This window comes from Mustela erminea, chromosome 9, assembly GCF_009829155.1.
Source record: "Mustela erminea isolate mMusErm1 chromosome 9, mMusErm1.Pri, whole genome shotgun sequence".
Taxonomy (NCBI): domain Eukaryota; kingdom Metazoa; phylum Chordata; class Mammalia; order Carnivora; family Mustelidae; genus Mustela; species Mustela erminea.
Window position 1 is genome coordinate 48,227,150 of NC_045622.1, and position 144,179 is coordinate 48,371,328.

Sequence of the window (144,179 nt, forward strand, 5' to 3'; positions counted from 1 at the left end):
TCTGAGAATTCCAATGGGAAATCAGTGTTAAATTTAGCATAGTTTTTTTGGGCAGTTCTACTACTTGATTGGCCAGGGAAAATAAATCTGTTGAAACAGACATGGAAACCCACCCTCTATCTTGGAACACTCTATAGTGAGACACTTATCTCACAGGGAAGACGCTATTTATTTCTGGGATAGGTACTTGAAATGGCTTCTTTTTGGACAAGGAAAGAAACCAGGAGAACTCCATACAGACCTAATGCAGCTTATCCTCCTGTTCCAGGGAGTTTTTTTCATGAGCTGTCTCTCCCAAGCACTTGTTCTGTTCTTGGGTTCTTTCTTTCTTTCTTTTTTAAATTTAAATATTTTTATTATTTTTTTATTATGCTTAGTTAGCTACTGTATAGCACATAATTAATTTTTGATGTAGTGTTCAATGATGCATTGGTTAAGTATAACACCCTCATCACAGCATATGTTCTCTGCAGTACCCATCACCCTGTTCATTCTGTCTTGGTCAAACTCATTAGGAATGTTGATGTGTTTGGATAATCTGCCTAACTAGTCATTTTGTGGTGTGTGTGCCATTATAGTCTCTTTGATTGGTCCCCTAAGGCTTCATACACCCCAGATCACACAGGAGTGTGGTGCCACAACATGAGTCTTACCAGGGCTTCTTGCATATAGCCCTGTGCAGCTTCAATGTCTCCAGAGGCCCACTGAACTGGAGGAGATCCAACATGTTAGGTGATAAATGATTAGTAGAAAGTGGAAATATTAGTAGAAAATGGAAATACCCCTTTCTCAGAAGTTCAGAGATGAGTAATGGGCCCTCAGGAAAACAACCCCAGTTTGTATATTATCTGAGTTAATAATTTATATTTTAAAAAGTTCAGTGCCTTCTTTCTACCACTGTTTAGTAGTATATTATTTATGTACAGAAACACTTATCTTCTTTATTATAAAATTCTCTGAGTTTTGAAAATTGTATCTGATTGTGTAATCACCACCACAATCAAGATATAGAATAGCTCCGTCAACCCCCCAAATTCCCTGGGGCCTCTTTGTAATCAGCTTCTTCCTTCACCCCAGACTCTGGCAACCATTGATCTATTTTATTTTCCTACAGTATGGACTTTGCAAAACTGTAGTAAAAATAGAAGCACATAGAATGTTGTATTTTGGAACTGACTTCTTTTGCATAATTACTGGAGATTCATACATTTTGTTGCATGTATCCATTGTTCATTCTTATTAACATGTAATATTCCAGTATAAATTTGCACCACAGTTTATTTATCTATTCCCCAGTTCAGTGACATTTGAGATATGTCTAGTTTGGCAATTAAAAATAAGGCATCTTTTAACATTCACTTATGGATTTTTGTGTGAACAATTTTCATTTCACTTGGGAAAATATGTAGGAGTGGAATTGCTGGGACATACGGTAAATGTTTGTTTAATTTTATAAGAAACAGCCAAATTGTCTTCCCAAGTGTGGTACCACTCTATTTCCACTAGCCATGTACTGCAGTTTCAGATGCTCTGCATACTCACCACCTTTAGGTACTGTCAGTTTCTTTTTATTTATTTATTTTCTCTTATCAACTTTTAAAAATTGAAATGTATTTGACTTATAACATTGTATAAATTTAACTGTACCACATATTAATTTGATATATTTGCATAGTGTAATATGATTCCCAATGTAATAATAATTGGTAGCATTATCATATTACATTATCATCTTTTTGTTTTAGTGGTTAGAATAATTAAATTCTAGTCTCTTTAGCAAATTTGAATATAATACAATATTTTGTGTCTGTATTCACTATACTGTGCATTAGATCTCTAGGACTTATTTACTACCCATTGCAAATTTGCACCCTTAAATAACATATGTATAATCCTCATTTACTATCCCCTGGCAACCACCAATTTTTACTCTGTTTTTATGAATTTGACTTTTTTTAAAGTCCACAGGTAAAGGAGATCATATAGTAATTGTCCATTTCTGTCTAATTTATTTATATGCATAATGTGCTCAAGGTCCACCCATGTTGCTGTAAATGGCAGGAGGTCCTTCCTTCTCATGGCTGAATAATATTGTATTGCATATATATATACAACATATTTTGTTATATATCCATCCATTGATTAGCACTTAAATTGTTTCCATACCTTGGCTATGTGGACGCTGCTGCAACAAACATGGGCCTATTTTCACTTCTGGGTATGCACCCAGAAATGAAATTGCTAAATCACATGGAAGCTCCACTTTCAATTTTGTGAGGAACTGCATATTGTTTTCCAATACACTTTCAGACACCTACACTCCACCCAAGCCCCTGGTTTCAGAACCTGCATTTTTAACAAGATGTTCCTACAGTTCCTGTGCCTGTTGGACTTCAAGGAGCCCTGCTGTTGGGAGCTGGGGGGGTTCTACTGCCTCGGTTTACCTAACCAGCACAAGTTGCTTCTGGGAAGTGACTGAGAGGAGGTGACAGTCATAGTTGAACCAATTTACGTTCCTTCAAACAGTGTACAAATGTTGCCTTTTCTCCATGTCCTTACCAACACTTGTTATTTTGTCTTCTTGATGATAGCCTTTCTAAAAGTATGAGTTTATATCTCTTTGTGGCTTTGATTTGCTTTAACATAAGTATTAGTGATTCTGAGCACCTTTTATGTATCTGTTGGCCACTGGATGTCTTTTTTACAAAGATACCTATTTAGTTCTTCTGCCCAATTTTTTTTTATCACCCCCTTCCTCTGCCCAGTTTTTTTTTTTTTTTTTAAAGACAACTATCATGATCTCCCTGATATGAGGAAGTGGTGATGCAACATGGGGTTTTTTTTTTTTTTTAAAGATTTTATTTATTTATTTGACAGAGAGAGATCACAAGTAGATGGAGAGAGAGGCAGGCAGAGAGAGAGGGAAGCAGGCTCCCCGCTGAGCAGAGAGCCCGATATGGGACTCGATCCCAGGACCCTGAGATCGCGACCTGAGCCGAAGGCAGCGGCTTAACCCACTGAGCCACCCAGGCGCCCCTGCCCAGTTTTTTAATTCAGATTATTTTGGGGGTTGTTGGTGTTGTTGAGTTGTATAGGTTCTTTATATGTTTTGGATATTAGGATTAAAAATAGAACATCCATGTGAGTCAGCAGTTTCACTCCTGGATACATATCTAAAGAAAATGAAACATTCCCAGTCCATTGCAGCACCACTCACAATAGCCAAGGATCACAAACAATTCAATTGGATATTAATCCCTTACCTGATACATACTTTGGAAAATTTCTCTCCCATTCTGAAGCTTATCTTCTCATGTTGTTAATTATTTCTTTTACCCTGCCGAAGCTTTTGTTTTGTTTTTGTTTTCATTTAAATTCTAGTTAATTAACAAACAGTGTAATATTAGTTTCAGGTATAAAATTTTTAATACTTCTAAACAACACATGGCATTCATCACAACAAATGCTCCCTTAATGCCCATCATCTTGTTTACCTATCCCCCCGCCCACCTCATCTCCAGTAAACCTCAGTTTATTCGCTATAGTTCAGACTCCATTTCTTAGTTTGTCCCCCACTTTTTTCCCCTTTGTTCATTTTTTTTGTCTCTTAAATTCCACATATGAATGAAATCATATGGTATTTGTTTTTCTCTGATTATTTTGCTTAGCATAATACCTTCTAGCTCCATCCACATCATTGCAAGTAGCAAAATTTCATTGTTTTTGCTGGCTATTATTCTAAGGGTGTGTGTTGGGTGTGTGTGTATCACTGTTGGTGGAAATGCAGACTGATACAACCACTCTGCAAAATAGTATGGAGGTTCTTCAAAAAGTTCAAAATTGAACACTACCATATGATCTAGCAATTACACTACTAGGTGTTTATACAAAGGATACAGAAATACTGATTTGAAGGGATGCAGGCAACACTGATGTTTATAACAATATCAGCAAAAACCATATTTTGGAAAGAACCTAAATATCCATAGCCTGATGAATGGATTAAAAAAATATACATACATCCAGACACAGGTGTATATATATATACCATCAAAAAATTGGTAGACCTGATACAGGAATTCAGCAAGTCACAGGAGTTAAATTTTAAAATAATTTAAAACCTAAGAGAAAATTTGCAAGAGTCATATAAAAGAACAAACACACGCACTTTATCCATTCTTCAATTAACATTTTACCACATTTACTTTATCATATTATCTCATTATATATATATATATATACACATGTATTTATAATCATGTGTATGTATGTGGTTGTGTGTACATTTTTGTCCCTGTTTAAGATCTAATCTGATCATACATGTACTTAGTAATTAGTCATCATATATTTTTAGTCTTCTTTAATAAAGAATTGTTCTTTTTGTCGTTTATGACCTTGACATTTTCGAAGAATGCATGTTGCTTATATTTTATTTTGTTTGATATTTCTAATGATTAACTGTTGATTTTACATTTTCTGTCAGAAATACCACTTAAGAGTTTTTTTTTTTTTTTTCCCAATGCCTTGTAATAGGACCATTGTATTGACTTGTGTGATTTCTGTTGAAATTACATTGATCACTTAATGTGGTGTCTATTATATTTCTCCATTGTAACTTTATATTTTCTCTTTTCAAAAATAATGCATACCTTATGAAGAGATCCTTTGAGACTCTCAAGAGCTTGTTACTGCTTAATGCTAATTCACTGGTGTTAGCCTCCAGTGATGATTTATATTGGAATCAATTATTACTACAGTGGTTGCTAACTGGTCATTTTCTAATGCCATCATTCTTTCCTCAATTATCAGTTGGCATTCTATTTTTAAAAAATTTTTATTTATTTTTTTATTTCTTTCCAGTGTTCCAAAATTCATTGTTTATCACCACACCTAGTGCTTCATACAATATGTGCCCTCCATAATACCCACCACCAGGCTCACCCAACCTCCCAACCCCTCCTCTCCAAACCCCTCAGTTCGTTTCTCAGGGTCCACAGTCTCTCACAGTTTTTCTCCATTGGCATTCTAACACACACACACACACACACACACACACACAGAGAGAGAGCTTTCCCTTCTCTTTAATTAATTAATTTATTTGCTTACATCCTTTTTTTGCTCTTACACTCTTATTTTAGTCCATAGATTACAATCTCTTATTTGGGATGTTCAACCTGTCACAGATTTGGCCAGTGGAAACTTCTTCATTCTGGCTCCTGATTCTTTTAGATATATCTTCATAATTCTTTAAAGACTGCCCTTTCTTTCCCACAAGGTAATCCAGAATCATACTCCTTCAACCTCAGTCCTAGATTTAGTTAGTTCTCTAAAAGTTTTGCTTTTGTTCTTAATAAATTAATTTTTAGTAGAGATTTTAGATTAAAAATGATGATTTGTGCATGTTGACCTCATTGTTACTGCATTGTGCTTATTCACAGTTTCTCTTAACAAGCAGAGATAGGGTGTATAAGTACACATACACATACACATGCACATTTATATGCATCTGTCTATATATCTACTTATATATCTGTCTATATTTTAAAATTAACCTCAGTTATAAAATAATTAAGTCATAGGGATTAAAAGTACAGCATGGGGAATATAGTCAATAAGATTGTAATAACTTTATATGGTGACAGATTTTAACTATACTTACTATAGCAAGCATTTTGTAATGTATGTAATTGCCAAATTACTATATTGTATACCTGAAACTAACATAATATTGTATGTCAACTGTACTTCAATAAAAAAAAATATAGGTCTGTTTTGGTACCCCCACTTCCAGTTCAATATCACAGAATTCATTCTCTTGTTCTCTCTTCCATAGTCTTTTATTCCCCAGCAGTAAGAAACCTGAACTATATTTATTTTTATTTATTTTTATTTTTTATAAACATACCTGACCTATATTTAATGCAAGTAATTATTATTTCCTGAGTCCTGAATATACCTAAGTAGTTTCAGAATTGCTTATACACATCACTGAGAAAAACACCTCTGCTAACATGGGTTTAATGCTCATTTGGAGTTTTTTCGTCAAAATACTGGGTCAAAAAAAGTAATCACTTTCTTTTTATCATTTCTTTTTTCAAAATGTGGTTATTCATTTCATTTTAAAAATATTAATATTAGAATATCTGTGATTTTTTGGTGGGTATTCAAATTCAGGTAGGTTAGCATATAGTGTATTATTAATTTCAGGGGTAGAACTTTGTGATACATCATTTGCATACAACACCCACTGCTCATTACATCAAGTACAATCCTTAATGCCCATCACCCACTTACCCCATCTGCATACCCACCTCTCCTCCAGTAAACCTCAGTTTGTACTTTGTAGTTTAGAGTCTCATGGTTTGTCTCCCTCTCAGTCATTTTTTTTTTTTTTTGAGAGAGAGAGAGAGATGGAAAAAGAGAAGAGGTGCAGAAGGAGGAGAAAGAGAATCCCAAACAGGGTCCATGCCAAGTGCAGAGCTGAACAAGGGGCTCTATCTCATGACCCTGAGATCATGACCTAAGAGTTGGATGTTTAACCAGCTGAGCCACCCAGGCACCACAACGTAGTTATTCATTTCGAATACAGTCTAGTTATTCATTTCAATTAGATTCAGCTATTTATGTTCATATGTTGTTTTAAAATTTACCCCATCTTTGTGGATTTTTTTCTATCTATATCATTCTATCTATATCTATCTATCATCTAACATCTTCCTTCCTTCCCTTCCTTCCTTCCTTTCTTCTGTTTTCAGTATGTGAATCTTTAAGATGGTCCCAAAAGTCCTAACTGTGAAGTGATATATACTCAGAGCCCTGTCAGTCTCTTGCCCTATATTTCATACTCTCTTCATCCTATTCCTAAAATGGATCATGTAAGTAATCAATTCCATTAGATTTTGGTTCATCCTTTCTATATTTATTTTTGCATAAATGACTAGATACATGGAGAAGTCATTCTGGCTACCCATTTAATAGTTTTATTTACATCTCTTTCTTCTTCAAGAAGATATAATTCTATAGAATCAGTACTTTTTTTTCTTGTGCTAACTCACAATGACTTATATACACTGTTCTTGAGATATTTTAAGCTTTTATTTAACATAAAATTAATGCATAAAGCAGCAAACTATATTTATGTATATCATCTAATGGCTAAGGTCATGATTATTCTTGGTTATCCCTATGTATCCTTTCAATTATTGTATTATTTCTGCATCATTTTCTAAGCTATTTTGTTTGCTTTTACTTTCCATATGACAGAGTATCTATGTATGTATATACATGAACTCATATTTATCTATCTATATCTATATCTGTATCTATATCATCTAACATATTTATCTATCTATACCTATGGCTGTGCATATATATGTGTATATATATATACACACACACATACACATATACACACATATATATAAATACATATACATATATATAAAACATATATATATATACACATACACACACACACATCTCTATCTAGTCTACATCTTTACCTAGTTTAGAATATACCTACCTCAGTCAGAGAGTGACATTTATATTGCACTTTCTTTTTTCTGTTCTTATTTGGAACTGCATTAATCTAGAAAATACACAAAGTTTAGGAAGTGCTAGCCTTGCAGATGTCCCTGATGTCTAGTTTTGGTTGTTTTCTATAAAATGCCTCCTACTTTGAAAGCAGATTAGAATGGAGGAAGAATGAACTGACAACTGACAAGAGATTTCGCCTTTTTGACCAGAGTCTATATTCCAAGAATGTTTAAAATTTCATGTGGGTGTTTTAAATGAGTAAATTGAGACTCAGAGAGAAGGAGAATTTTGCCTGTGATGTTTTTCTTTGTTTGCCAGTTGCCCTTCACTTTGAACTGTATGAATGACATGAATGGTGGGGTATGAAGTAAAAAAGAATGGAGAGGACAGATATCTCAGGTTCCCTTCTAAGCCATTTTGTCTAGTTTCCTACAGCAGCAAAGAAGGAGTTAGGCTAGAGCTGAAGATAAGTATTGACAGAGCATCTGCTGTATTATATGAACACCATGTTGTGTTTTTATACACCTTTGCTGTTATCCAGAATGTTCCCTTCCTGTAGCTGCCTGAAAAACTGTGGTGTATCTCCCCAAAACTTGCTGAGACTGCATCTACCATCTGAAATAGTCTTACGTTCATTTAAAACTGTAAATAAATCTACCTTTAATAACATCTCAAATAAAATGTATTGCTCTTGTCTTTTAACAGATGTGGGCAGTATGACTCAAAAACATTTACAGTGTTTTTATAACACTACCCTGTGTTTCATGCAATATGTACCTCCTTAATATCCATCACCAGGCTAACCTGTCCCCCACCCCCCTCACCTCTAATACCCTCAGTTTGTTTCCCAGAATATATAGTCTCTTGTGGTTCATCTTCCTCTCTGATCCCCCCACCCCTCATTTCCCCTTCCTTCTTCTCTTATCCTCCATGCTATTCCTTATGTTCCACAAATAAGTGAAACCATATGATAATTGTGTTTCTCTGTTTGACTTATTTTACTTAGCATATTCTCCTCCAGTTCCATCCATGTTGATGCAAATGTTGGATATACATCTTTTCTGATGGCTGGATAATATTCCATTGTATATATGTGCCACATCTTTATCCATTCATCTGTTGAAAGGCATCTCAGTTCATTCCACAGTTTAGCTATTGTGGACATTGCTGCTATGAACATTGGGGATGCATATGGCCCTTTTTTTCACTATACCTCTATCTTTAGGGTAAACATCTAGTAGTGCAATTGCTGGGTCATAGGATGGCTCTATTTTTAATTTTTTTAGGAACCTTCACATTCTTTTCCAAGGTGGCTGTACCAACTTGTATTCTCACCAACAGTGAAAGAGGGTTCCCCTTTCTCCACAGCCTTTCCAACATTTGTTGTTTCTTGCCTTGTCAATTTTTGCCTTTCTAACTGGTATCAAGTGGTATCAGTATGGTTTTGATTTTAATTTCCCTGATGGCTAATTATGATGAACATTTTTTCATGTGTCTGTTAGCCATTTGTATGTCTTCTTTGGAGAAGTGTCTGTTCATATGTTCTGCCCATTTATTGACCGGATTATTTGTTTTTTTGGGTGTTTAGTTTGAGAAGTTCTTCAAAGATCTTGGATACAAGCCCTTTATCTCTAGTGTCATTTGCAAATATCTTCTCCCATTCCATGGGTTGTTTCTTTGTTTTGTTGACTGTTCCCTTTGCTGTGCAGAGGCCTTTTATCTTGATTAAGTCTCAGAAATTCATTTTCACTTTTGTTTCCCTTGCCTTTGGGAGACATGTCTTGAAAGAAGTTGCTGTGGCCAATGTTGAAGAGGTTACTGCCTATGTTGTCCCCTAGATTTTGATGGATTCCTGTCTCATATTGAGGTCTTTCATCCACACATCAGAAATTAATGATGTACTGTATGTTAACTAACATAACATAATAAAAGATTTTTTTCAAGTTTATGATTACTTTAGTCAACAAAACTGTATAATGGCTTGCTAGCATTCATGCTTTTACTTTCTGACTCTTTGTATCACACCAGTTAGAACACCTCTATTCCTGCATGAATCATATTGCATTTCAATTATGTGATTTTTGTTTCCGTTTTATGTGTTATTCTATGAAATCCTAAATACTCAAAACCTTACTTGTGTTTAATAACTTTTCAAACTAAACAGTGTTTCTGAGACTCCTGAAAAGTTAATTTGTGCAAGAAGGTGTAAGTACTACCAATGATTAGTTTTAGGCTATTGTTAACTCTTTATTATATTATTTTTACATTAGATATTCTTGTTTTTCTTTCACTAATTTTTCTAAATACCAAGTAAAAATTATTTATAGAGATTTTGGGAACTCCATACAAAGTTGCTCTCGACTCTGAATTTGCCTTCTGGGTTTGATTCTGTGAGAGCAGTTCTCTCTGCCAGTTACACTTACCTAACATCAGAATCATAAGTACCTTGTTTCTTCAATTTGAAGGAGAGAATTTTTTGTCCTTTGCGGTGTGTGTGTGCGTATATGTTTTCTCTCAAGCTAAGTGTGGAATGCTGGTAATCACTCTTTGTGTATATGATCTTTTACCTGCTGTGCAAAACTTTGGAACAGCTTGATGGATCCTCTCACCAGCTAAATGCCCTCATTAATTATGGTAATTTTGTAGATTATTAGATGCCCCATGATATCTAGTGATTTATTAAGGGAAATCTGTGCACATATTCTTGGTTAATTTGGAAATGGAGACAACATAACTCATGTGGACTTACTCATTAGAACTGGGACAATGGAAAAATGTGTAGTAAGTAAGAAGTAAGATGATGCAGTGAAAGAGCACTAGAGTATGAATGAAAGGAACTGTTTTCAAGTCTCTGTTTTCATGCTTACCTGCTTGGTAACCTTGAACAAGTGCTATTACCTACTTGGTCATGGTTACCTAGCAGGTAAGCATAGAATTGTATATTAGAACTCTCACCTGTAAAATGGATCTAAAAACTTCTACTTTTCCATCCCTTCAGAGATGTTGTATATGTCAAATGAAGTAGTATCTATCAGTTCATTCATTTTTCACCCATTCATTTATTCATTCATTCTTTCATTCATCCTGTACACATTTATTGAGCTATGGCTACTAAAATCTATAAGATCCCCCTGATCTCAAAGTGGATGAGAAAAAACAAGTATCAGTAACATAGTAATAGTTTGGGCAATTCTGTATGTAAAAGCACTTTTTAAATTTAACTGAAAAAGAAATTGAAATTGCTCCTCCTTTCTTAAAAATGAGATTAGCATTCATTCAGTCCTACAGACTGAAAACATCAGGGTTATCTGACTCTCCCAACTTCCTCATAACCATCTATACCATCAAATATGGAAATCCTGTTGACTCTCCCTCCTTAATCATTTGAAAATATATCTATTTATCTCCATAACCTGGAGATATAACCTGTGCTTTCCCTGGGCCACCACAAAATTCTCTTCACTGACTTATTTACTACTTATTCCCACTATTCCATTCTTCTTGTGCAACCTGGATGATCTTTCCAGAAACAAAGATGTTTTTGTCACTCCCCTGCAAAAATTTTTCAAATAAAGAGCTTTATCTGTAGAATAAAATCTAAGCTCCTTAACAGAGATCAAAATCTTTTTCATAGCTCTTTTTTTATCTGCTGTCAAAGCACTCAATATTTTCTCATCATTTTCACTACTGTTTCCCTCAAATACTACATAAACTCTTTGAGGGATCATCCTTGTGCTACTTATTGTTGTATTTCTAACAACTAGCCTGGTTTTTGTCTTTGGTAGGTAATCAATAAACCCTTGTTGCACAGATGAATTTCCTTCCATTTTTTTGCAGAATTGTTCCTTAGGTATGTTGAACTAAAGTGATTTCCTGGGCTGCTGCCACTTTTTCTGTCTTTGCTGATGATTGGGATTCAAGCTGTGGAAAGAATAATAGGGTTCAACAGAATTTTATTTTTAAATGACTTGATATTTACAGGCACACAATCTGTACATTGTTGAATCAATAGGAAAACAGATGTATTTTATATGTTTTATGTCTCACACCATAGTGGGAAGCTTAATTTGTGAAAACTCAAGAGCTCTAAATTGTTAAAACATTATTAAAATTATTATTATCATTGTATACCTTATGACTAAACTGTGACCCTTAAAATTTATTCATATAGTTGTTGCTGTTGATTTTAAAAACTATTTATTGATAGTACCTCTTTGTTTTTTTTATAGTAAGTTCCCCAATATTCCTCTAATATATGTAAAAATATGCATTGTTAATCTAAACAAGGACATGATGAGTCAGCACTTACAATAACTCTATTGATTCTTTAAAGCTGTTGCTGGGTAATGTATTTTACAAATTTATAGCACCTACCACCACATGCTAAGCCAGCTGCCTTTTACCAATAAAGATCAAGTTAAGAAAATTGAGCAAAATCATTAAACTGCTGAAATACACAAGAACAGTATTAGTAAACTTATTGTGCTGGTACTAAATGAACTGCAGCTATTTTCAGTATCCAGATCTGTTTGGCATGCAGTGATTTAAAATCATTCCAAATGTTTAAGCATTCCTTTGGCTATTAGGACAACACATAGGAGAGGACCTTTAGTGTTGTCCTTCCCTTTTTTTCTATTTTTTAAAATTTTTTAAAAAAATTTTTAACGTTAATACCTCTTCTTAGGATCCTTTCTTGGTAGCTCCCTCCCTCTTGCAACCTTTCCACCTAAGACTGGCATTGGAGACTTTCTCTGTCCTTTCACTTATGCTATGCATTTTGTTACCATCAGGCTTGCTACATTTACTGAAATTATTTATATGTGGCCATTCTTCCTCACTAGAATGAAGGTAGATGATGCATTATTTTTCAAGTTTTTTATATAGAATAAATTTGGGATGTGGCTCAGTGAAAGTCATTGTGAGATTTTGGGTGGGGAAGTGATATAGAAAAGCAGATGATCAATAGAGGGACCTACAAAATCAAAATGGAACACAAGAAATTATTTACTTCATGTCAACTTTATTTGACAGATAATTTATGCATGGATTATAAAAATAGATTCAAACCAGAGTTAATTATCTTCCCAAATTGGTGCTTATACTTTGAAGAAGATATTTAAATTTTGTGGTATATTGCTTTTTTGTCAATAAAATGTCAATAGACAAAACCCCAAAGTTGTTGTTTTCAATACATAGTAAATTCCCACAATACCACTGAATTTGTCTGTAAGTTGAAATAAAGAGTAGAGCAGAAGTTAGAACCATTTTAAAACAGCTATTCAATACAGAAATTAGAGAGACATTATCATGCATTAGAAAGAATGTGGCAAGTGTTTAGCAAAAAGTTGCTGTGGCCTAGGTCAAAGAGGTTGCTTCCTATGTTTTTGTTTAGGATTTTGATGGATTCCTGTGTGACATTTAGGTCTTTCATCCATATTGATTTTATTTTTTGTATGGTGTAAAAAAGTGGTCCAGTTTCATTCTTCTGGTGTTGTTTTTTTTTTTTTTTTGCAAATGATGAATCACTAAATTCTACCCCTGAAACTAATAATACAGTGTATCTTAACTAAATTTAAATAAAGAAATTTAAATTTAAATAAAGAAATTTTAAAAAAGAGTGGGGTTATGGTCTCACAGATCTGAACTGTAGCTGGTAAAATGAAAGAGACCCTTGCTTTCAAATCGTGATTCTGCCACTCACTAGCTTTACAAGGTGGGGGTAATAATTAATGTTTTTGAGGATATGAAGATGGTAATATTCAGACCAGTTTTTCAGATATGAATAAATAACAATAAAGAAAACAATCTAACATTCATTATATTCTTAAAAATTGTCAGCCCATGGACAGTTTCTTACATACATGAGTCAGTTTAATCTTCACAACAGCCTGATTTGAATTTGGTATTCACTTTTTAAAAATAAATAAACAGAGATTCAGAATGGTTAGGTGACTTATCTAAATGGGAACAGCAAGTAAGTGACAGATCAGGATGAGAGTTCAGGACTCTGTCACTTCATAATTTGTAGCTCTGATCAACATGTCATGTGGATAAACTATATTGTAGATTCTCAGTAAATGATGACCAGTGTATGATTATACATTTACAATTGCTGAGTAGGAAATATAGGCACCATCTGGCTTTCTTTTTAGCCATCAGCCACTACTTACAGGTTTTTAGAAAAAAATTCTCCATTTTTCATGAACTTCCATCATCACTTGGTGAGATTCATGGATAAAGAATGTTATCATTATAAAAGCACTAAATTGAAATCAGAAGTTACAGGGTTTTAGATGGACTCTGCCAAAAACATCTTAATTCTTGATGAGTTCATTGGCTCCAAGTCCAAATCTCAAGTAGAAAACACCTTATATTGAGACTTGTAGTTCACTGGTTTCAGACTATTTGTGTTTGGATGTTTTGAGGTACAAAACCATTTGCCCTTCCTTTCAACCACATTCTACATGCTAAAAATAAGCAATTTTTGTTTATAGAATTCAGAGATCTGATGGCACCTGCCTGATTATTCATGGTGGATGACCTTGAAATTGATCACTGTCCAATGAGTTATTAAAAATTGCACAATGATTGGTGGCAGCAAGAGCAAATACAATTTACACTCAAGATATCTAAATTATAAATTCAATTGTATTGACTTGGCACAAATTCCTAGGTCCCCAAGCAGATTGCTAAAGGATAGGATTTAGGATGAGGGTAAGCCTATAAAGTGGGTTTGAGGGCTTGCAGAGACTTTGGGGAGGATATTCAAGAAGTTTGGATTTTTTCAGTTGAGTAATTCAGAAACTCTAAAAACAGTTTATGAAAGCCAAGAAGAGCAAGACTTTCAAACAAGTTGCATTATGGTTTGTCATTTTTACTGATTGGATGCAACTCTAGCAGCATGGATAAACATGTGGGTGCTAGATAAGAGAGCAGAGATACTAGTTTAATCTGTCTACCAATAAGTACATGATTTGGACAAGTGACTTCACTTTTCTAGGTCTGATAGTTCTTTCTTAAGAGTTAGGACATTGTCTAGATCATCTTTAAGATCCTTTTTCAGTAGCAAAATCTGAAATTTCCTCAACTCTATTAGGAATCCTGGAGAACTCTCACCCCTTGTTTCCAGAAAACATACATTCTCTAACATCCAGAATCGAACCAAGCTCAGTGTTAAGTAGACCTTAATGAGGAGCACTTTTTAAAACTTAAGGGCAATTTACAGATAAACTGTTTAGCCAGACTTTCTGTACATAATGGGGGTTCCTCTTTATGACAGGAGAGACATAATGAATGCAAATTGAACTGAATAAATGAAAAGTGAATGAAGGTAGTTAATTATATCACATTCTGGCTCAGACTAGATATTCCCAGAACAATCAATTGAAAGAGAGAAACAATTGGATGGCTCCATATTTCATTCTTAATTTAGATGACACCAACCATGTGATGTATATTTTATTACTCTAGTTTATAAATGAAGAGCCTGATGGTCAGAGAAATTCAGCTCTATTTCTGCAGCTTGGAAGTCTTGAGATAAAAACTCAGTTTTCTGAAACCAAATCCAGTGCTTTTTTCCAATTTGCTACATTGTACTTCTGTTTACCATTTCTATTGCCTTTTAAATACTGAAAGAGCTTCCTGGCATAGCCTAACCACTTTCAGAACTAAAATTGTTATTAACTCACTTAAATACACTAAAAAAGTCATTCCTTACAGTTATTTTATATTCTGAGGAGAATTCTAACAACAACAAAAAAATACTTGACACATCTATTTCTCTGATATTCATTGCGAAGATAATAAATCAGAGAAAATTGTAAAAAGTGACTTGAACTTTGAGGATGGACTCAGGGATGATGTATGTTTCTTATATCTATAAAATATAAAAATCTGAAACTCATAAAACAGTCTGTAATCTCATTCTTTGGGATATGGCAATATTAACCACAATCTTTTGTGTTATTTATGTTTGCCCAGGTTTCCCAAGATATCTTACTTCCTGAATAGTTTTATTGAAAAGGGTAACATTCTTAGAGTTAAATGAACTGCAATTTAAATTCTGGTTTTGGTACAGTATATGTAATTAAATGTTATAAACTTTAAGTACTGGCTCCAATACCTGCTAGCTTGATGAACTCAAATACTTTACCACCTATTTCTAGTAAATGTAGGGGACAAGGCAAATGCAGGGGAAAATTTCGACATCAGAAAGGGTATTGTGTATGTTAAATAAAACAAAATCTTTGCATGTACTATCTAATATCTTCAACCTCACTGAGACTAGGCTGTTTCATCTATATATTAGAGTGATTACTATGTCATGGATAATTGTAAACATTAAAAATGTTAATAAATACAGGGTACCTAACACATACGAGGGCTCTAGTTATGGCATTATTTTTATTTTATTATTTTATTTTTATTATGATAAGCGTACTCTTTAATCCCCATCCCCTGCTTCACCCATCTGCCCATCCTCCTCCACTCGGATATCCGTCAATTTGTTCTCTATAGTTGAGTCTCTTTGTTTCTCTCTCTCTCTTTTTACTCATTTGTTTTGTTTCTTAAATTCCACATGTGGGTGAAATCATGTGACATTTGTCTTTTTCTGACTGATTTATTTTGCTTATTGTTATACTCTCTTACTGTATCCATGTTATTGCAAAGGCAACATTTCATTCTCTTTTATGGCTGAATAATATTCCATTATATCTATCATCTATCATCTATGTATCTGTTTTACTTCTCTATACATTTTTCTCTTGATGGACACTAGGGCTGCTTCCATAATTTGGCTATTGTTATAATAGTGTATTATTATATATATATTTATTTGTATATATAGTGTATAATTATGATAATGTATAATGCTACAATGAACATAGGGGTACAGGTATTCTTTTGAATTAGTGCCTTTTTTTTTTTTTTAAAGATTTTATTTTTTTATTTGACAGGCAGAGATCACAAGCAGGCAGAGAGGGGAAAGCAGGCTACTTGCTGAGCAGAGAGCCTCATGTGGAGCTCGATCCCAGGACCCTGAGATCATGACCTGAACTGAAGGCAGAGGCTTTAACCCACTGAGCCACCCAGGTGCCCTAAATTAGTGCTTTTTTTAAACCTTTGTTTAAATACCCAGTAGTGTAATTACTGGGTTAAAGGGAAGTTCCGTTTTTAACTTCTTGAGGAACCTCCATATTGTCTTCCCCATGGCTGCACCAGTTTGCATTTCCACCAACAGTGCAAGAGGTTTCCTTTTTCTCTATACCCTTGCCAACACTTGCTTCTTCTGTTTTTTATTTTAACCATCTAACAAGTGTGAGGTGGTATCTCATTGTGGTTTTGATTTGCATTTCCCCAAGAGGAGTGATATTGAGCATCTTTTCATGTGTCTGATGACCATCTGGATGTCTTCTTTGGGTAAATGTCTTTTGCCCATTGTTTAATTGGGTTATTTGTTTCTTAGGTTTTGAATTGTATAAGTTCTTCATGTATTTTGAATACTCCTTCTTTATTGGATATGTCATTTGCAAGTATCTTCTCCTATTCAGTGGCTTGCCTTTTAGTTTTGTTGACTATTTCCTTCACTGTGCAGAAACTTTTTTATTTCAATGTAGCCTCAGTAGTTTTTTTTAATTTTTTTTTTTTTTTTGCCTTTATTTCTCTTGCCTCAGGACACATATCTAGAAAAAACGTTGCTACAGCTAATGTGCTACTGCCTGTGCTCTCTTCAAAGATTTTTATGGTTTCAAGGCTTAAATTTAAGTTTTTAATTCATTTTGAGTTTATTTTTGGGTATGGTGAAAGAAAATGGTCCAGTTTCATTCTTTTGCATGTGGCTGTCCAGTTTTCCCAGCCCTATTTGTTGAAAAGTCTGTCTTTTCCCCATTCATTCATTCCTCCTTTGTCAAAGATTACTGACCATATAATTATGGGTTTATTTCTGTGTTTTCTGTTTTATTCCATTATCTATGTATTTGTTTTTATACAAGTACTGTACTGTTTTAATTACTACCACTTTGTGATATAACTTGCAATCTGGAATTGTGATACCTCCAGTTTTGTTTTTCTTCAAGATTGCTATGGTCATTCAGGGTCTTTTGTGTTTTCATACAAATTTTAGAATTATTTCTTTTAATAAAGTGAAAAGTACTTTTGGTATTTTGACAGGGATTGAATTAAATCTGTATATCGCTTTAGGTAACAAAGAGATTTTAACAATATCTGTTCTTCCAACCCATGAGCACAAAATGTATTCCTATTTCTTGTTTTGTCTTGAGTTTCCTTCATCAGTGTTTTAGAATTTTCAGGATACAGGTTTTTCATCTCTGTGGTTGAATTTATTCCTAGATATTTTATTGTTTTTGATACAAATATAAATGGTATGATTTTCTTAATTTCTCTTTCTGATGCTTCATTATTAATCTATAGAAATGCAACAGATTTCTCTACATTGATACTGTATCTTACAACTTTACTGGATTCTTTTATCAGTTCTAGTAGCTTTTTGATTGTAGTCTTTAAGGTTTTCTATATATAGAATCATGCCATCTGCAAATAGAGTTTTACTTCTTCTTACCAATTTAGATGCCTTTTGTTTCTCTATCTTATCCAATTGCTATGGCCAGGACTTTCAGTATTAAGTTGAATAAAAGTGGTGAAGTGGACATCCTTATCTTATTCCCTACCTTAAGAAAAAAGCACTCAGTTTTTCACCATTGAGTGTGATGTTGGCTGTGTATTTTTGATACATGGCCTTTATTATCTTGATCTATGTTCCCACTACACCTATTTTGTAGGGAGTTTTTGTCATGAATGAATGTTGTACTTTGTCAAGTACTTTTTCTGCATCTATTGAAGTGATGATTTTTTATCCTTTCTCTTACTGATGTGACATATCACATTGATTGTTTTATGGATATTGGACCACACTTGCATCCCAAGAATAAATCCCACTTGAACATTGTATATCATTTTTTTAATATGTTGTTGGATTAGGTTTGCTAATATTTTGTTGAGGATTTTTGCATCTATATTCATGAGAGATATTGTCCTCTAGTTTACATTATTGGTGGTGCCTTACCTAGTTTTGTTATCTAGGTAGTACTGGACTCATAGAATGAATTTGAAAGTTTTTCTTCCTCTTCTTTTTTTTTTTTTCTTAGAATAGTGAGAAGGATAAACATTAATTTTTCTTGAAATATTTGGTAAACTTTGGCTCTGAAGCCATCTGGTTCTGGACTTTTGGTTTTGGGGAATTTTGTGATTACTGATTCAATTTCTTTACTGGTAATTGGTCTCTTCAAATGTTCTAATTCTTCTTGTTTTAATTTTGGTACTCTGTATGTGGCAAGGAATTTAGCCATTCCTTTTAAGTTGTGTAGTTTGTTGGCAAATTGGTTTTCCTAATGCTATTTTATAATTGTTTGTATTTATATAGTGTTGGTTGTTATTTCTTCCCTTTCATTTTTAATTTTGCTTATTTGAGTTCTCTCTCCCTCTCTCTCTCGTTTGATGGATCTGACTTGAAATTTATCAATTTTTTCAAAGAACCAGCTCCTGATTTCATTGATCTCTTCTGTGTTTTTTGTTTGTTTGTTTGTTTTAGTTTCTATAACATTTATTTCTACTGTAATCTTCATTATTTCCATCCTTCTACTGATTTTGGACTTTGTTCTCTTTCTGGTTCCCTTGGGTATAAAGTTAGGTTTTTTATTGGATATTTTTCTTGCTTCTTGAGGTAGGCCTGTCTTGCTATAAACTTCTATTTTAGAATAAATTTTGCTGCATCTCAGGTTTTAAACTACTGGGTTTTTTTTCATTTTTATTTGATTCTATACAATATTTTCTTTCTTTTTTGATTTCTTGACTGACCCGTTCATTTCTTAGTAGCATGGTATTTAACCTCCATGTATTTGTGCTTTTTTAAAGTTTTTTTCTTGTGGTTTATTTCTAGTTTCATAGCATTGTGGTCAGAAAAGATGCATGGTATGATTTTGATCTTTTTGAATTTGTTGTGACTTGTTTTGTGGCCTAATATGTGATCTATTCTGGATAATGTTCTGTATGACTTTAAAAGAATATGTATTCTGGTGTTTTAGAATGGAATGTTCTGAATATGTCTGTTAAATCCATCTGGTCCAATGTATCATTCAATGTCAATTTTTCCTCGTTGATTTTCTGTTTGGATGATCTGTCCTTTGATGCAAGTGGAGTTTTAGAATTCCCTGTTATTAGTGTATTGCTATTGATTAGTTCCTCTGTTTGTTACCAACTGTTTTATGTATTTGGGTCCTCCCATGTTGGGTGCATAAATATTTACAAGTGTTATATTCTCTTGTTGGATTGTCCCCTTTATTATTATATAGTGTTCTTCTTTTTTTTTTTGTTTCAGTCTTTGTTGTAAAGTCTATTTTGTCTGATGTAAGTTTTGCTACTCTGTCTTTCTTTTGACATCCACTTGCATGATATAGTTTTCTCCATCCCTTCATTTTCAGATGTCTTTTGGTCAGAAATGAATCTCTTATAGGAATCATATAGATAAAATTTTTTATGCAATTTCAACTTATGTCTTTTGACTGCAGTGTTCATTCCATTCACATTCAAAGTAATTATTGATAGATGGGTATTTACTGTCATTCTGTTACTTGTTTTGTGGTTGTTTCTGTAGATTTTCTCTGATCTTTCTTCTCTTGCTATTTTACATGGTTTGCTGGTTTTTCTTTAGTGACATACTTAGATTCCATTCTCTTTATTCTTTGTATTATCTAGTACTGATTTTTTTTTTCTTTTCTTTTCTTTTTTTTTATTTTTTATTTTTTATAAACATATGTTTTTATCCCCAGGGGTACAGGTCTGTGAATCACCAGGTTTACACACTTCACAGCACTCACCAAAGCACATACCCTCCCCAATGTCCATAAACCCACCCCCTTCTCCCAAACCCCCTCCCCCCAGCAACCCTCAGTTTGTTTTGTGAGATTAAGAGTCACTTATGTTTTGTCTTCCTCCCATTTTTGATTTGTGGTTACCATTAGGTTCATATATAATATTCTCTGCATATAGCAATATATGAAGTTGATGGTCACTTAAGTCTGAATCCATTCTTTGCTCCCCCTCCTCCCATGTCTCCATGTTTTAGGTCATATTTTACATCCTTTCATTTTATGAGCCCCTTGACCAATTTTTAGAAAAATATTTATCTTTAATTTTGTATTTTTTACATTTTTATACTTTTGCTTATGGGCTTTCATTTTCACTCAAAGAGTCCCCTTTAATATTCTTGTAGGGCTCATTTAGTGGACATAAATTCCCTTTTGTTTGATCAACTGTTTATCTCTTCTTATGTTCTGAATGATAGCCTTGCCTGACAGAGCATTCTTGGCTGCAGATTTTTCCTTTTCAGAACTTTGACGATATTTCACTGTTCCCTTCTAGCCACAAAGTTGTTCCTGAAAACTCTGTTGATAGTCTTAAGGTGTTTCTCTTGTATGTAATGGTCTTCTTTTGCTTATATATATATAAAAAAATTGTCAGTACTTTTGCTATTTTAATTAGTATGTGTCTTGGCATGGACTGCCTTGAATTCGGGGGTGGATTTCTATGCCTCCTGTATCTGGATATCTGTTTCCTTCTCCAGATTAGGGAAGTTTGTAGCTATTACTTCTTAAATAAATTTTCAGCCCCCTTTTCTCTCTCTTCTTCTTCTGAGATCCCTATAATGTCAATGTTATTATGCTAGATGAAGTCACTGAGTTCCTTCAGACTGTTCTCAATTTGCATAATTTTCTTCCCTCTCCTTTGCTTATCTTGCTGGTTTTCCATTCCTCTGTCTTCCAGGTCATTAATTCATCCCTCTACTTCATCTAGCCTGCTATTTATTTGGTCAAGTGTATTTTTAATTTCATTCATTGTGTTCTTGACCCCTGACTTGTTCTTTTTTTGTTTCAGTGTTAAAGGCCTCACTCATGTCCTCTACTCTTTTCTCAAGTCCAGTGAATCTTTATGATTATTACTTTAAATTCTCAATCTGACATATTATTTATATCCATTTTGCTAAGGTCTCTTGCTGTGCTTTAATCCATTCTTTAATGGCAGAGATGTTACTCTGTGTATTAAGAAAGTTGGCTACTTCTCTTGCTCTTAAGATAATAACCTTATAAAGAAGAGGTCCTGTAGTGTCTTACAGTGCATTGTCTCCTGTTTTCCAGATTCTGACACTTCAGGGAGTGTCTTTTATGTGTGTTGCATGTACTCTGCTGTTGAGTCTTGACCTCTTTTACCTTCAGCCCAGTTGTCAGCAGAGGCTCTCTTTGCTTATTTGGGTCAGTGGTTGGTCCCTAGTAATGGTGGGGCCTGTTTTAACAGGGTGTGTGGTAGTCTGCTTGCAAAAGAAGACCTTCCCCCACAACTGCCTGAACTGAGGTCCTGCAGAGTGGGCAGACGGGGAGATGTGGTGTTGTCAGGGTTTGCACTAGCCTTTGAGGGAGGGACCTGCAGCTCTAGAGCCAAAACAAGTGTGACTGGGAAGGGTGGATTCCTGAGGTATAGGGGTCAGGGCTACGTGCAAGCAGGTTTAAGTGATGATTTTGGGCATTGCATGCATTCCTACAGGTGGCCATTGTTTATGCTGGGGACTAGGGGAGGGACATAGCAACTGCCAGTTCCCTTGTTCCTGAAGGGGTCTCCTTATGATCTCTATCTCTCCAGGCCATGCTGCGAGATGAGGCCATGCTATGATGTCTGTCTTTCCAGGCTGTGCTGTGAGACAGAAACACTATTGGCCCCAGCATTTTTCTAACTGCTGGTTCTACATTGTATCTGCACAGGTTGATCATTATGCTGTCTCTTTAAGGTGGAGACCCCACTTCTTAATGCCCTTTGGGCTGTCCCAGAGTTGATTCCACTGATTTTTTAAAATTCTAGGTTAAGAGTACTGCTGATTTAAGAACTCAAGAAATTTGGCCCCTCTCACTTTCCAACACAAATGTTGCAGGGATTCATCCTCTCCATTTGTGGGTTCCCTGTTGTGAAAGTTTGCTTTTTGCTCATCTCTGCATCTGTGGGTGGCCATGGTCTTTTTCACTTGCAAATCATGTCTTTTTCCCCTTCCTCCATTCTTTGATATGTTTTCCTCTTTACCTTTAGTTGTGGAGTTTGTTCTGCCAGTCCTTAGATCATTTTCTGGGCTATTTATGATGATATGAGGGCTATCTAGTATACAGTTACACAAATGAAAGATAAGTTAAAATATAGAGCTTCTTGTCCAAATTTAATGTTTTCTCTGTGGAAGCACTTTAAGTAGTCAAGTAGTATGAGTCAAAAGAAACAATTAGCAATAAGCACTAGTGTCATAACACTAACATTAACTGTTAATATGATAGTTGTATACTAACAGCAGAGATGTAGAAAAGATATCACAACCAATTACTGCTTTAAGAGGCAAGTCTGGAATAGCAGTCCTTTTATAAATATATGAACAGTAAATATTTAAGCTTTCATTAATACATTTGTTGCTTTTTAAAATTGTAATTGTTTTCCTCTGTAGTCATTGTCAATAAGTAGATTGCCCTTCAAAAATATTGCAGATAATGTTGGTAAGACTTATGGAAGGTTGTTTTCCCTCAAGTAGAACACTGTACCATATGTTTCGAAGGTAATAGCAATTGAAATGTACACAAGTTAATTGGCTATGGTCTTTGCCCTCCTGATTCAGTTGCAGACACACAGATGAGGCATAGCTCTTGATTATGCCTAAACCAATATAATTAATGCTTCTTAGACTATAGTGTGTATTCTCCTGAGACCCTTAAAAGAGATGCTTGACACAAATCTCTTGGTATTAAATCTACATGTATATCCTATAGTTCCAACCCATTATGCTCTCTTATGCAAAAGAGAATGCAGATCTAGGTAATTTTTTGGATCTCCCTAAAAGTAGGTTTCAACAGTCATCAATTTCTAAAATAGTCACAGTATTTATCATTTGTCAATTATAACTTAATCAGTCACAATCTTGAGATGTGGGTTTTTTGGTAGCTCCTTGAAAAATATTAGACATCTCTGAGCTATAAGCAGTGATTAGAAGAAAGAATTCAGACTTTAGAAACAGTCAGACCACTTTCAAATAGGTTCAAATAACACTTCTGCAGTTCATTACCTGAAAAGTCTTGATCAAACCATGGGACATCTCTAAGACTAGGTCACTTTGTCTTTTAGAAAGAGAAGAACAAGAAGGAGGAAAAAGAGAATAGGGAGGAGAAAGAAGATGATAAAGAGGAAGAGATAGGAGGAAGGGAGAAAGATAATTCAAATTTCAGGGGATGAGCACTGGAAATGGTCTGTGTAGAGAGGCTGGCACATAGTAGGCTGTTATTTTACTAAAGCAATTATTATTCTTTCAAAGCAAAACACACACAAATCTTTCTCTGTGATTCTTAAGGCAATGTAGGGTAGTAGTTCAGGGGACTTGAATCTGAATCCTATTTGCCACTTAATAGCTGTATGACCTGGGGCAAAATACTCACCCATTCTTTCTCAGTTATCTCTTCTGTAAAATAAAGAAACTAACAATATTTCACTGTTTTGAGAGGGTTAATTTATGTTAATTTTTGTAAAACGCAAAAATAAGTTTTACTTTAATTTTTACTATTTTTTATAACAATGGGAAATGCCTTTCTATACAGGACAGAGATAAAAAGTTAATCAGATCACTGCTTCCCTATCTTGTAAGACAAATATTTTCCACATAATGGTATTTTGCAGATTGCAAAGAAAAAATTAAAAGCACGCACTTAAATTTGAGTTAGTTTTGGAATTTTCTCAATGCTCTGTCACTTACTAATTGTTTGATGTTGAGCTTAACTTAAATCACTTAACCTAAAACTTAGTCCCTATATCTCCATAAACGATCTTAATGATAATACCTCCTTCATAGAACTGCTGTGAAGATAAAGCATACAGAGAAGTTAACCTGAAAGGGCAGTGCTGACTCATCCAAACTCATAATAACAAGTGGAATAGTAATAAAAAGGGCTTTAAGGATGAGAGTTAAAAAAAGAGAAAAGTGTTTTATTATTATTGCTACTGTAGTTTATTTTCCTAACAATAAAGCTGTGTGATTTATGACTATTTTTTTCCATCATTTTTGACTTAAGGTCTAGTGAAGTCATTTTCACATAATCGAATGAGTAGTAGATTATAGCTAAAATTGAACACTTTTGTTTTAATATTTTTTAGAGAAAGAGGGAGAAAGGGACAGAGGAAGAGAGAGAATCTTGAGCCACCTAGGTGCCTCAAACTCTTCTTTATCAAATATGAAGACCCTCTCTTCTACCTCTTAGGTTTAGTAAAAATAAGTATAGTCTGACCTGTGAGGTAGTTTTGAGGACTGAAATAAACATATTTCCCAAAGCTATATTAACATAGTTAGAAAAAGACAAGCAGCACATCATCTTTAGAGTAATTCTAATGATATTTTGAAACAAAATTAGACTTCTGTAGAAGTTTTATAAGGTATTACACATAAATTCATCCTTTTATTTTCTCAATAGTAATGAAAAATAGGCATGAATGTCCTCATTTGTGATATTTCTCTATTATAAAGATAAGGAAACTGAGGCTCAGGGAGCTTATCTAACTTTCTCTTGAGCCCACAGTTAGCAATCAGGTCAGATTTACCTGATTTCAAATTCCAGACTGTTTCCACTATTTAATGCAAGATGAAAAATAGAAAAATAAGTCCAGTTATTCCCCTTTCTAGGACTAGCTAAAAATCACTTAGAAATGGTTGTTGGGTGATTCTTTTATTCTCTTCAAAAAGTATTATAAGGGATATAATGGTTTTAAAACCCCTTTGTCATTTAACATTTCAAATATTCTAGCAGATGGCTTCTCCCAGCTCTAGGCAGATGATGGTTCAGAAATAAGTGGTGTTGGGAGATTTCTTGTAAACGCTCAGGGACAGGAAAGACAGCTGTCACTGAATATCTTAATTACAGCATTTACAAAGTTCTAATTAATGTAATGGTATTTTTATGATTATATTAATGTTATGACCATTGGGGCGTTTGTTGCTGAACTCATTTGGTGACATAATTTGGAAGTCGTTGCATATTTTAAGGCTAACAACTGTTATTTGAGCTTTCTTTACAATAGAAATAGAAAGAATTATTTTATACCTAATTATTTAACTGAAGAATATATTTTTAAAAAACATATGTTGCTGAAAATATGAATTAGAATGGATAGAAATTCATATATTACACAATTAAGAAAACCCTATAATAGATAATACTGAAGAAAGAACAGTGCCTTTAGAGTCTAGAGGCTTGTGCCATATACTGGCAGTGTGACCCTGGGCAAGTTATTTCATCTTATCTGGGGTTGTTTCTTTTTCAATTGAATGAGGATGATAACAGTAATATCTAGTTGGTTGTTATAAGAAAAATTTAGGTACATCTATAATGCTTATCTTATAGTTTTTTATGTCTAAGGAACTCTATGTTCTAATATATTTGAATCTCTTAATAGAAACTAGATGAGGGGCGCCCAGGTGGCTCAGACGGTTAAATGTCTACCTTTGGTTCAAGTCACGATCTCCAGTCATGATCTCCTGGGAAGGAGTCCCATGTCAACCTCCCAGCTCAGCAGGGAGTCTGCTGCTCTTTCTCTCCCTGCCTCTCCCCCTGCTTGTGCTCTGTCTGTCTCTCTCTCTCAAATCAGTAAGTAAAATCTTAAAAAAAAGAAGAGGAAGAAGAAGAAGAAGAAGACGACGAAGCAGCTAGATGAAGCAAAACTGAACATTTTGAATTCCAAATATTTTATTTATTCCACAAATAAATTGTTGCTTTTTTTTTTTTTTTTTTTTTAGAAAAGTCAGACTGCTGTTGAAAATTGGTATGAATGAGGAGATCAAGAATAGTTACGACTATATTCTCGAGTTCAGGTGTGGCAGGAATTAGGCCACAGAAGAGGCAAGAAATAGGAAAAGATGTATTAAATAAAAAGGTATGGTTGATGGGTGGGATTACTGACAAAATGGAAAATGATATTTAAAAAAGACATAAGGACACTATATTATAGGTATCCCTAAGGGACAAGATTTCCTTTTGGAAGGGAACTTAGAAAAGTCTACACTGAAATCTCATTTCAGACAGCCTGAAAAAGATGGGTGGGTAAGATTTCAGAAGACACTGAAAGGGACAAATATACTTTAAATAGAAGGACTCTGTATGTGTAAAAGCACCAGTTCAAAGATGCATATGTAATAAAGAGTGATTTGGATCACTATCTGGTCACCTCAGCCAAATGTGCCCGTTAGGTTTCATCATACAAAATGAGTTATGTTTTATTCATCTGGAATTTTCTATTAAACGACTTGCCTGTATTGATGAGTTACTATGATCTACTTACTTTTGTCCAATAATATTTCATAATAAATGAGAAAATTAGGACAGATCCTGTTACTCCATAGTATTTTAATTACTTTGTGTCAAATGTTGAAAAATGAGTATGCATTATAGGTGGTAACATACCACTGGTATCATTAAGTCTGCCTGCAGCCTCATTTTTCTAACAGACATGGCCAAATTGTTGAAGGGTACTAAACTTCCACAGAGACAGGTGGCTTGAAGACAAGGTAACCTGAAAACCATTGGCACCTGTAGTATCTCTTTTTAAAAAACAAATTTTCTGAAAAAAAAATTCTAGAAAGAGAAGAAAGGAGTTGTATAGGTTAACCTCCTCTTGCTAACCCTAGATTCATCTTCTGTCCTGCTATCCTTTTTTTCTTTTCCTGCTGTGTGTGGAAGGGGGACCTCTAGAACTGCACCCACCTCTATTTCTCTTTCTCCTGGTTTCTATCAGATTTACCCAGTAGGAATCATCAACAGAGGGCAAGAGAAAACAGAAGCAAAGCACCTCTTACCCCACTCATGGCCTGAGTCAGCGCCATAGTTTTAGCAGTGGCTAACTCACTCCATAATTGCTGCTCTTTGTTGGTCATCTTCTGTTCGGTGGTAACAGCATTTACTGGGTCTAGTAACTTTTCTCCACCAGACTGACTTCACTAGAGCCTTTCTCTATCAAATTTTCTCCAAAGAAATTAGTTTAAGTGAAATGTTGAACTGAAACTCTCATCCACTCTTGGTAAGTTAGCAAAATTGTTGAATCATTTTGGAACACTATTTGTCTATATCTATGAAAGTTAAACACAAGTATATCTAAGAACCCATCAGTTCAACTTCTAGGTATATTTCCAGCAGTGTGTATATGTGTACCAAATATAGGCACAAAATGTTCATGGTATTAATTGTAATAAAGACTGGAAATAACATATCCACTAATAGAACTCATAAATACAATATTGGTACATTCTTACAATGGGATGTTATCAAGTAATGAGAATGAATAAACTATCCCATATAACAAAATGGATAAAATCTCTTAAACAGAATATTATAAAAGATATCAGAAATTACATTTTTTTTTTTTAAATTATAAGGCTTATATCCCTGGGCAGGGAGAGAAAGATTTGCTTCTGAAATTGCCAACAGCCCCACTGGATGGAACCTGTCAGCTGCTCCTATTTATACAGGTAGAAATGCTGATATCTGAATAAATGGGGAGCACTGGGGGCAGACACATGGATAGGTTCTTCCTACTCCTCCTATAATACAGTTCCCTGTTTTGCACCCTGGAGACTTGTTGGTTCTGTTTTTTTCTTTTTGATTTATTTATGTGTTTATTTAATACCATGTTGTTGTACAAGAGCCTCTTTATAATCAAAAAAACAAAGACATTGTTATTGGTATAAAGGGATAAAAAAAGGGATTAAAAAAAGGGATAAAAAAATGTAAGTGTCACAAGCTCTTATGCCAGTGAGCCAAGCAGGAGAAAAAATGAAGAGGTCCTGGAGGAGCCATTTTCTCCCTAAAAGACAGACATGGCTTCTAGTTCAGCAGACCACTGCCTCAAGAGAGCTCACTCCTAAGGTTGCTTGATCTCATTTCTAAGAAGATGACAGAAGTGGACATCTCCTAACATAAATACCACAAACTAAATTTTTAGAAATTTCAAGTTTGGGGGCGCCTGGGAGGCTCAGTGGTTTAAAGCCTCTGCCTTCAGCTCAGGTCATGATTCCAGGGTCCTGGGATTGAGCCCCCCATCAGGCTCTCTGCTCAGTGGGGAGCCTGCTTCCTCCTCTCTCTCTCTGCCTGCCTCTCTGCCTGCTTGTGACCTCTGTCTGTCAAATAAATAAATAAAATCTTAAAAAAAAAAAAAAGAAATTTCAGGTTTGGATCTCTAATATTACAAGTCAGGCACTGGTTTTCCTTGGAGGGGAGGGTATGACCATAGAGGAATTGATGGGAAGGTTCTGTGTCTTGAACTGGCCTAGTTACATGGGTGTGTTAGTTTGTGAACATTTTGTGGAGTCATACATTTATGTGAAATGTTTGGGAAGATGTCTAAAGTCAGACGCATAGTCTGGGGCTATTTCTTTAAACTATGGTAATATTCACATGTCTTTTAAAATATAACTACTTTTAATAAATTCTTCATGTCCTGTGGAAGTCAGCACAAATGACTTTAGATGTAATGATCCACACATGTCGCAAAACACAGACCAGAATGAAAATAAAACAAAACCAAGGCTGAGGTGAAGGACCTGTGGATTGGTTGGGAGCAAGGGGGTGTGAAGGTGAGTGTAACTGAGTGGAGGGTATATGGACAGGTTCTTGTACCCTTATTTAACTCACATAGTTGCTTGTGGGGGTGTGTACTCTGTGTGTGTGTGTGTGTGTGTGTGTGTGTGTGTGTGTGTGTATGCGTGTGTGTGTGTGGTAGACTTATGAGTGCCTTGACTGCATTTATATCAACAGGGATGAAAAGCATGTTTTGATTTGGGATACAGTGTCCTGAATGCTCTTGTGCCATTTATGGGGGCTTTAGGCTGGTGAACATCACTTATGGGCACAAAATAAGGCAAAATTTTATTTAAACACAACAGAAAAACAGATTTTGGAAAGTAAGACTTAATTCCTAGCTTTACACTTGTACAATAATATAAAAACTAGCAATTAGATGTAGATCATTAGGATCAGTCCTTATATATATTATTGCATTTATACCTACTAATGGCCCTGCTAAATACATATAATTACACTCATTTACCATCCATAAAAATGTATTTCTCAAGCATTATCTTTCCTCAGAAGCTTATCTAACTGAGGTGAACCTGATGACTTTAAAATGGCCCATCTTCCTTCATTTCCATCATTATCATATTTCAGTATTGCAGAAATTGTGACCTCTATTTGGGCTTATTTCTATCCTGTCTTTACATTTTAAATGACTTTTAACAAGGGATTGCTTATCTCTCAGAGTCCTATCTAAATGACTGCTTAGAGGAAGTTCTCAGTAAATGTTTGTTAAAAGAATGAAAAAGGGGGGGCTGGGTAGCTGGGTGGGTAAAGCCTCTGCCTTTGGCTCAGGTCATGATCTCAGGGTCCTGGGATCCAGCCCCGCATTGGGCTATCTGCTCAGCAGGGTGCCTGCTTCCCCCTATCTCTCTCTGCTTGCCTCTCTGCCTTCGTGATCTCTCTCTCCCTGTCAAATAAATAAAATCTTAAAAAAAAAAAAAAAAAGAACGAAAAAGATATGGATGCTGGAAGTAAGAGAGGCCCAAAAGCAAAAGTCATCCACATTGAATCTGAACCCAGCTCTTTCTGATTCTAATTCCAAACTTTTCTATTAAATCACACTGAATGGACATCAAACCTCACTGCATTTGTCAATTTCTGGTATTGAAAATGGAAACCACTTCTGTCCCTAATACTTTAGCCTCACATCCACATTTGGATTTACATTGGGTGTTCAGATGCCAGCCAAGGTTCCTGCTGCCCAGGAAATAATGCACATGGGCAAATGCCAGTTTTATATAATTTAGGAGAAAAAACTGCATTTGAGGTAATTTACATAAAAATAAAATTTGTGCCTGTCTCTACAGAATAGGCTCTGGTCAACAGAGCACAAATCAATCTGTTTGCTCTTAAATTTAAATTTCCATAAGTCATTACATAGTCCATAATCATATTGATGTAACTGAATTGAATTTGCAGAGATTATTCTGTGTGAGAAGGGACTTCGAAGCTATTTAAACTGCTGCTATTCAATAGATAAGGCCTTTCAAATCTGACCTCTGTTTTATATTAAATTTGTGACCTAATTTTCATTTTTCTCTGGGTTCTCATTTCCTCAGATGAAGAGGTCTTAGAAGATTTTACACCCAGCACTTTTATGTTAACAGTTGCAGAGGGAAGGATAAAGGATTAAGAAAGATATACATTCAGATGTGCTGAAAGAGGGTGTGGTAGCAAATTGGTTAATCAAATGGACATATTCTATTGTTAATATGAGCTCCACAGATAGTAACACTTTGTCTTTGGACAAGCTGCTGAGCCACTCTAAGATTCAACTTCCCTCTCTGTATTAAACAGATGGTATTAGGATCTATCTCACTCAATTCTTACAAGAATTGAATGAAAACCTAGGCCAGGGCTTGTTAAATGGCATGCAATCTATGTTAGCCAGCTCATGACAATTATTATTGTCATTTCATAGCTGTTAGACATTTGGATTATTAGTTTTAAATGTCACATATGAACAAAAATAAAATAACTAGAGAACAGAGGAAATTAGGAAAAATCTAAGCAAAGTGCTGAGCAATTAGTTTCAGATTTTTGTCATAATAGTTATTTACATTTTCCTAGCACCTTATACATTTTAAAACACTTTAACTTATTTCATTGGGTATCTCAAAGCAGTCATTGGTTAAAAAAAATACACACACACACACACACACACACACACACTATTTTTGGTATGCTATTTGATTTACTAAGAATATATTACTCTTCAAAATTGAACAGTTGAGGAAACCAGCACTCTTAGAGGTTAAATGATTTCTTTAAAGTAGATAAGCTTCAGTGTTCTAAATCTTGAGCAAGTCGTCTTCCTATAAGTGAGCTTTGCCCTCCTAGCCTTTTAAATAAGTAAGTCTACAAAAGTGAAGGGGTCTTATTAGTCATAGGGTTGTGACTCCAGTGACTGGCTAGAAGTAAAATTGGTGAGGAACAAATTTGGGGATGTATCAAGTATGACACAAAAAGCCAATAGTTGATACAGTTTTCATGTCCATAAGTAACTCCTTCCTTCATGGATTCTGTATTTCAGTACAAAATTATTGAAGTACAGTTATGTGCAAGACACTGAGTTACTACACTAAATGTTTTAAGGAATTATAAATAAATTTCACATTCACCTTTATTTTCAGGTACCAACATCCTATGACATCTGCTAGAAGTTTTTAGACAGTAGATTTCTTTTTATTAAAACACAATCTTATATGCTATCCCCTAAACAATATAGATGAAATCTATGAATTCCTTTAGGCAGTTTGGTTCTCTATTGGCAAAAAATGTTTCATTGTTTATGGGCTTTCTGAGATACCATCACAGACTCACAGGAAAAAGTTCCATATAGTGGGGGGGGAGGAAACTACTTAAAAGAAGTTTCTCCCTTTTCTAAAGACAATGTAGTAGAAGCAGTAATAGTTAAATAAAATTCTCAAAGAGAATTCTCAAGAGTGAAATATTAAAGACCCAGCTTCAATGATCCATATTGAAATAATATTTTCACTAGAAACCTTGTGTATCTGATTGTTAGTAGTTATTATTATTTTTGCTAAAATTAATCTCATAATTGTGGTCAAAGGAAAAACATCTTAATAAGATTAAAGCAGAAAAAATCACTTAAATCTTCATTGTCTTACACTTTTTTATTTATATTTATACTGAACTAGCAAATGCTCTTAGTACCTAAATTAAAATACATTCTAGAAATATCTAAATGATGAAAATGTTTATTTTTAATGTCTTTTAATTTTGAAGATTTAAGCAAAATAAAAAACAAGTAAGCAACAGGGAAGTTTTGTATAGTTGATACAGGAGCTTATGGGAATTATTTCAGGAAGTGCAAACTCTCTAGTTAATGAATTATGAAGTCACTATGGTATAGTAATATTTACATTTTATATTAATTAGTTTATTTATTCCATAAATAAGAATACCTACAATGTGCCATGTCCTGTCCCATACCAGTTAGGTGTTAAGGCTTGTAACTATATTAGTTTATTTTCTAGGAAAAATATTAGCAGTACATATTTGGTACTTAATGGAGTGCTGAACCAGTTCCAACATATCAAGAAGAAAATAAAATTTTAAAAAAGAATAAATATTTTATAAGTAGAGTATAGACAAAGTTAAATTTTTATGTTTACTAGAACATTAATGTGATGGAAATGGGAAATTTGGGTAAATCCAAATTATAATTAGGAAGTGGCTTCTTCTCACTAAGATGAAATACACCCAGGTCCTAGCCAAACACAGATTGATAGAAAGAATTTTGTAGATCTAGGAAATATAATTGTCAGATAGGCAAGTGGCTAGAATGTTGGGTGAAAGAGACACAGAGTTGGAACTTTTGAGAGGTTTTCTGTCCAAGCAACCATGAAAACCTAACTTCCCTGAGAGTGTTCTTGCCACTTGGATTGGATAATGAGCACTGTGAACATGAATGCATGTACACATGCACACGTGCCTCTAAGTGTACTTTGTAATGAATATGTCCATTGAAAGAATAACTCCCCCATAATTTAAAATTGACCTAAAACATCTCCCATGAAATCCTTTATTTATAGGCATACTATTGACTTTTTTTTTCAATTAACATATAATGTATTGTTTGTTTCAGGTCTGTGGTTCCTCAGTCTTACACAATTCACAGTATTCTTCATAGTGCATACTATCCCCAATATCCATCACCCAGCCACCCCATTCCTCCCAACCCCCTCCACTCCAGCAACACTCAGTTTGTTTCCTGAGACTAAGTCTCATGGTTTGTCTCCCTCTCTGGTTTCATCTTTTAATTTTTCCCTCCCTTCCCCTATGATCATCTGTCTTATTTCTCAAATCCCACATGTCAGTGAGGTGATATGATCATTATCTTTCTCTGACTGACTTATTTTGCTTAGTGTAATACCCTCTAGTTCCATCCATTTTGTTGCAAATTGCAAGGTTTCATTTTTTGATGACTGCATAGTATTCCATTGTATATATATACCACATTTTCTTTATCCATTCCTCTGTTGATCTGGGCTCCTCCCATAGTTTGGCTATTATGGACATTGCTGCTGTAAGCATTGAGGTGCACATGCCCCTTTGGATCACTACATTTGTATCTTTGGGATAAACACCCAGTAGTGCAATTGCTGGGTCTATTTTTAACTTTTTGAGGAAACATTCATACTATTTTCCAGAGTGGCTGCATCAGCTTGCATTCCCAACAACAGTGTAGGAGGCTTCCACTTTCTTTGCATCCTCAACACCTGTTGTTTTCAGACTAGTTAATTTTAGCCATTCTGACTGGTGTAGGTGGTATCTCACTGTGGTTTTGATTTGCATTTCCCTGATGCCAAGTGATGTTGAGAACTTTTTCATCTATCTGTTGGCCATTTTTGCAGAAATGTCTGTGCATGCCTTCCACCCATTTCTTGATTGGATTATTTGTTCTTTGGGTGTTGGTGTTGAGTTTAATAAGTTCTTTATAGGTTGTGGATCCTAGCCCTTTATCTCATATGTCATTTGCAAATATCTTTTCCCATTCTATTGGTTGTCTTTTACTAATGTCTGTATTGATTAGGTCCCTGGCAGTTGGTACTGCCTCTTTTTCTTCTCTTTTCTTCTTTCTTTCTTTCTTTTTTTTTTTTTTTTTGAGGTGAGTTTTTCCATTTTGTCATTTTGTCCAGAGAAAAATAGATGAATGAGAGAATAAAATGCTAAAAGAGTAACAATGACCCCAGAAAAATATACACTAAACAAATCAGAAGAGACCTGAAACGGGGGTGAAAAGAAAGGGGAGAAAGAAAGAAAGAAAGAAAGTTAGTTAGTTAGTTAGTTATCAGGTTGGTGAATAGAATAGAGCCACACACTAGATTTTGGGTATATATTGGTCTATTAGAAAAAACTGCCTCCCAAAATTTTAAAGAAAGAAAATCTTATATATATACAAAAATAAGGGTAAATACAATGAAGGGATGGAATATGACTCTAAAGATGAAAATTTAAAAAGATTTTAAAAAAGGAATTGATAAGGTAAGAAGTTGGTTGAAAAAAGAAAGAAAAAATTAAAAAACAGAAAGGAGAGAATGTTCTCAGACTAGAGACTAGAACAAAGCAATATATTTTATATATATGACTATAAAATGAAAATTAAAAAAGATTTTAAAAGTGGAATTGATAAGATATGTTGGTTAAAATAAAAATGAGAAAAAATTTAAAAAATGGAAAAAAGAAAAAAATAAAGAAACTTTAAAAATTAACTTTGAAAGACTAAAGAATCATGGGGGGAAAAATCCCCATGAATTCTATGTGCTGTATTCCCCTAGTACTGGAGTTTTGCAGTTCTTATTGATCAGTAAACTTGGTCTTAGATGGATGTTCTTGGTGATCTTCTGGGGGAGGGGCCTGTTGCAGTGATTCTCAAATGTCTTTGGTTAAGGCGGAAGTGCACTACCCTTGCCAGGGGCCAGGCTAAGTATCTGTTTGGGTTTGCTCCCAGTAGCTTTTGTTCCCTGAAAGCTTTCTGTACAGCTTTGGAGGATGAGAATGAAAATGGTGCCTTCCCAATCTCTGGCCCCAGAGGAACTGAGAGCTTGGGGCCCCACTCCTCAGTGCACCCTCAGAGAAAAGCAGTCAATCACTCCTGTCTCCCTGGTCTTGGTTGTACTCCTTGCTCACCTGGCCTGTGACCAAGCATTTCCATATCTGGCACAGGCCCCATTTGGGGTTTCCAAACCCAACGGATTCCTGCACTGTGCTCCTGCATTGCTCCTCCTGGGGAAGGAAGGGGAGTTTCCCCAGATGTGACACTTGTTGGGTCCCTGCTTGAAAATAGTAGCCCAGCTGTGTAGCAGAGCAGAGAGCCCACTCCTTGGCTTCGTCTTTAGCCAGCTTCTTGGGTCCTATACTTGGGAACTCTGCTGTACTCAGCAGGAACCCCTCTGTTGGTCTTTCTGTGACCCCAGGGGTCCTGAGACCATACTGTCCCAGTGAGGGTTCCAACCCCTGCTTAGCCACTGGAGCAACATCCCTCAACAGAGCAGACTTCTAACAGATTTGTGTTCTGCTGCTCTATCACTTGCTAGTACCTGGCTGAAGGAGGCTCCCTCTCCCCCTCCACCCATCCCCAGGTCTATCTTCCCAGATATCACCTTGGATTCACTTCTCTGGATGTCCTACCTTCCAAAAAGTGGTCACTTTTCCATTCACAGAATTGGTGCTATTCTTTTCTTTGATCTCTTGTTAAGTTTGTGGTATTCAGAATGATTTGATGACTATCTAGCTAAGTTCCTGGGACTAGATGAAATTTAGGTCTTCTACTCCTCTACCATCTTGTTCCTCTCCCCTAATATTGGCTTTTAATTTGAAATGTTAACACATATGCCAGGAAAGAATAATGTTTACGTAACCAAAGATTTAGTGCTGAAGTAAGTTACCAATGCAGAGTGGAGACTGGGTGTTCAGAATAAATAAACAAGAGAAGAAATAGAAAAAGGCATTTAAGAACTATCTCCAACAACTTTTGAGTTTCTTTGATATTCTGCTAAGGCAAGGTGGTTGGTTAAATCCAGAACTGTATTGTAGGTACCTGTGTAATGGTTGAAGTGTGTATGTATATATTTTTCTGTTAACCTCTGCTCCTGGCTAGCTGAGTGACTTTGAAAAAATTACTTAACATCTCTGTGCTTCAAATCCTAATCGTTAAAATGAGAATAATGATAGTAATTATCTTAGTTTCATGAAGATAATAAATATAAAATGCATAAAAGAGTTGCTAGTATATGTAAAGAACTTGGTGTTACCACCTTAATGATAATAATAATTATAATAATAAATAATGTGTAGCATATTATATATATCTATTATGACATATATATGCATATAATAATAATAATTACTGTAGTAATAGTGCACAACAGGCTTTCTGGTTATGAATGTTCCAAGCTAATTTCCTTTGCAATTACATTTCAGGACTTATACCTTTCTATCCTCACATAAAAAAATCACAAAATTACATGTATCAGATATCGTAATGTTTTCAAACCTTTTGTTCTTAGCAATTCCTCACTGAAACATACCCCAGAGAAATACTGTGACTTATCTAGGACCTTTTATCTCAAATATTAATTGCAGTATTGGGACACTATACTGTCAGTAAAATCAAATATTTAAATTCTTTTTTTTCTTATTCTTAAGAAATATGAAGATGTATAACTAGAGTTATATTTAAAAGGAGGAATATGAAATACTTTTTTTCCAGTCATCTCTATTATTTCTCTAATTTTCTTATAATCATTTATAAGAATATATACATGTGTATATGTATGTATATGCTTCTGTGGTATCTGTCAAAAAAGAAACTGCATAGTATCTATGCAGTATCTAAGTCAATTTTAAAAGATCTAAATCTAACTTGACAAAACTAAATCCTACCGTATGGGGAGGAAATTTAGTTCTAACTTTTCTTAACATAATTTAAATGCTTACAAACACTATGGTTCAGATTCTGATTATCTCTTGATTAGTTCAGTATTCCCATAGTGCATTTTATATTACACCAGGCCACAAAATTTTCTGTGATCAGATAAGTTTGGCACATGCTGCAAATTCTATTTCCTTATTAGCGATTCACAACACATACTAGCACAATAAAGGTTTTACATTTTCCTGCTGTTAAACATACACATGTACTTTTTTTTTTAACCCTTGCTGAAATTTGGATTTTCAAAATGTATTTGACATAGGAAACTTATAAAGAATATATTATATACAAACATTCTGCTCTGTTAGCTTCCTGAATTTTACCAGGAATATAAATATTGATCAGAAAAGTGATGTGCACATGTAACAAAAGCCTATTTGATTTGCATATTTCAGCATTGCTTCTCTTGGTCCTTAAGCAGCTAGAGGAGAGAGGAAAAGAGGAGGTCTCGGATGGTAGATGTGCTGCCTGTGACACTGTCTAAATATGGCAGTCTACTCAGGTCTGAAAGCTCACTTATTTCTGGGCCACAGTTTTTAATTCTCTGAATCAGTGTTCCCTTTCTTGAAGAACTTAACCAATTAATGATGAATTTCAGCTTATGGGAATGTGTACAAACTTCAGGCTGTCCTGGTTCATAAACAGTTTAGGTTCATAAAGATCACACTTTCCTCAATGGAATGAAACAATGTCAAGAACAAGCATCTGAACAATATCTCTAACTTCAGCTTTTCCTTATTCTAGAGGGCCAATGGCTTCATGAAGAGGAGCCACTGGCTTGTGGGCATGCTTAGGAACATGCTGCCCTACTCTATTAAAATAGACTAGAGCAGTTCTTTTTCCTCCCTTCTCTATCCTAAACCATCCCTCACAGATCTTACGTTTTGAAGGTGAAGAAACTAGGCTGCAAAAAAAGAAATGATTTTCCAAATATCATGCATCTGAAAGGCGGCAAGCTAGAAGTCTTTGATCTTTCACTAAGCATTAATCGAGGCCCTGATATATATACAGATATAGACAGAGATAGAGATAGATATATAATACAGGTATATAAGATGAATTGAACACAAATATTTTCATCATGATGCACTGCAGTGGGATTCAAAAAATTAAACAGTCAATCATTACTCACTAGGATAAGTGCTACAAGAGAAGGAACACATGATTATTCAGATCTTTTCAACATATATTTATTAAGTGCCCACTATACACTTACCCCAGCTAGATGTTATCCCAGCAAAAATTAGTAAGATAAAACTCTATCCTTAAAGTGCTTATTATTTAAAGGAGGAGGCCAATATGAACTGATCATTTTAATATAGTATGGTAATGATAATAGCTAACATTTATTCAGTGCTTACTACTTATTAGGTATTATTCCAAGTACTTTGCTAAAATTATTCAATCCTCATAACAAAGCTTAAGGTCAATACTCCCTGAGTATAGATGTGGTTAATGGAGCAGAAAGTGGTTAAAATAACTGGTCCTAGGCTACCCAGCTAGAAGGTCATGGGACTGGAATTTGGGTGCAAGGATCTGACTCTAGAACCTGTACTATTACCTGTATGCCAGAATGTCTTTAAAACCTCTTAGGGGCGCCTGGGTGGCTCAGTGGGTTAAGCCGCTGCCTTCGGCTCAGGTCATGATCTCGGGGTCCTGGGATCGAGTCCTGCATCGGGTTCTCTGCTCAGCAGAGGGCCTGCTTCCCTCTCTCTCTCTCTCTGCCTGCCTCTCTGTCTACTTGTGATCTCCCTCTGTCAAATAAATAAAAATAAAATCTTTAAAAAAAAAAAAAAACCTCTTGGAAAAACTTAAACTCTGGTTAATATAGGGCTAACACACATAAAATCATTCTAAACACTTAGGACTGAATACCATTGTTCAGGTAGAGTGATAAAAGTCCTAGTTATGTAGGACAGCCCCATTTTATGCCCATTATTGGGTATCTTGTTCAGCTAAGGATTTTTTTCAGATCCTTAATTTATTTCAATAAAGTGTCACCATAATGACTGCAATTAAGATGACCCAGGATGGATTCAGTAGTCTCCCACTTGAGAGTTCAGGGCTCTGCTTATAATGATGTATGAGAAACATAGGCACAATGCAGAGTTCTCTCCCAAGACAAGATTAAATGTAAAATACTCAAAATAACCTTCCTTTCCCTGATCCTTTTCAGACTCGGGGTTATTGTAAAAGACAGTATGCAGAGCTCTGGGTGATAAAAAGTGGTGCACACTGAGAAGGTAGCTGCCAGAATGAGCTAAAACCCTCTGGTCTCAGTTAGTGGTATTTGATAGTGTTGCCTTTGATAACACTTTGATAAACATGTAATGGCTTGGGCCAGGGATTGTCAAAATCACAAGGCTGCCAGACTGCCCATCAGTAGCTTAAGTGAGGAATGTATGTGGAGATTCAGGTTAATAAATAGTACGTATACGCAGAAAATTGAGTCTGAGCAGTGCTGCCATAGAGGGAGTAGGGTTTTATCTAGATATTCCTTGTCACAGTGGTTTTGTCATTTATTAAATAGCATGATATCTATTTTATTATTTGCTAATACTGCTGCATTTTAAATTAAATTGTTTTAGTAGTAATGAGCTTTTATAAAGGGCAAAATAATATGTATAAGAATTTATAAAACCCAGACTTTCTTAAGAAAGCTGATAATGAAGTACAACTTGAACTAAGTAATTGGGTTCTGAATATCTACCGTGGGGCTTGAAGTAATAGCAACAACCACATGAAAGCCAGAGGACAAATCGCTGCTGGAGAAACATTAACATCTACTTTAGCAGTTTGTTTTACTTTAGAAGATTAAGCTTGAAGACATCAGTTTAATATGGGCAGCAGCAAAAGGTGCCTTTATATATCATTCTCTGAAGAGAATGGCTCTCTGAAGGTCACTGGCTTTCAGTGACCTTAGATGATTATTTTGTTAAATTAATTTTGCTCACTTTTGTTTTCAGTAGCCTTTAGATATGTGTAAAGTGCAGAAATAGCTAGTAATGCACTGATTCTATTTACAAAGAACTTCACACATAGCTGAAAAGGAGGTCAGTTTTATATCAGTCACATCCAAGATTTCTATAAAATCTATTAATTTTTTAAATTAATTTGTTTTTAATAGTGGTTCAAATTTTCCTCCAGTTGTAGAATTAACATATAGTTTTGAAAGTCCATTCCATTAAAACTAAAACAGCTGATATTATTTTGAATTTTCTGTAATTTTAGCTAAACAGTTAAACAAGAAGGTAAAATTACTATTTTTTGCTGTTATGTTTTATATGGGAATTCATTTGAGCTTCACTGAACTACTAAATTAGAAAATCTGGGAGACTAGATTCTGTAGGTCACTAAATTATTAAATAAAGAAATTTTAAGGAATAGATATGTGCTTAAGGTTGGTATTAGTGCACAAAAGTGATTATGAGTTAATTATTATTAACACCAACACTTAAAGAAATTTTAAAGAAATATTAAGGAATAGATATGTGTTCATAATTGGTGTTGGGGCACAAATAATTCATTAATTTACCTAATTACATATTTACAAAAGGTAAACTAGGGGTGTCCAGTTCAAAATATGCTTACACCTAAATAATAATTTCAAAATTTTAATGACAAAACTGATAGGGACTAGGAAAAAAAAAACTTGAACATGGTCTGAATGTGCAAAATATATCTTTGTTGTTCTGTACCAATGAATACAAATAATTAGAAATCTTAATTTTGTTTGTATTTTGAACAAAATCGTTTGAGGATCTTTAATTTAATATTAAATTAACAGAGACCCCCAAGCTTTAGCTTTAAAAGCTTTTGGCAAATTACATTTATTAAGACAGATTACAAAGGGAAAAACTCAAAGATGATCTATATAAGAGCAAAGGAAGAAATGGAAAATTTGAACTATCTGTTGAACAATTATAAGTGTACAATGACAATTTTATATTGGCATTTGGAATATATAAACTTGAGGGGAAGATGTTTTCTTTTTTTAAATTGGCTATTCTAATTGTATGTTTTTTCTGTTGACCAGAATGGAATAAAGATGAAAAAGTCTATAATTTCATAGTCTATACATTTGGCAATACATTCAGATGCCTGGGTGGCTCAGTCAGTTAAGTGACTCTTGATTTCAGTTCAGTTCATGATTTCAGGGTTGTGAGATTGAGCCCAGCATCAGCCTCTGCAATTAACATAGAGACTGCTTATGATTCTCTCCCTCTTCCTCTGCTGCTTCCTGCCTCCACCTCTCTCCTTATCTAATAGAAAAAAAAAAAAAAAAAAAAAGAAAGGAAGGAAGGAAGAGAGGGAGGAAGGAAGGAAAAATTGGCAAAACATTAAAAACAAGTGTAAACAAAGAATTTGTATATGATGACTTTTCTTCTTATCAATACAGTGGTACAATAAGAGTTTTTAAATGAATGCAAAGAGACAATAGCTATGAATATATTTGAGCTAATACATTTATACTTTCAATTCACAAAATTTTAAAATTAGAACATGTAGCAGAATTTGCTTTTTTTAAAGATTTTATTTCTTTGACAGAGAGAGAGCACAAGCAGGGGGAGTAGCAGAGGGAGAGGGAGAAGCAAGCTCCCTATTCAGCAGGGAGCGTGATATGGGACTTGATCCCAGGACCCTGGGATCATGACCTCAGCTGAAGGCAGATACTTAACCGAGTCACCTAAGCTCCCCTAAAATTTGCTTTAAATTGATTATATAACTCAACACCTGTAGAGAGACTCTCAATTAAAATTGTTATATTTATATGAATATATAAATATTATGTAAAAGTTATGTGAATATTTATAGATATTAAATATTTAAAGATAAATAAATTAAAACATTATAACCATAAAATGAAATGTTGAAGGAAATTGCAGGGAATTTTATGACACAATTTCAACTAGTAAGACTGTTTTGTTAAAAAAATACCTTATTTATGTTAAAGTATGCTCTATCTAAACCCTCTTTGTTGAGAATTTTTATCATAAATTGATGTTAGATTTTTATCACATGCCTTTGCTGCACCTGTTGGGATGATCATATGACTTTTATCCTTCACTATTTTGATGTTGTGTATCACTTGGAATGATTTGTGGATATTGAAACATCCTTGCATCCCTGGAATAAATCTCAGTTGATTATGGTGAATTATACTCTTCATGTATTGTTGAATACAGGTTGCTAATGTTTTGTTGAGAATTTTTGCCTCTTTGTTCATCAGGGATACTGGCCTGTAGTTTTTTATGTAGTGCATTGTCTGGTTTTCATATCAGGGTAATGCTGGCCTCATAGAGTGAAATTGGAAGATTTCTGTCCTCTTCTATCTTTTGGAATAGTTTGAGAATAGGTATTAGCTCTTTTTAAAATGCTTGGTGGAAATTACCTGTGGATCCATCTAGTTCTGTATTTTTGTTTTTGGGGAGTATTTGATTATTGATTCAAGTTTGTTACTAGTAACTTGTCTGTTCAGATTTTCTATTTTTTCCTGATTCAGTTTTGGAAGATTGTATATTTCTAGGAATTTATCCACTTCTTCTAGGTTGTCCTATTTATTGGCATATCATAGTAGATTCTTTATAATCCTTTATATTTCTGTGGTGTCAATTGTTTCTTCTCCCCTTTCATTTCTGATTTTTTTTTAAAGATTTTATTTATTTATTTGATAGAGAGACAGTGAGAGAGAACATGAGCGAGGAGAAGGTCAGAGAGAGAAGCAGACTCCCCGTGGAGCCGGGAGCCCGATGCGGGACTCGATCCCAGGACTCCGGGATCATGACCTGAGCCGAAGGCAGTCGTCCAACCAACTGAGCCACCCAGGCGTCCCTCATTTCTGATTTTAACTTTGTACTCTGTCCTTTTTTCTTGATGAGTCTGGCTAAAAGTTTATCAATTTTGCTTATTTTTTCAAAGAACCAGCTCTTGGATTTCTTTTTTTTTTTTTTTCTTTTTAGTTTTTAACTCTCCATTCACTCCCATTCTGATCTTTATTATTTCTTTCCATCTACTAACTCAAGGTTTTTTTGTTTGTTTGTTTTTCTATAGTTATTTGAGGTCTAAGGTGACATTGTTTATTTGTGATTTTCTTGTTTCTTGAGGTAAGCCTATTTTGCTATAAATTTCCCTCTTAGAATTGCTTCTTCTGTGCCCCATAGATTTTGGAATGTTATGTTATCATATTCATTTGTCTCTATGTATTTTTTGAGTTTCTCTTTGATTTATTAATTTGTTCATTGGTTGCTTAGTAGCATGTTGTTTAACCTCCATGTGTTTTGTGCTTCTTCTTGTAATTGATTTCTTTTCTTGTAATTGATTTCTAGTTTCATGCTGTTGTGGTCAGAAAAGATGTATGATATGATTTCAGTCTTCTTAAATTTATTGAGACTTGTCTTGTCGCCTAACATACAATCTATCCTAGAGAATGCTCCATAGAGAATATCTATTGCACAATAAAAACAGAGCTAAGATAATGATTAAATTATACGACTATATTTCTAAATAATTACTTTTTTGTGACTGCTATTATTTTGATATTTAATATAGTTTATAAAAATACATTTTGCTTTGGGGCGCCTAGGTGGCTCAGTGGGTTAAGCTGCTGCCTTCAGCTCAGGTCATGAACTCAGGATTCTGGGATCGAGCCCCGCATCAGGCTCTCTGCTCAGCAGGGAGCCTGCTTTCCTCTCTCTCTGCCTGCCTCTCTGCCTATTTGTGATCTCTTCCTATCAAATAAATAAATAAATAAATAAAATCTTATTAAAAAATACATTTTGCTTTAATTATGAATATATTCTTTTTAACTTTAGAAAAAATATTTGTGAAAATAGCTTTTGAATAACATATCAACTTTATCAAGCTTCTTATTTAGAATTTTAAGCTTTAAAAATATAAACTTTATCAAACTTCTTACATAAACTATCCTGGTTAGAGAGATAAATTAAATGGCTATACTAGGTGTAGAAAACAGGAGGCGCTTAGGACTTGAGGCAAAGCAGGTTTCAACATATTCTTGTATTTTTTATGATAGCTTCATGTGTATTTGAGTTGAAAATTGCATACTTTCTTAAAACTTGGGGATATTTCGTTGAGGCAACACGTTTATTTTTTTAATTTTTTTCTTTCACTTATATTTCATAGAAATATTTATTTCTCACTAAACATTTGTTGTGGTTCTCATAATTTAGATGGTCTCAGCTGGTCCCATTTTATAGTAAACCTAGAATTATTATTTCATATAGAATCTGTTCTCTAATCTTATGCTTGTGATAGAAATCAAAGGAGAAGAGAAGCAGCAGCATTATATTTCAAACAATAACATAATATGCCCTTATACAAGAGTGAGATTAGGATAGGGCACTGGTTCTAGTCCTCGTTCAATCCTGTTTCCAATGTTTGGAGTCAGCCCTAACTTGAGGCCAGGGGCAAGAAGGGTCTGAAAAGAGATACTGACAAGGAAAAAGCATGAAGCTGGAAGGCAAAGAGTCCATCCTGGAATTCCCTGCATCCCACTGGTTTAGTTTCCTTGGGATGGATGAATCAAAAAGGTATTAAGTCCCTGAGAAATTTATGGAAAAGTTTCTGGAATGGCCTGATCATTTAGGTGAGGAAATCAAGGCTCATCATATTTGAAGGGTAATCATTTGGAGGTGGTATGCCTCACTCCAGAGGTTGACACAAGGCAAAACCAAGTTATTAAAATATACAGTTAGAAGTGCTTCACAATATAGAGTGCAAGGTCTATTATTTTCAATAAATTAACAAATGTTGGGATTATCAGATAAATACTCATATTTTCAGGAAAGACTAATATATTTATTGGTTGATGCTTAGACTCTTAACATAGTCTATGCTCTTCATATATGCTAAATTAGCCATTAAATATGAAAATCAGAACCTTTAAATGTTTTCACCAAAATATAACTATTTTTACCTCAGAAATAATTCTGTCAATCAACAAGTAGTTTAGTTTTTGTTTTTCTACATGGTGTCAAATGACCAGCTTAACTTTTTCCGGTGTTGAATTGATTAAGTTGAATTTAAATACATTTGAGTGTTTTCAATCACAACCTTATTTTGTCAATAGTTGCTCTTGTTTTAAATTTTTTTAAATAAATGGGATCATATAATTTGGGCTCATATATAAAAGTAATTGCTTTATGGATTAAAAGGAATTATCTAATTTAAATGGATATATGGATATAATTAAAACATTATACTAGTGCATTTATACAGCTATAGAGTTTTGCATCAATATTTTTAACCTCAAGGTTGTAAGTAATTATGTATAATTGGTTTAGCTTCTATTAAAATAATTAGATTATAGTGATGCAATTTCAAATGTGTGTGTGTGTGTTTGGAGTTGATTTTTAGCAATTAGCTTTCTCATAGATTTTTTTAATCTTTTCTTTAATGTGCAAAATGTACATGAAATGTAAGCTGTAACACACACATCCTCCTCATCTTCTGACGCCTCCGTTGCATTCTATCAACATTGTAATTTGATTTTTGTCTCCAGAGAGTTACTGAAACCACATGTTTAGGAACTCTGTTGTTTGAGTTGCTCTGTTGGAGAATACATCATTCTTTATCTGGCCTAAAGCTGATAAACTCTGAACTGGACAACATTCGAATATATTTTATAAACATACAAAATAAAGGTATAATTGTCATATTGAATTATTATGCTACACCTGAAACTAATATAATATTAAGTGTCAGTTATATCTCAATAAAAAGGTGGGGCATGAGAGAATTTTGAAGGGGCAGTAGAAATGTTTAATATCTTGTTTGTGTTGTATACCATCATTGTACTCATTTGTCACTCAAAATCGCTGAATTTTATTGTATGTGAATCGTACCTTAAAACTGACCAAAAAAGATGAAGCCTTTTGAGCATTCAAAAATAACAAATAATAAGAATTAATTAAATAGGGGAGGAAAAAATGGTAATTGTCCTCTTCTTCCAGGCTGATATAATGATATTCTAACTGGCTATATACATACTGGCAAAAGACAACATAAATCACTCATGCCTTTGTGTCCCTGCTCTTTTTGTACAGTCTTTTGTCATAGAAATATAACACTTTAATTCATTTCTAGTTTTATACACCAGCTTCCCAATAGGAATCTAGAATGTCCTATAGGGTGGTATACCTCATTTTATCTAACCATAGCATTTTGCCTAGCCATCTTGTAGGTTTCTCTCTCTCTCTCGATCCATATATATATATATGTATATATATGTGTATATATATATATATATATACACACACACACACACAATACCACAACATACCAAATTTAATATATAAAAAAAGGTTGACTTAGCAGATTGAATTTACCCTATAAAGGTACAGGGTTAGACAGATGCCAACACTTCCAATTCAGAAACTCCTACTGGCAACCATTCAATCAATACATACATACATAATATCAGATTTAATTACCTTATCCCTATATACATAACATGTTGTTCCTCATTAACCATCACTACTTTGCTACTCATTCACACTTTTTTCTTCACTTTTAATACTCCCTAAATTGTGCTCTTTGGTATAGTTTGAGTGCTCTCATGATTTCCTTTATAATCTTTTTGTTTGTATGTTTGCTTGTTGTATTTTTAGACCCCTTCCCATTCAAATTTGTTTTGTTCAGTGTAGAAAACAATAAAATAAAATGGCCATCCTGTCCCTTAAACTCAAAATAAGAGTCTTAGTTTCATTTCTCCTTCTTATGTATTTTTTTTTTTAAAGATTTTATTTATTTATTTGACAGAGAGATCATAAGTAGGCAGAGAGGCAGGCAGAGAGAGAGAGAGAGAGGAGGAAGCAGGCTCCCTGCTGAGCAGAGAGCCCGATGCGGGACTCGATCCCAGGACCCTGAGATCATGACCTGAGCCGAAGGCAGCGGCCTAACCCACTGAGCCACCCAGGCGCCCATCCTTCTTATGTATTTTTGTAAAATTCATTCTAATTCTCTAGGTGTCTTACTGTCTTCCATAAATTCAGAATGACAACTGTCCACCTTACACTAAAATTGTGAAGATTAAATTAGGTAATGGGTTTAAAGATGCTGAGTGAACCATCTGACTTTAAATAGGTCTTAGTTCCCTGTGAAATACTGCCTTTTTTTATAGGCTTGCATATTTACGTGGAAAACCTGTATTATTGCTGTTATGACAAGCCTTCCTCCAATTCAGCAGATATTCATTATGGTGCCACTTTGTGTAAAGAACTGTTTTACGTGTTGCAGATATTGTGAACAGAGAAGATTGCTTGTGTTAAAAAACAAAATTCAACTGAGTAAATTTTAAAGATTGTATTGGCTTTATTCAGTGGTACTGGGAGCATCTAATCTAGTAGACAGAAGGAGTTCCAAAAAACTGCACAGGCAAGAGATTTTATAAGTAGAAAGGAACAAGAATAAACACTTACACTATGTGAAAAGCAAATTGGTTATTATAAGGTTACTTTCCTTAAAGGGTCTGACAGGGGTTTCTTGGTCAGATTACCTAACTAATGCTGATCAGGAGATTCTTCATTGGTTTAAAATTCCATTTTGGGGAGAGCTGAAACTGTAATTAAGTTAAGTCTTGGTTTGTTGATGTAGAGCTTAGCATAAAGTATTTCATTTTGGGACCTATTGTCGTGTCTTGAACACCTTTCTTGAAGCAACCAGGTAGAGGTGGGGTGACAACAGTGAAGGTGTAGCAAAATAAAGAAAAAGAGAATTTTGTTTGATGGTAGGTGCTGTGAGGTCAATGAAACAGGATGATGTGATAGAGAGGGATTGAAAAGAGTCAGTGCTGGGAAAACTACTTAGATATTGATAATTGTGTAGTGTGACCTAAAGTCAATTTATGGATAATTTTTGTTATTTGGCAACTAAATCTTCCATTTCTCTTATTAAAATCAAATGTAAACAAAATGTAAAGGTTTTGTTTTTGTTCTTGATTAATGAAATTATTCAGGATTAGGCAAGTGTACTTAAAAAATTCTTAAAAATTAGAGAGAGGAAAATGGAAGCAGAGTAGTAAAACCTTAGACTTATCTCATCCCATGAACACCACTAGATAACTACAAAATCATTCTAAAACCCTAGAAATTGATCTGAAGACTGGCAGAACAAACTCTACAAGAAGAAGGGAGAAAAGAGGTCACATTGAAGAAGGTAGGAAGTTCAAAGACATGGGGTAGGGGAGAAACGGACCATGGGTGCTGTGGAGGAGAGGGGGCTGTGGTCACTGAGAAGGGCAAGAAGAGAGGAGGACACAGAGGAACTTGTAAGGAGAAGGTTTCCCCAATGCCTTTGGCTTAGAAAAGAAGAGGGGTTGAATTTTGTGAGTTCTTTCACCAGAGGGACTTAAAACCTGGAGTTTTGAAAGTCATCGAATTGGCTAGGATAGAGTGAGGCAGGAACTGCACTGCTCTTGGAGAGAAGGCAGGCAGACAACCGAGGGGCAGACAGCGTGGAACTTTGATGTGAAGAAAGCCTGGGGCTCACAGTGGGAAGCCTTCAGGGGAAAGTAGGGCAACACCACACTGGCTGCCTAACTTTCTTACACACATCCCCCACACCCCTATGCTCTGGCAGGACTGCCCTTCTCAGTCAAGCTTGCCTCAGTCCCAGTGCTGCAGGCTCTTCTGTAAGAAGACCAGCACAAACCCCTGCCCACACAACATCTCCTGACTGGAGAGTTCTGCAGGGCTGCAGATCCAGTAGAGTTCATGTTGGGCCTCATTATACAAGTAGAGCACTGCATACCTAATAAAACTTAACACAGTCAGGTCGGGCACTAAACATTGCCCACAGTAGACAAAGAGAGCCTCTGCAGACAACTGGCCTGAAGGATAAAGTAGACAGACCACAATAACAGAGCACATGTGGCACATACTGGGGACACTCCCTGAAGTGCCCAGACCTAAGCATTACCGAATCTTTTCTTCATAAGGCCTTACTTTCAGGAGCAGGAGACATAACTGGCATTTCTGATACACAGAAGGCAGAGACTTAGACAAAATGCAAAGATGGAGGAATTTATCTTGAATCAAAGAACAGGATAAGGTCATAGCCAGGGATCTATGCAAAACAGATGTTAGTAACATGCCTGAAGGAGAATGTTTTTTTTTTTAAGATTTTATTTATTTATTTGACAGACAGAGATCACAAGTAGGCAGAGAGGCAGGCAGAGAGAAAGGAGGAAGCAGGGTCCCTGCTGAGCAGAGAGCCCGATACGGGGCTCAATCCCAGGACCCTGAGATCGTGACCTGAGCCGAAGGCTTAACCCACTGAGCCACCCAGGTGCCCCGCTGAAGGAGAATTTAAAGTAACAGTCATAAAGATGCTCCTTGGGCTTGAGAAAACAATAGAACACATCACTGGGACCTTATTACAGAGATAAAAAAAAAGAATAAATAAGAGATGAAGGGCATAATAAATGAGATTGGAAACAGGCTTGATGCAATTAACAGCAGCCAGAAGAAGTAGAGGAATGAATTAGTGACCTAGAAAACAAAATAATGGGGAATGATGACACTGAACAATGGAGAGAAAGAAGTAGTCTCTCTTAAAGAGAGTATCATGCTAAGTGAAGCAAGTTCATCTGTCAGAGAGAGAAAAATACCATAAAATTCACTCTTATATGGAACTTAAAAAATAAAACAAATGAGCAAAGGATAAAAAAAGAGTAAGAGAGGCAAACCCAGAAATAGACTTAGATGGGGAGAACAAACTGATGGTTACCAGAATGGTTTGGGTGGGGTATGGATTATATAGGTGATGGGGATTAAGGATTGCCCTTGTGATGAGCACTGGTTATTATAAGGAAGTACCTAATCATTATATTGTACAGCTGAAACTAATATTACACTGTATGCTAACTAACTAGAATTTAAATAAAAAACTTAACAAGTAAGTATAAGCTGTACTTTCCTTCAAGTAACATCTTGTCATTAAGATATAAGTGCTTTGAAACTAACCTGTAGAAGCATATGGGGAAAGCCAGGTGTTTCAATTCTTGGAAAATACACTGTGCTTAAACTCTCAAAAAATTCTTTAAAATTAGGTAGATTTTGTTCCGACATTCATTTCTGACCTATTCCCATTTCTGACCTATTCTCAGATTTCTTAGTTATACATTGGGGGAAATTTTAAGCCACTTGCAAAATGCCTAGCATGAAAACAAATATTTGACAAAGGTGTGTTTCCTTCATTTTATGTCCTGAATTTTCATGGGTCCCTAAAATCTTTTTATTCCTTTATTTTCATAGATCACTAACATTCTATGATATATAGTACCATCCCCTATCTAATACATGAATCCCTTTAAAAAATCTTCAGTATTTCAAGTCCAAAACCATGCTCACTTATGGCCATTCAAATCTCTGTTTGAATACATCCACTGATAGAGGTGCCTGGGTAGCTCAGTCAGTTAGGTGTCTGCCTTCAGATCAGGTCATGATCCCAGGGCTCTGAGATCCAGCCCCATGTCAGGCTCCTTGCTCAGCACGGAATCATCTTCTCCCTTTTCCTTTGCTCCTCCCGCCCCCCATTTGTTCTCTCTCTCAAATAAATAAAACCTTTAATAAATAAATAAATACATCTGCTGATGAAAGAAAACCCATTTCCTATAACTTCTCTTTAGTGGCCCATTGAGTCTTGTTTGAGACCAGGAATGGAAAAGACATCAAATGGATGGGAATTATAATTAACTGAAGTCATATAGATTAAAATTAATACATATTATTAAAATAGTGTATAATATGATTATCAACATAATATATATTATTATTAAATACTAATTGGATATGGTATCACAGGTCCTTATTAATGTTTCCTAATTCCTCATGTGACATTTTTCACTACTTAAAAAGACAAATGTTTCTGTTGAGATTAATGGTGGAACACGGGTGAGAAACTAAGGAGAAAAGAAGCTAATTTCTTTGTGAAAATCTATTGTTTTAGCAACTGCTGTATTTGAAAAACCCTGACAGCCAGTTCCTTTATTCAAGAACATTTATCCCCATATGTTTTGTGGTCCCACAGCATAAAAATTACCTATTGGATGACTTATTGCTTTAGGCAATAATGAGACCATAAATCTGTTAGCCTCTGGTAAGGTCTCTGGAAACACACAGAACTTTTGGGACTGTTATTTTCCTGAAAAGTGTAAAATCATCATTTTGTTGATATTCATTTAAGTCAGGCAAGTTTCTCCACTTGGGGCAGAATTGCTTCTAGAAACTAAATTATGAGGTCTCCAATTCTCAGCAGTTGAAGACACTTTGATTGAACAAAGCAATAATGTTCTGGAAAACAAGATTTCTTGATAAAGAGCATTCAAAATGCCTATTAGATAGAGTTTGCATTTGGAAATCACTTGCACTCTAGGCAAGCAATGATGCTCTGACCATTTGATTTTTAACTGGCAAATATCTAAGAGAGATTATGTGGAAGGTATACCATGGTTGTGTACAAGTCTCTATTGTCATCCTTAATTTCTATAAATAAATAAATAAATAAATAAATAAATAAAGAATAAAGAATAGCTATTTTCCTCTTGTTAAGTGGGGAAACTTAAAACTTTCGTGCAGGAGTAGAAATTTAGGGAATTAAATTGGGTTATAAAGTTACACCATCTTGGAACCAATGTTTGACTTGAAATTAAAATACTGGGTTCACCTCCTACACTGTTGGTGGGAATGCAAGCTGGTGCAACCACTCTGGAAAACAGCATGGAGGTTCCTCAAAATGTTGAAAATAGAACTGCCCTATGACCCAGCAATTGCACTACTGGGTATTTAACCTAAAGATACAAATGTAGTGATCCGAAGGGGCACATGCACCCGAATGTTTATAGCAGCAATGTCCACAATAGCCAAACTATGGAAAGAACCTAGATGTCCATCAACAGATGAATGGATAAAGAAGAGGTGGTATATAACACAATGGAATACTATGCAGCCATCAAAAGAAATGAAATCTTGCCATTTGCAACAACGTGGATGGAACTAGAGCATATCATGTTTAGCGAAATAAGTCAAGCAGAGAAAGACAACTATCATATGATCTCCCTGATTTGAGGAAGTGGTGATGCAACATGGGGGGTTAAGGGGGTAGGAGAAGAATAAATGAAACAAGATGGGATTGGGAGGGAGACAAACCAAAAGTGACTCTTAATCTCACAAAACAAACTGAGGGTTGCTGGGGGGAGGGGTGTTGGGAGAAAAGAGGTGGGATTATGGAGATTGGGGAGGGTATGTGCTTTGGTGAGTGCTGTGAAGTGTGTGAACCTGGCGATTCACAGACCTGTACCCCTGGGGAGAAAAATATATGTTTATAAAAAATAAAAAATTAAAAAAAATTTTTTTTAATTAAAAAAAATACTGGGTTTAAATTAGTTCTCTAACCTTTATTAGCTATTGGAAACTCTGGAATGCTAGAGCCTGTTTTCTCATCAATGAGGGGAAAACGAATACTAATAGCCACAGTGTACCCAATGGAAGGGTTGCCAGATCGTTAGTCATTGATTCTTGTAACTTAAAACTCTAAGACCAGTCTTTAGGCTCAGGGGAACCTAAGAACATCTCTTCATTTAGAAAGGCCTGGATTATCAGCCTACATCTATTACAATTTTGAATTTGTTTTTAATTTGCTATCCTTCTATTTCTTCTCGCATAGAGAGCGTTATAAAGTATGTTCAAATCATCTCTTTTCAGTCTTGTTTAGGCAAGTTCACTTAATTTTAGAAGTAGTAATTTTAAAAGTTCAATTCCAGTGTAGTTAATATACAGTGTTATATTAATTTTGGGTGTACCATATAGTGATTCAACAATTCTATGTATTACTCAGCGTTTATCATGATAAGTGTGCTCTTATCTTAATCTTCTTCACCTATTTCACACATTCCCCACATGCACCTCTGTCCTGGTAGCTACCAATTTGTTCTCTGTAGTTGGGAGTCTGGCTTTTTGTTTGTCTTTTTTTAACCTTTGTTCATTTGCTTTGTCTCTTAAATTCCACATATGAGTGAAGTCATATGATATATGCACCTCTATATTTATTGCAGCATTATTTACAATGACCAAATTATGGAAACAGCCCAAGTGTCAACCAACAGATGAATGGATAAAGATGAAGTGATAAATAGATAGATAGATAGATAGATATAGATATAATTTTATATGTCATATATATTTCCTTTTAGAGAGTGTAGTGATAAGCAAAATAAATTAGAGATATTACTTCTTTCTCATTGTGGAGATACAAAGGTAATAAATTAGAAGAATGGTGGTTATAAAGGTGTTCATAAAGTCAGAAGAGATTTAACATTCATTAAGCACTACCATATTTGTACCTCCATTCGCCCCTTACATAATCCTTGAGGTGGTGTTAAAAGGCCTAAGAGATTAGGTGACTTGTCTAAGATAAGACATGTACAGTGAAAGATGGAATTTCTAAAGCCAAAGTCTATGCTAATTGTATTATATCCTTTTGCACGATTGGAATGGCAATTTCAGAGTCTTTTGTAATTATAACGTTCACTGGTCATAGCTCCTTTTCTTAATCTAAATGACTTTGTACTCTTTTATCCATCAGGGTAGAGCTCCTCAAATTGTTAATCTCTAGGCCTGAGTGAACCATTCCTTTATTATTTCTATTCTCAAGCCTGTGTTTCATCAGAATAGTGCAATGTGAAATACTGGAAATAAGACCTTAGTTGGACTTCTGGTTTTGCACTTACTGACTGAAATTTTGGGTCACTTTGCTGAATCATCTGATTTGCGGTTTTCTTATCTATCATCTGGTAATAATATTTAGCTTGTAAGAGTTTTTAACCAATATTAAGAGAGAAAATGTAGCAAATGGTCTAGCCAGCACATGTATGTAAAATTACATAATAGTAGTGGTAGAAATGTGCCCAACTGAAAATACATGCAAGCGTGAGAATGTGCTGATGTTTAATCTTAACATTAAAAAAAAATGTTTGATTGTGAATTCCTTCCCCCCACATTTGAATCAGTTGGCCCTGCAAGATTTTTGGATGGCTACATGTAAGTGTTGCTTGGTTCCATAAGAGTGATCATAGCTATATTGCAGTGTCCCTCATAGTACCAGACATGACTTTGACATGTGTTACTTCAGTCTTGTGCTACACTTGTAAACTTAACTGCTAAAATTTAAAGAACATGTTCCTTAGAAGCACACAGGTTTCATATGAAAATAGTTTCTTGTATGCTTTCATTCTTTCTCAGGACTTTTATGGTTAAAGTCTCTAGAATTAAGTTAAAAGTTGACTTCACAAATTATGAGGCCCCATGAAGTTAACAAGATTGGGACAACATGTGTATTGTTTCCATCCAATATTCAAGAAACTATATATATCAGTTAGGGTCCAAACAGGTTATAGAAACCACACTAGTTATTTTAACAGAGTGAAATTAATAGAGACAATTGGATAAATATGGAAAGCTGAAAAGGCAAAAAAGAAATACTGACTATGGGAAACAGATCTCTCTATGTCCAAGTTTTCTTATCTTTAAAAAGAAAATATTAATAGCCACTTTGAGCCCATGGGAGGGCTGCCAGATCATTGTGTGTTGGTTCTGTATAAACTGAATTTCTGAAACCTGAAACCTCCATTTATGCTCAAGGGATTCCACATGAATATAACTTATTTTGTTCAGGTTAAACAGTCTATATCCATTACCTTTTTGAATCAGCTTCCACTTTTGCTCAGTCACTAAAACAGAATTCTAATACAAAAATCAAAATAGGTCACATGGATGATACTACTCACATTTGCATGTCTACAGTACTCTCCTATGCAAGTAGATGTAAAAATGGAAGACAACTCAAAACTAGAAGGCTGTTTGGTTATCATGGAATCAAAATGAACATAATTAATTATATTACACAAATCTTTCAGGCTGACCTACATACATGAATCTGTACCCCACAGAGGAGTTGGTTTTGCCAATAGAACTGCTATAGACAAGTACATGGACATGACTACAATCTTTGGACATCTCTAGAATGGGCACTGCCAAAATTAAGAGTGGTATTGGGAGTCAATAGCCAGGAAGAACTGTTATAAGCTTGAGTCAATAATGAGAAATTTGCAAAAAAACCCAAAACAAAACAACAACAACAAAACGTAAAACAGTATAAACAGACAAGAAGTTAATGTGATTTAACAATTCTACAGCCTGCCCCCAACACAAGAAACAGTCTTGTCTCATCACTTAAGTAAAAAATGCTTAAGTCAGCTTGCAATATGGATTGCATCATGAAGAAGAGAGCTTCTTATTCTAGGACACATGTGAATACACTCTTAAAGATCTTAGAGCTTATTTCATTTGGCTGCGTGCATGTCACCAGACTTTATCCAGAGAAAATAAAAACAATCATGTTTTCAACAAATCTCATTTGTTACAAAGTGCCATCATTTAATTTTTTATTCCACTTCAGATAAATTTGGTTATCACAACAGTAAAATTGAGGGATATAGGGGAGAAGATATGAAGGGTTGCTAACCGGTGATCAGAAAAATAAGCCAGAGTTTAACATTATTTTTACTTATTTATTCAATAATTAATTAAAGTAATTATTTATTCTTCTTTGATCATTCATTGCATTTATTCATTTGTATACATAAGACATGGTACACTTCTTTAATGATCTCACAAGCTAGGAAAGATAAATTATCATTTAATGATGAATACTCCTTTATAGAGTGGGTATTAGATTTACATTTGTATAAGGTAGCATAGAGGCACAAAGAAGAAACCATTCAATTTGTTCATTGAGTCCAAGAAGATTTCACAGAATCCAAGAAGATTCACAGAATTGTACCTTCAAAGAAAATCAGGAGTTAGCTAGCAAGGCAACAAGAAAAGGAAATTCCAGAGATGGAAACAACTATAGAATTGTTGAGTGTCTGTAAGTCACGTGATATGGGTGGGCAATTATGCATGTATAAGGTAACAGGAAGACAAAGTTAGAGAGGAAGATAAGGATAAGGACTTGGAGGCTTAGCAAAGTATACTGATGGTTAAAAGTCATACAAATTTCAAAACATTACAGTGATATAGACTGTAAAACCAGTGCAACAATCTAAATATTTAGTGTTCACTTCATAGCTGACAGAGCAACCTAACCAACCTTAAGTTTCTAAAAGAACTCCCTGACATAGGGTAATGTAGAGAATTGTTTCATCTGTTAAATGAAGTAATTATTGCTCAGATTCAAGAGAAGTACTCAACTTCATACAGTTAGAGAATTTCTAACCCATGAAAATTTCTCAGATAATCTGGTTCTAGGTCCTAGTACTGCTACCACTTTACTATTACTATTCTTACCACTACCCTTTTAAGACATTTGAGATTGATTCTACATCCTGCAGTTTTCTGTATTTTCCATGGATTTTACTTTTATTGCTCCCTATTGTCTTTATTACACTCAGCCAACCAGTTGTACCATTCTGTAATTAAGCCTCTCTCTGACTTGCACTTTTTATCCATTGGAAGCAAGTGCAACTGCAAGTCATCAGTTAACTGTGTATCATTTAAAAGTGGTGTGTATGTGTGTGTGCATGTGTGCGTTATGACACAGGTTTAAAGCAGCACAAATGTAGTTTAGAAATGGACTTTGGGTGAACTTCATTTCACCCATTTTCACAGACAACTCAGGAATCTGCCAAATACATCCCCTACCACCACCCACCTGCACCCCTTGCTTAAACCCCATAAGCTGGTATGGCAGACTCATAGGCTGTCCAAAACAGCTGAGAACAGAGAGAAATCTGAGAAGGTGGATCTGAGTTTCTCATTTTTGCCTGAATCTTTAAGTAAACAGACATAAAGCTCATTCAGGCTGTTATAACAAAAACACCACAGACTGTGTGACTTATAAATGACAGAAATTTGTTTCTCACAGTTCTGGAGGATGGAGTCCAGATCAAGAAATCAGCAAATTCTGTGTCTAGTAAGAGCTCATTTTCTGGTTCATAGATGGCTGTATTTTCCAGGTCCCCAAATGGTGGGAGGGACAAGACCTCTGGAGTCTTTTTTGTAAGGGCAGGAATCACCTCCTAAAGACCCCACCCCCAGATACCATGACTTTGGAATTAGGTTTCAACATATGAATTTTGGAGTTATGCAAAGCATATAGACAATATAAGACTCTACTCAAGGACATATTTTACTGCTTTCTACATTGTACAGCCCTCTCTATACAGATATGTTTTCATATATTTGCCACAAATAAACTTTATACTTTTTAGCTTATTTTGCTAATTTCATTCTTTCAATTATATCATTTTCTAATGATATTGTACTTTAACATAAAAGCTTTTTGAAAAGCACTTTCTTATGTATCAAGCTATTACAAAATAATCTAGCCTAAAGGAAAAATTCTAAAATGCCAACAAAGTTTTATATGCAAAAATGTTCAATAAAATGTTACTTATCATCATTGAAACTAGAAAAATAACATTATTGGGTAATCTATGGTCAATCAACATTTTTGAATGAGTAGGTTTTATAGCATAATTCCTCCTTGTGAATTGTTTGTAGTGTTTTTGTCTCCCTAAAAATCCAACAACTATTGTGCTGTGATCTTTTATTCCTCCATTAAATGCCACACTTACATGGCCATGCACAGGTGATAATGTACTACATAGCTAAGTTAAAACTACACTATCCTTTATATTCTTTATATGTGTCTTCTTCAAGTGACAATGCCTTATCATAGTGGTGGGAAGTACATCAGAGCCCACACTCACTGTTTACTCTCATATCCACCAATACCATCACTAATTCAAACTCTAATTTCTGCCAAACCCATAAACAGCCTCTGATTCCATTGCACCGAGAGCTCAGTGATTCACCAATCAATAAGAGCTCGATGTGTGATAAAATTGATATCCCATTATGAGTGGCTATAAATAGTATGAATGGTATATTCTTTTGAAAAGCAGTCTGGGAAAGATTTTAAGGGTAATGTCCCTCTTATGAGTCTCCAAGTTAATTGCATTCAGAATTTTTGGTCCAAAAAGAAGACAAAGTTTTGAGACATGATGACTATAATTAAATTCTGGCTCTACTACTGAGTGGCTTTTGTCCTTATGTAAATTGCTGAACCTTTCTGGACTCTGCTTGCTTGGGTAAAATAATAATTATAATAATAATAGTTATCCTGTAGTGTTTTGTGAAGGTCAAATAAAAATAAGCTTTAGAAACTAAGAGCATTTTGTAAATGTGCAATCGTTATTTTTATTAATTCAGCAGTCAACAAAGGAGTGACTAATTAGTATGTTTCTAGAATAAGGCTAAACCCCAAGGGCACAGAGTTTGCTAGAATATATACTCTGTCATTGAAGGGATTTCTTGTAGATATTATTTTTTAATGTTGATTAGCAATGGTATATATATATATATATCTCCATCTCCTTCAAACAGGTAATACTCAATTTCATTTAAAAAAGTAGGCTAGAGCCTGATGATTCACAGACCTGTACCCCTGGAGCAAATTATACATTATATGTTAATAAAAATAATTAAAACAAATAGAATAAAATAGGCCAAGTCCCAAAGACCGCATATAGTGTGACTCCATATATATGAAGTGTCTAGAACAGACAAATCTACAGAGATGGAAAGTAGATTATAGATTGTCAGGGGTGGATGGGGATGGGAAAAATGGGGAGTAATGGCTAAAAGGTATGTCATTTTTTTTGGAGTGATGGAAATGTTCTAAAATTGATTGTAGTGATGGTTGTACAACTTTACAAACATACTAAACATTACTGAATTGTATACTTTAAATGGACAAATTATATGGTATGTGAACTATATTTCAAAAAATAAATAAAACAGTCCACTCATTTGATGTCATATAAAAACAAACAAGCACACAAATATGTGAGCAAACAAAAACAGATTTCACTCAATTAAAATAATTTCATATTGTGCTTATGCCTGTCTTTGTTAGCTTATCTTAATGAGAGGTAGTAAGAAGGAAGTAGATTAAACAAAATGTGCTTTCTGCCTTCCTGTCACCCTTCCACATGTATTTACTTATTAAGTCTCTGCTATGTCCAAGACTGAACAAATAATATCCATCAGTTCTACCCAAACCATCTGATACATTTCTGGATAATGCCCACTTCCAAAAGTTATCTTTCTTTTCTAAAATTCTTGAGCACACATTAGCTCTGTGAGAAATTATTTGCTCTATGAGAATCAGTTATTCTGACTTATTTCCCTTTCTCTTTTTATCTTAACACCTCATAGAAAAAAAAAAAATCTATCCCAGGAATCCTCCACTTTCTAATACCTTCTGAGCTTCTTACCCAGTTATTACTGACCAATCCATGGTGCTAGAAACAAAGAACTCTGTCAATTCACAGATTTCAAGAGTGACACAGTTGTAGCTACTAGTCTTTGAGTTTCTTTCTTTCTTTTCTTTTCTTTCTTTTTTTTTTTTCTGAAGTTTTTATTTCAGTTCCAGTTAGCTAACATACAGTATAATATTAGTTTCAGGTATCCAGTGCTGTGTTTCAACACTTTATACAACAAATGCTCATCACAGTGCCCTCCTTAATCCCTATCACCTATTTAACCCATCCCTGTATCCACTTCCCTTCTGGTAACCATCAGTTTGTTGTCTATTGTTAAAAGTCTGTTTCTTGCTTTTCCTCTCTTTTTTTTCCCCCATGTTCATTTGTTTTTTCTCTTACATACCACGTATGAGTAAAATCATATGGGATTTGTCTTTTATAACTGACTTATTTTGCTTAGTGTAATACTTTCTAGCTCCATCCATGTCATTGTGTGAGTGGCAAGATTTCATTCTTTTTTTAATGACTGAATAATATTCCACTGTGTATATGTATCTATCTGTCTATCTTTCTATCTATCTACCTGCTTGCCTACCTACCTACATACCTACCGCATCTTCTTTGTTCACTCATCAGTTGATGGTCATTTGGGCTATCTCCATAATCTGGCTATTGTTGATAATGCTTCTATAAACATCAGGGTGCATGTATCCCTTCAAATTATATTTTTGGGTTTCTTTCGGTAAATGACTACTAGTGCAGTTGCTGAATTTCTTGTTTGGTTTTCTTTGTTACTACTCTGTAGATAATACTGCCTTTGGGTATGGCCCAAGTTATAATATTGTCCCAAGGTTTCATTCTCTGAAAACAGTGTGTTCAGAATACACCTTCACTGACTATGTCTGATATGTCAGCAAACCTAAAGAATAAAGTCTGTATCTTTTTTTTTTTTTTAAAGATTTTATTTATTCATTTGACACAGAGAGATCACAAGTAGGCAGAGAGGCAGGCAGAGAGAGAGAAGAGGAAGCAGGCTCCCCGCGGAGCAGAGAACCCCATGCGGGACTCGATCCCAGGACCCTGAGATCATGACCTGAGCCGAAGGCAGCGGCTTAACCCACTGAGCCACCCAGGCGCCCCTAAAGTCTGTATCTTAAAGAACACTGCCTTTCACTAGAATGTTTGCTTTTCTCTTTATCCCTATCAATTTTCTTTTATTAGTAGAAGAGTATAGGAATTCTCTACTCCATGGTTGAGGAATCAGCAAGTAGATGGTGTGATTGGGAGGATGGGTCATCATTTTAAATTCCCAATGAGATGCTTTATCTATACTTTACAATGTGTTTAGTTTACTGCTGCACTCATTCCATTTTCCATAGCAGTATGCCTTGAGCTATATTGGTTCTAGCCGTGTTTCTCCCATCATATGAGGCAGATTTCATGAAAAGTACTGGCCCTTTGTGACGTTCCATTGCTGAACCCATACCCCAAAGCATGTGTCCTGAGATTTGACATGATCAAGAAGAATAAAGATATATCAGCATTGAATTATAGACTGAAACATAAAAAGATACATTTTTATAAAACTAGAAGAAAATATAGAAAAATTTCTTTACAATTTTGGAGTGGCAAATAGTGTGTAGAGAGGAAAAAACAAAGTTACTATAAAATTGTTTAAAGTTCATTTACTTAATAAAACAAAATATTTGTGCTCATTATATATTAAAATACATATTTACATATATCTTAAAATAATTATGTCCAGAATATTTTAATAATTCCTACATGTCAAAAGTACAAAGAAAATTCAATGAAATGGCAAACATTTGGATAGACACTTAACAGAAAAATATATATGAAGGAAGAATGAGCTCATAAAAAGATGCTCAGTATAATTAATCTGAAAATTAAATGAAATTAAATTTAAATTAAAATGAAATGAAAATTAAAACCACAATAGGATCTTATTTTATATTCATGAAAATAGCTCAAATTAAAAAGACTGGAAACAAAAATTGTTAAGAGTAACTAGAAAACTCATATACTGATGATAGGACTGTCAAAAACGAAGAGCCACTTTGGAAATTTGTTTGACTGCTTCTTATAAAGTTAAACATAAGCATACATCACTCACCCATATTATACCATCAGTTACTTATCTAAGATAAATGAAAATATATGTCTATAAAACAAATATATAAAAAAGGTTTATAGCAGTTTTATATATATTAACAAAAAATAAATAAATGAGTCATCCAAATGTCTGTAGGAGAATAGATAAAAATTGTGATATATTTACTTGTATGTGATCCATTTTATAAGAAATTCATAAATAAGAAAAGATAATTGTTTAATGATATAAATCAGAATGGTGGTTGCCTTTGGGGAGCTTGGAGACTGACTAAAAGAAGGACATGAGGAAACTTTCTAAAGTGATGAAATATTCTATAACCTGACTGGGTTACTGGCTATACAAGCTTATGCATTTCTCAAAACTCAGTGGATATCATACCTATAATCTATGCATTTTACTGTGCATAGAATATACTTCCATTTAAATAAAATAATCATGTTACCATGTGAACTGTAGAGAAAGCACTGGGCAAGGAATCTTTACATAATTTATCAACTTGACTCTGTAACTTAACTACCATTTTGATCTTAGGAAGATCATTAAATCTTTTTGCATTTTGTTTTTTTTATATATTTTAAATTTTAAACCATTGTTTTTTAAGGATTCTTATATTTCTATTCTTCATGAGGGAAGAAAGAAAATTTACCTTCTTCACTGCAATATCTTGAAAGTCTCATACACAATGCTTCACATAGTATTTGTGCAATATTTTTTAGTGAATTGAATTTGATAAAAATTTAATTCTGCTTAATTAAACTGTTCGCTTTTGGAATTCAATCTTCTCCTTTACATCTCTTATAATGACTATTATATAATACTTTTCAAATAATAAGCATGAAATATTGTTTAAAATTGCTGCCTCTAATTTATAATGTTTTGTTCTTACAACTCTGTTTGAAAAATTTGAGGTTGACATAGTTTATATCAAGTCATCTCTCATAAGCAACTAAATTTGCAAGTGTGTGTGTGTGTGTGTGTGTGTGTGTTTCTGACTCTGAGAGTAATGGACTTTCTCACATAATCACTCTTACTAATGGAGGTACAATGTTGGCATTTTATAGTCCTTTCTATGAGGTGATATATACTGCAATTGAGATTATTGAGATTTGCAATGCTTTTTATCTATCCAGACAATGACAGTCCAGTAAATGGTGTGACATTTAAAAACAAACAATGATTGTCAGTAGATCTTGTCACTGAACACACTAATTAGAAAGAGGACCTCAAATCATGTTTATAGCTAGAAGAAGGTATTTTAGAGATCATTGGATGGAACTTTTCATTCTACAGGCTCAGAAGAGAAGTGATTCAATTTTCCCATTATCAGAGAGTGAATTATGAATAGGCATTGTCAAGGTATTTTATGTAAGTTTCATGGTAACCACAAAAAAAAAAATCTTTAGTAGATACACAAAAGATTAAGATAAAGGAATTAAAGTATACCACAAAAAAAGTCATCAAATAACAAGGGAAGACAGTAAGAGAGGAAGAAGAAAATACAAAACTACAAAACAATCAGAAAACAATGAACAAAATGACAGTAATAAATCCTCACCTATCAATAATTGTACATAAACGAATTAATGTCTCCACTTGAAAGACATAGAGTGGCCGAATGGATAAAAACAGATCCAAAAATACGTGACTTAGAAGAGACTCACTTTAGCTTCAAGGATGCATGTAAGCAGAAAATGAAGAGAAGGATAAAAGAATATTTCAAGAAAATGGTAACCAAAAGAGAGTAGGACTAGCTATACTTATATATTAAAAATAATACACATTAAGATAAAAGTGGCCACAAATGACAAGGAAGGTCATTATCACTAAGGAAATATAGCAATTATAAATAATTATGCACCCAGTACCAGAATACCTAATTATATAAAGCAAATACTCACAGCACTAAAATGAGAAATACAATACTAGAGGGGCCTTATGTATCCCCCTCTCAAGAATGGATAAATCATCTAGATAGAAAGTTGATAAGAAACTGAATTTGAACACTATAGACCAAGTGAGCCTAACGGACATATATATAGAACATTACCTAGAAGAGATATCAGCACTCTCCTGTTCATTGCGCATTATTTACATTAGCCAAGGCAGACACAGCCAAAATGTCCTTCGACAGATGAATGAATAAAGAAAATGGCATATATACATCCACCCACCCACCCTACACACACAGTAGAGTATTATTCAACCTTTAAAAAGAAGGAAATCCTGCCACTTGTGACAATATGAATGAATCTGGAGGGCACTATGCTAAGTGAACTAAGTCAGAGAAAACAAACAACTGAAAGATAATACTTATGTGTAGAATCTGAAAAAGCTCACCTCATAAAAGAAATACAGTAAATTGGTGATTGCCAGGGGTCAAGGGTTGGGGGAAATTGGGAGATGTTGGTCAAAGATTATAAACTGCCAAATATAAAATGAGTAAGTTCTAGGGAATCTAAAGAACAGCATGCTGAGTATAATTAATAATACTGTATTGTATACTTGAAAGTGACTAAGAATAGCTAACTACACTGGCATTAAACTAAAAAAACTAAAGAGATTATCGAGATAGAGCTATTATCTACCCAGTTACTTGGGAAGCAGTAGAATAATATTAGTACAAAAGTGTCGAGCCTCCTCACCCCCAAAAAAGTCTCAAGCCCTGGATTGCTTTAATTTAAATCTAAGCAGGATTTAATAATTCACTCATAACTAATAATAATAATTATTATTATGTAATATGGTATTATATATAATATAATGTAATTATTATATTATTATTATAATTCACTCACTCTACTCCCAATTCTCTACCATTGTATGCAGGGAACATATGTGTTATTTCACATACCTTATGGTGTACTTTAAGTTGTTCTGGAAATAGTTTATTAAAAAATAGGTTGTGTTTTCACTACCAACTCATCTTATGAAGCACCAAATCTGTAGATAACATCAAAACCAAAAGGCTTTTCATTTTACAAAGAACCTTTACCCATTTTATTTTTCCTTAAACTTTTCTTGATCACTGCTATGGGAAATTTTAGTTCTGCAGGAGATAGCAAGTGCAAATTTAAAAGTTAAAAAAAAAAGATGTTCAACTACAGACAGATGAGAAAATACTTCATGAAGAAGACGGCTTTGAAAAATGACTCAGTAGGATTTGCACATCTAGAAATAGAGAAAATATGAGCAAAATCACAAGAAGAGTAGGACTTGAGACAAACAGAATGAGTGAAAATAATTAGTCTTGATGATATAACACCAGGCTATGTTGTCTATTTATGGCAAAAATTGGAGATTAGTCTAAATAAAATTGCATCAGTACAGTAGAGGACAGGGAATATCAAGGAAGATTTTGAGCAGAGGAGCAATGCCTAGAACTTTCTTAGGAAATTTAATGTAGCAAAGACATATAGGAAAACTGGATCGGAGAGAAATAAAAGAACAATGCATATCTTATGTGTGACCTTTTTTATTCAGGCTTATAAAAAAACAAAAAGCCTTATTTTATTAGGGTAACTGCCTTCTCACTGGAAGTAGAAAATGATTGCTTTTAATCAAGCAGAAATAGCAGGAATTGAGCTGGAGGCAGAGGACAACATTAAGGAAAGAAATTTTAGCCCTGTTGTGACCAGCCTTTTTCTGGTTGACTGCCTGAACACTTGGATACCTAGTGTTCGTTTTCTCTTCCAGGCCTCTTTGTTTCTTCACCTGTGGGGACTGGTTGTCATTTCATCCTCAATACACAGTGTTTGCTGGGACCATACCTTGCTATGATTATAACCTTTAGTCAGAGTCAGCTTTACTATATGACATTCAAGAACAGCAGGTCAGTCAGATCCCCCAGTACCTGTCCTCTTTTCAGTAATCAGCTCTAGTCCTGGACCTTCCTTTACTTCCCTAAATTGCTGTGAAAAAGCAGTCAATGTCAGACTGAAGTCTGAGCTACAAAAAAAATAAAACCACTATTCCTGTGCCAACACACCATAAGGCTCAAGGAGTGGTTGGGGCGGGCCTACTAAGTAATAATAACTTGCACATGTCTTGCATTTTATATTATACAACAAAGTTTGACAGGAAGCTACATGTAATCCTCACAGATGCTTGTAAGCAGTACAGGTTGTATTCATCACCCACATTGCACATTGGAGAAAACTGATTAGTGGAGGTAAAAAGGCTTGGTTATGTGAAATCCAAGCCTGGTTTGTTCTCTTTCCACTAAAGTTTTCTTCTGCTCACCACTGTACTTCCCAAGGACATGTTTTAAGAAACATAGGGATGCTTACTTAATTAAATTGCTGGTTAGCTACAGAGTGGTAAAAAAGATCACAGAGTTAGAGTTTCATTTCTTCAAAATTATAATCTTATCATATAATTCTATGGCTGAGCCTTCTTTAGTGAGTATAAGTCACTCCCATTCTCCTTTACACAGTATCTAAGAAAGCCTGTGATCTGCTCTTTGGGCTTTCTCTTCACCTTACAGCTTAGTACTTTCTAGAGGTGATACCATACTACTAAGACTGAACTACCTATAGTTCCCTGGGCCCACCATCTGACCTCTGATCTCTGGGCTTTTGGGCTTGCTGCTCTCTTCTCCCGAAATACCTCCCCTACCTCTAATGGATGGGCATCGAGAGTCTTCAGCACCAAGACAAAACATGTCTTCTTGAGAGACTATCTCAGGGATAATTATATAATGATTTTGGGCTAGATCTTTGGAGGCAAACAAATATGATTCCCATTAATTCCTAGCTGTTTAATTATGGGTTTGCTATCATTGCTCTGTATCTTTGTTTAGTCATATAGAAAAATTGGATAAAAGTCCCTAATTTATAAGATATATTTAGGAGTACATGAGTTAATGCCTAAAAGTGATTCGAAACCAAAATAAAATACTTAGTAAATGATCATTATTGTTTTGGCTGATATCCCCCCAAAATTTAATCATTTCTTTTCATTTAGTTCATCTCATTTCTCAATGATCTGATCTCTTATTTGTCACATATTACTAGAATTACTTCTTTATAATTCTATCCCCATATTTAAATATGAGTTCTTGGAAAACTAGGACTATGTCCTTTTGATTTTTATATACCAAGCACCCAACACTGAATCTGGTGCATAGTAGAATCTCAATGAATATTTCATGAATCAATAGACAGATAAAAGGAGCACAAATTCTGAATTAATTAGATTTTATTTGAATCCTAGTTCTATCACTTACGAGTTTGGCAATTTTTTCAATTTCTTTAAGTTTTCTCACTAATAATAATGACACTTACTTAAAGGGGCTATTTCATACTTCCAAGCAATAGATTCCAAATATGCAAAGTGTTTTGTAAATTATATAGCTCTGGACAAAGAATAATTAATAGTATTTTTATATTTTAATCGTTAACCTTTTTTGTTTTCCATAATTTTCCTAGAGCTCTAGGATATTTGGTTGAATTTCATAAAATTTTTGTTATAATATAGGCATAAAATATAAGAATGTTCAATTAAAAGAAGGAAAAAGTCCAGCAACTTTTCTTGGCCCCGATAGATTTTGTATGTCACAGAACCTGTCAGAGGTGTTGGTTAAATTCTGAAATCTACAGGCAGTTGTTTCTCACAAGGGATTTTTTAACACACCTGACTAAAAAAAGCTAGTTTCACAAGCTCCCTGTCAAATTTATTTCCAATTATTCTAATTCTTCCAGGCAGCTATCCAAACTTTTGGAACTTACAAACCAAAGTACTGGCCTTGTCTTGGCCTTGATTTTGTGTGTATTTGTTGTCTATTATTACCTATTCCTGAATCTTTCCATCCTGGGTGAGTCAAAGTCCAGAAAGTTTCTGTTTAGCATCTAAGACCCATTTGTGAGAGTCTGCTTATCTGCTGATTGTTGGCTCTTTCAGGGACTTGACCAATTCAAGATGTATGCTTGGGGCACCTGGGTGGCTCAGTCAGTTAAGTGTGTGACTCTTGATTTTGGCCCTGCTAAGCACAGAATTTGTTTAAGATTCTCTCCTCTCTCCCTCTACCTTCCCCACTGCGTATGCTCTAGAAAGGGAGAGAAAGAAAGAAAGAAAGGAAGAAAGAGTGGGCAATTTTTTTTTTTTTTTTGCAGTTTTGGAGCAAAGATGGCTGTACTTTATTCAGCAAAATTAGGATCCATCCAAGCTCCAAAAATAATTTATTTTGATGAGCAAGTGGGGTAAGAGCCTAGAATACTGATAAGATAGAATTTATTTGAGATTTATTTCAAATCTGGAATCAGTATTTTTAAGACAAATTTTTTCTAGGTTTGTGCGTGATCATTAATAATCACTTTCTTGCAGTCAAAGGAAAATTCAGAGAATATAAACTAAAGAAATTGTTGGAAATTAACTACATAAACAAAAAAAGAATATCAAAGAAATGGTAGGAAATAAAATTGAAGAACCCTCCTAAAAAAGGTAGAGCAAACAAAGAAGTGAAAAATAAGAGAGAAAAATAAAATAATTTGCTTGTGAAGTTCAAATTCCAAATAAGGAGAGTTCCAGAAGGTTAAATTAGAGAAAATATATGAAGAAATCAAATCAAAGATCTGAAGACTTTCCTCAGGAAAAAAAAAAAAAAAAAAAAAGGCTTGCCCAGGAGTGAAAGAAAAAAGTTTAAAGATTTTAATAGCCTGTTAAGTAAGCAAAATAATAAATGAAAGGTGAAAGAGTTCTAGGATATATCCTATTTTGAAATTCATAAGCTGGGGACATAGATCTTCCTATAATGAGATAAAGAATGAGAGAGGGGACAAGATGGCTGGGGAGTAGGAGGAGGTTCCTTTTCAGCCAGTACCCCAAAGTGAGCTGATTACTTACCAAAGAACTCCATTCACCCATGAAATCAGCCTGAGATCAGAATTATACAGTCTGGATCTCTACAGGGGCAGAAGACGCCCGTGGGCAGGTAAAGCGAAATGGGAATGGCGGTGGACTGATATCAGAAGATAAACAAAAGGGGGAGGGAGCCACCAGAGGTGACTGGTTGGAAAGTAATACCCCAATATGAGCGAGAGTGCCCTGCGTCTGGGGACCAGCATTAACTTGGAGACTGGTTGAAAGCACTCCAAAAGAGCAAAGGATCATGGGGGGAAATTGTGGGAATCAGGGCGGCTAGGGACAGGGGCTTAAGTCCCTGGTCCCAGGACAGCCTCCCCGGTGCTGAGGCAGAGAGAGTGCAGCGGAAAAACCAGGTCTTGGTCCCTAAGCCGCCAGCGCCCGAGAATGAGTGGGTTCTAGCTCCTGTGAGGGGATGGGAGCCACCCCGGTGGGCAGAACTGGCGAGCCCTACTACAAAGCCTGAGATATGCGCACACGTCCCTTATGCTCCCCTGAGAGAGTTACAAAGGCCCGGCCAGCGCTCTTTGATCTGCACCATTGTTTCAAAGCCTAAGCCGCAGGCCCCAAACTCTCCCCTGACAGAGGTGTGCAAAAGCCCAGCCTGGTGCTCTCGGACCTGCGCCCCGTTCTCAGTGCCTGAGATGCGCGCGTGACCCATAGCTGCCCCTGAAAAAGGTGCACGCAAGCTGGGCACTCTTAGACCCCAAAAGACCAGGCACTCCCAGCCTGGGCCAGCAGCAAAATCTCAGTGTGCGATTGCTGCTTGGAACCTCTCTGGCAGTCGGGAGCTCCCAGAGAGCCGCCACTGCCTTGGCTTTGGGTACAAGCAAAAGATCCTGCGTCCCCAGGGTCTGCAACTTGGAACCTGTTCTTCCAGCGGCCAAGGGGGAACTTATTTAGGCTCTGCACCCAGACTGAGGCTTCTCTCTGAGAGGGAAATCAGGGTGTGGTTTGTTTTCCTCTAAAACTACAAAAACCATCAAAGGCGGTCAAGGTGAGAGAAAAAAAAAAAGTGAACAAACATAAAAACTTCCAGAGAACAAAAGCCTGAAAAAAACCAGTTTCCTCAGAGCCCACCCCCTTGAGCGGGGCGGAAGGACTTAACTCAGGAAACATCATTGACTGACAGCCCACGTGGCAGGCCCTTCCCCCAGAAAACAAACCAAGAAAGAAAGAAAAAAAAAAAGGACTACAAGAGAACAACCACTACTTCATAGGAAAATAGGAAAACTTGTATTGTTCACTTGTACCCACTATTTCGGTTCTTTTTTTTTTTTTTTTTAACCTATTTACCATCACAGCAAGCTGTACAGTACATCAAATTCCATAATACCCTTCTAACCTGAACTTTTTGATACATACACCTATGTTTTTCTTTTGCATTTTTATTTTTTGAGTTCCTTTTTTAAAATTTTAGTTTAGTTTAGTTGTTTATTCCTTTTTATTTTTATCGTCTAATATTCATATAGAGTTAAACTTCAAAGTAATCCCCTTTCCACACTCAATACTAACCCTATAGGTAAACCAATTTTTAATCCCCTTTATTTTAGGAAAGTTGAGTCCTTTAACAAAGATATCAAGATACATCCAGGAAGAATCAAAACAACCATCCTCGCACACACTGAGAACTTATAAAATCTTTTTTTTTTTTTTTAAAGATTTTATTTATTTATTTGACAGAGAGAGATCACAGTAGACAGAGACGCAGGCAGAGAGGCAGGCAGAGAGAGAGAGAGGGAAGCAGGCTCCCTGCTGAGCAGAGAGCCCGATGCGGGACTCGATCCCAGGACCCTGAGATCATGACCTGAGCCGAAGGCAGTGGCTTAACCCACTGAGCCACCCAGGCGCCCACACTGAGAACTTATAACCACTCTCCCATCTTCTTCTTCCACCAGTGTTTCTGTGTTTTTGTGTTTGTCCTAATAGCATATAAATCTTACACTTGGGGTTCTTTTTGACGAGGTTCTTCCTTTATTTGCATATATATATTTTTTTCTTGTCATATACGTGTATCAGTCTTTTTGTCTCTTTCTGTTTGTCTACTTCATAAATCTTACCTTGGGGCCCATCTGGGCCGAACCTTTTCTTTCATCTTCCCTTTCTTTCCTGTCTCTCTCTCTCTCTCTCTCTTTTTTTTCTTTTCTTTTTCTTTTTCTTTTCTTTTGTCTCTCGTTTGGGTGGGGAATCCTGATTGCTCAGAAGTGTTCCAGGGTGCACCTTGACTGCACCACAGTTGATACATCCAGCTACATCTGTTCAGTCATCTCCCACCAAAATGACTAGGAGGAGGAATGCCCAATAGAAGAAAAATACAGAGGATGGACCTTCTGCAACAGAGCTAATGGCTATCAACATAGACAACATGTCGGAAAGAGAATTCAGGCTAACAATTATCCAGGCAATAGCTAGGTTGGAGAAAGCCATTGATGACCAAACGGAATTGATTAGGGCTGAACTGAAAGCGACCAGAGAGGATGTTCACAATGTTAGGGCGGAGCTTAAAGCTACCAGGGAGGAGGTTCACAATGCTCTCAATGAGTTCCAATCTAATCTAAACTCTCTCAAAGCTAGGGTAACTGAGACAGAAGATAGAATTAGTGATCTGGAAGACAAACAGAAATGGCTGGCAAGATATATTCGGGGCAATAAATGAGAAGAACATGCAGCCAAGAATACTTTATCCAGCAAGACTGACATTCAAAATGGATGGAGAGATAAAGAGTTTCCAAGACCGGCAAGGCTTAAAAGACTATGCAACCACCAAGCCGACACTGCAGGAAATATTAAGGGGGGTTCTATAAAAGAGGAAAAATCCTAAGAATAGCATTGAACGGAAATATAGAGACAGTCTGCAGAAAGAAAGACTTCAAAGGTAACTCGATGTCAATAAAAACGTATCTATCAATAATCACTCTCAATGTGAATGGCCTAAATGCGCCCATAAAATGGCACAGGGTTGCAGATTGTATAAAACGACAGGACCCATCCATATGTTGTCTACAAGAGACCCATTTTGAACCTAAAGATACATCCAGACTGAAAGTGAAGGGATGGAGAAGCATCTTTCATGCCAATGGGCCTCAAAAGAAGACCGGGGTAGTGATTCTCATATCAGATAAATTAGACTTTAAACTAAAGACCATAGTCAGAGATACAGAAGGACACTACATAATCCTTAAAGGGACTATCCACCAAGATGATCTAACAATTGTAAATATCTATGCTCCCAATATGGGAACAGCTAATTACTTAAGAAAACTGTTAATCAAGATAAAGAGTCATATTGATATGAATACACTAATCGTAGGAGATCTTAACACACCTCTCTCAGAAATAGACAGATCATCGAAGCAGAAAATCGATAAAGAAACAAGAGCATTGAATGACACATTGGACCAGATGGACCTCATAGATATATACAGAACATTCCACCCTAAAACAACAGAATACTCATTCTCCTCAAGTGCACACGGAACCTTCTCCAGAATAGACCACATACTGGGTCACAAATCAGGACTCAACCGATACCAAAAGGCTGGGATTATTCCCTGCATATTCTCAGATCACAATGCTTTGAAACTGGAGCTCAATCACAAGGAAAAGTTCCGAAGGAACTCAAACACTAAAGACCACCTTGCTTAGGAATGCTTGGATCAACCAGGAGATCAAAGAAGAACTGAAACAATTCATGGAAACCAATGATAATGAAGACACTTCGGTCCAAAACCTATGGGATACAGCAAAGGCAGTCCTAAGGGGGAAATACATAGCCATCCAAGCCTTCCTCAAAAAATTTGAAAAATCCAGAATACACCAGCTGTCTCTACACCTTAAAGAACTGGAGAATCAACAACAAATCAAACCAACTCCACACATAAAAAGGGAAATCATCAAGATTAGAGTTGAGATCAATGAGGTAGAAACCAGAGATACAGTAGAACGTATCAATGAAACTAGAAGCTGGTTCTTTGAAAGAATCAATAAGATCGATAAACCATTGGCCACACTAATCCAAAAGAAAAGAGAGAAAGCCCAAATTCATAAAATTATGAATGAAAAGGGAGAGATCACAATGAACACCAAGGAAGTAGAAACAATCATCAGAAGTTATTATCAACAGTTATATGCCAATAAGCTTAGCAGCTTAGATGAAATGGATGCATTCCTGGAAAACTATAAACTACCAAAAGTGAACCAGGAAGAAATCGACAACCTGAATAGACCAATATCTAATAACGAGATTGAAGCAGTGATCAAAAACCTCCCAAAAAACAAGAGCCCAGGACCTGATGGATTCCCTGGGGAATTCTACCAAACGTTCAAAGAAGAAATAACACCTATTCTCCTGAAGCTGTTTCAAAAAATTGAAGCAGAAGGAAAACTTCCAGACTCTTTCTATGAAGCCAGCATTACCCTGATCCCCAAACCAGGCAAAGACCCTACCAAAAAGGAGAATTTTAGACCAATATCACTGATGAATATGGATGCTAAGATTCTCAACAAGATCCTAGCCAACAGGATCCAACAGCACATTAAAAACATTATCCACCATGATCAGGTGGGATTCATCCCTGGGCTACAAGGATGGTTCAACATTCACAAACCAATCAATGTGATATAACAAATTAATATGAGAAGAGAGAAGAACCACATGGTCCTCTCAATTGATGCAGAAAAAGCATTTGACAAAATCCATCATCCGTTCCTGATTAAAACACTTCAAAGTATAGGGATAGAGGGAACATTTCTGAACCTCATCAAATCTATCAATGAAAGACCCAGAGCAAATATCATCCTCAATGGGAAAAAGCTTGCAGCCTTCCCGTTGAGCTCAGGAAGAAGACAAGGATGCCCACTTTCACCACTCTTGTTCAACATAGTATTAGAAGTCCTAGCAACAGCAATCAGACAACAAAGAGAAATAAAAGGTATCCAAACTGGCAATGAAGATGTCAAACTCTCTCTCTTCGCAGATGACATGATTCTTTATATGGAAAACCCAAAAGACTCCACCCCCAAACTACTAGAACTTATACAGCAATTCAGCAACGTGGCAGGATACAAAGTCAATGTGCAGAAATCAGTGGCTTTCTTATACACTAACAATGAAAATACAGAAAGGGAAATTAGAGCATTGATTTCATTTACTATAGCACCAAGAACCATAAGATACCTGGGAATAAACCTAACCAAAGAGGTAAAGGATCTGTACTTGAGGAACTACAGAACACTCATGAAAGAAATTGAAGAAGACACTAAAAGATGGAAGACCATTCCATGGTCTTGGATCGGAAGAATAAACATTGTTAAAATGTCTATACTGCCTAGAGCAATCTATACTTTTAATGCCATTCCGATCAAAATTACACCAGTATTCTTCAAAGAGCTGGAGCAAATAATCCAAAAATTTGTATGGAATCAGAAGAGACCCCGAATCGCTAAGGAAATGTTGAAAAACAAAAATAAAGCTGGGGGCATCACGTTACCTGATTTCAAGCTTTATTACAAAGCTGTGATCACCAAGATAGCATGGTACTGGCATAAAAACAGACACATAGACCAGTGGAACAGAGTAGAGAGCCCAGATATGGACCCTCAACTCTATGGTCAATTAATCTTCGACAAAACAGGAAAAAATATACAGTGGAAAAAAGACAGTCTCTTCAATAAATGGTTTTGGGAAAACTGGACAGCTGTAAGTAGAAGAATGAAACTCGACCATTCTCTTACACCGTACACAAAGATAAACTCAAAATGGATAAAAGACCTCAACGTGAGATAGGAATCCATCAGAATCCTAGAGGAGAACATTGGCAGTAATCTCTTCGATATCAGCCACAGCAACTTCTTTCAAGATATGTCTCCAAAGGCAAAGGAAACAAAAGTGAAGATGAACTTTTGGGACTTCATCAAAATCAAAAGCTTCTGCACAGCAAAGGAAACAGTCAAAAAAACAAAGAGGCAACCCACGGAATGGGAGAAGATATTTACAAATGACAGTACAGACAAAAGGTTGATATCCAGGATCTATAATGAACTCCTCAAACTCAACACACACGAAACAGGCAAACATATCAAAAAATGGGCAGAAGATATGAACAGACACTTCTCCAATGAAGACATACAAATGCCTATCAGACACATGAAAAAATGTTCATCATCACTAGCCCACAGGGAGACTCAAATTAAAACCACATTGAGATATCACCTTACAGCAGTTAGAATTGCCAAAATTAACAAAACAGGAAACAACATGTGTTGGAAAGGATGTGGAGGAAGGGGAACCCTCTTCCACTGTTGGTGGGAATGCAAGTTGGTGCAGCCTCTTTGGAGAACAGTGTGGAGCTTCCTCAAGAAATTAAAAATAGAACTTCCCTATGACCCTGCAATTGCACTCCTGGGTATTTACCCCAAAGATACAGATGTCGTGAATAGAAGGGCCATCTGTACCCCAATGTTTATAGCAGCAATGGCCACGGTTGCCAAACTGTGGGAAGAACTAAGATGCCCTTCAACAGATGAATGGATAAGGAAGATGTGGTCCATATACACTATGGAGTATTATGCCTCCATCAGAAAGGATGAATACCCAACTTTTGTAGCAACATGGATGGGACTGGAAGAGATTATGATGAGTGAAATAAGTCAAGCAGAGAGAATCAATTATCATATGGTTTCACTTATTTGTGGAGCATAACAAATAGCATGGAGGACAAGGGGTGTTAGAGAGGAGAAGGGAGTTGGGTTAAATAGGAATCGGAGGTGAATCATGAGAGACTCTGGACTCTGAAAAACAATCTGAGGGGTTTGAAGTGGGGGATGTATGGGAGGTTGGGGTACCAGGTGGTGGGTATTATAGAGGGCATGGATTGCATGGAGCACTGGGTGTGGTGAAAAAATAATTAATACTGTTTTTCTGAAAATAAATAAATTAATTTATAAAAAAAAGAATGAGAAAGAGGTCATATAAATCAGTTATCAAAATGAATTTGAATTTGTTAACTGCAAACTAGAAACAAGAAGATAATGGAGGAATGCCTTCAAATTTCTGCACAAAATTTATTTCCCTTTTACAGTATTATAGTAGACAAATCAGAATAAAAGTAAAAGAAAAATATTTTTAGATCAGTAATACCTGAAAATATTGACCTTACATGACCCTACATGACTTAAGGAAACTAATGAAGACTTTTTTTACACACACACATGCAGAAACACATGCAAGAAGGGGGTAAGATCCAACTCTATGTTGTTTAGAAGAGACTCATTTTAGCCATAAAGATATATAGAGACTGAAAGAAACAGAATGGCAAAAAATATTCCATGTAAATGCAAATCACAAAAGGTGCAGGGGTAGCCATACTTATATCAGACAAAATATACTTTAATAATAGTTACAGGACACCAAGATGGATATTATGTAATGATAGAATGTTCACCATGAACATATAATAATTATAAATAAATTGTGTCCAATAGCAGAGTATCTTAATATACAAAGCAAACATTGACAGAATTGAAGTGAGCAACAGACAGTAAGGACAAAGAATAGAGTTCAATACCACCCTTTTAGTAATGGATTAATCAATAAGACAGAAGATCATTAAGAAAATAAAGGATTTGAACAATACTGTCCAATAGCAGAGTATCTTAATATACAAAGCAAACATTGACAGAATTGAAGTGAGCAACAGACAGTAAGGACAAAGAATAGAGTTCAATACCACCCTTTTAGTAATGGATTAATCAATAAGACAGAAGATCATTAAGAAAATAAAGGATTTGAACAATACTTTCAAATAATTGGACCTAAAGGATGTAAACAGTACACTCCATCCAAAAACCACGGAATACACATTATTCTTAATGCACATGTAACATTATCCAGGATAAATCACATGCTAGGGTACAAAACAAGTTCAATAAATTTAAGAAACTTGAAGTCAAAACAACTATTTTTTTTCCAACTACAATGAAATAAAACTAGAAATAAATAACAAAAAAAATTGGAAAATAAGCAAATATGTGAAAATTAAATAGCATACCCTTGAATAACTGATGGACCAAAAAAAATCATTAGAGAAATTAGAAAAATGTCATAAGATAAACAAAAATGAAAACACAGGGTATCAAAATTTATGGGTTGTAGCAAAAACAGGACTGAAAGAGAAGCTTTTGTAGTAAATGCCTACATGAAAAAGATCTCAAATCAACAACTTAATATTACACCTCAAAGAACTAGAAGAATAAGAACAGAATAATCCCAAAGTTAGCAAAAGGAAAAAAGATAATAAGAAATAGAATGTTAATAAAATAGAATGGAAAAACCATTGAAAAATCAATGAAGTTAAGAGTTGTTTTTTAAAAAGACTAACAAGATTAATAAGATTAATAAGTCATTATCTACAGTAAGAAAAAGAGAGAAAACTTAAATAACAAAAATCAGAAATGAAAGAGGAGGCAATATAACTAATACCATAGAAATAAAAAGATCATAAGAGACTACTACAAACACCTATATGACAACAAATTAGATAACATAGAAGAAATGGATAAGTTTGTAGAAATTATAATCACCAAGACTGAATCATGAAGAAAAAAAAAAGAGGAAATTGAATCATAAATAAAAAACATGAATGAAGAAAAACCCAGGATCAAATGGCTTGCTGGTGAATTCTATCAAATATTTAGAAATAAATTAACACCAGTCTTTCTCAATCTTTTCCAAAAACTTGAAGAGGACAGATCACTTACTATCTAATTTATGAGATTAGCATTAACCCAACACCAAGATCAGACAAAACAATACAAGAAAAGAAATAAGTAATATTCTAACCACTTATGTTCTACATAGTACTGAAAGGCCTCACCAGGGCAGTTAGGCAAGAAAAAACAAAAGGCATCCAAATTGAAAAATAATATATAATATCATTTCTGTTTGCAGATGGCATATCTTATAAATAGTAAATCCTAAAGACCTCACCACAAAATTGTTAGTATTTATAAATAAATTCAGCAGTTGCAGCATATAAATGAACAAATGAACAGTTCTGCTTCTATACACTAACCATGAACAATCAAAAAGGAAATTAAGAAAACAATCCTGTTTACACCTTAGAATAAAATACTTAGGAATAAGCTTAATAAGGCAAAAGACATGTACTTTGAAAACTACTTGACATTGCTGAAAAAATTAAAGACACAAACAAATGTAAAAATATCTCATATTCATGGATTGTTAAAATGTCTATACTGCCCAAAGCAATCTACATATACTTTGCAATTCCTAGCAAAATCCCAATGACACTTTTCACAGAAATAGGGGGGAAGAATCCCCAAATTTATGAAGACTCTTCAAAGGGCATTGAAGGGCCAAAATAATTTTGAGGGAAAAAAAAGTACAAAGATGGGAGCATTTTTCTTCCTGATTTGAAGACACATTACAAAGCTACAGAATGAAAAAAGTATGGTATTGGCATAAAGAGAAACATATAGAACAATGGAACAGAATAGAAAACCCAAAAATAAACCCTCACATACATGGTCAAGTGATTTGGAAAGGGTGACAGGACCATACAATGGGAAAAGAAGGATATCTTCAACAAATGAGGTAGGAAAACTGGATATTCAAATGCAGAAGAATGAAACTGGACTCGTACCTTACTCCATATACAAAAATTAACTCAGAATGGATTAGAGAGCTAAATGTAAGGAAATAACATCGGGAAAAAAGCTTCACGATATTGGATTTAGCATCAATTTCTTGAATACAACACTGAAGGCACAGGCAACAAAAGAAAATAGAAAAGTGATATTACTCAAATTAAAAACTTCACAGCACAGAAAAAAATCACCAGGAAAAAGACAATATATGGAATGGGAGAAAATACTTTTTAAATAATGCATCTGATAAGGGACTAATATCCAGAATACCTATATCTCAACAACAAATAGTATGATTAAAAAATTAGGCAAAGGACACGAGTAGACATTTCTCCAAAGAATGTATAAAAATGGCCAAAAAACATATGCAAAAAGGGTCAACATTATTAATTATTTGGGAAATGCAAGTCAAAACCACAACAGGATATTACCTTACACTTTTAGGATGGGATGGCTGCCATCAAAGAAACAGAAAATAAATGTTGACTAGAATGTGGAGAAATTCGAACTCTTGCGCACCACCAGTCAGATTTTAAAATGGTGCACCTGTTATGGAAAGCAGTATGTTTTCATATGTTAAAACAGTTTGTTTCCATATGTTAAAACGATCCCATTTCTGGGTCTAGATCCAAAAGAATTGAAAATAGTATCTTGAAGTCATATTCGCACATTTAGGTTCTTTGCCACACTCTTTACAGTAACTATGATTTGGAAGCAAAATTATTGTCCATCCATAGATGAATAGATAAAGAAGATGTAGTATATACATATAATGATATATTATTTAGCCTGGAAAACAAGGAAATCTTGTCATATGCTAATAGCTGAAACTTGAATACAGTATGCTCAGTGAAATAAGCCAGTTGCAAAAAGACAAATACTATGTGATTCCACTTGTATGAGGTTCTTAGAGAAGTCAAATTCTTAGAAGAAGAAAATATAATGGTGGTTGCCAGGGGATGGAGGAGGATGAAAGAGAAATCATTTAATGTGTATAAAATTTAACTTTGGCAGAACGAAAAATTTCTAGATATCCCTTGCACAAAAGCGTGTATGCAGTTAACACCACTGTACTATTCAAGTAAAAATTATTAAGATGATATATTCTATATGTTTTTACCAGTTCACATATATTTAAAAGATTTTATTTATTATTTGACAGAGAGAGCATAAGCAGGGGGAGGGGCAGATGGAGAAGCAGACTCCCCAGTAAGCAGAGAGCCTAATGGCGGGACTCAATCCCAGTACCCTGGGATTATGACCTGAACCAAAGGCAGACGCTTAACCCACTGAGCCACCCAGGTGCTCCCACAATCTATATTTTTAAATAATCTTCACAATTTAAAAGTGTTTGAATACCAAACATTGAAATAAAGGCTTCATTATTTTGTCTTAAATAAGGTGGGGAGGAGTGGTATATAAGCAAATAAAGAAGCAATATGATGCACGGAAGCAAGGAAACAAGTGGCCAAACACAGGAAGTAATTGCAGAGAATATCCTGCATTATAGTAAATTATTATGAGACAAGAGACAAAGCTTAGTGCAAACTGGCCAGTGCAGACAGCATTAGTGTGCTCTAAAGACAGGCAAGCTGTGTGAACACTCAGTCCAGAGAGGAGAAAGGCCATCGCTAAGAGGAAAGTCTCTAAGCAAAAAATAGGAAATGCTGGATTACATAGTAAGATTGACTTAGTGGAAAATTGTGCTGAAAAATTTTAAACGTACAGGAAAAGTGTGAACAAGCAAATAAATAAGAAGACAAGTATTTGCTTTGGGAAAAAAATAAAAAGGAAAAAGGAAATATAATCAAACACACTACTGCAATGCTCCGTTTATGAATAATCTTCGATAAAAATACTATTGTAAACACCACTTATATGATAAAACTAAACATTTAATAATGGTATTAGAACAATGGCAGAAAGAAAACAGAAAGGATGGTAGTTCTAAGAGACATAAATTCATATGTATTTTAATAAGAATTCAAAGGGTAACTTCTAAAGTTCATGAATCAAAATAAAGCAGTGTAAGTACATTATTTTAAAAGGGTTTGCCTTTGGGAAGGATCATCTGGGTAGTAGGGAGATATAGTCAGAAAACTGCATTTTGTTATAATCCTAATGTTAATGTTCATATGATTTGTTAAATACAGTACCTATGTTAGTCTTTTAAAATTAAAGCTAGTTTTAGTGTAATTAGATCTGAAATTTATGTAACCATTTAAAGCATAAATTATTTTTAAAAGTTCTAAAATTTACATATAACAGAATTTGCCACAGTTATATTTGTAGTAATGAAGTCAATGAATTCAAATTTTCTCAATAAAATCTGAAAAATACTGAGGTTCAAAATATTTAATATTCTATGTTTTACCTTCCTGTTCATATTTATATAATATAAATTTATTAATTAAAAAAGTCAAGCTTCATATAGGTGCTCTCAAACTCTTTGCAGTTTTTTTCAAATATGTTCTATAAATATTATCTTTTTTTTTCTATATACCATGATATGAACATATTTGGGAAGCACAGTTCTAAACTATCCCTCCTTCCAATTCTTAAGATCATAAAATGAAATAAAAGAGTTAATGTGTTTGTCACAGTTAAAAAATGGTATTTTCTTAGTCCTTTCCTCTTCTTCGGAAAGGTTTCATGAGACCTAAAGGATTTAAAACCCAAGATGTTGAATAATTTTTCCAGGCTGGTCTCCAAAATCTATCTAATCCATTCTATATCTGAAAATTATAGAATTGCTTTTGGTCTTAATGACTTCATATATTTTTAAGGCCAGAGTTGATCTCTTATTTATCTTTGTCTAAACTAGCATTGTGTCTGAAAGAGGATAAATGCTTAATAAATGTTTCAGTTAAAGAAATCATTTCAGCCACACTGTAGTGTACATAAGTTTTTGTGAACTGGCCTGGAGGTTTAATTATTTCTTCAATCATCAACTTCTTTCTGTATGACTAGCATATATTTTTACAATTCTCCTTACTTTACTATTAATAGAAGCAGATGAAACTTATATCTATCTTCAAGGGCTTGAGTTAACAGTCAAGTTATTTAACAGCCAGTACATTATGGACCTAATCCAATTTGAATGGCTGCCCAGTTGATGAATATTAAATGATTAAAATATTTAAAAGATTAAAATAGTACAAGTAGTGCACATAGCCTAGACCAAGGTATATTATAGGCACTCAATCAATGCTAATTTTACTTCCCTTTCTTGGAGAAAATTGTGTTTTAGTCTCTAAGCTATCACCTTATAAAAAATTTACAGATAAAACTTATTCGTAGTTCTGAGTATCCTTGCATAAGAATGTGAATTTCCTGTTCAAAAATGAATTCTTCCAAAAGATTTAGTCTTTCTGAACAAGTCATAGTTTTCTGAGCTACTGAATCAGCAAAAAGAGAGCACATTCAGTAGCATTAACGCAGTGTGTAATGTGTCTTATCACTGTTGAGTGAAGAGGCAGGAAATTACAGACCCAGATAAAATGATGGGGTGCTGGGAATTTTATCAAATTCTCTTATTCACTTTAGTGATGGCTGTAATCTTAGTTCAGTGTCACTGTGCTCATCAGTTGTACATTCTTAACTGAATGCTGAATCTGTACTTCAATCATTCTATAATTACAGAGAAAAAATAAATGACTCAAAAACTTTATTTGGTTCTATACCTAGTTCCAGTTCAACTATCTCAAACACCTCTCCCATTTTTCCCTCACTAAAGTTCCACTTGGATCGCCTATCAAATCATTCCCAACACAACCAATTTCTTCTTCGTCTTCGCTCTGGCTTGTCCCCCTGCTATCACTCCATCAACAAAATGTGATCACATTTGTTCTCTACCAGTCAGCTTTTACCATCACCATATTGTGCCATAAAAAGAGTAATGTGATGCAGACCTGAGCTAATAGGAAGCCCATTCCCAGACTATATTTATGGAAAGCTACAATAAAATATTGACATCCTACCCAGATATGTTCCCCACTATCATCCACTTTTGGGTTTGTGCCACCTTTTTCTTTTTCTTTCTTTCTTTTTTTTTTTTTTTAAGATTTTATTTATTTGAGAGAGAAAGAGAGCATGAGTGGGGGCAGGGAAGAGGGAGTGGGAGAAGCAGACTCCCTCCTAAGCAAGGTATCTGATGTGGGGCTGGATCCCAGGACCCTGAGATCATGACCTGAGGTGAAGGCAGACACTTAACAGACTGAGCCACCCAGGTACTGCTCTATACCACCTTTCTCATGGGTGATCTTGTATGTTAACTTTGTCAAGGTCCCTGATTTAATTTCTAATCCTTTCCTCATTCCAAACTTGTTTTTAGTCTTACATTTCCTTCCCTGATGTCAGCCTTTGGTAATTCAGGATAATCTTTGTCATCATTATTGCCATGATTGCTACATTATTTATTGTTTTCATAACAATTTTAGTTTTCAAAGTGCTTTCATCTAAGTCACATTTTTTGGCAGTTTATCATGCATTCATACACGGACTTTCCTCTCCCTACCCAATTCATTAAATTCTGTACTTTCTTCAATTTGGATACCTTTTCCATGATACCATCTGTTTCAGGAAGGGTTCCAATAAGAAACAGATGGGCCGTTTGAAATTGGATTAAGAAGAATTTATTTAAAAAGGGGTTATATACAGAAGTCGAATGTTGAAGAACAGCAAATGTACTGGAGGACAAAAGATTTATCAACTCTAATGCTAAAGGGATAAGTGAAACATGTTGGTTCCAATATCCATAAAGAGTCATGTAGAATCGTGTGTTTAGATAAATGCAGCTTGAAGGCAGAAAAACTTGTAGAAGACAACAATATGAGAAAAGAGAAGAGTGGATCTTGAGAACCAGATACAAAATGTTTGGTGCTCTACTTATTTCAATGAAGAGTATCTACACATTCTTTTCTCTTTCTCTTAGATAATGTGACTATTGATTTAACCATTGTTGACAATTCAGACCTGTTTGTGATAATGAGATAAAATTCAGTTATGTACATTTCCTGGGTTTCCTATGTCTTCCCTTAGATTCCTGATAAATGTGTAAAGAATGTCAAAATATATCCTCCATGCCACATTCCTCCATAAAGATTTCTCTCTCAAAAGCTTTCACCTAATTTGATCTCTTCTTGAGACCAACTTGCGCTCACCATTCTTTCATGTTACATTCATATTGCCATAGTTATAATAAGTTTTGGTTTATTATTTCTCCTCTGACTGTAACATTTTCAGCAAGTCATTACAAAGAATAAAGATTTTGAAAGCAGAAAGATAGGAATTAGAACTCAGTCTCTTCCACACATTATCTACAAGATCTTGAAAAAAATTACTTCACTGATCTGTACTTTATTTTTCTCTACTGTTAAATTTAGGGCTCTCTGAGGATTAAATGAAAAAAAAAAAACATATGATACGGTTAAAACACTCTCTAGTACAGGATAGTTATATCTCCATTGGCCTTTACTCATATATTTACATTATTCAAAGATAATGTCATTATCCATGATGACAGTAAGCACTGCATATTTATCCCTTCCAAAAACAAAAACAACAACAAACCAAACCAAAGTTGTGAGGTAAAAGTGCTTTGATCTCAGTGTTTCCAAAATTAAGAAAGTTCTCTTACTTTCTATAGTAATCATAATTTCTTATCATTTTTCTCTTCTCAGGGCATCTTCGATTAATAATACAAAATTAACTTGGGTTTGGCAGCCTGATTTGTTGAATACCTGCAGAGTTGAAGTTATGTCGAAATTTACTTTCATACTACACCTTAAGCCTGTCCTACTTATTCCTCATTTTATCAGAATCATTCCACACAACAGTGTTATTTTCATTTTCTCATGAATAGCAAACAAAAAAGCAAAAATGAAAAAGAGGTAGATGACTACAGAGGAAATTGGAGATGGATTAAAAGTTGTTTTTTGTTTCATTTATTAATATTATTCATCACTGAAATGAAGATTATTTCAAATTTTCAAACTGAATTAAATATGCAGCTATTTTATTTCTTCATGTTGTAAAATAAGTGCTTTCCTAGTTGTTTTAGTGAATTCCATAGCCCTGAAACTAAACCCTTCTAGAATAAAAATAAAATTTTTTTAATTATCAGCAAAATTAACAAGTGTCACATTCAAATGCCAAAATATAAGTGACCCTTCCTAATAAAAAAATAACAATCTCTGACATTGTGTAGAATTCTTTACAATTTACATCACATTTCTAGGTCATGCATTATTTGATATCACCAACCTCCTAGTATAGTTGGGGATATCCAACTGGATATTATCCATATTTTTTTCAGAAAATAAAACTAAATTTGAGAGAATTTTAACAACTTTCTTAATTAGTACATGAGAGGCAAAATTGAAAACCTGGTATTTTGACAGATAGTCATTTCTACTACAACTTGCTACCTAAAACATATCCAGAGATATTTGCAAAAATTAAAGTCTTATTTTCTTTTTCCTCCGTGAAATAATTAAATGGATTATATTTTTAAATTGCCTTTCCCTGAAGGATATAATCAGATAAGTCTTGCTATTCTAAAGTATTTGAGACCTTGAAGGGTGATAAACTTTATGCACAAGGTTGAGTAACTATAAATTTAATTATTTCATAAGGAAAAACAGTACAATACTTACAAGCAACTTCTTTAGCAACATTTTGAACTATAAATGCTGGTTTATAATCACTGACTTTGTGACCTGGCAAAGGTAATAACTTTTCTGAGTATTAATTTCTTCACTAATAAATGGAGATGGTAATTACTTAAAGGGGTGGTTTGGGAGATCAGATAAATTTTTACGTGTAAACCATCTAATCTACTAAATCTATAGTCTGACATATAAGTGCTCAGTATAATGTAACTGTTATTAAGTATATCATTGTTCAAAACCAGGTGAATGTACATGTATTTATGTATATCCATATATTTTTTCTGGTCTGATGTCCTTTATTCTCTCCTAAACTGCACTGTAATCCATTAATCCCATTTGCCTTACTAAATACAGGTTTAAAAACATTTTTGGTTTGAAATGTCTTTATTATTTTTTAATTTTTCAGTTTTTCAGATAAATTTGACGAGTTATAATTTATATATAAGATGAACAGTGTGTTACTTTGGCACATCTATATATTTAATATAATTATACATATGATATGATTGCCATTGAAGCAATATTTATCCCATTACATCATTATATTATGGTATTATTTACTATATTCATAAAACTGTGTCTTAGATCTCTGTAGTTTTCACTATTCATTTCAACTTTGTATTCTTAAACATTATCAATATTATCCCCATCCCTGGTAACCAACATTTTACTCTCTGTTTTTTAACAGATTTGACATTTTTAAAATTCCACTTGTAAGTGATATATAGTACTTGTCCATCTGACTTAGCTTGCTTAGTATAGTGTGCACAAGGTCTGTCCCTCTTGTCACAAATGGCAGGCTATCTTCCTTTCTTGTGGCTGAATAATATTCCATTGTGTCTATATACCACATCATTTTTATCCATTAATCTATTGATGGACTTTTGGGTTGTTTCTTGTCTACTGTGAATAATGCTGTGATGAACATTGGTGTGTATATCTTTTTTGTGTGTGTGTGTGTGTGTGTGTGTGTGTGTGTGTCTGTATATGTTGTTGAAATTCTGTTTTCATTTCCTTCGCATATATACTCAGGAGTAGAATTGCTGATTGTGTGGTAGATCTATTTTTAATCTTTAAAGATCTTCCATATTATTTTCCTCAATGGTTTAAGTAATTTACATTTCCTTCAGCAGTGTAGAAGGATTCTCTTTTTGTTACATCCTCCCCAATGCCTGTTGTCTCTTGTTTTCTTGGTAGTAGCCATTTTAATAGGTATGAGGTGATAGTCCATTGTTGTTTTGATTTGCATTTTTCTAATGATTATTGATGTTAAGCATCTTCATTTCCCTATTAGCTATTTTGATGGTTTCTTTGGAAAATGTCTACTTAGTTCATCTGCATGTTTTTTAGTTGTTGTTGTTTTATTAAGCTTTGTTAGTTCTTTATATATTTTGGATGTTAACCTTGTCTCTAACATATGGTTTACAAATATTTTCTACCATTCTGTATTTTCCATTTCAATTTGTTGATTGTTTCTTCTGCTGTGCAGAAGACTTTAAGTTTGATATAGTCTTTTTTGTTAATTTTTTTGTTGATTTTTGCTTTTCTTGTTTGTACTTTTGATATCACGTCCAAAAAAATCATTGATAAGACAAGTATCAATACTTTTCTTTCTGTTTTCTTCTAGGAGTTTTATGGCCTAGGTCTTATGTTTAAATCTTTGTTAAATTTCCATTTTAGGTTAATTTGTGTGAGTGGTATGAGATATGGGTCCACTTTCATTATTCTGTTTGTTTTTTTTTCCAGTTTTCCCACACATCTTGTTGGAGAGACTTATCTCTACCACATTGGGTGTTCTTGACTTCCTTAATGAATATTATTTGACTGTAAATGCTAGGATTTAATTATGAGCTCTCTATTTTGTTTCATTGGTTTATGTCTATTTTTTTTCACTCCCCATACCATAATGCTTTTATAACTGTGGTCTTGTAGTATAGCTTGAAATCAGAAAGTGTTAAACATTTAATTTTGTTCTTTTTATTTTTTTCTTAGGAGGCTTTTGCCTATTTGCTTTTGTGTGTGTGTTTTGGGGGAGAGGGGTGTTTCTACATATATGTTTGGATTGTTCTTTATCTGTGAAGAATATCTTTAGTACTTGAAGAGAACTGCATTGTATTTGTATATGGCTTTGGATAGTATGGCCATTTTAACAATATGTATCCTTCCAATCCATGAACACAGGGCATCTTTCCATTTGTGTCTTTGATTTCTTTTAACAAAGTCTGTATTTTCATCATATAGATCTTTCACTTCCTCAGTTATATTTATTTCTAAATATTTTATTATTTTTGATATTGTTGCAAATCAGATAGTTTTCTTCCCAGTGCTCTATCACTAGCGTAAAGGAATGTCAGTGCTTTCTCTAAGTTCATTTTGTAACCTGCCACTTTACTGAAATAATTGATTCTTTTTGTGTGTGTGTGTGTGTTTTGGGATTTCTATATATAACATCATATTAACAGCAAATAGTAACAGTTTCACTTATTCCTTACTGACTTGGATACCTTCATTTCTTTTTCTTGTCTAATTGTTCTAGCTAGGACTTCCAGTACTATATTTAATAGGAGTGGTAGGAGTGGTCAGCCTTGTCTTGTACCTGATCTCAGAGGAAATCCTTTCAATTTTTCACTATTGATCATCATGTTAGCACTGTGTTTCTTGCAGACTTTATTATTATGAGGTATGTTCCTTCTATACCCAATTTGCTAAGGGTTTTTATCATGAAAGGATGTTGCATTTTTTTCATTTGTTTTTTTCTTCAACTGTTGGGATGATACTGATAAGATGAATTACATTTATTGATTTGCATATGTTGAACCATCCTTGAATCCCATTTGGTCATGGTATAATCTTTTTAATACCTTCTTGAATTAGGTTTGCTAAGATTTTGTTGAGAATTTTTGCATCTATATTTATCAGGAATGTTGGTCTCTCCCTCTTTTTTAAGATTTTATTTATTTGACAGAGAAAGAGAAAGAGACAGCAAGAGAGGCAACACAAGCAGGGTAAGTGGGAAAGGGAGAAGCCAACTTCCGGCTGAGCAAAGAGCCTGATGTTGGGCTCTATCTCAAGACACTGGGATCATGACTGAGCTGAAGGCAATCACTTAATGACTGAGCCATCCAGACAACCCTGGTCTCTCTTTTTTAAAATCCATTCAGCCACTATCTACCTTTTGATTAGTGAGATCAATCCATTTACATTTAGGGTGATTATTGATATATGAGGACTTTTGTTTTCTGTTTTTTTTTTTTTAATATTTCCATTATTTCTTTTTTCCTTGTATCTGTCTACCTTTTTAAGCTGATTATTTTCCATAATGATTAATCAAAGATTAATCTAAGATCTAATCAAAGCATTGTAGAATGCCTGTTCCCCTTCCCCCAACAAAATGCTATACCACCACAGTAACAGGACTTCAGTATAACAGCTGAAAGGGTTGTATCACTACAGACTATTTCTGAGAACAAGTATTTAGGGAAGTCAATGTTAAGACAGGAGATTAAAAACAAACAAACAAACAAACAAACAAAAGCCTTAGAGGAATTTGATAGCTCTTTTATCTACAGAAACATTCTTATGACTCTTTCCAAGGCAGATTAAAATCACTCCTCACACTGGAGACCTACTGACCTCAGATCTTATTATATCTTTATTTTAACAAAAATTTAGAAAGCATGCAAGTAGGCAAGAAAAGACAAATACAGTCTTCAGGATAACTAGAAAAAGAAGGTCAACTGAAGCCTAAAGCAAATAAAGAAAAATAATAAAAATTATAGCAGAAATTAATACAATTGAAAACAAAACAAAAAACAGTGGAGAAAATAAAAAACAAAATTGATTCTTAAACAGATCAATAAAATTTATAAAACCCTAGTCAGTTTAACTAATAACTAAAGATAGAAGGTATAAAATAACAACATAACAAATGAAGAAGAAGACATTTCTGCTAACCCTAAAGATGTTCAATGGATAATAAATGAACACCTCTATAGTACCAAATTTCATTTTTGAATAAAAAGTATCAAACCTGGGGCACGTGGGTGGCTCAGTGGGTTAAAGCCACTGCTTTTGGCTCAGGTCATGATCCCAGGGTCCTGGGATCGAGCCCCGCATCGGGCTCTCTGCTCAGCAAGAGGCCAGCTTCTCTTCCTCTCTCTCTCTGCCTGCCTCTCTGCTTACTTGTGATCTCTGTCTGTCAAATAAATAAATAAAATCTTAAAAAAAAAGAAAGAAATTATTAAAAAAAAATCAAACCTTTGAAAGACAAATTACTGAAAGTTATGTGAGGAAATATAGATAATCTGAATAACCTTAATCTGTTAAACAAAATGAATAAAAATCTGATACTTTATTAAAAAAAAAAGAAGGCTATAGTTACAGATGATTTCATCAATGATTTCTACCAAACATTTAAATAATAAATGATGGAAAATTTCCACAATATCTTTAAGAAAATAGAAGCAGAGGGATCAGTCAACAACTCATTCTGTGAGCTGAGTAGTTCTCTAATATCAAAACCAGATAAAGAGATTATAAGAATTATACAAACCAATATCTTTTTAAAAATTTTTTTCAATGTTCCAAAATTCATTGTTTATGCACCACACCCAGTGCTCCATGTAATACATGCCCTCCATACCCACCACCAGTTTCACCCAACCTCTCACTCCCCTCCCCTCCAAAACCTTCAGTTTATGAGAGACTGTAGACTCTGAGAAATATTGTTTTTTAAAGATTTTATTTATTTATTTGAAAGAGAGATAGCACAAGTAGGCAGAGCAACAGGCAGAGGGAGAGGGAGAAGCAGGTTCTCCACTGAGCAGGGAGCCCGATGTGGCCTCAACCCCAGGACCCTGGGACATGACCTGAGCCAAAGGCAGCCACTTAACCATCTGAGCTACCCAAGTGCCCCCAGGCCAATATCTTTTATGAACAGAGAGGAAATAGTCCTTGACAAAATATTGGAAAATGAAATAAAGGGATATATAAAAAGATTATGTGTCATGATGAAATGGTGTTCATTCCGTGAATGTAAGATTACACATTATTTCATCAATATAATTTATTCAATTAACATATTGAATAAGAAAAACCACATGACTATATCTATACATGTAAAAAAAAGCATATAAGGAAACTAGAGACCCATTCATAATAAAAAGCAAAAAAAAAAAAAAAATAGAACAAGCAGGGAACTTTCATAAGCAAATAATGGGTATATATAGAATGCATAGACCTAACATCGTACGTAAGGGTGGGAAACTACTTTCCCAGTACAACTGGTTAAAAAAAGAAGAAAAGGAAAAAAAGAAAAAGCAATGAGGTACTCTAAGCATTTCTATTCAGCTCCTTATTAGAAACTCAGACTTCTGCAAAAACATAAAACAAAACAGAAAAGAAAGAAAGAAAGTATACTTGGATAAAAAAAAAAATCACAAAAGGAGACAGCAAGAGAGGAAAAAATGAACAAAGGATTTCCAAAAAACAGAAAGCAACTAACAAAATGATAGTAATAAGCCCTTAACTATCAGTAACTAATTTTAAGTATTTATTGATTAAATTTGCTAAACAAAACCAACAGCATGACTGAATGTGGGGAAGGGGAGGTGACTAGGGTAGATCCAATGCCGTGCTGCCTATAGGAGACTCACTTTATTTCTCATTTTTATTCTTTTATTTTCACACACTTACCTTTTTTATTAAGTTTTTTAAAAATTTTTATTCCAGTATATTTAACATACAATGTTATATTAATTCCAGGGTTACAATATAGTGACTCAATAATTCTATACTTATTCAGCCCTCATTATGATAAGTGTTTCTTTAATCCCCATCACCTCTTTCACTTATTCACTCATGCATTATCCTTTTGGTAACCATCAGTTTGTTCTTTGTAGATAAGAGTTTATGGAAGTACTGTAATGTATATCTGAAACTATCCATTTGGGTACATTCTAAATTTTGGAGACCTACTTCCTCCCACTCGGCACCTTTAACTCTTACATAAAGAGGCATGCCTTAGATCTTCATGGAGATGACTGCTGAATGCTAAAATGCTAATTCTGGTCACCTTGGGTGTATCTATCACTCAGTGTCACCACATTGCTTTCTGGCAGTAGTAGCATCAGGGAGATTACCTCTACCACAGCAATTGTGTGCCAGATCTCATGCAAGTACATCAAATTGGAAGAAGCCAATGCACACTGAAACCTTCATGGGAAAGAAGGTTTGAGAACCATAAATAATATTTTCTAACTATCCAACTAACAGTATGGACAGGAGGTTGAAAGATCAAGAGGAATTTGTGATAAAACCTGTGGGAAACATACCTCTGGAAATCTTTTGCTTTTTATTCTGCCTGGCACCTTAGCAATATCCAGCGGGGGCTGAATTTTATGTTAATATCTTACCCTCAGTTTTCGTATAGCATAGATATTACATATTTAAAACTTACCCTGGTAGGCTTAGAGGTGTTATTGTGTGTTTTCTGAGATTTCCTCAATCCCCTAGAAATGAGCCAGAGACTGTAGCCTTGGTATGTGTGTGTGTGTGTGTGTGTGTGTGTGTGTATTCTTATTTCCATTAGTTCAGACTCACTAATGGTACAGACTACTAATGGTGCAGATTTTTTGCAATCATCACAGATATGAATCAGGTTTTGGAAGCCCAAAGATTTATCTCCTGCTTCATATGGGCAATATATTTCAAGCCCCAGAATTGCTGTGGAATTGCTTATGGAATGTGCAATATTCATCTTGACTCTTGCAAATTGATTTTAATTTTCCTGCTTGTTTCTAATACCTTTTCTTTCTTGCTTGTTTTCTTGCTTTCTTCCTTTCCTTCTTTCTTTCTTAAGTTCAGATATGAATTTAGATAAAATTTGTTGTGTGTTTTCCAGATAAAAAAGGCGAGAGTCTGTTTTGTGTGTGTGTGTGTGTCTCTCTCTTTTAGTCATTTTGCTTATTTGTATTGTTTCTTAAATTCCATGTGTGAGTGAAATCATATGATATTTGTCTTTCTCTGACTAATCTATTTTGCTGAGCATTATATTCCCTAAGCTCCATTTATGTCATTGCAAATGTCAGGATTTCATTCTTTTTTTAATGGCTAAGTAATATTCCTGGGTGTGTGTGAGTGTGTGTACTTCTTTAGGCATTCCTCTAGCAGTGGACCCTAGAGCTGCTTCCATAATTTGGTTGTTGTAAATAATGCTGCAATAAATAGAGGGTGTCTGCATCCCTTTGAATTAATGTTTTTGCATTTTGGAGCAAATACCCAGTAGTATGATTACTGGGTCATCATCTGTTTTTGGCTGGTTGAGGAACTCCATGATGTCTTCCACAGTGGCTGCACCAGTTTCATTCCTACCGACAGTGTACAAGTGTTCCTTTTTCTCCACATTCTCACCAACACCTGTTATTTTGTGTGTGTTGCTGATTTTAGCTATTCCGACAGGTGTGAGTTGATAACTCACTGTAGTTTGATTTGCATTTCCCTGATGATAACTGATGTTGAGCATCTTTTCATGTGCCTGTTGGCCATCTAGGTGTCTTTTTTGGAGAAATGCCTGTTTATGTCTTCTGTCCATTTCTTTAATTAGATTATTTGGTTTTTGGGTGCTGGGTTGTAGAAGTTCTTTATATATTTTGGATACTAGTCCTTTATTGGATATGTCATTTGCAAATATCCTCTTCCATTCCATAGGTTGTCTTTTAGGGTTATTGATTATTTTCTTCACTGTGCAGGAGCTATATATTTTGATGTAGTCCCAATAGTTTAGTTTTGCTTTTATTTCCTTTGCCTCAGGAGACATATCTAGAAAAATGCTGATATGGTAGATGTTAGAGAAATTCCTGCCTATGCTCTCTTCTAGAATTTTTATGGTTTCAAGTCCCAGATATAGGTCTTTAATCCATTTTGGATTTTACTATTGTGTATGGTGTAAGAAAGTGGTTCAGTTTCTTTCTTTTGCATGTAGCTGTCCAGTTTTCCCAGCACCATTTGTTTAAGAGACTCTTTTTCTCATTTGCTATTCTTTTCTGCTATGTCAAATATTAATTGACCATAGAAGTATGGATTTCTTTCCAGGCTTTCTATTCTGTTCCACTGACCTACATATCTGGTTTTATGCCAGTACCATACTGTTTTGATTACTACAGCTTTGTAATAGAACTTGAAGTCTGGAATTGTGACACCTTCAGTTTTTTTCTTTTTCAAGACTTTATTTATATATTTATTTATTTATTGCTATTCAGGGTCTTTTGTGGTTCCTTACAAATTTTAGGATTGTTTATTCTAGTTCTGTGAAAAATGCTATTGACACTTTGATAGAGATTGCATTAAATATGTAGATTGCTTTGGGTAATATAAACACTTTAGCAGTATTTTTTCTTCCAACTCATGAGCATGGAATGCCTTTCCATTTCTTTGTGTTGTCTTCAGTTTCTTTCACCAGAGTTTTATAATTTTCAGAATACAGATCTGATCTTTCACCAGTTTGGTTAAGTTTATCCCTAGGTATTTTATTTTTTGGTACAATGGTAAATGAGATCGTTTTCCTACTGTTTCTTTACTGGTGTATAGAAATACAACAGAGTTCCGTACATTGAATTTCTATACACCAGATTTTGTATCCTGTGAATTTACTGAATTCATTTATCATTTCTAGTATTTTTATAAGGAGTCTCTTTCTATAGTATCATATGATTTATAAATAGTGAAAGTTTTACTTCTTCCTTATCAATTTCGATATCTTTTTTTCCTTTTCTTTTCTGATTGTTGTGGCTATGACTTCCAGTACTATGTTGAATAAAAGTGGTGAGAATGGACATCCTTTTCTTGTTCCTATTCTTAGGGGGAAAGCTCTCAGTTTTTCTCTGCTCATTATTATGTTCACTGTGGGCCCAAACAGTTTTGGGTCACCTGGATCACTCAGGCATTTGAGAGTCTGAATCTTGATTTTTGCTCAAGTTAGGATCTCAGGATCCTGGGATCTATCCTGTATTAAATTCCACACTCAGTAGGGAGTCTACTTGAAGATTTCTCTCCCTCTTTCTATGTTCCTCCCCCTACTTGTGTGCTCAAGCACTCTCTCTCTCTCTCTCTCTCAAATAAATGAAAAAAATTTAAGAGTTTTACTTATTTCTTTCCAGTCTGTATTTTGTGCATTCATTTTTCTTGCTAGAAGCTCCAGTGCAGTGTTGAACAAAGTTTTGAGAATGAATATCCTTGCTTTCTCCTTAATCTTGGCAGGAAGCAGTCTTTCCCCATTAAGTATGATGTAAGATGTAGGATATTTGCAGATATTCTTTATCAAGTTGGAGAAACTTGTGCTTCCTATGAGAGAAAGATCACAGAAATTGACAGTACAATTACTTATCCACTTTTGAGGGAAACTTTCTGTTTTCAATCTCCACTGTCAGCCTTTGTAGTGAGCATTTTGTGGACACTTATGACAAGGAATGTTGAGAGAATGTAGATTACCATTCTGTCCAGGACTCCAGGATTCTAAACTGTCACATTAGACCACAATTCCCCTTTGAGAATTTGTTTAAATTTCAATTTTCTTCTTAATTCTTTTATGGCTGTCACCTTTCCCTCTCATGTTCTACCATGTCTGGTATCTCCTCAAGGATACTTCTCATATTAGAATTCAATTCACCTGATTGTTTAGTAATCTTAAATCTGTGATGAACTAAAAAAGACAATGATTTTATAGTTGGCTTTTTATAACTGCTACTTATGGAGTAATATTATTTAACATTTGACTATATTATAACTGGAAGAACTGGCATCAATTATTTATGTTACCATTATTTTTGAGCTCCTACCATGTCCCAAGTTCTATGTCAAATGGAATTTTGTGGTCCAAATAGAATTAACTCTCTACCTAGAGTAAGAAGACTGAGACCTAATTACAAATCTACATCCTACTTGCTGTACATTGCATCTTAGCTACTTATAGAGCTATCTGTGCTTCCATTTTCTTTTCTTTAAAACAAAATGGTTATTTTGTTGTGAATATCAAATGAGATGTGAAAACATAAAATAGTTTAAGTAGCTCTTAATTCAGAAATATGAGAAAATTATATTTGTAGCTATCTTTTAATGTAATTTTAGACCCCACAAAATGGCCAGAGTGTCCCATTATCACAACCCTACCAATAATAAAAACTGTAACAGATGTATTAAAGGTATTGAAGAATTATAAATCATATTGAAACATGTCCAGTTGGTAATAAGCTTCACATTTTGGATTCCTATGGACATTTTCAGAAACAGTGAAATTGGGATGAAACTGCCCTGTCATTATGCATTATTTATACATTGGGTATAAATAGGAAAAGAATCCACATGTGAAACAAAGATAATGGAATTTTCCTCCTGACAACAAGTCTTCTCAAAAATATCAAAATGAGTGGTATAAAGATTTATTGAGCTGAGTTGTTAGATTAGGAACATAATTTAAAAACAAGAGGAGGCATCTTATTACAAAACTCATATTTATAGGTAAGAAATCAAAAGCCCAGAGAGGTTAAGTGATATATTCAAGGTTACACAGAGAAATGATTGTATAATGGAAATTCCTCCATAGGTCTCCTAACTCCTAGTCCAGTGGTCTTACATTGTAGTTTTGTAATAAGGCATGCTTCATTGCTTTATTACTTTAAATAAATATTTATTTTTAGAACTATTTTATAGAAAAATCTATAGAAAAATTTCAAAAGTAGTAGAATGAGCAGTTTCCCTTATTATTAACATCTTACATAGTCTGATATATTGGTTAAAATTAAGTAACCAATGATGCATTATTATTAACTGAGGTCTGTAGTTTATTAATATTTTCTTAAGTTTTACCTAATATCCTTTATCTGTTTCACAATCTTATCCAAGTTACTGCATTACATTACATTTAGTTGTTATGTCACCTCTTAGCTATGACTGTCAAACTTTTTTTGCTATGACTGTCAAACAGTTTTGAGGTCCAATAGTTTTGCAGAATATCCCTCAATTGAGATTTTTTTAAAAAAATTTATTTATTTAGTTAAGAGGGAGAGAGAGCACAAGAGAGAAAGCAAACCCAAGCAGGGTGGGGAATGGGAAAGGGAGAAGGAGAAACAGGCTCCCCACTGAGCAGGGAGCCCAACAGGGGCCCATCCCAGGACCCTGGGATCATGACCCTTGCTGAAGGCAGATGCTTAACAAACTGAGCCACTTAGGCACCCCCTTAGTAGAGATTTGTGTGATGTCTTTCCCATGATTAGAGTGGAGCGATGGGTTTCATGAAGATCACAAAGCTAAAGCTCTATTTTCATCACATCATATCAAGGATACATTCAATCCAGCTACTTACACTGTTGATATTGACCTTAATGCCTAAGAGAGGTAGTGTTTGTCAGATTTCTTCACTGTAAAGTTATTCTTTTCTTCTCTATTTCCATAGTTTGGAAGGAAATTACTTATGTATTGGCCACACTTAAGGAGGTGGGAGGTGACATTCTACTTTCTGGATGATGGAACATTTTCTTAAACTATTTAGAATTATTCATGGAGGATTTGTCCCTTCGCTTTCATTTTTTAAAATGTATTCAGTCATTTATTTCGACCAATATGAACACATGGACACTCATTTTGTACTCTGTGTTACAATCCCAAAGGATTTTATTTTGTTATCCAAATTGTTTCAACTTTTTTCACTCAGCTCTTCAATTGTTTTCTATCTCTTTGATATACCCCTATATCATGTGTGTGTGTATTTGAACACTTCTCCAATTTTTTTACTACAAAATGCTCTTGGTCTATTTTGTGTATTTTCTGCTATAGTCCTAGAATCAGTCATTTTTCTAAGAATCCCTCCGATGTGTAGATTTATATTAGAAACCAAAACCTCAGCACTGTGTGTGCTCATTGGTACTGGCTGTCATTGTTTCTAGACCCTCTTAGCTGACAGACTTTTTTATCCATTCACCCATGAATTGTCTTTCTTTTGGTTCCAATTTTTGACGAGTATGAATAAAACGAATATAAACATTGGCGGGGGGCGCCTGCATGGCTCAGTGGGTTAAGCCTCTGCCTTCAGCTCAGGTTATAATCTCAGGGTCCTGGGATCAAGGCCCACATCAGGCTCTCTGCTCAGGAGGGAGCCTGCTTCCCTCTCTCTCTCTCTGCTTGCCTCTCTGCCTATTTGAGATCTCTTTCTCTGTCAAATAAATAAGTAAAAAAAAAAATCTTTAAAAAAAAAAAAAGAACAACATTGTGGGAGTGCAGTTTTTGATGTATTTGGGCAAATTCCCAGAAGCATGATTGCTGAATCACACAGTAAAACTGTGTTTAGTTTTGTAAAAAACTGCCAAACTATCTTCTGCTGTGGCTAAATATTTTACATTTCAGTCTGCAATGAATGAGAGCTCCTATTGTTCAACATCCTTACCAGAATTTGAGATTGTCAGGTTTTAGATTTTGGTCTAGTATAATAAATATATAGTGGATTTCATTGTCATTTTAGTTTGCAAAATATGTTTATTTGACATTTGTATATCTCCTTTGGTGAGATGATTAATCATATATTTTGCCCATTTTTAAACTGTGTTCTTCGTTTTGTTATGGTTGAATTTCAGGAGTTCTTTGAATACAAAGTTCTTGAATACAAGCCCTTTATCACATATGTGCCTTACACATTGTTTTCCCAGGCTATGATTTATCTCTAGAGTCTCCTCATGGTGTGTTTCACTAAATGTAAGGTTTTTTGTTTTGTTTTGTTTTAATAAAGTCCAGCTTAATAATGTTTTCCTTTCATGCATTATGCATTTTATGTTATATCTAAAATCCTGTCATTAACCTAAGGTTAACTAGATTTTCTCTTTTGTTTTCTTCAGAAAGTTTAGTTCGTCACTTTACATTTAGGTCTTTCATCCATTTTGAGTCTATTTTTGTGTATGATGTAAAGAAATGATCCAGTTTCATTCTTCTGCATGTGATTGTCCAATTTTCCCAACACCATTTGGTAAAGAGACTGTCTTTCTTTAACCGATATTCTCTCCTGCTTTGTCAAAGATTAGTTGACCAACTGAGGGTCCATTTCTGGGTTCTTTATTCTGTTCCACTGATCTGTGTGTCTGTTTTTGTGCCAATGCCATATTATCTTGATGATCACAGCTTTGTAATAGACCTTGAGGTATGACATTGTGATACCACCAGCTTTGGTTTTCTTTTTCAACATTCCTCTGGATATTCAAGGTCTTTTCTGTTTCCATACAAATTTTAGAATTATTTGTTCCATTTCCTTGAAAAAAGTTGATGGTATTTTGATACAGATTGCATTAAATATATGAATTGTTCTAGGTAACATAGACATTTTAACAGTATTTGTTCTTCCATTCCATGAGCATGGGAGGTTTTTCCATTTCTTGGTGTCTTCCTCAATTTCTTTCATAAGTGTTCTTTAGTTTTCTGAGTGCTGATCCTTTGCCTATTTGGCTAAGTACATTCCTGGGTATCTTATGGTTTGGGGTGCAATTTAAAGTAGGATTGATTCCTTAGTTTCTTTTTCTTCAGTCTCATTGTCAGTGTATAGAAATGCAACTGATTTCAGTAATTGATTTTATATCCTGCCACTTGGCTGAATTTCTCTATGAGTTCTAGCAAATTTGGGGTGAGGTCTTTTGGGTTTTTCACATAGAGTATCCTGTTATCTGCAAAGAGGGAGAGTTTGACATCTTTGCCAATTTGGATGTCTTTTATTTCTTTTTTTGTTATCTGACTGCTGATGCTAGGATTTCTAGTACTATGTTGAATAACAGTGGTGAGAGTGGACATCCCTGCCATGTTCCTGTCTTTAGGGTGAAGCTCTCAGTTTTCCCCCATTGAGAATGATATTCACTATGGGTTTTTTCATTTTTGTGTATGATATAAGGAAATGATCCAGTTTCATTCTTCTGCATGTGATTGTCCAATTTTCCCAACACCATTTGGTAAAGAGACTGTCTTTCTTTCATTGGATAGTCTCTCCTGCTTTGTCAAAGATTAGTTGATCAACTGAGGCTTTAATGATATTGAAGTATGTTCCCTCGATCCCTACAGTGTGAAGAGTTTTAATCAAAAAAAGATACTGTATTTTGTCAATCTTTTTTTAAAGATAAATTGAAAGGATTGCATGGTTCTTGTTCTTTCTTTTAGGATACTGTTGTATCCTATTAGCGAGTATTTTGGTGAGAATTTTTGCCTCCATGTTCATCAAGGATATTGGTCTATAATTCTCATTTTTGGTGGGGTCTTTGGTTTTGGGATCAAGATAATGCCGCCTGATAGAAAGAGTTTGGAAGTTTTTCTTCCATTTCAGTTTTTTGAAAGAGCTTCAGAAGAATAGGTATTAATTCTACTTTAAATGTTTGGTAGAGTTCCCCTGGGAAGCCATGTAGTCCTGGACTCTTGCTTATTGGGAGATTTTTGATCTTCAATTTCTTTGCTGGTTAGGAGTCTGTTCACTTTTTCTCTTTCTTTCTGTTTCAGTTTTGGTAGTTTATACATCTTTAGGAATGCATCCATTTCTTCCATATTGCCTTATTTGTTGGCATATCATTGTTCATAATATGTTCTTAAAATTGTATTTCTTTGGGGCGCCTGGGTGGCTCAGTGGGTTAAGCCGCTGCCTTCGGCTCAGGTCATGATCTCAGGGTCCTGGGATCGAGTCCCACATCGGGCTCTCTGCTCAGCAGGCAGCCTGCTTCCTCCTCTCTCTCTGCCTGCCTCTCTGCCTACTTGTGATCTCTCTCTGTCAAATAAAAAAAAAATTGTATTTCTTTGGTATTGGTTGTGATCTCTCCTCTTTAATTCATGATTTTATTTATTTGGGTTCTTTCTCTTTTATTTTGATAAGTCTGACCAGGGATTTGTCAATCTTATTCATTCTTAATAAGATTTGTCAATCTTATTAGTTATTAATTCAAAGAATCAGTTCTTACTTTGGTTGATCTGTTCTCCTGTTTCTGATTTCTATTTCATTGATTTCTGCCCTGATCGTTATTATTTCTCTTCTCCTGCTGGGTTTAGGCTTTCTTTGCTGTTCTTTCTCCAGATCCTTTAGGTAGAGTTAAGTTGTATATTTGAGACCTTTTTTGTTTCTTGAGAAAGGCTTGTGTTGCTATATACTTCCCTCTTAGGACTGCCTTTGCTGCCTCCCAAAGTTTTTGAACAGTGTTTTCAGTTTTATTTGTTTCCATGTATTTTTTAAATTCTTCTTTAATTTCCTGGTTGACCCATTCATTCTTTAGTAGGATTCTCTTTAACCTCCATGTATTTGAGTTCTTTCCAAATTTCCTCTTCTGATTGAGTTCCAGTTTCAAAGCATTGTGGCCTGAAAATATATAAGCAATGATCCCAATTTTTGGTCCTGGTTGAGACATGATTTGTGACCCAGTATGTGATCTATTCTGGAGAATGTTCTATGTGCACTAGAGAAGAAAGTGTATTCTGTTGCTGTGGGATGGAATGTTCTTAATATATCTGTGAAGTCCATCTGATCCAGTGTGTCATTCAGAGCCTCTGCTTCCTTGTTGATCTTCTGCTTAGATGATCTGTCCATTGCAGTGAGAGGAGTGTTAAAGTCCCATACTATTATTGTATTATTATCAATCTGTTTCTTTAAATATGTTATTTATCAGATTATATAATTAGCTATTCCCATGTTAGGGGCATACATACTTACAATTGTTAGACCTTCTTGTTGGATATACCCTTTAAGTATGATCTAATGTCCTTCCTCGTCTCTTATTATAGTCTTTGGTTTAAAATCTAATTTGTCTGATATAAGGATTGCCACCTCAGCTTTCTTTTGATGTCATCTAGCATGATGAATGGTTTTCCACCCCCTCACTTTAAATTTGCAGGTGTTTTTTTGATGTAAAATGAATCTCTTGCAGAAGCATTTTCATTGGTCTTGCTTTTTTATCCAATCTGATACCCTGTGTCTTTTGATTGGGGCACTTAGCCCAATTACATTCAGGGTAACTATTAAAAATATTAATTTAGTGCCATTGTATTACCTGTGAATTCAGTTTCTGTATACTGTCTCTATTTCTTTCTGATCTATGTTACTTTTGGGCTCTCTCTTTGCTTAAAGAATCCTTTTAAATATTTCTTATAGGGCTGGCTTGGTGATCACAAATTCTTTTAGTTTCTGTCCTGGAAGCTTTTTATCACTCCTATTTTGAATGATATCCTACCTGGATAAAGTATTTTGGGCTGCATATTTATCTAAGTTAGCACCCTGAATATTTCATGCCAGTCCTTTCTGTCCTACCAGGTCTCCTTGGACAAACCTGCTACCATTCAATGTTTCTATCCTTGTAGGTTGTACACCTCTTGTCCTGAGCTGCTTTCAGGATTTTCCTATTGTCTCTGAGATTTGCAAATTTCACTATTATATGTTGGGGTGTTAACCTATTTTTATTGATTTTGAAGAGGGTTCTCTGTGCCTCCTGAATTTAGATGCCTGTTTCCTTCCCCAGATTAGGGAAGTCCTACACTATTATTTGTTTGAGTATACCTTCTGCCCATCTCTTTGCTTTTCTGTGATCCCAATTATTCTAATATCGTTTCAATTTGTGGTATCACTTACCTCTCATATTCTCCCCTTGAGATCTAGTAGTCGTTTATCTCTCTTTTTCTCAGCTTCTTTATTCCCCCATCATTTGGTCTTCTATATGACCAATGATCTCTTCTGTCTCATTTATCCTGGCAGGTAAAGCCTTTTTTTTTTAAATCTCAACAGACTTTTTCACTTAGATTTGAATAGATTTTAGTTGTTTTATTTCTCCAGAAAGGGATCCTCTCATGTCTTCTATGCTTTTTTTTTTTTTTTTTTTTAAGCCCAGCTAGTATATAATCATTATTCTGAACTCTAGTTCTGACATCTTACTTATGTCCATACTGATTATATCCCTGGTACTCAGTACTGCCTATTGTTCTTTTTTGAGCTGAGTTTTTCTATCTTGTCATTCTATACAGAGAAGAACAGATGAATGAGAGGACAAAATATTAAAATGGCAACAATAACCCCAGAAAATTATACACTAAACAAATCAGATGAGACTCAAAACAAAGCAAAACAACAACAAAAATTTTTTTTAAAAAAGAGAATATAATCAGATATGTGGAGAGAACAAAGCAATACACTGGGTCTTATGTGTATTTTAGTCTTATTTTAGTCTTATTTGTGTATTTAGTCTTATTTGTTAGAAAACTTGATCTCAAAATTGTAAAGAAAGGAAAATATGTATCTATAAAAATAAAATGAAACACAATGATAGAATAGAATGTAACTATAAAAATGAAAATAAAAAAAAAAAAAGATTTGCAGTATATCCTGAGAATATTTTGGTCCATTTAAGAAACTGCATCTTAAAATTACAAAGAAATATATATATATGTATATCTATGTATATATAGATCATATATATATATATGATAGAATGTAACTGTACAGATGAAAATTAAAAAAGACTTTAACAAAACCAAAAAAAATTAAAAAAAAAAAGGATGAGGAAGAAGAGGAGGGGAGGAAAAAGAGTATGATCAGACAGGTGAAGAGGACAGAGCTGTACAGTAGATTCTGGGTGCATTTTGGTCTGAAAAACTGCATCCAAAAATTGTAAAGAAAGAATAACATGTGTATATAAAATTAAATACAATGAAAAGGTAGAATGTAACTGTAAAAATGAAAATTAAAAAAAAAAAAGATCTTAAAACAGAGTTGATAAGATAGAAACTGGTTGAAAAAGGAAAGGGAAAAAAATTAAAATTGAAAGACTAAAGAACTGTAGGAGGAAAAAATGAATTCTTATACTATATAAGTACTGGAGTTCTCAACTGAAGTTCTGAATGATCTGTAATCTTGGTCTTGGCTAGAAATTGTTGCTGATCTTCTGGAGGAGGGGCCTGTTGCATTGATTCTCAAGTATCTTTGTCCCAAGCAGAATTCCACTGCCCCTGCCAGGGGCCCAGTCTAAGTCATCTGCTCTGGATTGCTCTGTGTGGCTTTTGTTCTTTGAAGGCTTCACTGTTTTAGAGAACGCAAATGAAAATTGTGGCCTTCTATATTCCATCCCCAGAGCCAAGAACTCAGGGCCCCACTCCTCAGTGTGCCCTCAAGGAAAAGCAGTCAGTCACTCCTGTTTCCCTGGTCTCTGTCTGCTCTGTGCTCACCCAGCCTATGACTGAGCATTGGTACCTCAGGTACATGGCCCCATTTGGAGAGTCCAAACACTGCAGACTTCTTCACCACACATCTGTGCCACTCCCCCCTAGAAGATGAAGAGAGGTGGTCTCACTGGTTCTGCTTGTTGGGTCCTTTCTCAGACAGCAGTCTCCCTATTATGCCACAGATTACACTTTATGGCAAGTCAGAGCTGAGAGTCCATGCCTGGGCTTGCTATTAGTAGCCATCTTCCTTATTATCATGCCTGGGAACTCTGTGGCACTCAGGCACCCCTGGTTTTCCTGTGATCATGAGGATCTTAAGATCACACCATGCCCCCTAGCATTCTTCCCCACTTTGCCACCTGAGCACCTTTCAGGCAGGGACATCCCTCCAGGAGTGTACTCTTAAAAGTTCTGATTTTGTGCTTCACTGGTATATCACTTTCCAGTAGCCAGCTCATAGAGACTCCCTACCCCCAACAGTTTATCTTCCCATATATCACCTCAGATTCATTTCTCTGCAGCTCCTACCTTGAAGAAGGTGGTCAGTTTTCTATTTGTAGGGTTGTAGCTGTTATTTTCTTAGATCTCCAGAGCAGTTTGTAGGTGTTCAGAATGATTTTGATGAAGTTCTAGAACCTAGGTGAGGTTTGGTGGGCTGAGGTCCAGAGCCGATGACCAGGAAAGAATTCTTGAGACATCTTTGGTGCAAAATGGTGGTTTATTAAAGCACCGGGACAGGACCCGTGGGCAGACCCAATCCTGGGTTGTGAGGGATGGCAGCTTATGTACCCTGCAGTTGGCAGAAGGTGATGGAAAAGAGGAGCTTTCATATGCTAAAGAGGGCCTACAAGGTGCTGGGATATTGGAGGTCTTGTGGCTTGATCAATGTTGTCTTTTGGCAAGCCATTAACATCAAGATAGTTGGGAGATTCCTGGTGGGATGTCACATTTCTGCTCTCAAGCATCTTTGCTAGTGAGATTTAGGTTCAGAAGAGATTTAACTTTATTTACATTTCCTTCTACCTCAGCCTCCTTCAGTTTTGTTTATCGAGGGGAGGGTGACATTAGGGCTTGAGGAACTGAGTTATTTGCCTCTGGAAATTGTGCTATTGATAAAGTAACTCCTTTGTTTGTAGATCTCTAGGACATTTGTAAAACAAGGGAGACTCCTGTCCTGCGGGATTGTGATCTCTGAGAGTTAACTATTTGCTTTTCCTTTAGGGCAGCCAAGGGTGGCTGAGGAATGTCACACATATTACCAAGGGGAGCAGGTGGAGAGGGGGTGCAAGGTGCCAGTTTTTACTTTGTCCTCAGCCAGCCTCCTGCTCCCTCATCAATTTGATAACTATCTAGCTGAATTCCTGGGACCAGATGAAAGTAAGGTCTCCTACTCCACTGTGATCTTGGACTCTCTGAAAACATTTAATTTTATCTTTATTTTTTCTCCAAAGCTCTTCCTTTCTTTATGTAGATCTGAATTTCTGAACTATATCATTAATATTTTTTGCAGGGCAGGTCTTCTGGTAATGCATTCTTCTTTTCTCTGTGTGTGAGAAAGTGTTTATTACTCCTTCACTTTGAAAGACAGTTTTGCTGGATATAGAATTCAAGGAGGATGACTTTAATTTAAACAATATCAATATGTCATTTTACTCTCTTTTTGATTGCATGCTTTCCAATGAGCAATCCACTATAATTCTTATACTTATTCCTCTATAGGTTATGTGTCTCTCCCCACCTCTCCCTCTTTTTCTTTCAAGATTGTCTTGTTATCTATTATTTTTCCAGTTTAAATATAATATGTCAATTTTTTATTTATTCTGCTTGGTGTTTTCTGAAATACCTTGATATATGGCTTGGGGTCTATCATTAGTTTGGTAAAGCTTTTGGCTATTATTACCTCAAATATGTCATCTTTTCTATTTTCTCATTTTTTCTTTTTCTGATTTTAGTTACCTGTGTCATACCTTTTGAAATTATCCCACAGTTTTTGGATATTTTGTTATGCTTTTGTTTTTGTTTTTCTTCCATTCTTTTTTTTTTTTTTCCACATTTCAGTTTGGGAAGTTCCTATCAATATGTCTTCACATTCATTGATTGTTAATTTGACTGCATCAAGTCTGCTAATGATGAAGTTCTTGAACCTAGGTGGGGTTCGGTGGGGTGAGGTTCGGAGCCGACGGCTAAAGAAAGAATTCTTAAGACGTCTCTGGTGCAAAAAGGTGGTTTATTAGAGCATGGGGACAGGACCCGTGGGCAGGCAGAGATGCGGCTGCCCCGGGTTGTGAGGGTAGGCATGTTATATACCCTGCTGTTGGGGGAAGGTGAGGGGAAGGGAGGTTTCAGTGGAGTTTTCATATGCTAAAGAGGGCCTACAAGGTGCCAGGATGTTCCAGGCCTGCCGGAGGCCTTGCCCTTGCTACTGGATCAATGTTGTCTTTAGACCAGCCATTAACATTAAGATAGTTGGGAGACTTTTTGATCCTACTATCAATCGTCTTTGTTAGTGAGATTTAGGACATTTGTAAGCCAAGGGAGACTCCTGTCTAGCAGGATTGTGAGCTCTGCAAGTTAACTATTTGCTTATTGTTCATGGCAGTCAGGGCTGCCTGAGGGATGCTACACTTATGGAGGGGAAAGGGTGAAGAGGGGGTGCAAGGCGCCAGCTTTTGCTTTGTCCTCAGCCAGCCTCCTGCTCCCTCATCACTAATGTTCCCATGAAATGCTAGTCTTCATTTATATTAACTTGTTAATATGCTTTTGATTTCCATTATTTCCTTCTGATTCTTTCTTATAATTTCCATCTCTATGATGAAATTCCCTCTCTATCTGGTATGTTGTTTCTAATTTTTCATCATACCCCTGAACATCTAAGTCATAGTTTTATTAAATTCTAATCTTTGAAAGTCTAAGTCAATTCTGAGTCTGGTTGTGATGCTTACTTTGACTCTTAAAAATATGTTAGGTGTTATTGTTTTAATTTTGACTTTTAGCATGCTTTGTAACTTTTTGTTGAAAGCCAGACATGATATATTGAATAATAGGATTGAGGCAAATAGGCTTCTAGGTTATATGTTAATCTGGCTATGCACTGAGCTTTAATATTTATCATAACTCTAGGTGCCAAAGACCTCACGTTCATCTAATGCCTTTTTTGGGGGGAGGAGGTCTTCCCTTTTGTTATTGGGTTTCTCTTAGAACTCCTCCTGGCATGGATTCTGCACCTTGCAATTCTTTCAGCTTTGGTGCTATTATGTGGTGCTCTTAAAATATAAGAGGTGGAAAATGTTCTATAGCCTTAAGGTTTATTATCAGCCTTTTAGTTCTCCTATGCAGCAGGACTGTGATCTTCACAAGTGTTTCTCAATTATGTCTTCATCCTAGGTCAGCCAGAATCTCTAGAGAGGGCTAGAGTAAAAGAAATGCACTTTCTCTACAGCTTGGGAAGAGTCCTAGGAAAGAATTTTCTCCTTTAATATAGACCTTTTCTTATGGAGAATGCTCTGGAGCTATCTCACAAGGATTGCTCTCCCTCTCTCCCTGCCAGAGTCAAGTAGGGGATCTTTATTATAAGTGTCTAGTGGGATTCTTAGAAGTAAAAGCCATGAAAGTATATAGTCTAAGAATAAAGCCCCCCAAAAGTTTCCCACATTAGCTCAAACTCAGACTCCATCAGTTTGTCAAATTTACCATTTAAGTGTTTCTCCCAGTTTGTGACTTCAGTAATTATCTCCAGATTTTAGGGAGGCAGTTTTTTTTTTTTTTTTAAAGATTTTATTTATTTATTTGACAGAGAGAAATCACAAGTAGATGGAGAGGCAGGCAGAGAGAGAGAGAGGGAAGCAGGCTCTCTGCTGAGCAGGGAGCCCGATGCGGGACTCGATCCCAGGACCCTGAGATCATGACCTGAGCCGAAGGCAGCGGCTTAACCCACTGAGCCACCCAGGTGCCCGGGAGGCAGTTTTTACTGCAATATGTTTTTTGAAGTGTTCGCAAAAAGTCCCCGATTTTTTTTTTGTTGTTGTTCTTACTGTTGTTTAAGAATTGAATGCTGGCTTCCAAGTTCTTTACATGGTAGAGGAGAGACTAAAAATGTTATCGTTTTTTCGCACTAAAAAAATTTTTAGAAATATTTTCCATTAATAATAACATTTGTGTTTTTTGTATATTTTTTGATCATTTTGTGCCATCAACTTAATGTACATTCCCCTTGGTGATTTCTATCATCACAATTTAAGGGCAAGATATTATATCTTTACTATTAAAAATACTCTTCCTATTTTTGGCCCATTCTTTTATGCATTTTTTCTTTATTACTTTTATCCTCTATGAGGTAGATATTTCTCTACCAGGTAAGGCTAAGGAATCCTTCTTCTTCACTGTTGCAGAGACACAATTTTGTTTACCTACTAGAGCAATTTGCTTATCTACTAAAGCAACTTGAGAAAAAGAAAGACAGGATGAGGACAATTTGAAAGACATACTTTAATTAGGAGACAAAGTCATATAAAAGATTTAAATTAAGACTTACAGACAGATGAACTTTGAAGTAACAAATTATTTAAATTGAAAGGAATAATAATGAACTGGAAATGAATATTTTAACTTGGCAAGTCTAAGTCTGCCCAGTGGGTTCTAAGCCCATGAGAAAGATTATACAAGATTAAGAGAACAAAAAAATTGGGGCACCTGGGTGGCTCAGTTGGTTAAGCATACACCTTTGGCTCAGGTCATGATCCCAGAGTCCTGGACTTAGCCCAACATCAGGCTCCTTGCTTATCAGGGAGCCAGCTTCTCCTTCTCTCCCTCTACCTGCCACTCCCTGTGCTTATATGTGCGCTCTCTCTCTCTCTCTCTCTTTCTCTCTCTTTGCTGAATAAATAAACTCTTTTATTTAAGAAGAGAGAGAATAAAAAAAAATCTACTAAACTATAGAGTAAATAAATGTCTTATTCTATCATAAAGTTAACTATTACCTATGTATATGTGTCTTTGTCTCAAAGTCTGCCTTTTTTAGAATGTTTCTACCTCTTTTATTACATATATGTTTGTATTTCTAATTCTAAGGCAATGCTTATTAAAAGTAAAGCTGAACTAGTTTTCTATGGAAGTAAATAAATAGCTCTGACAGCTTTTAAACTGGTTTAATTATACTGAACATCAGAAAGATCCACAGTATCCCTGAGAGAATATAATCATATAAGCAGGTTATTACCAGATGCTTTGTGCTTAAAGTGTTATTCTTTGCTAAATGCAAATAACTCCTTTATTCATGGAAGTACCATGATTTTTAAAAGTAGCCCCTTCCTGGTTGCTTGTTACTTGAAACTTCTTCCTATATGGGCAGTAGGTGTCTTGGTGAGCAATGAGGAGTTAAATCCTAGGTTTCTGTACCACAATTTTTTGTAGATATGAATGCCCAGTAAGTAAAATAGATTTTGAAAATAAAGGCTAAAAGGCTGGAATAAAAAAAGAAGAAGAAGAAGAAGAAGAAGAAGAAGAAGAAGAAAGACAATATTATTAGGTAGATTTTACTTAAAGAAAAGACTACTGAGCTGGAATTTGTAGATCTATATTCTAAAATAAACTCTTATGGAATATGTGTTGTGACCAGGAGCAGGACACATGTTAGTGTGTCTTAGTGTCTTAGTCTCAACTGCTCCACTTTATAGATTCGAACTATAAAGAAGTTTACAATCATCAAGAGATTTCAGCTTAAAATATGAAAAATACCAGGAAAACGTTGCTTCTTTATAACAAGAAAATGGCAAATGGTCATATTTTTTACAATCTAACAGAGGTCTGAGATGGCAAGGCAATCTAATGAGATGCATCCAAAGAGTTGTAAACCCTCATATATAAAGTGGTGCACATAGTCTGATTCCTTTTTGATACAACAGTGGGAGAATGTGGTAGCCAACATAGAAATTGTTAAGATAATAATAGCTAATATTTCAGCAAATTTTTAAAGACCAAGTGTGGCTGGTATGACAAGTTGGACATCTTTAGATCCCTAAATGCAATAGAAATCTATACCAACCTGTCATCAGAAAGATTGGGGAAGATCTTGACTCAAGAGATCCCTTCTCTTTAGAAAGACTGAAAGCATGGCAGTCTTTCTAAAGTTTGAGGATGAAACAAGAAAGTCAGTAGAAACTTGCCTGTAGTCAGAGTACTGCATATACACAATTTATTGATCATCTGTATCTGGAGAAACAGAAAAATAGTCCTTATCTGGATCCTGTACTGAGTAGAAGACAGAGGTGTTTGCTTCTGGAAGAGGAGCAGAATAACCATTTGCTCCCTGAAACCTCCACTGAGCATGAGTCAAGGATTATGTGTTACCGGGTGCTGAGATAGTGCTACCCTAGAAGTAAAGGCACATAGAACCTGCTAAAATATAAGACTAAATCACAAAATTAAGAATACTACTCTAAATCTCTGCTACTTAAGACTTCACAAGTCTACTTAAGAGTTGTACCAAGTCCCAATATAGAAATGACTCCCAGTGAGGGAGGTATATCAGTACTGAAAAATCCCTTATGTGGGACAGATAGGCAGGGTCCATTGAGATCAGATAATAAATAAAGCAGAATTGAGAGAAAATCTAAAGGCCTTTTGCTAAGTATTTTTATCACTAAAAGTAATTTGAAGCACTAAATATGACAAAAAGATATCAAAGATCAAACACAAGTTAAATATAAAGTAAATCGACTCAACTCTCATTCCTCATGGCCTGACAGGACAAAAGGGTGGTGGCAGCATGCCAATTTCAAGATTTAAATATTAATTGCCACAGTTTTTCACTCACGGTTGGCATCATTTATCAAAAAAACAAAAAAGAAAGAAAGAAAGAAAGAAAGAAAGAAAGAAAGAAGAAAGAAAAGAAAAAAAAGAAAGAAAGAAAAAGAGAAAAAATCTATGGACATGAAAAAAATAGGAAATATGATCCACCATAAAACAATATGTGTGTGTGTGTTTGTGTGTGTGTGATGTGTGTATTTATATTTGAGAGAATTCCAGGGAAGATGATGGAGTAGGAGAAACTAGAGTCACCTTGTCCCACAAATACATGAGATAACACTCATATCAGTCTAAATAACTCAGAAAAATGAACCAAAGACTGGGAGAATAAATTCTACAACCAGGTATAGGGAAGAGGCTACATCAAAGATGGTAGTAAAGGCAGAGATGTGGTCAGGAACTAAATGGACTCATGGGACTGTTTGTGGGAAAGTGGGGTGTCCTGGGCATGGAGAAAGGAGAGATAAAAACCCCACACTGGGAAGCCTGCATGGGGAAGTGGAATCCCTGTGACATTTGGCTTTGGAAACCAGAGAGACCAAATTTTATGAGTTCTTACAACCACTGGAATTTAAAACCAGCAATTTAAAAAATCAGTGGGCTCAGCTCTGGGAGAACCAGTGGATGAAAGAAATTGAGTCCCTGCCCTTAAAGAGACAATACCACAAACAGCACCTGGAGATACAACACAGAAACTGTAGTTTGAAATGTGCTTGTGGCATATGGAATGAAGAGTCATTTACTAATCTCAGAGCATGCCCTAGAGGGACAGAAATTGCTGAGGAAGTCCTCTTATAAAAAAGGAACTTACAGGTGTCATTTTCCTCCTCTACCTTCCCAGCATAAACACACAGCTACCTGTAGGACTTTCTACCTACACTAAATTTGTTGCTAGCACTGCCATCCATCCCCCTCCGTTCCATAGGGTGATTCCACTAATCCACATTTCTGGACAGTCTGGTTCAGTCCAGGCACCACAGGGCCCCTTCCTCACAGGAATGACTTTGTGCAAAACTGGCTAATACCACCACTCCACCAAACCACCCCCACTTCATGTGCTTCACTGACAGGCCTTGCCAGTACCTGTGCTGGAGGGCCCCTCCCACAGAGGACTAGAAGACACAGAGCTTGCTAGCACTTCAGCCTTGCTGTGTTGCCCCTGGCACTGGGCGTCAGCAGATCTGCCCTTTCCAATATGCTTCTAGTTAGAGCCCAAACAGGGGGTGTTGTAGGCCTGACAGTGTGCAAACAGCCCCTATAATGGCAGCACCTTTCTAAAGTGACTCCTTCCCTGGAGAGAGGGAAAGATAACCACAAACACCAGTCAGACAGAGGCCCTTAGCTGTGGGCTGGAGTCATACAACTGGTCTGATTGCAGACCCCACCTAACAATGAAAGCTTATCAAAGGAAAACACAGGGGAAATGTCTTCATGTTTGGTGCTACTGCATCTCTGTCAAATGCCCTCCGACTCAACTCAAGCCCAAAGTGTCCCCAGACCAGCTCACTAACACCATAGGGATCTAACGCTGCCCAAAATAGGCAAAGAGAGCCATTGAAGGTGACTGAAGGAAAAAGCAGTTCAGCAACAATAACAGGGCACACACATCACACATAAGAGACACCCCTGAAGCACCAGGTTCGGACAAATAAGGTGAACTGCACAGCAGGGTTCTAGAAGACCTCTTCTTCATAAGACCATTACTTTTAAGTGCAGGAAATATGGATGTTTTCCTAACATAGAGAAACAAACACAGAGAGTTAGACAAAATGAAGAGACAGAGGAATACATCCAGTATATTTCTCCTGAGAACAGGAGAAAACAGGACAGCAAGAGACCTAAGTGAAAACATACCCTAAAGAGAATTTAAAGTAATGATAATAAAGATACTAACTGAACTCGAGAAAAACTGGAGGACACCACTGAGACACTTAACATTAAGATAAAAAAGAACCAATCAAAGATGAAGAACACAAGAAATAAAGTTCAAAAAAAATTAGATGTAATAAACAGACTAGATGAAAGAGAATGAATCAGTGATCTGGAGGACAGAGTAATGGAAAATAAGCAAATACTAAAGAAAAAAATTAATGCAAAGTGAGATTAAACTTAGGGAACTCAGCAACACCATCAAGCATTCACATTATATGGATCCTTGAAGGAAAAGAGAAGAAAAAGGAGGCAGAAAATTTATTTGAAGAAATAATAGCCTAAAATTTCCTAACTGGAGATTAGATTATTCAGATATCCAGATCAAGGGAGCACAGAGATTCACCAATAAAATCAACACAAGGAAGTCCACATCACAACACATTCTAATTAAAATGACAAAAAGTAGTGACAAAAAGAATTTTAAAAGCAGAGAGGAAAAATAGGGCAGTTACATAGAAAGAAAACTCCATAAGGCTATCAAGTGAGTTTTCAGCAGAAACTTTGCAGGCCAGAGAGGGTGGCATGTTTAAAATGATGAAAGGAAAAGGATCTATAGCCATAAATACTCTACCCAGCAAGGCTATCCTTCACAATAGAAGGAGAGGTAGAGTTTCCTAGATAAAAAAAATGTTAAAGGAATTAAAGAGGAAGTACAAAGGCAGTGTTTTTGTAAAATGAAAGGACTCACAAAATTAAAGGATGTAAAGTGTGACACTGTAGACCTAAAACCTGGGGAGAAGAGGAGTAAAGAATGGGTTCATACTTAAGTGACCATCAACCTAACAGACTGTTATTTATAGAATATGTTATATGCAAACCTAAGGGTAACTACAAATCAAAACCAATAATAGATATTGCAATAAAATAAAAAGAAAGGAATCTAAGTATATCGCTAAAGAAAGCCAAATAATTACATAAGAAGAGAGCACAAGAAGAAAGGAACAGAGATAGAGTACAAAAACAACTATGAAACAAGTAACAAAATATATGCAATAAATATGATGCAGAAGAAACATTTGACAAAGTACAACAGCTGTTCATGATGAAAACCCTCAGCAAAGTAGGTTTAGAAGAAACATACCTCAACATAATAAAGGCCATATAAGGAAAAAATCCACAGTTAATAACATCCTCAATAGGAAAAACTGAGAGCATCCTCAATAGGAAAATCTTGTCTCTGGTCAGGAAGAAGACAAGGATGTTACTCTTGCAATTGTTACTTAACATAGTAATAGAATTCCTAGCCACAGCAATCAGGAAATGAAAAGAAATAAAAAGCATCCAATGACAAGGAAGAAGTATAACTTTCACTATTTGCAGATGATATGCTACTTTATATAGAAAACCAGAAAGACTCTGCCCCCAAAAAACAAAACAAAAAAACCCCACAAAACTATAAAGTTGCAGGATACAAAATCAATGTACAGAAATCAGTTACACTTATGTACACTAATGAAGCAACAGAAAGAGAAATTAAGGAATCCCACTTATAATTGCACCCAAAACAATAAGATACCTAGAAATAAGCCTAACTAATGAGGTGGGAGACTTGTAATCTGAAAATTATAAAACACTGATGAAAAAAATATTGTTAAAATATCTTTCCTACCCATATCAATCTATACATTTATGTAATCCTTATCAAAAACCAATGTAATTTTTCATGGAAATAGAACAAACAATCCTAAAATTTATATGAAAGAACAGAAGATCTCAAATAGCAAAAACAATATTGAAAAAGAAAAGCAAGGCTGGAGGCATCACAAGTCCAGAATTCAAGTTATATTACAAAGCTGTAGTTATCAAAATAGTATGATCTGGCACAAAAATAGATACATAGATCAATAAAATAGAATAGAAAACTTAGAAATAAACCCACCACTATACAGTCAACTAATCTTCAACAAAGCAGGAAAGAATATTCAACAGCCAAAAGAATGTCTCTTTAACAAATGATGTTGGAAAAACTGGACAGCCACATGAAAACAATGAAACTAAACAACTCTCTTAAACCAAACAAAAAATAAATGGATGAAATGGTTGGATGAAAATGGATGAAATTGAAGAAATGGATGGATGAAAGACCTAAATAGGAAACATGAAACTATAAAAATCTTAGAGGATAACAGACACAGTAACTTCTATGACATCTTTTATCTGGATATGTCTGTCTCCTGAGGCAAGGGGAGTAAGAACAAAAATAAACTATTAGAACTACATTAAAATAAAAACTTTCTGCACAACAAATGAAACAATCAACAAAACCAGAAGGCAGTCTCTGGATCGGGAGAAGATATATGCACATGACACATCTGATAAAGGATGAGTATTCAAAATATATAAAGAGCCTTTAAAATTCAACACTCTAAAAAGCAAATAACCCAATTAAGAAATGGGCAGACAACATGAATAGACATCTCTCTAAAGAAGACATCCAGATGGCTCAACATCACTCATCATCAGGGAAAGGCAATCAAAATTATAATAAGATAATACCTCACACAACTCAGAATGGCTAAAATCAACAACACAAGAAAGAACAAGGATGTGGAGAAAGGGGAACACTCTTGCACTGTTGTTGGGAATGCAAACTGGTACAACCTATGGTGGAAAACAGTATTGAGGTTCCTCAAAATAGTTATAAAAAGTTACAAATAGAACTATAGTACAAACCAGAAATTGCCCTTCTAGGTACTTAAGAAATAATACAAAAACACTAATTCAAAGAGATATAATGCACCCTGATATTTATAGCAGCATCAACAACAATAACCAAACTATAAATAAAGCCCAAATATCCATTGACTGATGAATGGATAAAGAAAAAGTGATATATATACAATGGACTATCATTTGGCCATCAAAAGGAATGGAATCTTGCCATACACAAGGACATAGAGCTAAAGAATATTACGCTAAGTGCAATAGGTCAGTGAGAAAAGACAAATTCCATATAGTTTCCCTCATAAGTAGAATTTAAGAAATAAAAGAAATTTTTTTAAGAAATAAAAAGTTTCTTAATTTTAATTTTAAATTATTTATTTATTTAGTAAGCTTAATTAAATTTTAATTTAAGAAATAAAACAAATAAACAAAGAGGAATAAAGAAAAAAAAGAGAGAGGCTCAATTAGAAAAGAACTAATGATTTTTGGAAGGGAGGTTGGTGGGATGTGTTAAATAGGTGATGGGGTTTACGGATTACATTTGCTGTGGTGAGCACTGGGTGTTGTATGGGAGTGTTGAATCACTATATTGTACAGTTGAAACTATTACACTATATGTTAAGTAACTGGAATTTGAATTAAAAAAGTACTTTTAATGTAAATGGACATATGCTCCAATCAAAAGACATAGGATGATGGAAAGAATAAAAACACAAGACCCATCTATATTCTGCCTACAAGAGAGTCATTTGAGACTGAAAGGATGGGGGTGCCTGCGTGGCTCAGTTGGTTAAGCCTCTGCCTTCGTCTCAGGTCATGATTTTAGGGTCCTGGGATGGAGCCCTGCATCGGGGCTCTCTGCTCCGCAGGGAGCCTGCTTCCCCTCTCTCTGCCTGCCTCTCTGCCTACTTGTGATCTCTCTCTCTGTCAAATAAATAAATAAATAGAATCTTAAAAAAAAAAAAAAGTGAAGTGATGGAGGATTTTTCATGCAAATGAGTATGAAAAGAAATCCAGTGTAGCAATACTTTTATTGGAGAAATAGACTTTAAAACAAAGACTATAACAAGAGACAAAGAAGAATACTATATAATCATTAAGAGAACAATCCACGAAGAAGATATAAGACTGTAAATATTTATGCACACAAGATGGGTGCAGCCATATATATGAAGAAGTTGGTTAAAAACATAAAGGAAATAATCAATAGTAATACAATAATAGTAGGGGACTTTAATATCCCACTTGCATCAACAAAAAGATCATCCATCCACACAGAAAATCAACAAGAAAACTGAGTTTGAATGACACATTGGAGCAGATGGATTTAACAGATATAAGCAGAACATTGTATCCCAAATTGCAGAATACACATTCTTCTCAAGTGTACAGAGAACATTCCCAGAATAGATTACATATTAGGCCACAAAACAAGTCTCAAGAAATTCAAAAAGGTTGAAGCCATTCCATGCATCTTTTCTGATCATAATGCTATGAAACTACAAATCAATCACAAGAAAAAAATTTGGAAAGAGCACAAATACATGAGGTTAAACAATATGTTACTATCAATGAATGAATCAATCAAGAAGATCAGAGGAAATTAAAAAATTCATAGAGACAAATGAAAATAAAAACACAATGGTCCAAAATCTTTGGGATATAACAAAAGTAGTTCTGTGAAGGAAGTCTATAGCACAGAAGCAAGAAAAGCCTCAAATAAATAACCTAACATTATTCCTAAAGAAGCTAGAAAAAAAAAAAAACCCAAACCAGCAGAAGGAAGGAAATAATAAGGATTAGAGCAAAAATAAATAAAATAGAAACTAAAAAAAATAATAATAATAAAAAAAAAAATGTTGAACAGGTCCATGACAGCAAAAGCTGGCTCCTTGAGAAGATGACAAAACTGATAAACAAAATGCTAGGTCAGCAGGGGAAAAAAGAAGAGAAAGGACTCAAATAAATGAAAGCAGAAATGAAAGAGGAGAAATAACAACTGATACCACAGGAATACAAAAGATTATTAAAGACTATTATGAAAAAGTACATGCCAGTAAATTGGACAACCCAGAAGAAATGGATAAATTCCTAGAAACATGTATCCTCCCAAAATGGAATATGGAAGAAATAAAGAATTTGAACAGATTACAACAATGAAATTGAATTAGTAATCAAAAATCAAAAAGCTCCCAACAAACAAAAATCCAGGAGCAGATGGCTTCTACCAAGCATTTTCTACCAAACATTTAAAGAAGATTTAATACCTATCCTTCCCAAATGATTCCAAAAACTGGAAAAGGAAGGAAAACTTCCAAACTCATTTTATGATGCCAGCATTGCCCCAATACCCAAACTAGATGTAGACACTATAAAAAAGGAGAACTATAGGCCAGTTTCTCTAAAGAACACAAATATAAGAATTCTCACAAAGTTTTAGCAAACTAAATCCAACAATACATTAAAAAAATAATTCATCACAACCAAGTGGGATTCATTCCTGAGATGAAGGATGGTTTAAAATGTGCAGATCAATCAATATGATACATCACATCAATAAGAGTAAGGATAAAAACCATATGATCCTTTCAACAGATGCAGAAAAAACATTTAAGAAAGTGCAGAATGCATTCATGATTAAAACTCTCAACAAAGTTAGTGTACAAGGAACATAACTCAACATAAAAAAGGCCTAATATGAAAAACCCACAGCTAACATCATACTCAATGGGGAAAAATTGAGACAAGGATGCCAACTGTGATCACTTTTATAGTACTAAAATCTTAGTCACAACAATCAGAGAAGAAAAAGGAATAAAAGACATGCATATTGGTAGGGAAAAAAAGTAAAACTTTCACAATTTGCAGATAATATAATCCTATATATTAAAAATAATAAAAAATCTACCAAAAAACTGTTAGAACCGGTAAGTGAATTCAGTAAGCTTACAGGATACTAAATGCAAATAACTATATTTCTATACACCAAAAATGAAGCACCAGGAAGAGAAAGGAAGGAAGTAACCCTATTTATAAGTTCACTAAAAATAATAAAATACCTAGTAATAAACTTAATCAAAGAGGTGGAAAACCTGTATTCTGAAAACTATAAATCACTAATGAAAGACAGTGAAGACAACACAAAGAAATGGAAAAGCATTCCACATTCATGCATTGGAAGAACAAATATTGTTAACATGTCTATACTACCCAAAGCAATTTATAGACTTAACGCAATCACTATCAAAATACCAGCAGCATTTTTTCGAAGAACTAGAACAAGTAATCCTAATATTTATTTGGAGCTACAAACAACTCTGAAGAGCCAAAACAATCTTGCAAAAAAACAAGAACATAAAAAGCTGGTAGTATCACAGTTCCCAAATTCAAGTTATACTGCAAAGGTATAGTAATCAAAACAGTTTGGTACTGACAGAAAAATAGACACATAGCTTAACAGGATGACCCAGAAACAAACCCATGATTATATGGGCAATTAATGTTTGACAAAAGAAGCAAGAATATACAATGGTAAAACGACAGTAACTTCAACAAATAGTATTGGGAAAACTGCATAGCTACATGCAAAAAATGAAACTGGACCACTTTCCTATGCCATGCACAAAAATAATCTCAAAATAGATTAAAGACCTGACTTAAATGTGAGCCTGAAACCATAAAAATTTTTGAAGAGAACACAGACTAATTTCTCTGGCATCAGCCATAGCAACATTTTTCTAGGTTTATCTTGTGAGGCAAGGAAAACAGCAAAAATGAACTAAATCAAAATAAAAATTTTCTCCACAGCAGAGGAAACAATCAACAAAATTAAAAGACAATCTACTGAATTGGAGAAGATATTTGCAAATGGCATATCCCATAAAGGGTTAGAATTCAAAATATATAAAGATCTTATACAACTCAATACCCAAAAAAGAAATAATCCAATTTAAAAATGGGAAGAACACATGAACAGACATTTCTCCAAAGAAGACATCCAGAAGGACAACAGACACATGAAAAGATGTCAGTATCACTCATCATCAGAGAAATACACATCAAAACTATGAGATATCACCATATACCTGTTTTAGAATGGCCAAAAGAAGCAACACAAGAAATAACAAGTGTTGGTGAAGTAGTGGAGGAAAAAGAGCCCTCATTCACTGTTGGTGGGAATGCAAACTGATGTAGCCACTGTGGAAGACAGTAGGGAGATTTCTCAAAAAATTAAATATAGAATGATCCAGTAGTTGTACTACTAGGTATTTATCCAAAGAATACCGAAGCACTAATTTGAGAGGATGTAAGCACCCCTGTATTTATGGCAGCATTATTTACAGTAGCCATATTATGGAAAACAGCTCAGGTGTCCATTGACAGATGAATGCTTAAAGAAGAAACACCGTGTGTGTGTATATATATATGTGTATATATATATACACATTATAAATATATATACAAATATATAATGGGATGTATATAATGGAATATATATACATATATACATATAATGGAATATTATCCAGCCATAACAAAGAATAAAATCTTGCCATTTACAACAACATAGATGGATTAGAGAATATAATGCTAAATGAAATAGCTCAGAGAAAGACAAATACCATATGATCTCACTAATATGTGAAATTTAAGAAATAACCCCCAAGTGAACAAATAAAAAATAGAAGAGAGCGAAAGACCAAGAAAGAGACTCTTAACTATAGAGAACAAAGAGATGATTACCAGAGTACAGATTGGGGGGTGGGTGAAATAGGGGGTGGGGATTAAAGAATATACTTATCATCATTAGCACTGAGTAATGAATAGAGTTGTCAAATCACTAGATTATACATCTGAAGCCAATATAACAATGTATGTTAACTATACTGGAATTAAAATAAAAATAAAGTTTTTAAAACTACAAAAGAAAAAGGAAAAAAGAAAAATGTCACTTAAAACAGTGCCAGGAAAATTAATAAATTTTTAGTTTAACAAATCCACAAAAATATCATTAGGCTTTACTGGTTAATTCCATGAAGCATGTGAAAACAATACAGTGCCAAATAATCCTCAACTCATTTTATTGAGTTATTCATCCTGATGCCAAAACAAATAAAGGCATTACAATACAAGAAAATTACAAACCAATACCCTTGTGAATACATAATATTAGGAAATCAGATTTAGCAATATATAAAAAGGGACGAACACTGTGTTTAAGTAGGTTTATTACAAAAATTCAAGGTTGGTTTATATATGAAAGAAAATATATTTTAGTTACCACATTAAGAGGTAAAAGAGGAAAACACGTATAATTTTAAATTTAGCAGAGAAATCATTTGTCAAGGAACACATTAATGATACAAAATTTAAGTAAACATGAATGAAAAAACTTCCTCAATCTGATGAATAGTGTCTGTGCAAAAATCTAAAACTGATACAGACTAAAACAAAACAATGAATGTTTCCTTCCTACAATTGTGAACAGAATCAAAAAAAGATCTAAATGAATTGTGAGATACGTGCAATAGACCTTTGATCAGAATATCCAGTTTGATGAAAGGACAAATTTCCTTAAATTTATCTACGGATTTAGTGCAACTACAATAAAACCTCAGCAAGTATTTTGAAGAAACTTACAAGGTCATTTGAAAATTTCTTTGCAGAGGCAAAGAACCTAGACTAGCTAAAATTATCTTGAAATTGAAAAAAAGATATGTTTATAGGAGTAACACTAACTGACATTAAGACTTATTTTAAAGCTACAGTAATAGAGCCTTTACAATATAGGTGAAAGCATATGGAAAAAAAAATCAATACAACAGAATAAACAGTCCAAACAAATACGGTCAGAGTTTTTGACAAGATTTCCAAAGAAATTCAAAGATGAAAGATACATGTCTTCAAAAAATGATGATACAAAAACAAAAAAAGATGACAGAAAAAAATGATGATAGAGAAAGGGAAATTTGACCTCTAACTAGCCATTCATGTCATCAGTATGAAATGAATTATAGACCTAAATATAAAAAATAAAACAATAAATCTACTAGAAGTGAATTTGGGAGGATGCCTCACTAAGTTGGGGTATACAGAGATTTCTTGAAGAGGGCAAAAGTTGCATTACTGATAAAAGAAAAATGAATAATTTGGATCTCTTAATATTTTTTAAAATTCTATATAAGTCTTCATAATTTGGCATTTCTTACCGTCAGCTTTGTCTAACTAAATTTTAGCCAGATTTTCTTGCTCCTCACATGCACCTGAACTCTGTTTGCGGTTGAGAAAACATTAAAAAGAGAGCATAGCACCATATCAGTTTATCCCCAAAATTGGTTGCTCACAGAAAGACACATTCCTGGTCAGGTACTACTGTACATTTCTTCTCATTGGCCTCCCTTCCCTCACCAAGTGCATATATATATAATATCTTACTATATAAGATATATATATCTCAGCCATAAAAAAGAATGAAATCTTGCAATGACATGGATGGAGCTAGAGAGTAGTATGCTAAGCAAGAGAAGTCAGTCAGTCAGAGAAAGACTAATACCATATATGAATTTGGTTTTATTTGACACTACTCTCCTAAAGATTCTGTTAGAGAAATGAAAGATAATCCAGAACCTGGGAAGAAGTTTTATAAACATGTAATGATAAAAAACTTGAATCCACAGAATTAACAAAACTACATCTCAATAATAAAAATATGAATCACCCAATAAATAGCAAAAATGTTAAAACACATACTGCACAAAAAATAAATGACAAATAAGCACATGAAAATATTATCAACATTATTAGATATAAGGAAAACGCTAATTAAACCAAAAGTTATACCCGTATACATTCACTAAAGCAGCTAAAATGAAGTAGTCATAAAAAGGAAAGACATTTGATAAATAACAAACCATGGATGTACCTTTAAACTATTATATTGAGTGAAATAGGACACAAAAAATACATGCTGTATTTTCCATTAATATGAAATTGAAGAAAAGGCAAAATTAGCCTATGGTGAAGGAAATTATCTTTGGTTTTCTGGAAAGAGGATTGTCTAGGAAGAGACCTGAGAAGTGTTATATGTCCTCATATAATTCATCAAACCTGATTAAATGATGCACTTAAGATCTGAGCTTTCAGTATATCTAAAATATGCTTCAAAATATAAGATCTTTCAAGCTCTAAGCTGTTCTGATTCTATGAAAAATAAATTTTTATTTTACTTGCCTTTAAAAAATGAAATTGAGATTTTAAAAATGAAATACATTATTTATAAATTACTTTAGATGTTTAGAAAGTATTATCTTTTTAAGCAGGATTACCAGAAAATGTTTAATTTCATGTCCAGACACAACAAACGATATATTTTGAGGTTTTGTTTTCCCTTTAGTTTCCATCCCTTTAGGAGCCAAGATAATAACTAATCAATGTCTGAGGATAAAAACACTCATTTAAAACTGGGAGATTTCATATCAAAAACAGTTCAGATCAAGAAGTTAGATTTCATTTTACAGATGACAATTCACCAACAACATCCAATATTGCTAGCCAATCTCAACATTGATATTCAGAGAGATGTTTTTGATTTCAATGTTATTTCTCGCAATTTTGTTTCAAAGCTGTTAAAAACAGCACGGCAGATGGTGATGACCAATTGGGGGATAGAGGGAAGTTAGGAATAAGTATACAGCTTTTCTTTTTGCAAACATTCTCCATGGTAGAATATGACTTACAGAAAGGCAGTTCATAGTTTAGAAACCTTCTCCGCATAGATAACACATTTGGATATGGCAAAAAAAGAATAAGTCTTCTCTGAGGCATAATGAGTTTGGGCAGAAATTTCCTCAAACAAAACTAATTAATTACATGGAAGACCTCTTATTCACTGCAATCAAGTCCAGTACTTGGCCCATTAACTGAAAAAATTGGATAGATGAGGAATTACACATAAAACAAACATTTTAAATTAAAATACATAAGTGCATATTTATTCACACATCTTTTACTATAAGGCCAAGATCTTTCCATTGAATATGGTTTTAATTGGAGTTCAGTCTGTTTTCTTCTGTAGATCTTATTTCATTTTATTTTAATTCTTTAAAATGACACTACAATATAAAATAAATCTAAATGCAGAAATTTCAACATTTTTATTACTGTCACAACTTATTCCCTAGAGTTTTTAGTTCCTTAATTTCATTTAGTCTCTCTAAATAATTTATTTATATAGAACAAATTTTTATTTCTTCACCAGTATTTTAATGTATTACTTAATAGTGATGAAAGTTATAGGAGTAAGGGCGCCTGCGTGGCTCAGTTCCTTGAGGTTTGACTCATAATTTCTGCTCAGGTTATGATCTCAAAGTCCTGGGATTGAGCCCCTCATTGGATTGAGCTTTGTGCTCAGTGGGGAGTCTTCTTGAGAATTTATCTCCTTTTCCCTCTGCCCCTCCCCCTGCTTATGGGTATGCACATGCACTCTTTCTCTTTCACTCAAATAGATACATAAATCTTCTTAAAAAGTGGCAGAAGTGGGGCTGGTAACAAATACTACTTCTTGCTCTCACTTGAAGCTGCTTATTTGGCTCACCTAGTAGGAGAAGTATGCAGGTGTCCTGGTGAGTAATCAGTTAGTTACATACATTTAGTGGTAATCCAGTATTTGTTAAAATATTTTGCAGAGAAAATGGTTATTTTGATGAAATTGTTAGAGGAGGATGATTAAGAGAAACTCTTTGGTAGTACTAATTGGCATAGTGCTACAAGTCTAGACTGTCATTATCGGTAAACTCTACTTCCTTTCCTGACTCATTATATGATATTTAATGGTGCCCCTATCCTTGCAGGAACCCAACCAGAAACATAAAAATCACACATGACTTTTATATTTTTTCATTTCTGATAATAAGTCATGTTGATTAATTAGAACTGATAACCTCTAGACACCTATCTAAACCAGTTTCTGACTAGTATTCTTCCTACAAAATAACAAATGCACACATACACAAACATGCACACAATGCATGGTTCATGGACTATTGCTATTTGTTATTGTTGTTAAAAGAATAACTCACAAGTCAGAACTACATCAGAAGGTAAACTAAATTGCTCTAAACATGTTGGAATTCATGCTCATTTAAGAAAGCACACACATGCTCACGCACACACACACACTTTTAGTACCTGCTGTGAATTAGCATATTATATTGGAGGTCATGGGAATTAACTGCTTATGCTTAGATTCTACCTCCATTACCAACTGTATGGCCAATACTAAAAACTGAATAGTCATCAGGAGAGGATTTCAGACATTTAAATAGCATAGCCACTTTTTTTTAATTAATTAATTTATTTTCAGAAAAACAGTATTCATTATTTTTTCACCACACCCAGTGCTCCATGCAATCCATGCCCTCTATAATACCCACTACCTGGTACCCCAACCTCCCACCCCCCTGCCACTTCAAACCCCTCAGATTGTTTTTCAGAGTCCATAGTCTGTCATGATTCACCTCCCCTTCCAATTTACCCCAACCCCCTTCTCCTCTCTAACACCCCTTGTCCTCCATGATATTTGTTATGCTCCACAAATAAGTGAAACCATATGATAATTGACTCTCTCTGCTTGACTTATTTCACTCAGCATAATCTCTTCCAGTCCCGTCCATGTTGCTACAAAAGTTGGGTATTCATCCTTTCTGATGGAGGCATAATACTCCATAGTGTATATGGACCACATCTTCCTTATCCATTCGTCTGTTGAAGGGCATCTTGGTTCTTCCCGTAGTTTGGCGACCGTGGCCATTGCTGCTATAAACATTGGGGTACAGATGGCCCTTCTTTTCAGGACATCTGTATCTTTGGGGTAAATACCCAGGAGTGCAATTGCAGGGTCATAGGGAGAATCCTAGAGGAGAACATAGGCAGTAATCTCTTCAATATCAGCCACAGCAACTTCTTTCAAGATATGTCTCCAAAGGCAAAGGAAACAAAAGTGAAAATAAACTTTTGGGACTTCATCAAAATCAAAAGCTTCTGCACGCAAAGGAAACAGTCAAGAAAACAAAGAGGCAACCCACGGAATGGGAGAAGATATTTGCAAATGACAATACAGACAAAAGGTTGATATCCAGGATCTATAATGAACTCCTCAAACTCAACACACATGGAACAGGCAAACATATCAAACAATGGGCAGAAGATATGAACAGACACTTCTCCAATGAAGACATACAAATGGCTATCAGACACATGAAAAAATGTTCATCATCACTAGCCCTCAGGGAGATTCAAATTAAAACCACATTGAGATATCACCTTACACCAGTTAGAATGGCCAAAATTAACAAAACTCGAAACAACATGTGTTGGAGAGGATGTGGAGGAAGGGGAACCCTCTTCCACTGTTGGTGGGAATGCAAGTTGGTGCAGCCTCTTTGGAGAACAGTGTGGAGATTCCTCAAGAAATTAAAAAAAGCCACTTTTTTTAAGCCCTTAGGTGGACCCTTCAACCCTCGCCTTATGCCTCTCCCAACACATCCTCTCATTCATTTGTTCACACTTACATCTGAGTAAAAACTGACCCCTGCCATTCACACTTGACCTTTGAAGAAAGATCTAACCCTTTACCTCAAAAGCTTGTTTGAAATAGGGCACCATTCCCATACTTGAGATGTTCTGTACGTTTTCCCCTGATAGGGATGAACAGATATGCACCTTCCCCACAAAAAAATACTCAGGAAAGGAACATCTTCAGGCCCTAATGTGACGGGAAGCTGTTGCCTTTCATGTAACAGTTATAGCTAATTTAGGATTAGATTTGGTAATGTAGTAGTAGGAAAGCAGTAACTAAAGTTGCCAATAGTGGGAGATGCTGATTGAATTACAGCTCACTAGTAATATACATTAACAATATACTAGCACTATACATTGTCCATTTGAAAATCGACAAAGGAAGGAGATTAAGAATGCACTTACCATGATGAGCAGTGCATAGTATACAGAATTATTGGATTATTATATTATACCTGAAACTAATATAACACTGTATGCTAATTACTGGAATTATAATTTAAAAATAAAATGTAAAATTAAAAAATGAGCAAAGTACTTCAATAGATAATTCTCTAAAGAACATCTATATATACAATATAGAAACGGCCAACAGATATATTATAAAAGTTGCTCATTATCAGTAATTATCAAGGAAATGCTAATCAAAATGACCAGGACCTATAGTTCAAACCTGCTATGCTAGCTATTAAATAAATAAATAAACAAACAAACCAAACAAACAAAAGACAAAGGTCTTTTGTCTTTTGTCCTTTTGGAGAGGACAAATTTATCCCCTTTACACTGTTGGTAGAAATGTAAGATAATACAGCGGCTATGGAAAATGTCATGAAGTTTCCTCAAAGAATTAAAAATAGAATTAGCGTGTCATTCAACAGTCCCACTTCTAGGTACATATCCAAAATAATTGAAATCAGAATCTCAAAGAAAGATTTGCATTCTCATTTCATTGCAGTGTTATTCACAATAGGTAAGATATGGAAACAATTCAAGTGTTCAAAAGCAGATGAATGATTAAAGATGTGTGGTATATACATGCATTCAATATTACTCAGTCTTTTCTTTTTTAAGATCTTTTATTTATTTGACAGAGAGAGAGAGAGATCACAAGTAAGAAGAGAGGCTGGCAGAGAGAGGGGTTGGGGAGAAGCAGGCTTCCCTCTGAGCAGAGAGTCAGACATGGGGTTAGATCCCAGGACCCTGAGATCACAACCTGAGCCAAAAGCAGAGGCTTAAACCACTGAACCACCCGGGTGCCCCTGAATATTATTCAGTCTTTTTTTTTTTTTTTTTTTTTTATTTCCAGCATAACAGTATTCATTATTTTTGCACCACACCCCGTGCTCCATGCAATCCGTGCCCTCTATAATACCCACCACCTGGTACCCCAACCTCCCACCCCCCGTCCCTTCAAAACCCTCAGATTGTTTTTCAGAGTCCATAGTCTCTCATGGTTCACCTCCCCTTCCAATTTCCCCCAACTCAGTCTTTTTAAAAGAAGTAAATTCTGTCATTTGTGATAACTTGGATGAACTTGAATGACCTTATGCAAAATGAAATAAACCAGTCATTGAAGAATACTGAATGAGTACCCCTAAGTGAGATATCCAAGAGTCAAATTTGTAAGACCAGAGAGGAATGATGGTTGCCAGGAACTGGTGGGTTGGGGGGAAACAACTTGTTGTTCAATGGTTATAAACTTCCTGTTGTGCTAAATGAACCAGCTCTAGAGATACACTATACAATATAGTCACTTTAATAATAGGTTTGTGTACTTCAGAATTTAAGAGTGTAAATATCAGGTTATATTCTTACCATCAATAAATAAATAAAGCATATAAAAATGATAATATTAGCACTTTCTAGTGAATTTTGGAAGAAAAATGTAGTTTCTCCTAAATTCTATGTAACTAAAATTCTTTCATATATGACAACAACAGATACTTTCGAATATGTAAAGTTTCAAAAACTGTGCCACCAATGTACAATTGTGGGGAAAAAAAGCCACAATGAATATTTAAGTTTAATAAAATATAGATCAAAATTAATAAAAAGCATGGCTATAGCTCTATGAAAGTATATCAGATTATGAGCATGTTAAACATAACACTAAATGAAAACCAGTACTGTAAAAATTACCATAAAATTTAGTATTAATATAATAACATAAAATATAATATGGATGCTAATAAGAAAGAACATTTCATGAATAAGAATTAATTTTGCAAAAGCACATTGGTTGGACTTGGATCAAGAAAATTTAATAAAGGATTATTGGTTTTTATATCTATCTTAGAAAATAAGTCAAATATTATTTTGAAAGGTATAAAAACCCACTAGTAGAATTAAAAAAAGAATAATTACCTTTCATATCAACTTTCAAAGCAAGCATATAGACTCTAATGTAAATGACAAGAAGTAAAGGCAACAAAAAAGAAACATAAAAAACAAAACAGAATATAAAAGAAAATGACAGAATTAAGGCAATAGGTAACAGTAATAACAGTATTGGAAATTGCTTTTAGGAATTCCTGTTAGGAAGGAAATATTCTCAGGAACAATGATAAAACTAAATCAAATTTTGAAACATCTAGTGAAAATGACATGGAAAGACTTCAAGTAAAAGAATGGGTAAAAGTTTATCATGCATGGACAAACAGAAAGGAATCGCATATGGAAATGGACATAGCAAACTAAGATGAATTTAAGGTAAAGAGTATTAGCTAAAATGAATGGGATTGCTTTATAATTCTAATATTAGCATTCAATGGTGCAAACCAAATGGTATTAAATCCTTGTACATTAGGTAATGTAATATCAAAATATATAAAGTAAAAGTTAAGAATTCAAATTATAATGGGAAATACACAGATATTACAAATATATATATATAATATTGTATAAGTAAATCAGATATTTGAATTGATATGTACCAATCAAAGATTTTACACTCTCGCGTAAATACCTATGTGATATTTGAGGGAAAAATTATCCCTACTTTGGCCAAAAATAGGCCAGAAATTCTAAAATGTGAAAGTCATTTTGACCTCATTCTTTGATTATAAAAAATAGGAATTATTATCAATGTTTATACTGAAATACCCCAACATTAAAATTTAAAAATAAAGTAGAAAATAAAGAGTATAGTGTTAAAAAATGAATATAATATTGCAGCCAATTATGCTGGTAATCTAATAAGCTAAAGGTATTTATTTTTGTGGAGAAATAATTTAAAGTTATAAATTAAGTATAAGATCTCAGATGATTTTCTTTAACAAAGTCCTAGGGAAAATACAAAGACTTAGGTAATTCACATAAAGGCAAAATAAAAAAATAAATATCAAAAGGAAAATAGAATGAAATATGTGGACTCTGGGGAGGGTATGGGCTATGGTGAGTGCTATGAAATGTGTAAGCCTGATGACTCACAGACCTGTACTCCTGGGGCAAATAATACATTATAGTTAATAAAAATAATTTTTAAAAAAATCTGAAAATTGATTCTAAAAATAATAAATGCACCAAAACAGTGCAAACAAAACAAAAGAATGTAGTGCCTTTGTTCCTTTTTACCCCAACATCAAATTATTTGCCTTCATATGCAGAAAGGGCTCCTGATAACCATGGGCAAATGCATACTGTATGTGTATATAAAATGAGATTTTGTTGCGTCCTTGGTAAAAAAAAAAAAAAAAAAAAAAAGTAGTTCAGAGTTTTTAGTACTGAAAGCCAAGCAAGTGATAGAATATTAACATTATAGCAGCAAACCATGAAATGAAACTGTACTTCAAAAAAAAAAAAAATCAGTGAACTCCAAATAGGATTAAAATCCATCATCAGACTTACATGACTTTGTCAGGCATTGTGATTCTCCAAAGAAAAGAAAGTGAGATCCCAAAAGATCTCACTGATCTTGTGGGAAAGAATACAAAAAGCCTTGAGAGTAGAGATCAGGGGAACTGGAGCAGGACCCTGGCAACTTTGCTGCTTCGGTACCATAAATGCATGACCCCAGACACCAAGCCAGCTGCCACTTTCTGAAAGATTCCAGTCCTAAAGGCACTTCTATCACCTGATCCCACCAAGGAGCCAACAAAGAAAATCTGCCCCCATTGAAAGGTAATACACCATGAAGAAGGAAGAAGAGTGGATTGATTAGAATATACTCACCAATATCATTATATTCAAGATTTCAACAAAATGTCCAAAAGTATTATATATAGTCACTGGGTCCTTCTTATAAAAAGTTGATTAGGAGTGTCTATTGGTGATATTTACATACTTGTATAGACAGATTGCTCCATGGACTATCAGGGCTCTATTTCCTACTGGAAAAAAGAAGGATTAATGTCTGTAAATCTAATCAGATTTAAGAGTCAGCTCTGGAAAACCTAAGAACCAATTCAGGAAACTCATCTTAAAATTCTGTAAAACAGAAAAATATGTAAAACCTGTAAAACAACTCTTGGTACTAAGTCTGTATTAGAGTTCTCCAGAAAAACAGAGCCTATAGGCTCATAGTAATACATAGTTTCATTATCCTTTATTTTTAAGATCACAGCTGACCTGTTTAATACCAAGTTCTTACACTCTACCAAGTCACCCTCCTCCTAAAAAAAGCATTTTTAATATTACTTCACTGAGAAATTACTTAGAAAAAAAAAATCACTCCTTTTTGATTAGGAAAACTTATTCTACAGTTTTTTCGCATTTCATTTACTCTACCTTTTACCACAGATAGAGAAAACTAAGTGAAAAATTTTTAAATGTCTCATTTTATTTTTTCTTCAACTTTTTTTTGGCAATTTCTCACACTTAGAACAATTTAAAAGAAAAGTTAAATTTTTTGCTTTTACTTTGATTTACCAATTAATGTAATTCCACACTTGCCATGTTTTTATTTTCCTTTCCCTCCCTTCCTCCCTCCTTCTTCCTCCTTCTCTGTCCTTCTCTCTCTATCCCACTTTCCCCTCTGAATCAATGGGAATTTCTTTTTTTCCTTATTAAAGATTTTATTTATTTATTTGACAGAGAGGGAACACAAGTAGGAGGAATAGGGGAGGGAGAAGTAGGTGTCCCGCTGAGCAGGGAGCCTGATGTAGGGCTCAATCCCAGGACCCTGGGATCATGACCTGAGCCCAAGGCTGTCACTTAAGGACTGAGCCATCCAGGTGCCCCTCAATGGGAATTTCTAACTTCATAATACTTCATAATTAAATTCCTCACAAATAGTTGGGTACTTTCTAACAATAAAGACATTTTCTCATGTAGCTACAGTAATGTGAGACCTAAGAAAAATAAAGCTTATATTTTATAAATGCAATTCATTTTCAAAAGCTTTTTACCAGTTTCCCCAAAGTTACCTCCTAGAGGCTTTTTTTTTTTTTTAATTCTAGAATCTTATCAATGTTTACCCATTGCATTTGGTTATTACGTTTCTAAATTCTATTAAACTTAACTTTTTAAAGAGGTCATATTAGTTATCTTGGAGTATGTTCCACATTCTAGATTTGTCAGATGTTTATTCCTGAATCGATTTCAGGATAAATATTTTGGCAGGAATGCTGCAGAGGTGATTGTTTGTACTCTTATGACTTTGTGCCAGGAGACATCACTGAATAATATTTTAACTATGGTGTGAGAAGAATTCTGTAATATGGATTAGCATTTTTCTTTCTAAATACCACATTTTGCAGTGTCACATTTTATATCATATCCTTCCAAGATTCCTCCATAAAAGCTTATCTCATACTTCATTTTTACACCTGAGAAAGCATGTCATTTAGAGTAGTCTGTAACATTCTATTACTGTGACCTAGAAGGAACCTCTGTTTTCCTAATCATGTTTTTACTAATATCAAACTGTGTTCAAATGTCACTTTGAACAGGGAAGCCAAATTCATGCGTGTTTTAAAATAATAAGCATGTTATCCTGCAATCTTTTTTCTTTTTTATCAGATCACCAAATTGTCATAAATTTTCCTCTAAAATATCCAATTCCAACTGCAATATCTATTATCCCTAGGAATACTTTTTTATTCAAATACTTTGTTATACACTTATTGTCTGTGTTATTAACAGTATTGAAAATTCCAGAATATTTACAACCCATCAGCACAGAAAAAACTGGGTTAATCATAGTAGAACAAAATTATTAAACTAAAATAAGTTTATAATAATGAACAAATCTAATATTTTTTACTAATATCTCATAAAAATTATAGTTATTCTCCCATTGTCGTTATTATCAAACTGAACATCTGCTTTCCATTTAAAAATTAAAAACTGTACATTAGTATAGGCAACCAAAAGATAATGTTTTAGATAATTGTGGAGTGTAATAACTATAGCAAGTGTGGTAAATCATAATGGTTCATAATCTATGACTGTTTTATGACTTAACAGGTAATTGACGTTAAATAAACTTACTTCTTTTTCTTTTTCCATCTCTGTCTTGAGTTAAATTCCTTGTTTCACATAAACTAAGGAATTCTGTTCAACTTCTGATGGAGACCACTGCAATCTCTCTTTTCTGTATCTTTCCAAATTACATGAATACAAAGCCTGGGTATTGGGTGTTTTTAAGCCTAAAATTTATGTATCTTAGTATCACTTTATCTGCTTCTTATAATGGGTGTTTTCTAAGGGTTTTTTGGTTTTGTTTTGTTTTTAGGAAATGTTCTCTACTTAAGAAAAATTTTACAAACCACTGTTACAATCATTAGAATGCCATTAAGTGAATTATTTCTAATCAGGAAACCAATTGATTTGCATTGTAAATAGATATTTTAATGATTAGAGATTATATATATAATCAGATGAATCTGTAATTTTTCTTTGCTAAGTGTGGACCTCATTTTAGAAGCTATAACAATAACCAAGGAAGAGACATTAAGGTTCTCAATTATGGCAAAAGTAGTAGTTATAGAAGTTGGGGAAGAAGCTGTATGTAGTTCAGATAGATGCTAAAGGGGTAGACTTGTGTTTTGTTGGTCACTAACCAGATTTGTGGAACCTAAAAGATAGAAAGAAATCTAGAGTGACCCTCAGATTTCTATCTTGAAATACATACACTATATGTGTGTGTGTGTGTGTGTGTGTGTGTGTATGGCCTTTACATAAGATTGAGAATTAAATAGAAGTTCATATAGCCAGGATAAGGATAGTGAGATACATTTTGAGAATTATGAGTTTGAGTTTGTGGTGTTAAGGTAACATTCAATTGGACATTCCTTGTATGTGATTTAATGTGTAAGTCTGGATCTAAGGGGGGGGAGTCTGGTCTAAAAATATAACTTTTAAAGCCACAGAAGTGTATCATATTGCTCAAGGAAAGCATAAAATGAGAAAACAGAAAAAGATAGGCTGGGAAAATACCAACATTTACAAGAATGTTAAGGGAACATGTTTGCCATCAAAATGTTCTCCTCTGGCTCTTATGTTCATTTGGTACAACTTTGTATGACCCATGTGTTTAGCTGTACCAACTGCTGGATCCCTTCTCTAGGTCAGTCCTTCTTGGTCAAGCCTTCCCATATTCTTGCAAAAGTATCTAATCTCTTTGTTTCCTACCAACACTTGTTCCTAGTTAGATAATCCATGTATAAAGAAGTACTTAAAATTCAAGTGCGAGTCAGATCGTGCTGAGATAGAAGGACAGAGGAAGGAAGACAGATAGATAACTATCAAAGACAAAATTTATTCAAGGAGTGGGAAAGAAAAAAATGGAAAATGAGCATATGGTATGGATTAGAGACAGAGTAATGCAGTAAGGACCCTAAGCTGAGTCACCATCTCCTGTATTCCATTCATAGAATTCAGTTGTACACCCATACCTAACCGTAAAAGAAATGTAGTCTGACATTGAGCTCCGGGATAAAACAGTTGTTTTTACAGTTACCTCATTGTTCCAAGACTCAACAAGACTAGAAAACAGAGAAACAACAAGACACACTGTGCTAAACATACAATTTGTATTCAAATAAGGTAAAAATCATATTTTTCCCAAATACATTGAAATTTTATTAAAGGGACAAATTAGAAATCATTTGACTGCAACCAGCAGTTATGTATAGGTGAATGTGGTATAAGGCATAGTAAAGCTAAAGATTAGAAGAGTAGGCAGTTAGTATGAATTTTTATTGACTGGATAAAATTTTGGAAAGTCATGTATCTTTATTCAAGCCTCATACATAGCTGGTATTTCAACATGTAGAACAGACATCAGTCAATACACATTAACTTCTTGGGTACCCTCCTCCTTTATATTTCTAGTTTTGTCCTCCAGGTAGCTAATCCCATCTGTTTATATAAGTATTGTCTATGGACACCAAGTTAATTGGATAGCTTTCCTTTCCCTTTATCTTCTTGAAGTTGGGTGAGAGGAGCTGTCTGAGTATCATAAATCTCCATCAGTTCTGGTGCTGTGCTGGCCGTTCAGCTCCAAGTAGGCAGTTTATGAGTTCTGATGATTTATAGTTTTAATCTTTTCTACAAATGAGTATGGAGGCTATGCAACAGGGCCCTATTTACAAAGAAAACAGATAAGTAAATAGATAAATAGATGGATGAATAGATAAAAAACAAATATATAGTCATAATAACCTTGAGATTAAGATATAATGTTAAAAAATCAGCTAAGATTAAATAAATATATTTTTATGTTTTCTTCTGGAGTAGTTAGCAAACTGTTATTTGTTCTATCTACAAATGTTTATGGTTGAGTAATTGGAAATAGGTGAAGCTGTTTTATTGTATCCCTAGTAGTAATGCATTAGCGTATGCCCATTATCTCACTGTCCATGACATTAATTCCTAATTATCTGACATTCATTGAATAAAGGCTTCTATCTCAATACATTTTCTAAAAAGTACAACATGAGTATAAAATATTAGAAATGGAAAACATTTTTCTTTTTATTGCATGTATTTAACATATAACATTGTATAAGGTGAACAGATGTGACTTTGATGCATTTAGATATTGTAATATGATTGCCATTGTAGCAAAATTTGCACCTCTATCACATTATATAATTTTCTTTTTAGTGGTTGGAACAATTAAGTTGTAGTTGTTGTTTAGGGGTACAAATTTTGAATGAGTAATAAATAAGCCATAGAGATTTAACACACAGTTTAATAGATATAGACAATAATATTGTATGCTAGTCATCAAACTTACCAGGAAGACACTCTCAAGCAAGTCTAACCCAAAAATGTTAAAGTATTTCTGGCCAGTATTCTAGTGATAGTTGTTGGCAGAAATAAAGAGTATAGCCCAAGATTTATTTTTCACTCTTTCACCAATAAAACATATTGTCTATGTTAATACATCCTGTGTTAAGATTCAATATTAAAATAATATGCCAATTTAAAGATAAATCCTTGTTTTACCTGAATCATATATTTTTAAAAATAGTGTCCAAAATATATTTTTGACTATTCTTGAAAGACTCACAATGAACACCATGCATGTTCATTAGCTTATTGTGATCACCTCATCACTAAAGTAATTGGAGATATTTGCTTTATACATTGAATTACTTTACCAACTTTACAATTATATTTTCTTACTTTCTATGAGGTTGCCATCTTTATTATCTGTTGCTACTAGGATAATTATTGCAATTCAAACTCTTTCAACAGAGCACTCCGGTACTCCAGTTTGTTAAGTAAACCTTAAGAATAAAACTGTTATTTTACTAACAGAATGAGTTTTTGAGGGAAATATGAGAAACTGCAATCTGAGACAAGCAAGCTATGCCAACCACAGGCAAATCTAAGGAGAGAAAGGGAAGCTCAGCTTTTATTTGGTTGTAGGAGGAAATTGGGAGGGGTCATTTTAAACAAAAGTTTACTGGAGAATAGCAAAAATTTGAGGTTATAGAGGTTTCTCTTGGTTAGTGTGTTATTGCTGGAGAGATCTTCCTTCTTTTGCTCAAAAGCGGGAGAAAAATTCCTACGTAAAATGTGTCCTCCCTAGGGAAGATGGGAATTATCTTCCTTCTCTCTGCTGATAATGCACTCTGTGTGAGAGCTCCCCTTTTAGGGCTTCCTGACTCCATTGTATGTATGTATGGACGTATGTATATATGTATTCATTCATTCATTCATTTATTAATTCATTCTTCCCAGATCTTTCCTGTTCGTTTTATTTTTTAATCATTTTATTTGAGTGTAGTTGACACATAATGAAATGAGGTTTCCTTTATTCATTTTCACAGTTACCATAATATGTAGTAAGTAAGCATCGAATGCAGTTTGAGAAGAGTGTTTAAAAGTTATGGCGTGGACTTCATGGTACACTTTTTTATTTAATGTGTCAGTTATTAATTATGTACTGCATAGGTGAAATAAATTGTAAGTTTCCTGGCTTTAAGGTTAGTAAATGGTGTAGGAAAACTCTGTAATCACTACAGAACAGTCAGAATTTCCATCATCATCCTCATCATCACCATCATCATCCTCACCACCACCACCACAGCAGTTGCTCCTTACTAATAACTCTCTAGGTGAATTTATATCTAGAGTTTAAACTTGATTCTACCTCTTATCTGCATAACCTTAATGAGTTACAAAGTCATGCCCTCAATCTTAAAATGGGAATACAATAGAATTTACAGAGTTTTTAAATAAGACTTAAAATTTTGAAATTGTAATGAAAGTATGTATCATGATTCCTAGCACATAATAAAATAATGATCATTGTAATAGTTGTTATAGTGGTGACAAGAATAGTGGTAGAGGAGTGTTCATGAAGGAATAGGTTGGTAGTAATAATGGTGGTGCATGAGGTAACACCTCATGTTTCCCCAAAACCAACCTTGTAGAAATGATGGACAAGGGGCCCTAAATTTAACAGAATTAGCTTTAAATTTTCTCTTTTCTCAACAGCAAAATGGGAATAACAAGAATGCTCAAAGAACAAAATAAAATCTCATAGGTTTTTTGTGAAAACTAAATAAGCTAATACATGTATACATTTAAAAGTAGTACCTTACTCAATAAATAGTGTATTATTTTCTATGATATTTTGATGTTTTTGTTGTATTACTCATTGAGCTGGAGAATGTGTTGCTAAGTCTTAAAAGTCTATGTCTGAACCCCCCAAATTGTACTTTAATCCAACACTGTATTGTCTCCCAAATCAGTATGTGCTTATTATAGGTAGCAATTAACATACTGATTAATGAAGTTGAATTTATTTCTCTGTTTCCAAAGTGAGGATGTCATATAATCTAAAGGTGAATTCATTTCCTAACCTAGGAAATAGTTGACTATCCTTTGTAAGGCATATTTAATATGTAACCTGGGCTTCTCTTCAGAGATGACTTCAGAGACTATTCCCATTTTTGTCACATTTTCCAATGTTTCTCAGCATCTCTGAGGTTTTCTTGTGTCTGCTCCTCCAAAACTTTGAGTAATTTTTAAGGTCCTAATTTCCCTGTGTCACATTCTTTCTTCTTAAAATAGGGGCTTCTGATACATCTTCCTGTCTCATTCCTCTTTTTAATATAGTTATTTCTGGATTCCACCACTGAACGTTTTTTGGCATTGTATGGGGTCAATAACAGATTTATAATTACCCTTCTTTTGTCTTAAACTTCGAAAATGACCTCATTCAGATAATCAAATTACAGTAGCTCATCCACATCACCATTTTTTTAAAGATTTTATTTATTTGACAGAGAGAGATCACAAGTAGGCGGTGAGGAAAGGAGAGAGAGACAGAGAGAGAGGAGGAAGCAGACTCCCTAACGAGCAGAGAGCCCAATGTGGGACTCGATCCCAGGACCCTAAGATCATGACCTGTGCCGAAGACAGAGGCTTAACCTACTGAGCCACGAGGGCGCCCCCCACATCGCTATAATGGTTTGAGTATGTGTTTTCTTTTTTCTTTATTTTTCCTTCTTAAATTTCATCAACATTTTTGTATCTGTAAGTTGATGTTCTTCTTAAAATTCAGGAAATTTGGGGCCTTTCTTTTTTCTAACTTTTTTTCCTTCCTTATTGTTTTTCTTCTTTCCTTCTGGAACTCTGATTATATTTATGTTATTTAACTTGATTTCCTGTTCAGGGTTTCTGAGACTATATTAGTTGTTTCTTTCATTTTTTCTCTGTGTTCTGCAGATTTATTAATTTCTATGGGTCTATCTTTAAGTATCCCAACTCTCTTCTGTCTTCTATGTTTTATTAACCCTTATCCAGTGATTTTTTTTTCCAGTGGTTGTACCTTCCAGTTCTAGCTTTTTCCATTTATTTCTTCATAGTTTGTGTTTTTGTGCTGATATTTCCTGTCCCTTAATCCACTACACTTAGTTTTCCTTTGAGATTATGAACATACTTATGTTTTTAAAAATCCTTATGTATTATTGTAATATCTGGGTTACCTTGGGTTTGATTACTGTTGATTACTATTACTGCCACATTTTTTTCCCTTGAATATATACATTTTCCTGGTTTTCACGTATCTAGTGATTTTGATGGGAATATAGATACCATGAATGTTATGTTGCAGAAGATCTGGATTCTCTAATAGTTTCTTCAAAGATTTTTCTATTTGAATGAGCAATTAATGTGACCACAGTGAACTCCGAACTCTGTCTTCCTTAGAAGGCAGCATCTAAAATACTTTTCTCTCAGATTCCAGATGATGCCTTCACGCTGGAACATTTGATATCAGGTTTGAATATGTGTGGTATAATGATCATCAAGGTAGTTGAGTAAATTTTACACACAAATGTTGGAGCTTACCTCTTTCCAAGCACACTTCCCCTTATGTGGAATTAATTATGCGGCCGTCCTAGCATCTCTGAAGTCTGTTATCTGACATCTCAAGACAAGAAAATGGTGGTTTTCTGTCACCCAAATTTTGAGGAATATAAAATACTATTTGTCAATAGATTGTAAAATCAAAAATCATGCATCCTATGCTTTGTCTTTCAAGGCAGACTGTCTTACCCTTTCCACCTGATTCTGGTATTATTCCAGTGACAACATATTGTTACTTTTTTTAAAAAAAATCATGTTTATGATTTTTTAATTGTTATTTGCAAGAGGGTTAGCCTATCTAAGTTGTTCCAGAATTAGAGATGAGGAACTAAGATTAATTCTTTTTAAATTAGAAATAATTATAGTAAATATACTACTAGCTTTTTGTGAGGATAAAGAGATAACATATATAATTCTTTTTGTGCATTTTGACACACTCAGTACCCAAAATATTATATAATTAATTTAATAATAAATTTTACTGTTTTGGTACCAAAGAGTTTTCGGCATTGCCCATGATTAGACATTTGTATTGAAAAAAATGTTTTTTGTCTTTTATATCTTACTTTTTAGGGAGAGAGAAAGAAAGTAATTCACAGACAATGGATGGAATGACCACATTTTTGAGACAGGGAGCATTTTCAATCTTTAAAAGATAAGTTTTCAGAAATAAAAGTGAGTTATTGTATCTTTAGGAGAAATATAATTGAGATCATACAAAAAGTATTAAGAGCTATATGGCATAACAGACTTGTAACACACAGAAGGAAATGTTAAATCAGAGTTATAGAACTTATCAGCATTTTTGATTTGTCATCTAACCAACCTGAGCTATTCTTCTCCTGAAAAATATAAACACTTGTATGATCTAAGGACATTTCTGAATAAATAACATTCCTGAGTCCAGTGAAAAATGTTCCTCACTCCTTTGGTTAGTCTAAATATTTTTGTAAATATGTGATCATCATAATTCCTTAAAATTAAAAAAATTTTATATTTGAAGATAAATTTACATTAAAACATTAATGTTGAAATATTAAAAAGTTTATTATCATTTTTATAGATTATAGAACTTTTTCAAATATAAGATGATTTTGATAATTGCACCATCCTCTTTAAATCTTTTCTCCAACAGTAAAAATATAAGATTAAAAAGTTGTCTTCAATTTGAATAAACAAATATGTTTCCACACCCAAACTTAGTAAATAACAAAGTTTAACATAGTATGAATTAAGTTGTAAAAGTATTTTTTCTATTTAAATTTTTTAAAAGACTTTTAATAACATTATATAATTAGTACGGTTAGGAATGACATGTGTTTTTTATTGGTATTAGGTAGAGTTATATATTATTTAGAGACTCTACCTCTTCTGTCATAAAATGTTTTCTCCCTCATTTAAGTATATATTTTTAATCATTTTCAGATTAATTATAAATATGATATTAACCATGGGCTTGATTATTAAGATCTGCAAAGAAACAAAAATATGTATCAGTTTAGTGAAGTAACTTTTTTTACTTTCTATGATTACAGTCAGCATTTGGATAATTTACTGTTGGGTTTTCCATTTTCTTGCATGACTAAAAAGAAGTCAGTTGTTTTCTAAAGATGGCCCTTCAGGAACCATCCCTACCTTCTTTGCTTTATAATGCTTTTCTTTTGGCTATCACATTAGGCAATTTTGCTTCTGACCTCAGGAAACCCATAAATGAGTCCATGAATACTGGCTGAAAAACATCTATTTTGGTCAGGGAATTGCCTAGGAAATCTAAGTAGTATCATTCGATTCATTTCATACAAATTTCAGTTTTAGAATTATATGAATATTTAATATGTTGTGATTTCATTTGCTGTGCTCTAAAACTCCAGTTTGTAAAAGGTTTGAAAATTTTGGACACATTTGATATTCTCCATGTGTCTTTTTTTTTTTTTTTCATTTATTTATTTTCAGCATAACAGTATCATTATTTTTTCACCACACCCAGTGCTCCATGCAATCCGTGCCCTCTAGAATACCCACCACCTGGTACCCCAACCTCCCACCCCCCCGCCACTTCAAACCCCTCAGATTGTTTTTCAGAGTCCATAGTCTCTCATTATTCCATGTGTCTTTTAATATGTGGTACTGACTCTTTTTTCCTTAGATCTGAATAATTCCTTGACTGTGGTCTGACTCCTCTACATTTCTTTTTTTCCATTATTTCAATGTCTTCAAATTTTAAACTGTACACTGCATGTTCAAGATGAACTAATATGTGCTGGTCTCTAGAGTATTCAAGCAGACTAATATATGGAATACCTGAAAATACTGGGAAATACTACTCTGGTACTTTTTCCTTGTACCAAGAGGTACCAAGAAACTTGTCTATGATGAGAAGCTGATTAGAATTTGGTTGGCAGGTGAAAATTATAATAGGATTTTCACATAAGGCAAGTCATTAATTTTTTCACAGATTTGTAGAACACACAACATCTGTAAGAAAATATACACTATTATCCACATTGGACAGAAAGAGCTAGTTAACAAGTCATTAGTACCGCACTACTATACTTTCAAATCTCTTTGTTTTGATTAGAGAACAGGTTCTTATGAAAGTGGTCAGTGATGAGCTAGAAATTCCACTGTATCAAAACACAGTGTTTAAATGATGCCTTGAAGAGACTTACTGAAAGAGAAATAGTTATATAGAAATAACATTCCCAGCAAAATGTAAAACAGAGAATGAATTTATAATTCCCATCTAAAACTTCATTAAAAATGTTTATAAAAATTATGGGATAAAGAGCAAAGAATACCTGTCAAAAATGATGAATTGGGGGTCTTTAAAATGAAAGTGTAAAAAATAAACTTGTCGGATATAAAGTGAAATTTATATATTTCTTTATAGCACCCTCACAAAGAACTTGCCTACTGTTCCTGGCTTCATGTGATATGGAAATAATTGAGATTTCTTGAAAACAGATTTTAGAAGCAAACCACGTATGCCTTCCAATTTGGGGAAATGATTCTTGGTGATTTGCTTTGAAGATATGAAATTTCAGGTTTAGCCTAGAGCCTGCTAAGCAGCACCATAGACAGCTTCTAATACTTCCTCAGTTACCTCCATTCTCTGTTTTATATAATCTTCCTAACACCCAACTAAGAAATCCATGTTCTAAATGCAGAGTTCTGGTAGGTCGTTCACTACACAGAAACCATCAAGGATCTTATGAATGCATTCAGAGCCCTGCATCTTAAGCCAATTTCTTCTCTGAGCACAGGTCCAGTTATTTCCTCTTGAGTCAACTTGTCACTGGACGATTTTACTCAACTATCTCACTGGTACTTCTGTCTCAGTATCTTCCAATCAGAATTCATGGTCTCTATTCTACAAACCTTCTTGCATTTGGCATTTTTTTTTTTTGGTCTTTCTAACATTCACTAACTGTGTATCACATACCCTACACCCCCCACTATAGGTTTGGCATGCAGTACTTTTTATAATTGGTCTTCAGTCACAGAAATGTGTTCAAAGGACAAGCATATGACCAAGGCTGATTCAGTCAGAAGCTGGAAGAGGAACATTCTTTCCTCCTGAATCTTTTAAGAGACACATATGAGCTTAAGGGGTTCAGAACCCTCTTCTTAATCACATTTTTAAAAATTGCCATCAGTAGGAGCTAATAAAGCAGGAATCAAGATGAGGTGATGTTGTCTGAATCCCAGGTTCCAGTCTCTGAAGTATCTTGAGTTACCATTCTTCCCATGGCTTTTCCTTTTGTTTTGTGGAAACACTTAAGCACATTTTCAATGCATTATCTTATTTGTCTATTTTTGTAAGCTAATTTGAAGGGAGATTTCTGTCATGTGCAACCAAATATTCTTTTTTTTTTTTTAAAGATTTTATTTATTTATTTGACAGACAGAGATCACCAGTAGACAGAGAGGCAGGCAGAGAGAGAGAGGAGGAAGCAGGCTCCCTGTGGAGCAGAGAGCCCGATGCGGGGCTTGATCCCAGGACCCTGAGATCATGACCTGAGCTGAAGGCAGAGGCTTTAACCCACTGAGCCACCCAGGTGTCCCGCAACCAAATATTCTAACTGATTCCTTTTCTATATTCCTTGTTCTGTGGTATGATCACTGCCCAGGCTTTTACAATAGAAATTTGGAAAAAGTAATTTGGCTCCCTTTCATTTATCTTTGACTGAAAAGAGTGACTGTACACTACTCTTTTAACATCTTAATAACTCTAAATTCCTCTAGCCATTCTTCATCTTCACTACTACTACCACACTGAAGCCATTTACATCAGTCTCCTTCATGACTCCAGCCATCTCTTTACCTTCTGTATTCTGTTGCCACTTCAGTTTCCCCAAAGAATAAAGGAATGAAAATGCAAATCTGATCTTGGATTCTGTTTGTTAAATGACTTTTAATGGTCACAATTTTATGTTGAGCTCATGATTTTAAGTCTTCCATTTTATATCACCCTGGATGTCCCAAAGCTCTTCAAATAAAAAAATCCTTCCAAATTAGTTCATTTGTCCCTACTTCTGCTTTCTCACTTTCCAACTTTGGCTAATAGCAATTCTAACTGCTTAATTTCCTAATTTAGAAGCAGGTAATGTCATAAGACTCTTCCTCTTCTTTAATTTTTTTCCGAAAATTATAAAAGTCAAACAGTGCTACTCCAAAAATGCCTCTTGAAGCAGCCTCTATGTTGTTACTTCCAAGTAAAGGTCGTTATCAACTTTATCTGGACTGCTGCAAAGGCTTCTTCACTGCTTATGGTTTTAACAGTTTCCTTCTGCTCAGTTCTTATGCAAAACCAGACAGGTAGCATATAATGTGATACATACTTCATAATCCAAGCATACCTATTTATTATAGTTTTCTGTTCATATTCTTTTTATCTAGAAAATTCTTTATTGTTGGTCTTTAAACTCTGAAATAACTTTCAGTTCCATGTCTTTTGAGAACGTTCCTTGATGTCCCAGACATATTTGACTACACCTTTATCTGAGTTCCTACTGACTTTGTCCATACAATAAGTACCATCTGCTTTGTATATTTGACTTTCACAGGAATAATAAGATCCTTGAGGCAGCAACCTGGTCTTTTATCAATGCATACCCAGTACTCAGCCAGCCTATGTGGAATGCAAACCAAGTTCTCAGTAAATATTCATGTATTGAAATAATATTAGGCTAGGCTTTGACTTTTCCAATGGTTTGATGCTGCTCATTAGGCAGGAATGAAAGAAATAATTTAGGACAGAAGTTCTAGTCAGTTCTGTGATATAAATTTTACTTTGATTGAAACATCTCCTCTGTTTTGTCTCTCTTGGAAACATCATTAAGGTGTGGAAGTTTAAACAGGGAAGTCCAAGTTAGGAAGAGGATGTTTATCTTCATAAAACCATTAAAAGTCATGGATGATAATAGTAATTTTAGTAATTGTTCCTGTCAACTTGTGTATCAATTACATATCAAGAATCATACCGTGGTGTGCGGATGGCTCATTGGGTTAGTACAACTCTTGATTTCAACTCAGTTCAGGATCAAACCCTGAGTCTGGCTCCACACTTGGTTGGGGAGTCTGCTTGTGATTCTCTCCCCCTCCCCTTCCCCACCAGTCCCTCCCTTACTTATGGTATCTCTCTTTTTTTCATTCTCTCAAATAAATGAATAAATCTTTTAAAAAATGATTATACAGATATTTTATGCAAGTATTTTCACTAATCCATATAGTTAATCAGAAAAACAGATTTTGTTTTAAGTCTTATGGCATGTAGGCAGTGGTCCACAATTGCACAGTAACTAGTGATACTGGACAGCAACAAAAGGAAAACACAACCTAGTAGATGGAAGAAAATATTTGCCAATCATATATTGATAGAGAGTTCATACTGAAAACATAAAAAGGACTCATACAACTCAATGGCAGAAAAACAACCCCCAAAACCCAAACAATCCGGCTACAAAATGAGCAGATCTGAATAGACATTTTTTCAAGGTACATATTCAGTTGGTAAATAGTAGGCCATAAAAGGTGCTCAACATCACTAATTAACAGGGAAATACAAATTAAAACCACAGTAAGATACCACCTCATACCTGTTATAATGGCTTTTAGAAGAAGTAACAAGTGTTGGCAAAGATGTGCAGAAAAGGGACCTCTCATGCACTGTTAGTGGGAATATAAATTAGGGCAGCCATTATGGAAAACAGTAGAGAGTTTCCTAAAAAACAAAAACAAAGACAAAACAAAGCAAAATAAAAAACATAATAATAGAAATCAAACTACAATATGATCTAGCAATTCTACTGGGTACTTATCCAAAGAAAAAAAAATACAAATTTGAAAAGATATGCATAAC